Genomic DNA, 115,084 nt, shown 5'->3' with positions numbered 1-115,084 from the left:
ATTACATTTTCCAAAGAGCAGCAATAGGTTGGGAAATCACATCTTATGAATGATCTGGGAGCTCCAGCCTCTGATTGCAGTCAAGGAAGATCCCCTGGGTCCAGACCCAGGCTTCCAGCAAGGTCTTGAGGGGCCCAGATTGGCACCGGCTCCACCCGCCCCCCCACCCCGAGCTGCCCTGTAATCAGGGGTGCCAGCCTGGCCTGTCACCCTCACATCCCTCCCAGGGAAACTTACTCTGGGGCCAAGTGTGAGCCGTCCCTCGGGGGCTCCTGACAGCCCCTGACCCAACGGCGGCCTATCGGAAGTCTGAGCTGGTGCGGCACTGAGTCATCCACACCCTAGGGACTGGACGTGGGGGCCCGAGGTTCCCCGGAAGCTGGGAGAGGCGGTGCTGAGATGACGGGAGAGGAGGGGCCGCAGGAGAGGTGCAATGTCAGAGACTCGGGGCCAGGGCAAGCCTTCGTGGAGAGGAGGCAGGAGCGCTGGGGGTAGAAGGGCCGGGGGCGGGGGGGAGGATGATAAAGGCAGAGAGAGAGAGACCAATCATTCGTGGAAGGAAGACAAGCAGGCAGGAAGGGGACGATGGGACACCTTCCCTCACTGAGGTGGCCTCATGCTCGTGGCCCAGAACTCGTAGACATGGTTCAAGCCACTGAGGTCCCAGGCCCTGGCAGGCCCATGGTTCCCGTTCTTAGGCATCACAGGTGTGTCTCCCCTCCCCTTGGTGTATCCTCACACTGTGGAGAACACAGGCCTCCAGGGGCACCTTCTGGCTCAGTGGGTCAGGCTCCCACTCTTGGTTTCCACTCAGGTCATGACCTCAGGGTGGTGAGATTGAGCCCCAGCCCCACTTTAGGCTATGACTGAATGTGCAGCCTGCTTAGGATTCTCTCTCCTTCATCTACTTCCCACTCCCTTCCCACGACCACCCCCGCCTCCGGTGTACAGGTTCTCTCTCTCTCTCTCTCTCTCTCTCTCTCTCTCTCTCTCAATAAAAATAAGAATACTAGCCTCCAAGAAGAAACCAGAGGAAAGTGGGAATGGCCAGGGTACATCTCAGTGGAGCTGGAGCCTGTATGCACCTGCTCGGGCTACTGTAAGGACAGACCACGGACCAGGAGCTTAAAGCACAGACGTTGGTTTCTCACGACTCTGGCTACTGAAAAATTCAAGATCAAGGTGATGACAGATTCAGTTCCTGGTTGAAACTTCTCGGGTTGCAAATGGTCCGCTTCTCACTGTGTCCTCACATGGAGGTGAAAAAGAACTCTGGTCTCTCTTCTTCTTCGAAGGCGGCTAATCCCTCAAGGGTGGGGGGCATTCCCATCACCTCATCTGTTCCTACTCACCTCCCAAAGCCCTCTCACCTCCAGGAACCATCACATTAGGCCTTCAGCATGAATTTTAGGGGCACACAACCCTTCAATCTATAATGGAGCCAACTATGCCTTTAAAAGAATTTAAAGGAGATTTGATTTTTTTTTAAGATTTTATTTACTTATTCATGAGAGGCACAGAGAGGGAGAGAGAGAGGCAGAGACACAGGCAGAGGGAGAAGCAGGCTCCACGCAGGGAGCCCAACGTGGGACTCGATCCTGGGTCTCCAGGATCACGCTCTGGGCAGAAGGCGGCGCTAAACCGCTGAGCCACCCGGGCTGCCCAAGATTTAATGAATTCGCGTGAGGTTTTTATTTCTCCAACTAAATGAATTTACATTTATTCCCAAATAAAATTTTCCTGTGCTTGTATTTAGCTTGGTTGAAATTAGCCTCAATGATCACAAAACAGAATGAAAACAATCAACCAAATTCCACGCCTGCTGGCCAAGCAACATTTCTCCGCACTAACTTGTTGCCATCAGGACAGTTCGTTGAACTTAATGCTTCTTCCACTGGCTTCTGGCCAGCTGAGGCCGGACGAACAACACAGCAGCCAGGAGAGCTACTGTCATCACTTGTCTGCGAGGGCCGCCTCAGCAATCTGCAGCAGAAGAGAAAGGGGTCTGACCACAGAAACACACACCAGGAACCCTCAGCTCAGGGGGTGCCTGGGTGGCTCAGTTGGTATCTGCCTTCAGCTTGGGTTATGGTCTTTGGGACCTGGGATGGAGCCCTATGTCTGGCTCCCTGCTCAGCAGGAAGTCTGCTTCTCCCTCACCCTCTGCCTGCCACTCCCCCTGCTTCTGCTCTCTCTTTCTCTCTCTCTCTGTCAAATAAATAAATAAAATCTGAAAAAAAAAAAAAAAAAAAAGAACCCTCAGCTCCGGAAAGACGCATCTGGCATTGGTCCTCTCAATGGAACCGCAGGCAGAACAAATAGGAGCAGGGAAGGGGGATCCAAGAGGGCGGGAGGTGCCTGGTGAGGAAATGATGAGAGGAGGAAGGAGCTATAGGTGTGGACACTCCAGGGAGTAGAGCTCATGGTCCTGTGGTATGGACAGCATGGGAAAGCCCCAGCGGTGGCTGCGGAAAGGCCAGAGGGCCAGGGGTGAGTGTTCTAGGTCAGGACTGGCCAGCCCCAAGCCTTGAAGCAACTGTGAAGCTGGGGATGGTGGCCCTGTGACGCTGCCACTCTCCAGGGCTTGAGGGCCGGAGCTCTCCTGGCTTGCCTTCGCTGCCCCAGGTGCGCAGCCTACCTGCAAGCACATAGCAGGTGTTCACGGTTCACCTGCTGAACAACTGTCTTGACACTGAGTAGCACTGAGGCTCTGCTTTTATGAAATAAGCTTATCTCACTTGTGCACTGAGGGGAAAAGGGCTCTGGGAAAGGAGGCAGATCCTCTGGAAACACCGGATGATGAGGTGGAGCCGAGAGGATGATGCCTGAGGATGGGTGGACAGGGAACAACTGCTGTGAGCCTGGGGGCCCGGCCCTGCCCCCGCCTCTGTGACCTGGAAAGCAGGGCAGAGGAGACTAGAGGCGGAAGGGGACAGCGAAGTGGGGGACTGGCTGCTTTCCAGGGGTCGAGGGACTTTGCAGGCACTCTAGCTTTCTTAATCTGCCCGCAACCCTGTTTCTATTCCTGGTCCCTTCCCATTTTGTGGAGATGACAGGGTGGGCAGCAGAAGTAGTTCACAGGGCTGGCAAGTGACGGGGCCCGGGACCGCCCGACCCGTAGTGCTAGTGAACACACTCAGCCCTTCACAGCCAGGGGAGCAAATGGTCAAAACAGCCACCAAAGAGCAGATTTCTGTGACTTATCTATGAATTTGAACCTTGTGATGATTGGGGAAGGAGAACTGCTTCATTCAGACACACGCAGAAACTTTCCCAAGGGTCCAAGCCACATGGTAGTAAAAGCAGTGAGGACAGATGGTATTCAGCCAGTCCGATGGGCACAGAGGCGACTGGGCGTTTCCCAGCAAGCAGGAGGGAGAGGTGAGCAGGTGCTCAAGAGGGGAGGCGCCAGCATGGCCAAGGGTGGGGCAGGGTCCGGGCCTGAGGCCAGCGCAGTCCCCTACCTGGCAGGTACGGAAGGTGGGATCCTACCCTCCTCCAGAGACTGGGAGACAGAGGCTCTGTTCTTCCTGATGATTATATTCAAAGAAATAGCTTCCAGGTCCTCGAGACAGACACATCTCAGTTGTAAGAGATACATACGTGTCTCCCAGGCGGAGGACGGATTCCTAATCGTAAGCCCTTTTTAGGAAATGCTGGAAGAAAGGGAGGTCAGGGGCCTATGGTCAGATGTTGGCTGGAATAGACGGTAGATTCTCCTGGCAGCGCTGAGCTTTTTCAGGCAGGTATTCTGGGGAGCTGGAGTCAGCTTGAGCACCTGGCCTCATGTGGCAAGAAGCCCCACGAGACTCTGCTTGTCTCCTGGGGTGACATTTGGATGCACTCACCCTAGGCTGCAAGTGCTGCCGGGTCTCACAAGCCCCCACTCTCAGAGATAGAGAGCAGAGTCTCCAGAGGCAGAATCAGGAGTGAGAAGGAGAAAGAAAGGCAAGTTAATGAGCCATCTTCAGGGGAAGGAGTTCGGAAAGAGAGGCACCAGAGTAAGGGACAAACCAAATAAAAGAAGTGGCTCACCACGCCTGGGTCCCTCCTGCCCTCTTGATTTCTCACCTCCCAGAAGAACAGCTGAGGGACAAGCTCTCTCAAAAAGTCGGGGTCTTCCAGATTGACTGTTGAGGCTTATCACAGTCTTGGGACAGGCTTCTAGACAATGACTGGGAGCCACCCCTCCGCACCTCCACATTCCCCACCTCACCACCCCCTGCCATTCCTCCTGGACAGAGGCAAGCCTACCCTCCTCAGCCCAAAGGAGAGAGAGCCCATCACAGGGTCAGTGCTGGGCACCACACAGCTTTCCCACTCTGCCCCCAGCCAGGAGCAGCGCCCTCAGTTAACAGCCTGCTCTGGGTGAGGATCCTCATTTCTGGAAGGTAAGGCTTCTCCTTGTGCATGTCCCTCTGTCACCAGAGGCCTCCTCCCACTCTACAAAAAAAAAAAAAAAAAAAAAAAGCCTAACCCTCAGCCACCCTAAATCCACAGCACACAGCCTAAACTCTGAACATTCCTGGATGCCAACAGGGACGATGAACGAAGGAGCTGCCCCTGCCCACAGAGGATTCTGGAAGCAATCTGGAAGCACAAGCCCATCTCCAGGGAGGTAGCTCACAACTATTCCCTCTGCCTACCTTCCTTATTGCCCTACTCCCTGGCAATCTCCAGCTCACTTTCCAGTTTCAGATTAATGAAGAGAATTAAATCAGACTCAGCTCAGGTATTAGCTCTTCCGTGAAGCCTCGCTTGACCCGAGCCTTTGGAGAAGAACACACCTGGGTTCAAATCCCACCCCTGCCCAGTGGCTGTCATGTAGCAGGGACTCAATCCCTAATTGTTGAGTGAGCTCAGACAGGCTGCATACACCGTCTAAGCTGGTTTCCCCGTCTGTAAAGTGGGATGGTAACACCTGCCTCTGGGGCCGCGACTAGGGTCCATCTCGGGACCTGGTGGCCAGCGAGGGCTGGAGAAGCGAGCTGACCCCCGTCCTTGGCCGCCACCCCCAGCAGTCTGCAGTGCCTCGGGGGGGTCGCCTCCACACTGCTGTCCCCACCCCAACCGTGACATCCTCAAGGACAGGGATCCTGTCTCTGCTCTTTGATCTTATCCGTGCCTCCCGTCTCCAGCCCAGTCCAGTCCACACTGATGTGCTGCCACAGTCGGTTGAGGGACAGGCTGGTTCTTGGGGCTGAGGACACAGGCTGAGGACGCACCCGGTCACTGCGGGCCACCCCGTAGCGCAGCTCGTTCACAAAGTGCTCGCGGTTCTCACAGGGCAGCGAATAGGGCAACTCCTGCCCCACCGGCTCCTCCGCCCGCTGGACGATTTTGCTGGGAGGCAGCGGCGAGTACTTGTCATCGTGTTTGTTATTAATCTGGTACTTGTCTCTCCCGACCACATCGTACAACAGCTCCTTCTTCACCACGGCCTTCTCGGTCAGGGTGGACATGACGCTGCCCCTTCCGTGTCACCTGGGAATTCACAGAGCAGACATGGCGGGTTCAACCCTGGGCAGGCCCATGGGCTCCCCTGCAGCCCCAAGCAGGCAGCCCATCGCCCTTGGCATCATCAGTGAGTATGGGCCATGGCCAACCTGCCTGGCCCCCAGCTCAGAAACAGGACGGACCCACACCTGGGTGACCTTGGAGAAATCACCAGGAGCCCATGGGCTATGGTTTCCTCACTGCTAAAGCAAAGGACAGGAGTCTTTCTGAATGACCCCATGAGCTCAGATGCTCCTGCAAGAGTCCAGTGCAGAGCAGAGGAGGCCAGAAGACACCCAGGTCCTCATCCCAGTTTCCTATACTGAGCCTGCGACCTAGAGACCGTCACTGAGCCTCCCTGGCCCACAGCTGTGTGGCCCCAGCAGGCTAGAGTGGCATTTTGAAACAGTAAGAAAGGAAGCAGTAGAGGAGGATGAAGCCTGACCCCAGGGCTCCAGCCCCTAGCTCCGGCTCACTCACCAGGTCTCGGGCAAGTCCCTTCTCGTCTCACTAGCTTCATCATTTACAAATTGAAGGGACCAGGCCTGGCAGTGTCCACACTCTCCCAGCTCAGCCTTCTCCAGGAGGAAAGACACAGGAGGGAATTTGGCATCTGGCCAAGCCCTGCCCTGGGGCTTTCCCGAGCCCCCTTTCATGACATTCCTCTAGCCCAGGAGGTAGGGGGTCTTCTCTGCCCGGCAGGGTGCACCTGAACCCAACCAGGCAAAGTCATGTGTTTGAGTCCTACTGCCAGGAAGCAGAGGCCCTGGGACTGCAAGTTGGTTCAGTGGAGCTGGGAGACCTGGGGTCGGTAACCATTCAGAGGAAGTCTTTGCTTCTTAGTCCTGTTTGTTCCTCCAGAGCAGCGAATACATAGGGGTGGGATCCATGAAGGGTGCTCCTCAAATGCAGTGGGTTGCCTGGGAGTGAACCCCATTTTCTAGTGGAATAGCAACAGTTTCGGGACGCCTGGGTGGCTCAGTGGTTGAGCATCTGCCTTTGGCTCCGGTCGTGATCCCAGGGTCCTGGGGATTGAGTCCTGCACTGGGACTCCCCTGGGGGAGCCTGCTGCTCCCTCTGTCTATGTCTCTGCCTCTCTCTCTCTGTCTCTCATGAATAAATAAATAAAATCTTTTAAAAAAAATAAAAAGGTCAACAGTATCTCCACACAGTTCCTGCTAGAGAGGAAGAGCAGCTGACACTCGGAGCAGGCAAGACAAGGCAGCAAATGGTCAATGAGCGCCTCCGACACCAGACACTGAAATGAGGATGAGTCCATCATCGTGCAATCATTCACACTCTCCACCTCAACCCTTGTGCTTAAACACAAAATCTGTCCTTACCCAAAGGAGCCACATGAACCACATAGCCATATCTCACATAGACGACCAGGGATTGAAAGCCAGTGGGAAAAGTCTCAATCAGGTCTCCACGACTTGGTCTGGGATTGGCCTGCACCAGAAAAACCAGAGACAGACAGAGATGAGCCAGGGAATATTCTTAGTTGGAATATACTAGAGCCTGACCTATAAGGAGCCCAAGCCCAGCCTGCAGATTCCCTCCATCACCTGTAGGAAACGGGGAGGGGCTCTCCTCACTCAGGTGGGAAACCCTCCCACCACCCTTCTGGTATCCACCAGTTTGTTCTCTAGAGTCAGCTTCTCGGTTGTCTCTTTTTTCCACCTGTGTTCATTTGTTTTGTTTCTTCAATTCCACACACGAGTGAATTCACATGAGTCACCTTCTTTGACTTATTTCACTTAGGATTATACTCTCTAGATCCATCCATGTTGTTGCAAAGGGCAAGATTTCATTCTCTTATGGCTGAATTCATTCATTCTTTTATGGCTCAATCATATATATGTATATATAAAATCTCGCTACTTCATTATCCATTCATCTTTCAATGGATATTTCTGCTGATTTCATAATTTGGCTATTGTAAATAATGCTGCAACAAACATAGGGGTTTATGTGTCCTTTTGAATCATGTTTTTATATTTATTGGGTAAATACCCAGCAGTATGCTTACTTGATCGTAGGATAGCTCTATCTTTAATTTTTTTAAATATTTTATTTATTTATTTGACAGAGAGAGAGAGAGAGAGAGCACAGTAGGGGGAGCTGCAGAGGAAGAGGAAGAAACAAGCTCCTTTTTGATCAAGGAGCCTTACTGGGGGCTTGATCCCAGGACTCTGGCATCATTACTTGAGCCAAAGGCAGACACTTAAATGACTGACCCACCCAGGTGTCTCTATTTTTAATTTTTTAAAGAGATTTTATCCATCTATTCATGAGAGACATGGGGGGAGAGAAAGAGAGAGAGAGAGAGGCAGAGAGAGAAGCAGGCTCCATGCAGGGAGCCCGACGCGGGACTCGATCCTGGGACTCCAGGATACGCTCTGGGCCGAAGGCAGGCACTCAACCGCTGAGCCACCCCGGGATCCCCTATTTTTAATTTTTTTTTAAGAACCTCCATACTGTTTTCCACGATGGCCACACCAGTTTGCATTCCCACCAACAGTGCAGGGCAGTTCTTTTTTTCTCCACGTCTTTGCCAACACTTGTTATTTCACCGTGTTTTTTATTTGAGCCATTCTGACAGATGTGAGGTGATATGTCATTGTAGTTTTGATTTGTGCAAAATTAAAATAAAATACAATGAAAGGCAACCAAAAATAAAAGATGTATATGGCATATATATACATATAATAAACATATAAAAAAGAGAAAAAAGGAAATAGGAAAATATCTAGAAAAAAGGAATACTGAAAGACCAAAAAATATACAACGCATGAATGCTTATCCTGTTTTCCCCAAGAGCTGAAGCTTTGCAGTTCTCTAGGATCCGAATCCTTGGTGCTCCCAGGTTGTTCCTACTGGTCCTCTGGGGGAGGAGCTGTTGCTCTGATTCTCAGGCGTCCTCACCCAGGCGGATCCCCCCCAGCCAGGGGTCAGGCTCAGTGGAAGCCCCTCCAGCCTCCACTAGCTGGCAGTGTTTTGCTCCCTTTAGGCTTTGGCACCCACCAATGCGGGGTGGGGGGTGGGGGTGGGGGGTGATGAAAATGGCAGTGCCCCAATCTCTAGCCCCAGAGCTGAAAGCCCTAGCCCTAGCTGAAAGCCTAGCCCTAGGTGGGCCCTCACAGAGAAGCAGTCAATCACTCTTGGCTTCCTGGTTTCCATCTACAGTCTGGGTTCACCCAGCCTGTGGCCCAGCACTTTTGTCTCAGTCCCACCACCCTATTTGAGACTCTAAACTTTATGGACTCTTGCAGCAGCACCTGTCCGGCTCCTGATGGGGAGTGGAGGGGTGGGAGGTGGGGCAGCAGGGAGGAGTCGGGGAGTAGGGGAATATCTGGAGGGGGTTACACCACTGCTTGGAGAGCAGCCCCCCAGACCATGGGTTGGTTCGAGGTTTACGGCAACCCCCCATCTGAGAGCTGGTGCCAGTGTCGCTGTTTGCATCTGGCCTCCCTGCTCTGATGCTTGGGACCTTTGCTTCCTTCAGGCACCCCTGTCCCGTGACCCCAGGGATCCTGAGACCATGCTGTCCCACCCGGGATTCTGCTTTGCCACCCGAGCACCTTCCAGCCAGGGAGTCGTGTCCCCCCACCCCCTACCCCTGTAGCAGACTCTCAAGTTCTGATTTTGTGCTGGCTGCTTCTATGACTTGGCGGTAGCACCTTATGCAGGCTCCTCCCTTGGCCATATCCTTCATAGATTATCACCCTGAATTCAAGTCTCCTCACCACCTACCCTGCAAAAAAGTGGTCACTTTTCTATTGGTAGAATTGCAGCATTTCTTTTCTCAGATCTCCCATTGATTTTGCCGGTGTTCAGAATGATTTGATGACTCTCTAGCTAAATTCCAGGGACCAGATGGACTTGGGGTCCTCTACTCCTCCACCACCTTAACTCTTCCCCAGTCTTGGCATGCCTTTCTGATTCCACTTGTCCCACTGACATTCAAGAAAGCATAGAAGTGTGCAAAGGAATGACGGTGTCACTTATTATGGGGATTACTGAGAGAGTTCCAATTTCTATTCTTTTAAAAAGCAAAGACAATAATTCCTCACCTGTGGATCTTGATGTTATTGCTAGCAATAACTTGTACTTCATAACTGGTGGCTCTACTCTGGTGCCACGACTCAGGGGTTGAGGGCTGTTGTTCCTGAGACATTTCCATCAAAACTTGAGTTTCACACCTTTTCACCTGAAATTTCTTTCTAGACTCCCTCTTTTTTTTTTTAAGATTTTATTTATTTATTCATTAGAGACGGGGGCGTGGGGGCAGGCAGAGACACAGGCAGAGGGAGAAGCAGGCTCCATGCAGGAAACCTGATGTGGGACTCGATCCCGGGACTCCAGGATCACGCCCTGGGCCAAAGGCAGGTGCTAAACCACTGAGCCACCCAGGGATTCCCAAGAGTCAGATTCTTAACCACTGAGACACCCAGGTGCCTTGTGACAGGATGAGGCTTAATGATAAAGTCAGAGAGGCATTTAGGTCGTGCTCATATCGGCCTATGCCAAGGGCTCAGGCTTTTCCTCTGGGGGATGGATATAGGAGCCATGTTTTGAGCAGAGGCGTGATGTACTTTGAGCAGAGGATCGCTGTGGCTATTTAGAATAGATTTTTAGGGACAGGTGTGCATTTGGTGAGACTGGTTATGAAGCTATTGCAAAAATCCAGGTGAAGCTAAATAAATAAGTATTTATAAAATGCAGAGAATTACATGCCTAGAAAAGAGTATGTGCTTAATAACTGTGGGCCGTTTTTATTACGAGTACTGTTACTAGTTATTATCTTCTTTTCACCATGCAGCAGTTTTTATGTGTTATTCCTGTAAAATACTCTTTCATGAATATGCCAGAGTTGAATGTAATTCTTGGCATGTCTGTTTTTTCTTTTCTTTCTTTTTCTTTCTTTCTTGTCTTGTCTTTTCTTGTCTTTCTTGTCTTTCTTTATTTATTCATGATTGATGAGGAGAGAGGAAGGCTCCCCTCAGGGAGCCTGATATGGGACTTGATCCCAGGATCCCGGGATCACAACCTAAGGCAAAGGCAGATGCCCAACCATTGAGCCACCCAGGTGCCCCTTGGCATACCTTTCTTTTTTCTCTTTTTTTAAAAGATTTATTTATTTATTTATGATAGAGAGAGAGAGAAAGAAAGAGAGAGAGAGAGAGGCAGAGACACAGGAGGGTTGGCATACCTTTCTGATTCCACTTGTCCCACTGACGTTCAAGAAAACATAGAAGCATGCAAAGGAATGACGGTGTCACTTATTACGGGGATAACCCTGAGTTAGTTTTAATTCCTATTCCTTTAAAAAGAAAAGACACTAATCCCTTAACTTTGGCTGTTAATGTTACTAGTAGCAATAGCTTGTACTTAATAACTGGTGATTCTTTTCTGGTGCCACGACTCAGTGGTTGAGGGTTCCTGAAACATTTCCATCAATACTTGAGTTTCACATCGATTCACCTGAAATTTCTTTCTAGACTCCATCCTTTCACACATTTTTTTGAACACCTGGTTTGTGTGAGACAGTGGACCCAGTGCTGTAGACATGTTAATGTTTGGGGCAGACATAATTCTTTATGGATCGTGTCATCCAGGACCCGAGAGGTCATGAATGAGTAGGCACAGGTGATGTGTGAGGGCTGCTGTCACTAAGTACCACAAATGAGGGGGCTCAAGATATCAAAACTGTATCGTCTCACAGTTCTGGAGTCTGGCAGTCAGAAATCAGCTGTCGGCGGGGCCATACCCTCTGTGAGCCTGTGGGGAAGACTCCGTGCTTGTTCCTACCTCGTTCCTGGGGGTTTGCTGCAGTCCTTGGCGTTCCTTGGCTTTAGCCATAGGGCTTCAGTATCTGCTTCTGTCTTTCCTCTGTGTGTCTCCTTGTCTTCACATTGCATTCTTCTCCCTGTGTCTATGCTACTTTTTCTTACAAGGAAACCAGTCCTGTTGGCTTAGGGCTCACCCTGATGACCTCATCTTAACATGATGACCTTGGTGCAGACCCTGATTCCAGTATGTTTCCTGGTGGAGATCCTCTCTTCAGTCTATGCCTTCTTCATAGAGGCTGAATTTGGCTCTATAAATTAGGAATATGATATCGGTGACTCTAGTAGTCTCTGTATTTTTAGAAGTTAACAGCGTATCCCTTATGAAATTAGAAATGATGCTGTTCTTGCCAAAAATTGGGCACCTTGGATAAGGCTGAAGTCTCCCTTCCCCGTCCCCAGAGGTCACCACATATCATATCAGGTTTGAATATATCCTTCAAGTTCTTTTTCTTGTAAACACATATATATCCCCGTAGGAAGTATAAAACAAGTGACAACAAGTCTTAGGCAAATCCTTTAAGACATACGTGTGTTTTGGAATTTGAAAGTTTCTGGATTTCAGATAGAAAATACGGTGCATATAATCAAGAGGTCAGGGACAGGAATGGGCAGTCAGGTAATACTTCCTAATGAAACATGTTACTGTTTCTGCAGTGGAAGCTATGACTGATGCATGGGATGTGATAAATAAAGCTTATTAAAAGCCTCACATCCGCTCAAGCCATGTTTTCCTTCATGTGATTTGCCACCTACCTTGGGTTTTTAGAGCTTCTTTGGATTTTAGGATTACAGAGAGGAGAGATCCTGGGTTTTGTAGTTTTGTATGTGTGTTTCGGTTTTGTTTCTATATGGTATTTTGTACGTATTAGGCACTTTCTTTTTCTTAAACATCATTTTATTGTTTTAACACAGTAATGTATATAGTTACACACATAGATTAAAAGTCAGTAGCATTGCAGTGTGCATAGTAGAAAAGAACATCCTTTGGACCTCCTACTTCCTTTCTCCAGAGGCAATCACTTGTCCTTTGTGTTCTGCTCTTTGTTTCTAAATTTTTCAAGAACATACTTTTGCTCCTTCTGGGTTTTTACAATGGAAATAGCAATGACTTCTTTGTAAAATTAAGGCTTAGCATCTTTACTGTTCTCCCACCCTCACCCACAGTTTCCTTACCCTCATCCTTCCAATAGTTACATCACTATTTTGGCCAGAAACGGTATTTGTAGTTGCCTTACTACATGGGTATATTTATATGGTCTTCCTCACTGAGGTTTCTTGTGAATTATGGTAGAATTTCTTGTAAGGAATTTCTGTATCATCTTCTTTGTTAGTTAAGTGTTCCGTGTGCTCATCACTAATGTATCTACAAGGAATAGGCTCCTAACACCTCTCAGGATGGTCTTCATTCTTCAGGCTTTGTGTTCTTTCTCCTTGGGGAAGCCTCACTCCTGGGCACTGGCTTCTCTTCCTCTCCTCTGGACTGCCTCTTCTAAGCCATCCTAGCAATTTCTCCCTCCTCCTTTTTTCCCTTGATGTAAACTTCCGAGACCTGCTCTTTTAGCAATTTTCAAATAAACAATACCTCATTTTAACTATAATATCGTGCTATACATTACATCCCCATGACTTACTTATTTTATAGCAGAAAGTTTCTACCTTGTAACCCCCTTCAGCCATTTAGCCTCTCTACACTACCTCTGGCAATCAACTACTTGTTCTTTATCCATCACTTAGTTTTTTTGTTTTGTTTTGGTTTGGTTTGGTTTGTTGTTGTTGTTTGCTTATTTGGGGTTTGGTTTTGTTTGGTTTTAGATGCCACATATAAGTGAGATCATACAGTATTTGTCTTTCTCTATCTTATTCCACTTAGCATGATACCCTCAAGGTCTATCCATGATGTTGAAAATAGCAAGATTTCCTTCTTTTTACGGCTGAATAATATTCCATTGAATATTCCATAGATCACATCTTCTTTATTCATTCGTCCATTGATGAATGCTTAGGTTGCTTCCATATTTGGCTATTGTAAATAAGGGTGCAGTGAACCCAGGGGTGCAGGTATCTTTTTGAGTTAGTGTTTTTGTTTTCTTTGGATAAATACCCAAAAATGGAAGTGCAGGATATGGTAGTTCTATTTTTAATTTTTTGATGAATCTTCATATTGTTTTCCATAGTGGCAGCACCAATGTGCATTCCCACCAACAGTACATGAAGATTTCCTTTATGTGCTCTAAAATTTCTTGAAGTAGAACGGTTTTCTAGCTATCAATTCATTACTGATTTCTAATTGAATCGCATTATAATTAAAATAATCTTTATGTTATCAGTCTCTTGAAATTTGCTGAGACTTGCTTTAGGGCCCAGGATATGGCCAGTTTTTACAAATGTTCCTTCATGCCTGGTCAAGAAGAATCTGTAGGCCACAACTGTACTATCTATATACTATATGGTGCACTGTTAGGATATACTGTGCCATATGTATGAAATCAGCTTGTTGGTAAGTTTTTCAAATTTTCTATATCTTCACTGATTTTTGTGTCTCTTGATTTATCAGTTTCTAAGAGCGGTGTATTGAGATTTTCCCCCCATGATGGAGAATTTGTCAATTTCTCCATGCCATAGGCCAACATTCTCAGTATGTATTTTGAGATTTTTATTAGATGCAAACAAATCGAGAATGATTATATCTCCCTAGTGGGTTGAGACTTTGCCGGAACCTCTTGGAGTGTTTTCTTACACCATCAACCAATCCTGCGATTCTCCAGACACCAAACGGATGTTCAACAATTCATTTCAATTTTGACAGTGATACCTGGAACTAGCACAGACCCCATGGTAAGGGCTTAGTCTCACAGGATTATAGCCCCTGCTCCTGCTTTCAGATGTCATCCACAAGTCCAAGGCCCCTGTCCTTCTATCCATAGGTTATACATTGGGGGTTCCCATGATCCCTATTAGGTTCAATGACTTGCTAGAACAGCTCACAGAATGTGGAAAGGCACTTATGTTTTGTTTTGTTTTAAAGGTTTTATTTATTTATTTGACAGAGTGAGATTGAGAGCGCACAAGCGGGGAGCGGCCAGCAGAGGGAGGAGAAGCAGGCTCGATCCCAGGATGCATGTGTTTACTCTGGACCAGATTGGGTCAAGCAGGAGGCAGCTGGCATGGAGCCACTGTGAGTCCTGCCCAGGCTCCCATCCAGTCTCTAGACAACCAAGATCAACAAAAGAAACTTTTGCAACCAGATGGGAAGCCTTGCCCTGTGGATGGAAGGCCAGTTTGTCCCAGGAGAATATTTCTGAGGAAGCCATGAAAGCCTCCTTCAGAGAAATGGCGACTTTGAACATCTGCCAAGTCCAGCAAGCAGTAGCAACAGTACTCAAGTGACCAGCCATGACAGGTCTTGCCTCATCCCCAAGCCCTCCCAGGAGGGCTCCACCACCAGGAGGCCAGTCATGTGGGCAGCCACAGCCAGGAAGGTCTGAGGCAACTCCCCACCATGTGACCCATCCTCCTGGGCAGAGCTGATTGGCCCATGAATAGGATGAGCTGGAAAGCCAAGAGCCTCAGTCCATGGGTAGAGTGAAACTGAGGGGATCCAGGAAGAAGGGCCCAGGAGGGGTGTGGGATCGGATTTGGGGCTTGCGGCAAGCCCAAGCGGAAAGGAAGCAGGAGCGTTGGGGAGTAGGAGCCACAAGGCAGAGGAAGGATGTGGAGAACAGAAGGAGATACAGGAGGTTTCCACAAGATTGGGAAGAGCATCTACTGACTTTCCTTATGGCAGAAGTTTGCTTTGGTTCGGGTTTTACTTCATGGAACATCCATAGACTCCAGCTGCGGAGTCCTAGAAACCATGCTGGCTCTAGTTCCAGGCCAAGGATTCTAGGTGTCCAATGGTCCTTGTTCTTGCATTATCAGCCAGGTCTGTGCATCTCCCTTGCTGTTCCCCTGTTTCCCCACAACCAGAAATTCCCATTACTTGAAAGAACTAGAGCTGGACTGTCTCCTGCAAGATCAAGAATGCAGCCACAAAGAGAAAGTAAGAGAAAACCACCAAAGGGCCACAGCACAATCTGGTGTGGCCAGACACAGAGCCCAGCTGTGCCCTTAATAGACTTCACACCAGGCAATTCCTGCTGCATTTCTTCCAGTAAAATCCTCCCCTGTTGGGCTTTATTTTATTCTGTAAAAATAAGCCTTATTATAAAACAGAATGAAATCCACAAACCAAACCTCAAAACCTCTGGTGCAACGAGACCTCCTAAATGTATAAAGTCACTGCTGATAGGATAATCCCTTCAACTTATTGCTTCTGCCGCTTGTTTCTTGAGAACATGACTCCAATGAGGCCCATGGCTGCCAAGCCCACTCCTGCGATGCCAGCCGCCATGACGGCATCTCTGACCTGCAAGAGAGAGCAGGGGAGGTCAGAGCCCATTGGGAATCCGAGTACGGGCTGTACATTCAACAAGAACATTCAACTCAAGGAGACTTATGCACCCCTTGGCCCACTTGACAAACCCAGGAGTCAACAAATATTGGCAGAGAAATGAGGGCTGGCTGGGGAAAGGACAGCTGCATGGAGTCAGCTGGCCAGGGCAGTACAACCCAATCCACAGTAGGTATTTAAAGCACACAAGTCCCCAGGGGTAGTAGTGGAATGGATGAGATGAAGCCCAGATGGCTGACATCCTGTCTGGCCATCGGGGAGCCCTTGAAGCAAGTGTGAGATGGCCCAGGAACTGCTCTCGAACACTTACTAGGTCACTACTGTGACTCCAGGAAGAGCAAGGACCTCACCTGTGTCATTTATCTTGTTCCTCACTGCATCCTCCGCACCCGGCTCTGCCAGGCACAGAGGTGCTCTTTATGGGTTCTTATATAAATGACCCACTTAGGAGTAGTAGTGACGCGATACTTTAAATTATTAGTATTTCTGACTTGTATTGCTCATATAGAAAAAAAGAAATGTTGCAAAAGTAAGAGTAGATCTCAGGGTAAAAAGTGAACACATGTCAAATTTCACTCCCTCCTGAAACCTACCCAAGAGTAAAGTAAGGCATTTGTTTTTTTGTTTTTTGGGTTTTTAAAAAGATTTTATTTATTTATTCATGAGAGACACAGAGAGAGAGGCAGAGACATCAGCAGAGGGAGAAGCAGGCTCCCCACAGGGAACCCAATGTGGGACTCAATCCCAGGACCCTAGGATCACCCCCTGTGCCAAAAGGAGACACTCAACCACTGAGCCACCCAGGGTTCCCAGTAAGGCATTTGTTTTAGGTGTAATTCCATAAGGACCTACAGAACTCTAAATTCTAAAGCAGCAGTGGGAAAAGTTGAGGATCAATCCGAATTATACAACAGGAGACTTGGGAAGGGTCAGCTATTTGCAACAGCAAATACTTCTGGAAACAGCAGAGAGAAAGAGCTTCAGCTAGATCCCCAGATGCCCCCACCCCACCTCCTGCCCAATGACAGCAGAAGTCTGAAGGTTTATTCTCTGCGGAGGATGAAGAAGACTTGGGGGCCTGGGAATCGAGAAGCACACATGAGGATGCAGATATCATACCAAAAACAAGGGACTGGGAGACCATAAACATGCTGTGAGACTCTTGGCCTTCCTCCCTCTCTCTGCTCCCCCAGAACTTTACCTACCACACCAGAGTCAGGAAAACTTTCCTGGAGAATCTGACCAGCCCAAGTGGAAACAAAAGATATCTAAGGTGCCTGGCTGGATCGGGCGGGGGAGTATTCGACTCTTAATCTTGGGGTGGTGAGTTCGAGCCCCACACTGGGTATACAGATTGCTTACATAAATAAACTTTAAAAAAAGAAGAAAGAAAAAAAGAAAGAAAGAAAAGATACTCATGCCAAGGACTCCCAAACTGTCCACCTTTATCATCCAGGAGGGAAACTCAAAGTCAACAAGCCACTGTCCCCTTCCAGTTCATTCAAAGCTTCCATTAGGCAGCAAATCCCCCACCTTTAATCATTGGCAAATGACCAAGAAACTAGACATCTGAGAAGGACCTATGAAACAGAAGACAGGGATGCCTGGGTGGCTCAGTTGGTTAAGCGTCTGCCTTCAGCTCAGGTTATGATCCCAGGGTCCGGGGATCGAGCCCTACATCAGGCTCCCTGCTCTACAGGGAGCCTGATTCTCCCTCTTCCTCTGCCTGCCACTCACCCTGCTTGTGTTCTCTCTCTCTCTCTCTCTCTCTCTCTCTCTCTCTCTCTGTCAAATAAATAGAATCTTAAAAAATAAAACAAAATAGAGAGCAAAACAAATAAAAAACAATCTGAAGAAACAGAAATCATATCTAGAAAACATCTTTTTAAAAACTATCATCAGAGAATAAAAGAACATATTGCATCCAATAAATAAGAGCAGGGTGCTATAGGGCACCTGGGTGGCTTAGTCAGTTAAGCGTCTGTCTTCAACTCAAGTCGTGATCTTGGGGTCCTGGGATCGAGCCCCGTGTCAGGCTCCCTACGCAGCAGGAAGTCTGCTTCTCCCTCTTCCTCTTCCCCTCCCTCCATTTGTGTTTTCTCTCTCTCAAATAAATAAATAAAATATTTTTTAAAAAGAACATGGTACAATTCTTAGAAAGTACAATGGAAATGGCAGAGTCAATAAAAAGTTTGAAAGATAAAGTTGAGGAAATCTCTAGGGAAAAAAAATATACCAAAAAGATAAAAACACAGAAAATAGAAGTCAAAGATAAAAAATAAGGGATAATCCAGGCAGTCCAACATCTGATTAATATATGTTCCAGACAGAAATAATATAGGAAACTCAGAGGCGAATCAAGAGTGAAATAGTTCATGAAAATTAACAGGACTAGGGATCCCTGGGTGGCACAGCGGTTTGGCGCCTGCCTTTGGCCCGGGGCGCGATCCTGGAGACACGGGATCGAGTCCCATGTCGGGCTCCTGGTGCATGGAGCCTGCTTCTCCCTCTGCCTGTGTCTCTGCCTCTCTCTCGCTCTCTCTGTGTGACTATCATAAATAAATAAATAAAATTAAAAAAAAATTAACAGGACTAAAGGACATACATTTTCAGATTGAAATGGTGCTCTGAGGCCCCTCTTAGTGGATAAACGTAGGCCCCCACCAAAACAAATTACTGTGAAATTCTAGAAAATTGGATAAAGAAAAGACACTGCGATTGCTAGAGCAGGGGGAGAAAAATAGGAAACAGGAACGATCAAGAGTTCGGATGACTTTAGATTTCTCCAAAGAGATGCTGGAAGCAAGAAGACAGTAGAACATTGCCTCCAAAAGTCCAAAGTAAAACAGTTTCTAACCTAGAGTTCTGTACCCAAACCATAAAACCAAGTGGAAGAGTAAAATAAAAAATAATTCAGAAATGAGGGTTTCAAAAAACATACCTTCCATACATCCTTTTTCAAGAAGCTGCTGAAGGAAGTTCCACCAAAACAAGAAGGTGAACCAGGGAAGATGTGAGCCACAGAAGAGGGCACAGCAGCGCAGGAGAGGATAGAAGGGAACTTGAGAGCGATGGGGAGGGCAGACTCCAGGGCAACAACTTTGTACCAGCTGTAGAGAATAGGGGTAAGGAGACATATGGTCCCTCTCAAGGTGTCTATGTCCTAATTCCAGGAACCTCTAAGTATATTGTGTTACATGGTTAAGGGGGAACTAAGATTCCAGATGGAATTAAATTGCTAATCAATTTACCTTAATAAAGGGGGGAGAGAGATAATCCTGGATGATCCAGGTGGGCCCAGTGTCATCACAAGGTTTCTCAAAAGATGTAAGAGAGAGTCAGAAGCATCAGTATCATGCAGTGTGAGAAAGGCTCAACTGGCAATTGCTGGCTTTGAAAATGGAGGACAGGCCACAAGTACAGGAAGCCTCCAGAAGCTGGGAAAGACAAGAACACAGATACTCCCCTAGAATCTCCAGAAAAGAGCAGAGCCCTGCTGGCATCTTGATTTTACCCTGTATAGTTATTTTCAGACTTCTGACCTCGGGAACTGTGAGACAATAATTTTGGGGTGTTTTTCGCCATGAAATCTGTGGTGATTTGTTATAGCAGCCATAGGAAGCTCATACTGTAACCAAACCAGAGGGCAGAGGTGTGCCCCCAGAGCCTGGTGGCCCCGTTATTCCAGTGCTGTTTTTCTAATCAAAGGCCACTTCTGAGGGATGTGGTCTACCTAAATTGAGAGAAAAACAGAGAAATAAAGAAATGAAGAGCTCATAGAACCAGGGAATCCAATCCAAGAGGAAGGCAAAGAAAACCTCAAGAATGACAGACAAGGGAGGTCCTGGGGTAAAGCCATGCAGTCAGCCGAGAGCCAACCAGCATAGACAGCAGAATGGCCATCTCTGGGGATGGAGGTGTCCAAGGGGAACATCTTGAAAATGATAGACTAGTGGACATGATTTCCCTTGTGGAAAAGTATACGGAGAACTGACAATAGGTACAAGGGAAAATGAGTGATGTAAGGAGATAATTATCTTCAAGAAAAAAGAAACCCTTCCCCCCCAAAAAGAAAATTCATAATACACTACAACTCTCAGCTGTGAGTAAAATTTACATAAACATAACACAAACACTGAATGTTAATTTAATAAAAATATATAATATAAAATGATAGGGAGAGAATGGGGAAGGGGCAGGAACAATGATTTAAACAGTTTAGTCTTAAAAAATAAAAAAATAAAAAAATAAAAAATAAATAAATAAACAGTTTAGTCTTCACTTAGCATAAGAAGTTGTCAAAAGAGCATATCTAAATTTTTCTTTTTTTTTAATTTTTATTTATTTATGATAGTTACACACAGAGAGAGAGAGAGGCAGAGACACAGGCAGAGGGAGAAGCAGGCTCCATGCACCGGAAGCCTGACGTGGGATTCGATCCCGGGTCTCCAGGATCACACCCTGGGCCAAAGGCAGGCGCTAAACCGCTGCGCCACCCAGGGATCCCTAAATTTTTCAAATAAAAAGATGGTAGCAGGGCCACCTGGGTGGCTCAGTGGTTGAGCTTCTGCCTTCAGCTCAGATCATGATCTCAGGGTCCTGGGATCAAGCCCCACTTTGGACTCTCTGCTCAGCGGGGTGTCTGCTTCTTCTTCTCCTTCTGCCCTTTCCCACTTGTGCTCTTGCACTCACTCTTTCTCTCTCAAATAAATAAATAAAATATTTTTTTAAAAAAGATGATAGTATACATATATTGCTTAGAAATTCAGAAATAGGTAAATGCCAAACTGAAAGAGAGACGAGTGGTTGCCTGGGCAGATGGGGAGGAGTAGAGAGAGGTTTTTGTTACAGGTCTTTTTTGAGTACTGTTTGTTTGTTTTTTTTCAAATTGTGTGCATGCATTACTTTCAAAATTTAGAACTTAAATTATAAAATATTTTCCAGAAAAAAAAACAGCAAAAGACAAAGAGATAGAAGCATGCATAGTAAGCCCAGAAACCTGATACCAAACCTTTGTGCACCTGCTAACCTCAAATGCCAACAGCATGTTTCCAAAACTTGAAAAGGCAAGAAGATGAGGAGGAAACCATCCCATCAGTGAGGCAGAGAGTATGGGAGTTTTAGGAGGATAAACAGGTGACGTCCTAATAAACAAGCACAGGAAAACATCACTGACATAGCACATAGGCAACTAACTACATGTTACACAGATCTAACAGAAGCAGATGACTGCTGATGTGATAGTTTGGCTTTGTTAGGGGGCTGCTGAGTGCACACACACACACACACACACACAGCACAGAGCTCAGATTCATCCTTCACTTTGTTTGAAACATTCCCCCTCCCCTTTGACCTCTGGTCCTTGACCTGGTTTATTTCACATGCCTAAAAGCGCACTCACGCATAGCTACTGGTGGTTCAGACCAGGGCTTGGTCTGCCTCTAATAAGCTTTCAGTAATTAGGTCCGGTGTGGCTAGTTCTTCTTTTACTTCAACAATTATGTTTGATGTACACAGCTCTCTTTGTGGACAATTCGAAAACCTGACAGTATGCCACAGACCTAAAACATGAGGGCCAGAGACTCAAGCTCCCAAGGCATCAAGAGCCTCAGACTCAATGTCAAGAAAATGCCTTCTGTTACTGGGTGCTGAGGATGCACTCCGCACCTTAGAAAACATCCCAACGCAGAAGTCTATTGTCTTAATTTGCAATCTGGGGGCATCTGGGCGGCTCAGTGGTTGAGTGGCTGCCTTTGGCTCAGGTCATGATCTCGGGGTCCTGGGATCGAGTCTCATGTCTGCCTCTCTCTCTGTGTCTCTCATGAATAAATAAATAAAATCTTAAAAAAAAATTTTTTTAATTTGCAGTCTGTCTACCAGGCCAGTGTATGCAGTGGCCCTTTCCCCAGCTCCTTCCCCAGTCTGTGAGCCACAATGTCTTTATAGCCTGCATGTATAGCAGCAACACTGACATGAACAAAACACAGTGGAAACAATTGAAATCAGCAGGAATCAGTGAGAAAGCTCGACTTCTTCCTATTTCCAGCACTATCCAGGCGCAACAGCTCCTGTGACAATGCAAAGGGAGAGTTTGCTGTCATAGCCACTGCCCCCAAATAAAGGCACAAGTCCCCAAATCAGCAGAACTGTACTTTTTCCCACATGCGGCATTAAAAGAGTGTCACGATCAAGGATGGAGAAATTGCACCCATGAACAGAGCCAGGCACTTAGGCAGAATCAAGAACGGCAAAGAAAAAGATGTCTCATTATCATTTGATGCCAAGAAATCCAACGAAGCCCATGGACCCCCAAATCCCAGGAATTAAAAGGATGAAAATACAAACTCTGTACCCAAAACTAACACACCCTTACCTGAGACGGTCAACTATGCCCTCACTCCCCAAGCACAGCTTGCCTCGATTGTATGCTGTGGCTGCCAAAACCCCCAAGGACCATTACAGAGAAGAATCTGGAGGTCTTCAATGGTTAAAAAATATAGATCTTGGCGCTGCCCGTAAATGTGCCCACCATAGCCATGTGCACTGTCAGGAAACACACCAGTGTCATTTACATCAGTTGGGATCCAGACCTGGCGTTCCAAGCAGCCAGAAGCCACAACAAGGTTTGGAGGAAGCTCCTGACCTCCTGGGGTTTAACTGCCACTCAGTCTTGAGCTTTCCTTCAGAGGTCATCAAGCATGGCTTTGTGGCAGCAGGGGTCCTGGAGGGAACCTGCATGAGAGCATCTGTCCCCAGAGCCTTTCTAGCTAAGCCATTTGTCAGGGTGGGAGAAACAGTTTGCAGATAATGCAGGAGGAACCATGTGGCCTTTGGTCTTTACAGAACCTCATGGAGTAAGAACAAATGAGGCAGCAGCTTCATACAAAAAGTACTTTGTCAAGGAAATCAACAATAGCCTCACTGAGCACGTGCTGCACAAAGAGCGTAAGCAAATACAAGACCATGGGCCCTGGTTAGTCCTGAGAGTGCATATTCTACAGGGGCCGTGACCGTCCCCGGAGAGTCAGCACCACGCCCAGACTTCCCTGCTGTCCATCTCCTAGGGGCCAGCCTGCCAGGTGAGCCAGGCCTGGGAGCTGATTACAAGATCTCTGATCATGGGAACGGCCGCTGGCATGCAGCACAGGTCTTAGAGCAGGATATTATGGACCAGCAAAACTCCCATCATTAGACATGCTAAGAAATCTGCTTTTTTTTTTTTTTTAATGTGGACAAACTGAAATTCTGTTAAGCCTCAGAAAATGAGCTGTTTATGCTCCACAGCTCCTCTGTGCGAGGTCCCAGGAAACTTCTGGTGTGGTTTCTTCACTTGCAGCAATGTTTAAGTGAGAAAAGACAACCAGCACTATCCTAGGAAACACAAGATTCCACCCTGGCTGTGACTCACAGACTGCACTGGTCTACGGGGCCCGGCCACCATCAGCCCGCAGACTGCTCTGGCTCATGCGGCCAGGGACACAGGCTGAGGACGCACCTGGTCACTGCGGGCCACCCCGTAGCGCAGCTCGTTCACAAAGTGCTCGCAGTTCTCACAGGGCAGCGAATAGGGCAACTCCTGCCCCACCAGCTCCTCCGCCCGCTGGACGATTTTGCTGGGCGGCAGCGGCGAGTACTTGTCATCGTGTTTGTTATTAATCTGGTACTTGTCTCTCCCGACCACATCGTACAGCAGCTCCTTCTTCACCACGGCCTTCTCGGTCAGGGTGGACATGACGCTGGCCGCACCAGCTCCCGCAACCTCACCTGAGGATTGGCAAAGGGAAAACAGAGGGATTGGTTCTGGGCAGGCCCAGAGGGGTCCATCCACAGGCCCTTGGCACCCTCCACAACAGCATGAGCAGAAGGAAAGGGAAAAGGGAGCAGGGTCAGACATACACTGTGTGGCTCTGGAGAAGGTGCTTGTGGTCTGGGCCCTGGTTTCCTTATCTGAAATGAGGAATGGTGAAGTTTCATGATTCATTCTGATTTTTTTTAACCTAGAGAAGGGGCCTTCTTCACCCTGTGGCTCCTCAGGGGCCCTCTTTTATACAAATATGGGCCCTGAGCACCCCCATCTCCCTGGGGGAACAGATTATGAACCTTCTGTGATTCCATCAAGGCTACACTCCCTGACAAATACAAAGCTGAAGACTGCAGAAAAGGCGAATGGATTTGTAGTTCTCCTTGGAGCAAAGTACCCAAAGGGATCCACAGCTGGAGAGGCATTGCCAGGGAGGCCCGTAGGTACACCAGCATGGCCCCGGCCAAGGCTGAGGGGCAAAGGGGCAACAAAGCTCCAGAAATTAAACTGTCTGTGGAATATTACTCTGCCATTAAAAAGGATGAGATCTTGCTCTTTGCAACAATATGGCAGACCTAGAAGGTTACTTGTGCTCAGTGAAAGAAGTCAGACAGAGGAAGACAAATACCATACGATTTCACTCATAAGTGGAATCCCAAAAACAAAAGAAGTGACTAAAGAAATGAAAAACAGAAACAGACCCATAAGACTAAACTGGTGGTTACAGAAGGGAAGGAGTGGGGAGATGGGAAAAAATGGGTGAAGGGGGTTGGGAAGGTACTGGCTTCCAGCTATGGCATGAGTAAGTCATGATGATAAAAGACACAGCACAGGGAATATAGTCAGTGGTGGTGTACTAGCGTTGTATGGGACAGATAATGGCTACACTTGTGAGCACAGCACACCATGTAGACTTGTCCAGTCACTACCCTGTACACCTGAAACTAATATAACATCGTATGTCAACTACACTTCAATTAAAAAAAAAAAAGAAAAGAAAAGAAAACTCAAAGAAAGGGAGTCTAGGGTCAATACAAGGACCAGGATGGTGTGGAGGAAAGGCTGATGTCAGCACAGAGACTGGGCAAGTGTCCCAAGGCAGTCAACCTACACAATGTGAGCGTGCTTTGTTTGTGATGGCTGAAAGACTGTGTGCGTACCAAAGAGGTAGGCCCCAGAGAGACCCACTATCCCTCGAAGAGCCTCTGCGGCCCTGCTGGGATGGGATCTCCAAGGCCTTTCCTGGCAGCAGGAGGCACCCTGTTAGCTGCGCAGGAACAGTCTTCCAGGTGACACCATGTGACAGGAACAAGCAATGGCAGGAGGGGCTGATCAGATTCCAGGCCTTTCCAAAGAGGACTAAGCCCCTTTGCCCTGAGTATATTCCTGAGATTTTAGAAAACCAGGGTAGTTCAGGCTTCCTACCAATAGGGCAGGAGGTGCTTGAAGGAGCCATTGGAGTAAAGAAAAGAAATGGTGCCATGCAGAGTTCTGAGTCTGTGGAGGGCGTCAATGTGGGAATGGGACCACGTGAGTTTCAGCCCCCAAGTAGGGAGGGTGGCAAGGCTGAGAAGGAGGTGAGGTAAGCAGGGTACCTACACCACGAAACTTAAGGAGGCTCCACACTTCAGGGCTAGGCACGTACACAGTCAAACCCTAAGAGTAAGGCTTCCTTAAACTTTGCGCTGAGAGTGCCGCTCTAGGGGGTGGTACACGAGGGCACGGGCTGATGATCAGAAACTCTGGGCTTGGATTCTGGCTGCATCACTGAGTGGTCTTGACATGCCACTTAACTTTGCTGAGCCAATGATGTGCAAGCCCCCAAATACCTACCAAAACTGATACACAAACACATATCAATATAGTTATTTAAAGCTCCTTTAAAAAAATTCCTTTCTATTTTTAAAGTTAGTCCATTAAGGAAAATATTAAACAATCACAGAAAGGGCACGTGGCTGTGGCACACATCTGATGAGTGAGTTTTGGAAAATGTCAGACTGGGTAGTGTAGCATCGTGGGTAAAGGCAGAGTTGAAAGTCAGACAGCCAGAGTTCGAGTCCCACTTGCCACCACCTCCCACCTGCTGTGTGACCTTAGGCAAGGTGCTTAACTTCTGAGTCCCCAATTCCTTGTAGCACAGGGACAATAACAGCCCTTCCTGTCTCTACAGCACCATGTGGGCGGGGTGGGGGGCTGCAAGGGTTATGGGAGCTGGCCACGTACACAGCTTTCTCCAGGGCCTGGCACAGAATGAGTGCCCAGCAGGTGTCAGCTGTCATTATCATCAGAGTTGTTCCTCAAGCTTCCTTCTAACTCAAATCTCTACCATGTTCTGAGTGGCATGAGTCAGTCTTGACCTATCTGGCAAGATTCCTGTGAAGTTCGAGTGAGAAATAAAAGATGCATGTGGAAGCATCTTTTCCCTTTAAGGAGCATCATCTGTCTAATGACTGTGGCACACCTGTCCCCAGGATCCCTGCCATGCCCTCCCTGTCTCCTGTCCACCAGGGACATCCACTCAGTGTAGTCAATGCTGCAGCCCTACTAGCGGGGTGGCGGGGTAGGGGGGCAGTGCTCGTCCAAGGTGTTGGAGATAGCAGCAATAAACTAGACAGTGCATCTGCACTTAAGTAGTTCACATTCTAGTGAGAGGACCCACCTCGACAATGAACAAATAGACAAAAGCAGGGACACCTGGGTGGCTCAGCAGTTGAGCGTCTGCCACCTTTGGCCCAGGATGTGATCCCACGGTCCTGGGATCGAGTTCTGCTTTGGGCTTCCTGCGGGGAACCTGCTTCTCCCTCTGCCTATGGCTCTGCCTCTCTCTCTGTGTCTCTCATGAATGAATAAATAAAATAAACCTTAAAAAAATAAACAAAATCAGGTACTTTTAGGTTGAGAAAGTGTTATGGATCAGATTAAGTGAAATATTACAGGAGGGGATGACTCCAGAAGGCCCGGGAGGGAGGGCTGCTCCAGGGAATAGATATTGAGTGGAGTCTGGAGTGATGGAAAGGAGGCAGCTATGCTGAGATCCAGGGAAGAGCATCACATACAGAAGGAAGAGCAAGAGCTTGGGAAGGGAAGAGCATGGAATACTCCAGAGGCTGTGGGAAGGCCAATGTGGCTGATGTCTAGAGACCCCAAGAGCACTGGAGAGAAAGATCTGGGTCAGAGAGGCAGGCAGAGGCCAGACCACACCAGGTCCAGGTACAGACTCTGGGCCACAGTACAGACTTGAAGCTTATTCTAAGTGTGATGAGAAAGCCGATCAAGAGCTCTAAGGGATGTCTTCTTCCTGACTGACTTTTGGTGAGTTCTGTCTCAGAGATGGTGAGAAGCACCCCTACACCCTGGTCATGGCCTTTTGCTCATCCTCCCAGGGACCTGTCTTACTCAACTTGGGGTGGTGTGATAGAGGGAGGTGGCTGGGCAAGGTCTGGCACTCAAGAGTGGTTAGGTGCCAACAGCAAGATGTCTTCAGGAAATGCCAAAACTTGGGTACCCTGGCCCAACCTTCAAAGCCATGGCCACTACACCAGATAGCCAGTTCAAAGGCATCAGCCTCTCCGACTACAAAGGAAAATACGTTGTGTTCTTCCTCCACTCTTTTGACTTCTCCTTTGTGTGCCCCATGGAGATCACTCAACTGCCGAGTGGCTGGTACTTCTGTGGATTATCATTTTTGTTATCTGGCATGAATCAACACACCCAAGAAACAAGGAGGGCTGGGACCCATGAACATTCCCCTGGTATCAGACCGCCATATGTACCATCACTCAGGAATATGGAGTCTTTAAGGCTGATGAATGTATCTCGTTCAAGGGCTTCTTTATTATTGATGATATAGGTTTGCTTTGGCAGATGACTGAGAATGACCCCCTTGTTGGCTCCTCTGTGGATGAGACTCTGAGACTAGTTCAGGCCTTCCAGTTAGCTGACAAGCATGAGGAAGTGGCTGGAAGCCTGGAAATGATACTATCAAGCCTGATGTGCAGAAGAGCAAATAATAATTCTCTAAGTAGAAGTAAGCACTTGGGCCCTTTAGTGCCAGGCTACAGTGGGCAGCCATGAAAACAAAATCTCTCTAGTACTACTATGATGCTTAAACACAAGACTTTAGATTTGGTGCAGACATGGTCTGGGACAGAACAGGCCTTTCCTGAAGGGGCCAGGGAAGCTAGCCTTTCTTCCTCTGGAGGAAACAGTCTGACCTGTGCTATGGGCAGGCTAACTGATGTGTCCAGTAGTGGGACATCACTTTTGGTCTTTGTGGTTTCTATTAAACTTGAACTGATAGAAAGAAGAAGAAAGAGAAGAAGAAGAAGAAGAAGAAGAAGAAGAAGAAGAAGAAGAAGAAGAAGAAGAAGAAGAAGAAGAAGAAGAAAAAGAAAGAAAGAAAGAAGGAAGAGAAGGGAGGAGAAGGAGAAGATCCCTCACTCCTCCTCCTCCTCCTCATCCTCCTCCGCCTCCCTCCTCCCGCCCTTCTATCTTCCGTCTCTTCTCCTTCTTCTTCTCTCCCCTCCCCTCCTCCTTCCTTCCTCTCCTTTCTTCTCCCGTCTCCTCCCCCTCCTCCTCCTGCCTCCTCCTCCCTCCTCCTCCCCCTCCTCCTCCTCCTCTCCTCCCCTCCTCTCCCCTCCTCCTCCTCCTCCTCCTCCCCGTCTCCTCCTTCTCCTCCTTCTCCTCCTTCTCCTCCTTCCTCCTCTCTCCTTCTCTCCTTCTCCTTCTCCTCCCTTTCCTCGCCCTCCACCTATCTGTTTACTTTAGAATGGTTGTGCTGGCTGCCCAGGGAAGGAGGGACTGGCCACAAGTGGGCAAGAGGCAGTGAGATCAGCAACAAGCTGCAGGAGCTTCAGATGGGTGCAACAGTGCAGACGGTGACAAGTGATTAGACCCAGAGTCCCTCTTGGAGAGAGAGACAACCAGATTTCCTGTTGCATTAGATACAGGGTGAAAAGCATTGAGGATGATACCTAGATTTTGGGCTCGAGCAGCTGTCATCCACCGGAGGCTTTCTTTCAGAGAATGTCAAGTTCAATGCACCAACTGTACACCCAAGTGGAGATGCCAAGTAATCAAGAGGTTATACAAGTCTGAAGCTAAGCAGGGAGGCCTGCGCTGAGGGGACGCTTAGGAAACACCCACCAATAGAAAGTATTGGAAGCCATGGGCCCAATGAGGCCACCTGAGAGAGTCAGGAAGAGGGATATGGGAGAGAAGGAGGAGCCCACATAGGAGACCAAGAAGGAAAGGCCCAGTGAAAGAGGAAGAAAGACAAGTGCCAGAGGAAGATCAGAGATGAAGATCTCATGTCAAATGCTACAAAGAAGCCAAGTAAGCCTTGACCAGAAAATTCACCTGTGGCTTCGTTAAGATGTGGAAAGTCTTTCGGCAGCCTTGATACGCGCTACATTGGGAGGGGGGTAAGTAAGAGAGACTGGTGGAGGGAACCAAAGACAGAATGGCAAGAGGAAGTGATGAGGGCCACAGTGGACAAAGATTCACTCTACAGGGAATTAGCTAGGGAAGACATGAGGTCGAGGGAGTGTTTGTTCATTTCATCAACAGGAGCTAGTACAGTGGTTTCTATGCCAGTAGGAATAATCTAGTAGAGAGTGGGACCATAATACAGGAGGTGAGGAATTTGAGGAGCACAGTGCTCACAAAAGAGAGCACCCAGGACCCACACGTAGAGGTTGGCTTTTTAAACAAGGACAAGGCATTTTTCACATCTTAACAAAAGAAAAGGCAGACTGGGTGGGTGCAGTTGGTGGTGGTTTGGTTCACCGGAGCTGGGGAAGGTTCCATATACTCTGCTTACTTCTGATTTCTCTGTAAGTACAGGGTGAAGCCATTAGTTAGAGGTAAAAGGGGTGGGCAAAGATATGGCCAAGAATGTCCACAGCCACTATGTTCACAGCAGCCAAAACCTGGAATCCAATCCAACGTCCATTGGTAGAAGATGGGGTAACAATCTGAGGTATGTTCATATAACAGAAAATACACAGAATGAAAAAGAACTTCTCCTGCTATTCACGACCCAGTGACTCTCGCCGGCCTTACTTCTTTAGGGTAAGAAGCCAGACGTAAAAGAGCACAGAATCTGTGGCAAATCCTACGTGAAGGTCTAGAACAGGCAAAAATAATCTACGGCAAGAGAACTAGAGTAGTGGTTGTCTTTAGGGAAGATGAGAGGATGCTGAAGCAGCGTGTGGGAGCCTCTTAGGGTAGTGGATATGTTCTAGATCTTGATCTTGGTCATTGTTACATCGATGGAGACTTTTTTTTTAATTCACCAACTATACACTTTACTATATTTGTGCACTGTACTGTATTTATGTTATACTTCAGTTTAAGTAAAAAGTTTAAGAAAAGGGGTAGGGAATTCTCAGAATTCTCCTAGTTAAGTCCTCTTACCTTCAGTTTACAGTAAGTCAACCAAGACTGGAGAGTAGAAACTAGATTCATCACCAAGCCTGCTGCCCAAAAGCCCATGCTCTCTTAGGGAGGTTTACACTTAATAGGTGAATATTTGATAAAAACCCTTAATATTTAAAACTGTAAAAGCAGGGCCATCCCCTTGGAAACCCACCTCAGCCCCTAGGGGGAGCCCCTAGGGTTCCAAGGAGCAGAGTTTGAAAACCATGGCCCCACACCAACCTGCCTTGTTGCAGCACTCAGGAACCAACCATTGGTCGGGGGTCAAGGAGAAACCTGGGGTCACCTGTTACCCACAGCTGCCCCATCTCCCTCTCCTCCCAGCCCTGGCACAGCAGAGGCCCTTAGCACCCTTACTTGGGGGCGCCAGGTGGACCACGTATCCATCGCCAACGTAGATGGCCCAGTGTCTGTAGAAAGGGCGGAAAATCTCAATCAGGTCTCCAACTTTGGGCTCTGGCTGCAAAACCAACAAGAAGGCTGTTAGAGGGATGCCTGAGTGGCTCAGTGGTTGAGTGTCTGCCTTCAGCTCACGTTGTTGATCCCAGGGTCCTGGGATTGAGTCTTGCATCGGGCTCCCTATGGGGAGCCTGCTCTCCCTCTGCCTGTGTCTCTGCCTCTCTCTCTGTGTCTCTCATGAATAAATAAATAAAAATCTTTATAAATCAATCAATCAATCTGCAAGTGAGTATTACAAATAGCAGGAAAAAAATATCTTTTCACAGATATGCTATGGATAAACCATGTTCTCTTATGCAGTAATTGTAGTTAGTCTGGCAAAAATAATGCAGCCAGGCCTCACTGAGAACCTATTTCAAAACAATGGACAATAGTTGCAATTTATGAATCCCACTTGTTTTCCAGAATAAAAGAAAAAAGAATATTGTTTGGTAAGAATTAAGTGGCCTTCAGAAATCCTCAAAAGGGAATTTAACTGGGGGAGGGAGGTCTCCATGAATAGCAAGGACATAAAGACAAAGCAGGGATCCAGCCCTCGGGAACACTACTGATTGAACAGGAGACAATGTGAATATCCATAGTATGATGTCAAGTAAGGAGCAGTCAGGGGGTACACGGACCCAAAGAGCTCACTGTGTTCCAGACAAATACCAAGGAAAGGAGGCCTAATGTAGAAAGATGTCTGAAAACAAATTTTCTTATTATAATAACAAAAATATCTATAAAGAAATTCAAACCCTATAGACATTAAACACCACAAGATAATGGAGCAGCAACTGTGTGGTGCTGAGTAAAAGAAACCATACCCAAAAAGCACAGCAAGTATTCTCCCATTTATGCCCCATTCCAGAAAAAGCATCACCTTAGGACAGAAAAATGACCAGTGATTGCCAAGGACAAGGAGTGAGGAGGGGAGCTGCCAACAACAGGGCAGGGGGGAACTGGAGGCAACTAAACTCTCCGTACTGTTCTGTGTGTGTGACAGCAGTGACAGTTGTGCAATTGTATGTGTTGATTAAAACTCATAGAGGGCATCTGTGTGGCTCAGGGTTTGAGTGTCTGCCTTTGGCTCAGAGTGTGATCCCGGGGTCCTGGGATCGAGTCCCACATCGGGCTCCCTGCATGGAGCCTGCTTCTCCGTCTGCCTATGTCTCTGCCTCTCTCTCTCTGTGTCTCTCATGAATGAATAGATAAAATCTTTTTAAAAAATAATAAACCCATAGAAATGAACACTAATGGGGTGTCCAGCTGGCTTGGTCAGTGGAGCAAGTGACTCTTGATTTCAGCATCATGAGTTCCAGCCCCAGGCTGGGTGTAGAGATTGATAAAACAAATATGTAAACTTTTAAAAATACAATAAAATTATTATTAAAGAAATAAATGAACACTAAAAGGGATAAATTAGCCTTTGGTTTTGTTTGAACAAAATTTTTAAAATTTCTTAACAATTTTAATGGGTATCTATAGTTTAAAAGGCAAAAAAAATTTTTGATTTTTAAAATACACAAATTCCTTGCCCTTTATAAGGGCAAAGGTACTTATTTCTGAAGAGGCACAAGGCCACGCATAATTCCACTCAAGGACACTTCTATTTATTTGTTTATTTATTTATTTATTTATTTAATTTTTTTTTTTTGGACACTTCTTTTTAAAAATGAAATGAAAGGTGGTGTACTGACCAGGAGAGCCCAAGTTTCTAACTAGTGCAAGGACTCAATGTTCACATGGCAACAGGGATAAGCTTTTAGATATAGAGCCAAGTGGAAAAATGAGAATGCCCTCTGCAATGCAACACCACTTCTATAAATTAAAGATACACACATGCAAATCAATGATACTTGTCTTATAAGAACCAAACCTGAAAAGCTCATTTTAAAAAACCAACGAGAACAGAATCCTATGGACTAGAGAACATACATTAAATACTCCAGAATGCTGGCTATTGAGAAGATGGGGTACAGGATGATGGTATCAGGGAACCAAAAACCCACAAGAGAGGGGGGCCTTGTAGGGACCAGTGAGGACACGGTGCCATGAACTATGAATATTAATGACTTCACTCTCCATCATAAGATCTAACTAGAATAACAATAACTGAATGATACACACGAGCCATCTCAGCAGAATCAAAGTGAAGAACACAAGGAATCAGGTTATAAAATTAGAAGTATGAGAACCACAAGTGCCAAATTGGTGCCTCTGCTTATTTTTGTATGCAAGCTAAGAATGGGTTTTGGTTGTTTGTTTGTTTTTTTTAAGATTTTATTCATTTGAAAAAAAAAAAAAAGATTTTATTCATTTGGGCAGCCCCTGTGGCACAGCGGTTTGGCGCCGCCTGCAGCCTGGGGCGTGGTCCTGGAGACCCTGGATCGGATCGGGTCCCGCGTCGGGCTCCCTGCATGGAGCCTGCTTCTCTCTCTGCCTGTGTCTCTGCCTCTCTCTCTCTCTTGCTCTCTCTCTCTGTCTCTATGAATAAATAAATAAAATCTTTTTAAAAAAAGATTTTATTCATTTATTTGAGAGAGAGAGAGCGAGAGAGAGAGAGAAAGAGAACAAGCTGGTGGGGAGAGACAGAGGGAGAAGCAGACTTCCAGGACTTCTGACACGAGCAGAAGGCACACTTAACCAACTGAGCCACCCAGGTGCCCCAGGCTAATAGTTTTTACATATTTTAAATGATTGGGGAAAAGTCAAAAGAAAAATGATGTTCTGTGCACATGAAATTATATGGAATTCACACTTCAGTGTCCACAAAGCTATATTGGCACACAGCCACCTCCATTCATTTATGGATGCAATGGAGACCCTGTGACCTACAAATCGTAAAATCTTCACTATCTGGCCCTTTACAGAAAAAGTTTGCCAGCTCCTGTTATAAAAGGATTGACAGGGGATCCCTGGGTGGCTCAGCGGTTTACCGTCTGCCTTAGGCCCAGGCTGTGATCCTGGAGACCCGGGATCGAGTCCCACGTCGTGCTCCCTGCATGGAGCCTGCTTCTCTCACTGCCTGGGTCTCTGCCTCTCTCCCTCTTTCTGTGTCTCTCATGAATAAATACAATCTTAAAAAAAAAAAAAAAAAAAGGATTGACAGCGATGCCTCCTTCACTCAGCTTGATCCACAGTCCCAGGGATTTGTTTGGCAAGTGGTTCTTTGTCTAGGAAGGGGGCCAAAAGGAGGCTACCTGTTGGGGGAAGGGAAGCTACCTCTCCAGGCCAGGGCTCAGGGGACCAGCCCGCACAGTAACCAGGGCTCTACGATGCAATGCCGGCTCTAACAATGGCAAAGCTGAGACTCTGTGCCCATGGGATTTTGGAACAAAAAGTCTTTAACCTTCCCACACAAGCAGAGTTACAAAGAACTGAATAACCACCATTTTCCTTAGCAAGCAAAACAAGGAACAATTTCTGGCCTCTGAAATTACTGGGAAAACAACATAAATAATCATTAATAAGAACCAATTAAATAAATGATCCTGCATCCATATGCACATACAGCCATTAGAGAAAACAAGGTGGAGTTATGTGAGCAGTCATGGAACTGGTTGAAAAAAAAAACACATTGAAAATCATTATTATCCTACTTTTGCTTAAAATATGTTTTTATGTATTGGAAGTAAAATGTACTATACACTCTGCATGATCTGAGGAAAATGCACCAAATTGTTGTATATGATATATAGTGGGGGTTTGGGATTCAGAGACTTTAACATGTTATTTTATTTGTTTGTTTTTTCCCACTACGAGTTACTTTCACATTAAAAACTTTTTAAGATTTTTTAGATGGGAGGGACACTTGGGTGGCTCAGAAGTTGAGCATCTGCCTTGGGCTCAGGTTGTGATCCTGGGTCAGGGATCGAGTCCCACATCAGGCTCCCTGCAGGGAGCCTGCTTCTCCCTCTTACCTGTGTCTCTGCCTCTCTCTCTGTGTCTGTCACGAGTAAATAAATAAAATCTTTTTTTAAAAAAAGTTTTTATCATTACCTGTTATGTTCAGACTCTCTTTAAGGGAATATGATTGCCTACAATCCCAGCTGCCCAGACAGCTATATTTCATACCCTGTACTACTGCCTCCCACCTCAGCCAGCTGGACCTAAAGAAGGCATGGGGTCCCAAGCAGATCTCATCCTATGATCCTCCATGATCAGTGAAGCCAGGCCAGTCAAGTCCACACACAATCCCATTTTACCCCCTTGTCACTCTTGCTCTCCCTCTTGCTCTCATTCAAAAATCTGAACCAAGAAATGGGGGAGGGGGGATAGCTTTTTGGCAGTGGTAGCTAAAGCTAGAAAGTCATGATGTAGAGGAGGCAAGAGAGATTTCACTGGATCATGGGCCAAACCAAGGGTGGGAGGAGAGAATGCCAACTCTGGCCATATAGTAGACCCTTCGATAGTGGGAGGAAAAGAAGCAGGCAAATCAAAAATAGCTAGCTGCGTCACATCAGTGATGGGGCACTAATTTGGAGACACACTAACTCTACCAGCTGAGGTACCTGGAACCACCTTGATCCTGCACTGCCTCCCAGCTCCTTGTTATTATAGCTCCAGTTCTTAGATTTTCATAAGAGTCCCTTTACCTCTCCACATGGGTCCTTAAACTAAAACTTCTTTACTTGAGCTAGCTTAAGTGGGCTGCTTGTTAGTTATAGCCAGACCAATACATTCTATGCATTGAAAAAAACACACAAACTGCTATGATCAACTGGAAGAAAATGATAGAAAAACAGTATCTTTAATATATAAAGAGTTATTAGGAATCAACTAAAAATTTAAATAACAAAATAGAAAAAAATGGACAATGAACATGATAAATAATTTTAAAAGGAGAAATATATATTACCACTAATATAAATAAACATATTCTACCTCACTAGCAATCAAATAAATGCAAATTAAAACTGGTTTGTGGGATCCCTGGGTGGCGCAGCGGTTTGGCGCCTGCCTTTGGCCCAGGGCGCGATCCTGGAGACCCGGGATCGAATCCCACGTCGGGCTCCCGGTGCATGGAGCCTGCTTCTCCCTCTGCCTGTGTCTCTGCCTCTCTCTCTCTCTCTGTGACTATCATAAATAAATAAAAATTTAAAAAAAAATAAATAAATAAAACTGGTTTGTGATGAAATTAAAATACTAATATTAAATACAAGAAAAGATACAAATAAACACCTCATTCATTGATGGTAATAAAAATCAGTAGAACTTTTCTGAAGGGCCATTTGGCAATTTGTATTACTAACCTTAAAAATCTCATACTCTTTGACCCAACTTCTATTTATAAACCAGATCTTAAGTAAATAATCTGAAAGGGTCACAAAAATCGTGAAGTTACATCTAATGGAGAAACATCAGATACCTAAAAAGTCCTACATGAAGGGAAGCCCGGGTGGCTCAGCAGTTTAGTGCCGCCTTTAGCCCGGGGTGTGATCCTGGAGACCTGGGATCGAGTCCCATGTCAAGCTCCCTGCATGGAGCCTGCTTCTCCCTCTGCCTGTGTCTCTGCCTCTCTCTCTCTCTCTCTGTGTGTCTCTCATGAATAAATAACTAAAATTTTTTTAAAAATCCTACATGAAAATATTATTTAACTCTTGCCATATTTATATACTAGGATATTATAGGCTATGTTTTAAGTTTTTAAAAAAATACTTAATGACAATAAATGTCCATACCTAATGATTAATTAAAAAGCTTTATACAAAACAGGGCAGCCCGGGTGGCTCAGCAGCTTAGCGACGTCTTTAGTCCAGGGTGTGATCCTGGAGATCTGGGATTGAGTCCCACGTCAGGCTCCCTGCATGGAGCCTGCTTCTCCCTCGGCCTGTGTCTCTGCCTCTGTGTGTGTGTGTGTGTTTCATGAATAAATAAATAAAATCTTAAAAAAAAAAGCTTTATACAAAACAGTATATATTTTTAAACTTCGTTTAAAAAAGAAAACACATAAAGAAAGCTGTGGAAAAAAAAAAAAAAAAAAAAGAAAGCTGTGGAAATACACCAAAATGTAAACAGTGTTTATTATCAGACAGTGACATTTAGGGTATTGATTTCTTCTTTAATTCTTTTCTAGTTTTCCAAAATGTTTAAATACATCTATATTCATTTTATTTTTTTAAAGATTTTATTTATTTATCCACAAGAGACACAGAGAGAGAGAGAGAGAGGCAGGGACACAGGCAGAGGGAGAAGCAGGCTCCATGCACCGGGAGCCCGACGTGGGATTCCATCCCGGGTCTCCAGGATCACGCCCTGGGCCAAAGGCGGCGCTAAACCACTGAGCCACCCGGGCTGCCCCTATATTTATTTTAGAATCACACATGTGCAAAAACAAAACTCTGACAAACATTAGTGTGTTCAATTTAGGGTAATCCATACAACTACCACTATGTAACAAAATAAATACAGCAAAACAGACTGGAAGGATGTATACCAACATCTTCACAGAGATTCCTTCTGGGTGCTGGGCTCGGGGTGGTTATTGGCATTATTTTACTTCTTTCTTTTTTCTGTATTTTCCAGTTCTCCTGCAATTAGTGCCTTTAAGTTCATAGCATGCTTCCCAACATTTTATTAAGAAAAATTTTCAAACATAGAATTTAAATTGCCAAATGTTTCTAATGGCTGAGGAATATTCCATTGTATACATAGACCACAGCTTCTTGATCCATTCATCTTTCAATGGACACCGAGGTTTCTTCCCAGTTTGGCTATTGTGGACATTGCTGCTAGAAACATCGGGGTGCAGGTGTCCCGGCGTTTCCCTGCATCTGTATCTTTGGGGTAAATCCCCAGCAGTGTAACTGCTGGTCGGAGGGCAGGTCTATTTTTAACTCTTTGAGGAACCTCCACACAGTTTTCCAGAGTGGCTGCACCAGGTCACATTCCCACCAACAGTGCAAGAGGGTTCCCCTTTCTCCACATCCTCTCCAGCATCTGTTGTTTCCTGTCTTGTTAGTTTTCCCCATTCTCACTGGGGTGAGGTGGGATCTCATTGTGGTTTTGATTTGTATTTCCCTGATGGCCAGTGATATACAATGGAATATTCCTCAGCCATCAGAAATGACGAATACCCACCATTTGCTTCAAGGTGGATGGAATTGAAGGGTATTATGCTGAGTGAAGTCAATGGGAGGAGGACAAACATTATATGTTTCATTCATAAGGGGAATATAAAAAATAGTGAATGGGAATAAAGGGGAAAGGAGCGATGAGTGAAAATATCAGCGAGGGAGACAGAACATGAGAGCCTCCTAACTCTGGGAAACGAACAAGGGGTAGTGGAAGAGGAGGAGGGCGGGGGGTTGGGGTGACTGGGTGATGGGCACTGAGGGGGGCACTTGGAGGGATGAGCACTGGGTGATATGCTATATGTTGGCAAATTGAACTCCAAATAAATCAATAAATAGCCAAACATTCAACACTGAAAGCATTTTTTAATGAATATCTGTATACTGGCAGCCCCGGTGGCACAGCGGCGCCGCCTGCAGCCCGGGGTGTGATCCTGGAGACCCAGGATCGAGTCCCACATCGGGCTCCCTGCATGGAGCCTGCTTCTCCATCTGCCTGTGTCTCTGCCTCACTCTCTCTGTGTCTCTATGAATAAGTAAATAAATAAAATCTTTAAAAAAAATCTGTATACCCAACCACCTAGATTCTACTCTTGTGTTACTGTATTTGCTTTATCACAAATATGTCCACCTACTCATTTCACCTGTAGAGTATCTTTAAACTCTTCTTTTAAACTCAAATGGTCAGCATTCTGCGAAAAGCAGAGGTTAAACCCTGGGGGAGTCCAGGACAATAACAAAAGCAATAATGTTGTGTGATGTGCTTTGACTGTGCTCTAGAGCTCACTGGGTTCCTAACTCCGAGCCTGCAGCCTTCATCCCCAGCTGTGGTTCTCAGACTCCAGCCTGCACACAAATTACAGGAGAGAGGGTTGCATGCAGAATCACTGGGCACTTTTAACAAATACTCTTTCCTGCCCTAAGGCCATGGTATAAGCAGTTGACAACACCCCATGAGAATCCCTTCACCTTGGGGATGCCCATCTCTGCCTAGTAGGATCAAGGAACTCATTCATTTATTCATTCTCTCAACAGATGCTCACAGAGCTAGAAGCCAGGCACCAACTTATGTACCTGGGCTGTGTTTATGAACAAAGATCCCTGCCTTCATGAGCTTTTTGTTCAGTACCAGGGAGAGAGAGAACATTTTTATTTTATTTTAAACCTTAGTAAATAAGTAAATCATCTAGAATATTAGAAGAGATACCAAATAAAAACAAAAAGAAAGAAAAGGTAGAGCAGTGTTAAAGCAGCTGGCGGGGGGGATGGGGTAGGTGCGAGGGCTGCAACATTAAATTGCAGGTCATTTGGCTGGAGTGGAGGGGCCACAGGAGAGGTGTTGAGCACAGGATGGAGAGAGGTGTTTGCTGATGGCTCAGACAAGAGGGGCAGTGGGGATGAAAAATACCAGGTTCTGGATCTCTGTGCTGGTCAAACCAACAAGATTTGCTGATGGAATGAGGGTGGGGCATGAAGGAAAGTGGAGTCCAGATCAGCCCAGAGTTTCTGGCAAGGACAAATGGGAGGCAGAATGAGCAGGCTGGGGACAGACAGAGCCGGCTAGGGAATAGTGGGCACGCCTGCTTGGGCCGTTGGGCGAGCCGTCTGCCAGGTAGCCAAATGGAGAGGCGAGGGGGCAGCTGACTACATGAAGGTCAGGAGTGAGCTCCAGGGTGAGGGTCATTGGTGACCTTTATGATGTGGAGGCCATAACCAGGCAGGAATGGGCGTTAAGGAAAGGGAGTGGGGAGGAGCTGCAGGTAATGCTAGGAAAGGCAGCGCCTGAGATTTTTGTTGAAGTCCTGAAGTTGAGAGGGGCCATGTACGGAGTAAAGCTAGAATTCAAACCCGAATCCTACACTCTGAACCCTCACGTCCTCCTGCAATCAGAGAAGGTGCTGGGGAGGGGGTGGCCTCAGGGGGCTGATGGAGACAGGTAAGCAGGGGTGCAAAAGCACAGCTGAGAGGGGAGTGCTGGGTGTCCATGGGGGCATTTTTTTCTGCTGTGTAGCCCAGAGTGAGAACCAGAGAAGAGGGCATCTGAGGGCAGAGAGCAGTGACCCTGAAGGCCAGGCTGAGATGAGCAGACATACCTCATTCTGTGGTGGGAAACCTGAGGCTAAGGGGGATGAGCTCACTTACCCAGGGTCGCCTGAAAATGGCAAAGGGGCTGCTGGAGCCCCAGCCTCCTCCCCCACCACAGGGAGAAAAGAGACAGTGGAGCCCCCCACCCCCTCATCCCCACATAACCCTCCACACTCACCCCTGTGGTTCTGACCCAGCGTGAGCCCCTCAGCTGTGGGCACTGAACAGGGACCAGAGGGCATAGCCATGACACTGGCATAGCCATGACACGGGCCGAAACAAAACAAAAAGGTTTTTCTTGGGGCACCTGGCTGGTGTAGTCAGTGGAACGTGCAACTCTAGATCATGGGCTCAAGCCCTACATTGGGTATGGAGCCTACTTACCAAAAAAAAAAAAAAAAAAAAAAACAAAAACAAAAAAACAAACAAACAAACAAAAAAAATATATATATATATATATGTGTGTGTGTGAAGATATATATGTGAAGATATATATATATTTTAAGCCTTTTTCTTTCATTTAAGGTCACTATGGAAGTGCTCTGATCCACACACATCTGGCCCCATTTAGCCCCACCAGTCAGAACTTAGCAGTTTTGCTTTTTTAATGAAATATTTCGGATGTACAAACAAATACAGAAAGTAGGCTCCTGAGCATGACTCATGAGCTTGTCTATATCAAGATGAGTTTTGTCTTCAGAAAAAGCATCCTGACTACAGCCTTGGGGCTCCAGGGCCAGACAGCCTGGGCTCAGATTTGGGCTCTACGACTTACTAACTGCACAGCCTTGGACAAGTTACCCAGCCTCAATTTCCCCAGCTGTAATATGAGAATAATTTGTGGGGTTGTCCTGAGGATCAAATGTGTTAATATCTATAAAACATTCAGCAAATACCACCTAGTACATAGGAAGACCTCTGTAAACACTGGTTTCTGCTGCCACTGTCCTTGGGGTGTTTTTGTTAGGTTTGATTTGGAAAGTTCTCAGCTCCAGGACCAGCTGGAGGTGCCATGGAGGTTGTGAAATCCAGAGAGCAGATTCTCCTTGTTTCGAAAACCACGAGCTGTGATAAGTGTGGAAATCCCCTGCGTGTGGAATCTCGGCCCCTGCGTGTCTGATACTCTGGGGAATGCCTGGAAAATTACCAGAAAGGCTGAAGTCCAGCATGAGTGCTGAGAAGGGACTTCCTAGCAAAGACTTGGTAGCTTGGTGCTAAGGTTTGAGGAAGAGAAGAAACCTGTGAGGGGCTGGGCATGAATCCCATCCATCAGAGGCTGCTTTTTCAAAAGCAGAACCCAAGCCCACCCAAGACTCAGCCCCCGTCTGCTCTACTGCTGTGTGACCTTCAGGAGTCACCTAACCTCTCTGAGCTTCTCTAGTATGATATGGCCATCCAGACCCATCCAGCAGAGTTCACGTGTGGAGTAAATGAGATCGTGGGGCAAAAGCTGTGAAACCAATTACACCTGTGAGAGGTTGAGGCCTTGTGCCCTGTCCCTACCAGGCACCCCTGCCCTGGGTTAGGTGGGTGCAGGGAGCATCACCTGACTGCCCATACTCCCCAGCCTCAGGTCCAGAGAGAAGGTAGAGGAGAAGCTGGACTGACATATCCCCTCTCCCCTTGCCAGTTGCTGGGAGAGAACAGTGGCAACTCCAGTGAGTACCAGGTCCTGCCTGTTGGCCCCAAAGGTCATGAGTAGTATAGAAAAAGGAGGCAAAATTTGTAAGGCCTCCCAGGCTCTTGACATCCAGGCCCAAGGCCTGTGCTATGTATGAGTCCAGCCTCACTCCACATGAATCAGGACTGCCTCCTAACTCATCTGGAAACCACCACTGCCACCAGGCACCACTTGGCACACAGGTTATCTGAAACTCTTCTTTCGTTTTTAATTTATTTTTTTTAATTTTTATTTATTTATGATAGTCACACACACAGAGAGAGAGAGAGAGAGAGAGAGGCAGAGACACAGGCAGAGGGAGAAGCAGGCTCCATGCACCGGGAGCCCGACGTGGGACTCGATCCCGGGTCTCAGGATCGCGCCCTGGGCCAAAGGCAGGCGCCAAACTGCTGCGCCACCCAGGGATCCCCGTTTTTAATTTATTTATTCATGAGAGACACAGAGAGAGGCAGAGACACAGGCAGAAGGAGAAACAGGTTTCCTGCGGGGAACCCGATGTGGGACTTGATCCCAGGACCCCAGGATCATGACTTGAGCTGAAGGCAGATGCTCAACCAACTGAGCCACCCAGGCGCCCCAGCAGGTGCAAATAAATCCCTACTACATGCTTTGATGTCACCCTTTTCCATGTAAGTTTCTTTTAAAAACTCTCCCTGACCTCTCCTTGCCTGAGGATTCTTTCCTTTGTGCTGCCTCCCTTGTGCTTGACCACAAGCCCCAGTAAAGCCTGGCCTGGAACTCCCGTTTGGCCTCTTACCAATTTCTGTTGTTTAGACAGCCCAAGGGCCCAGTTCAGTACCAATATTATGGAGCTCCAGTTTCACTCTGGATATTCACTTCCCCAGCACCAAGCCAAAGACAGCAGGGCTGGAGAAGCAGAGGCAAAGGCTCCTGGCCTGCTCATTCTAAGCCAATTTGGAACACACAGAGGAGAGAAATGATCAGTGCTGGCATTGACCAGGATGCATCACAGGCTAGACGAAAGGCTCAGAAAAACCCAGGCCTGGATAGTAGACATGCAGCCTCTGCATCCCAGGGAGATCTGGGCAGCTGCTCTCACAGCAAATGACATTTGTCAAGCCCTAAATGTCAGGCAGCAGCATACTCAAAACAGTGGGGAGGTGGGAGCTGTATTCCCTGGGTGCAAATAGGGATAAGTTGTCCATAGAAAATTTTAGAACAATAAGAACACACCATGGGGCACCTGGGTGGCTCAGTTGGTTGGGCATCTGACTTTGGCTCAGGTCATGATCTTAGGATCCTAGGATCGCCAGGTGGTCAGGTCGGGCTCCCTGCTCACCGTGGAGTCTGCTTCTCCCTCTCCAACTGCCCCTCCCCCTGCTCATTCTCTCTCTCTCTCTCTCTTTCTCTTTCTCAAATAAAAAAAATTAAAAATCTTAAAACAGGGGATCCCTGGGTGGTGCAGCGGTTTAGCGCCTGCCTTTGTCCCAGGGCGCGATCCTGGAGACCCGGGATCGAATCCCACGTCGGGCTCCCGGTGCATGGAGCCTGTTTCTCCCTCTGCCTGTGTCTCTGCCTCTCTCTCTCACTGTGTGCCTATCATAAATAAATAAAATTAAAAAAAAAAAAAAAAAATCTTAAAACAAAACAAAACCCCATATGAGCACACCAAGAATCAATCTGCTGTGTATCATTATGAGGTACCAACAATTTTAAAGAATATTAGTGATAAAATACTACTTCCCCAACAAAGCTATTTCCTTGAAGTTCTAGTTGCTGCAGTTACAATTGAGATTAATTATATTCATGAGCCTCAGGGCACTTGCATGGCTCCATGGCTGAGTGGCTGCCTTTGGCTCAGGGCGTGATCCCAGGACCCTAGGATGGAGTCCCACATGGGGCTCTCTGCAGGGAGCCTGCTTCTCCTTCTGCCTGTGTCTCTGCCTCTCTATGTCTCTCATGAATAAATAAATAAGATCTTTAAAAAACAATTATATACATGAGCCTCAAATAAGCACATTTTTATTTCTGCTTCATTAAAAAACTTTGTCTTGGGATCTCTGGGTGGCGCAGTGGTTTGGCGCCTGCCTTTGGCCCAGGGCGCGATCCTGGAGACCCGGGATCGAATCCCACATCGGGCTCCCGGTGCATGGAGCTGGCTTCTTCCTCTGCCTATGTCTCTGCCTCTCTCTCTCTCTCTGTGACTATCATAAATAAATAAAAATTAAAAAAAAAAAAGATTTAAAAAATAAATAAATAAATAAATAAATAAATAAATAAATAAATAAAAATAAAAAAATAAAAATTTTGTCTTCTATGTGGAAATTCAATCGGGGAACACCTAGTCCTATAGTCTGCAGACACACAAGACTCAGCTACTGTCCCAATAGTAGGTTCCAAGGGGCTCAGAGTGGCCCAAGCTCATGCTGGGCATGGCTTTTGTGCCGATTTTCAAGGTCCTACATTTTCCTATGTTTTAACACAGAAGACAGAAGAGTCGGCTCACCCAGTGCCAGAATAAGCTAAAAGAGAAATGAATACCTTTTACCGAGAACTAGACTTATTCTAAAGCTGTAGATTAAATAAACGTCAGTGCCCACTATCATTCAACCATTTTCTCTGATTTTTTTCTCATGAAGGAAAACTTGGGAGAGTTTTGCCAAATAAGATAAAAGGTTATGATTAATTTTCTGTTGATGATGGTTTAGCAAAAATGTTTCAAAAAAATGTTTCACATGTAGAGATATTTAAAAGCCACTAGATTGATTTTTTTTTTTTTAAAGACAGGTAGTATTGCAGTTTCTGGAATTTATTCTGAAATATGACTTTTAAAAAAAAAGATTTTATTTATTCATTCATGAGAGACACAGAGAGAGAGAGAGAGAGAGGCAGAGACACAGGCAGAGGGAGAAGCAGGCTCCATGCAGGGAGCCCGATGTGGGACTCGATCCCGGGACTCCAGGCTCACGCCCTGAGCCGAAGGCAGTGCTAAACCGCTGAGCCACCTGGGCTGCCCTGAAATATGACTTTTATGAATCTCTGACAAACCTCCCCTAATATTTAAGACTTTCCCTAGTTGTATATCTGTGGTTTCATGTGAGCGGAGCCTTTGAAATTAAAATTAATAAAAAGTCCTCCTTCAGTCAGCTGTGAGCAAAGATGGATGGACAAATTGAGCTCAACTGAATACCAAGCATGAGTATGCAAAGACCAACCTTGACAAAGTCACAGACAACTTTCCAGGAGAAAAAGTTCCCAAACAGAAACTGTAATGTTGCTATTATTTATGACTATGACCAACTTACATTCAAGAGTAAGCTTTCTTTCAAAACTACATTAATGCAATTAAAAACTCATTTTTTAAAAAAAGATTTTGTTTATTTATTCATGAGAGACAAAGAGAGAGAGAGAGAGGCAGAGACACACAGGCAGAGGGAGAAGCAGGCTCCACTCAAGGAGCCTGATGCGAGACTCCATCCTGGGACTGCGGGATACATGCCCTGAGCCAAAGGCATATGCTCAATCGCTGAGCCACCCAGGCATCCCTAAAAACTCGATTTTTTAAAGCAATCTCTATACCCAACATGGGGCTCAAACCCACAACCCCAAGATCAAGAGTCACAGACTCCGTTGACTGAGCCAGCCAGGTGCCCCAAATTAAAAACTCGTAATCCATTACTTTTTTCTATTTTTTGCCATAACATTTACTTTATTTTTCACTTTTTTACTTTTGCACTGGCATGATTTCATATACAAAGTTCAATAAAAGAAAGTTTTCACTGTTTCTTTTGTGGATATTATTACTATTCATTTCATGATTATTACTGAAAATAGTGTTGTCAGATAAGGGAGAGGGATATTTAAAATGGGCACTCCAGGCATCAAACGTGGCCAGGTAATCCTGATATCAGTCACTGTGGCATCTTTCTGTAGATTGAAATAACAGTGAAATTTCAGTTGAGCACTTAACACGTGTAGGAAGCCCTGTTTGGAGCAGGTCCTATGTCGTCAATCCTATATATCTTCACTCTGGAGAACAGAGTGGATTTGAAACCTGAAGTGCTCAGAACAGCACCTGGCACACATGTGCCACAGCAAGTGCTGGGAGGGGGGGTGACACCACCCCTGGTGAGTGGAAGGCAACAGCCAGGTGCCCTGAATCTCCTGGTAGCAGGTTTTGCCAGGTTGAAAGGAAGCATTTGCCACGCCCCTTTATGATTTCTGAACCACATCGCAGGTTAGAAAAAGAAAAAGTGGGATCCCTGGGTGGCGCAGCGGTTTAGTGCCTGCCTTTGGCCCAGGGCACGATCCCGGAGTCCCACGTCGGGCTCCCGGTGCATGGAGCCTGCTTCTCCCTCTGCCTGTGTCTCTGCCTCTCTCTCTCTGTGTGTGACTATCATAAATAAATAAAAATTAAAAAAAAAAAAAGAAAAGAAAAAGAAAAAGTGAAAGCCTGGAAATTGCTGGGAGGGCAGGTCATGGGATAAGTCAGCTGAGACCAGAAAAGGTCTGGGAAAAGGTCAGACCCGAGTAGGGCTTAGGGCAGCAGTCTAGTCTCAGACATCTGGCGCCAGGAGCCAGTCCAGGTGTTGCGGTCTAACTCGGGAAGGCGGCCCAGGGCCTTCCGGGGGGCAGGCCCCCCACTTGCTGCCTCCCTGGTCCTGGAGGTCCTGCCTTCCTGGCATTGGTTTCAGGCAGGTGCACACGCAAGAGCAAGTAGTAAGTAAGACGCCCGGACCAGGTGCGGGCGAACCCACACCAGACACCTGCTGCCCAGAGGCGGCGGGAGGTGCGGCCCCACATCCTCCAGGGCCCTCTCCCGCCGTAATCACCCCGCTCCAGGGCGGTGCGTGGCCCCTAAAGCAGTCCGCCCCCGGCCCACGTCGCCCCACACTTACCGTGGATGCGCGCATCTTTCTTGGTGCTCTGGGCTCCGTCTCAGGCTGGAGTTCGGCTTACTCGCCGCGTAAAGGCCTGCGGCGGGGGGAGCAGGGGTTCACCGGGTCACGAGGAGGGCACGGGGTCCCCAGGCCCCCGGGCACAGTGCGTCCTGGCGAGGGGAGCCCCCGAGCCCCCGCCCAGCACCTCACCCTGGCGTAGGTCCGCGGAAGGGCGGCTCCACCCACCTCTCGAGCTCGGAGGCGGCGCGGCCGCCCGGGCACAGGTTTAAAGGCCGCAGAGGCCGGGGGCGGGCCCGGCTCCTCCCCGAGCGCCTGACTCATGGGAACCGCGCTCGGCTCCCGGCGGAGACCGCGACAGCCCCTCCGACCGCTGGGGCGGGGGCTGGGGCCGGGCCCGGGCTGCCTCCACTCACCGCCGCCGCCTGCGGGCGCCCGGAGCCCGGGCCTAGCGCTGCCCGCTGCCTGCTGCCTCCGGGGGCCGCCCGATGGCTAAGGCCGTCTCGAGTTAGACGCGCTCTGTACCCCCCCCCCCCCCACACTGGACTGGGCTCCATTTACTTACTTTCTCCCTTCAGGTGAGCTTACAGTTTAAAACTGTATTAAATTTGAAAACTAGTTGAAGGTTTTGAGAGGTCAAGAAAGCAAACTATGGGGCCTTAAGCCATCAGATATCCCCCAAACCTGGCTCGCAGCACGAATTCCACGAATGAATGACCAGAGACAGGCCATTCCCGGCACTGGGCTCTCTGGCTGGACTGTGACGCTCCCGAAGAGAAGAATCAGCTCCTGTTCCTCTCTCCTCCCACTCCCAGCCAGCCCGGAGGCCTGCAGTCAAGATGCTTAGGCCACATCCAGGCCCTGTGTGTCACTTGCTGATTATAGGGTCCAGGAGACCCTTCCCTCTCTGAGCCTCAGTCTATTCACCTCTTAAACGGAGTGATAGGGGCAGCTGGGTGGCTCAGCAATTGAGCGTCTGCCTCCGGCTCAGGTCACCAACCCGGAGTCCTGGGATGGAGTTCCGCATCAGGTTCTCCACAGGGAGCCTGCTTCTCCCTTTGCCCATGTCTCTGCCTCTCTCTGTGTCTCTCACAAATAAAATCTTTAAATTAAAAAAAAAAAAAAAGGGAATGGTGATGATATTGGACAACATATAACATGTAAAAATACACTCCCCAAAGGGAGAGCAAAAAATGAAATGCTTAGAAAGTCCTGGGCCTGATGTGTGGCACGTGGTAAATCTTCATCAGGACATGTTGGCTGACTCTGGGAAATGAACAAGGGGTACTGGAAGGGGAGGTGGGCTGGGGGACGGGGTGACTGGGTGATGGGCACTTGACGGGGTGAGCACTGGGTGTTATATGTTGGCAAATCGAACTCCAATAAAAAAATTTACAAAAAACAAACAAACAAAAGGACATGTGGCTGTCAACATGAGGGAAAACACATGCTCATCACATCCCGTCATTCACTGGCTTCCCAACCAGAGACTCAGAGGCAACACAAATAAATACCATAACTTTATGGGCATCACTACTCACCCAACAGATGTTTTGCATATTAAGCAAGTGACTATCTGTAAAGCAGTCCAAACTCAAGGCAGAGGGATTCGGGTTTGAGAACACCAGACTGACTTCTGCTCATCCCTACTCTCTGCTTTCAGAACTGCCCAGATGTCACTTCCCTTATTTCCCCCTGTGCTGTGCCAGGGAAAACAAAACAAGAGGATAAGGGATGAGGATGTCAGCAAAGTGATTTTCACCTTCCACCAGGTGCTCAGAACAGGAGCGCAGTAAGACAGACCTCAGGCTGAGAAGCTACCCCACATGATGTAGGTACCTCCACCAGCCAGACTGTGGATAACCCCCCCTCCCAAGTCCATCACCAAGGCTCAGGTGGGAAGCCATGCCAGGATCAAACCCAGGGCTGACCCCAAAGCCTCCAGTCTTTTCTGCAACCACAGCCATGGAGCCCTGATCTTCTTGCAGTGAGAAAGGGTAATATTATTTACAAGGTCTCCATTCTCTGCCTTCTGAGGAGGAGGATGGCTCCTCCAGGAGAATCTGATGTTTTGCTGTCTCTGAGAAAGTAGGAGAAAATGGCTCAGGCTTATGCTGAAGACAGGATGCCTTGTGGGGATTCTGAATAGGTGGGATAGGAGGGGCTGCAAGGCCAGGGCAGGAGGAGGGGGAAAAGCAGTGAGAGGGCAGGCAAGCCACATTTAAAGGAGCAGAATCTATTAGGAGCGTTTTGTGAGAACATGAGGGTTTCTGTTGCTTGACTTTTTTTTTTTTTAAGATTTTATTTATTTATTCATAGACACAGAGAGAAAGAGACAGAGACACAGGCAGAGGGAGAAGCAGGCTCCATGTAGGGAGCCTGATGTGGGACTCGATCCTGGGACCCCAGGATCACACCCCAGGCTGCAGGCGGCACCAAACCACTGCACCACTGGCGCTGCCCGTTGCTTGACATTAACTTTCAAAACCTGAACACTCTGCTGGGGAAAACTCTATCAGTCCACTGAATACAGGATTTTTTTTTTTTTTTTAAGTTAGGTTCTGTGCCCAATGTGGGGCTTGAACTCAAGACCCTGAGATGAAGAGTCACTGCTGACTGAGTCAGTCAGGTGCCCCTGTATACAGGGTTTTTTTTTTTTTTTAATATTTACCCAGGCTACTCTGGTGCAGCTTTGTGAATAGGCCTAGTCTGATAGTTTGACCAGAAAAATTAGGTTTTTATGAAAGAAAAGGAAGGTGAAGTGTAACATCCTCCTGAATCCCATCTCTGAAACCCCTCAAGTCCTACTAATGACAAATCCCAGTGAGACACTCTGGAGAGCTTCCCCTGCATAAATGTGCAGCATAACCACCATACTTCCCCTTGAAAGAACATTCCTGAAATGTTCCAGTCTTTCTCAATCCCACTCTGTTAAATGGCCCAACAGTCTGGGGAACTGGGAACTGTAGTGGACATTTGTTTTTGTTTGCCTAGCGGTCTTTCACTTGGTGACTGTGGTTTTGGTGGACCCGCCAAATCAGTCCACATCACCCTGACTAAAGACACATGTGACCTTGGTCCAGCTATCAAGGCCCAACTCCCAGGCGATCACAATGGACCCTGAACATATGACCCATGCCAGGCCAATCAGGAGCCTTCTCTAAGTTGCAGCTATGTGTACACACATTTTTAAATAGGCAATGGGTCAAAAAGTAAATAGCCCTTTCCTCTGGAGACATGAAAGTAGTATGATGTAACCCTGTAATCTGTGCCTTACCTCCCCCACAGCATGAAAGAAATCCATCTGGAAAAGCAGAGAATACAGCCAATATATTTGAGATAATAGCCTTGTTGATGTTTGAGTTTCTTCAGTGCCTGTTGACAGTTTTGCTCCTAGACATTCACTTACAATTGCTTTTCCTTCAATTAAGCTAACTAGGGTTGAACTCATCTTTGCGAATATATGGTAATCAAAGACAAGAATGTCAATGCACTGACAAACCATAGTTTGCTTGACTTCTCCCCATCCACACACACCCACTTTCCCCACTTGTCTTTCCTTCTCCCCAGCTTATGCTAATGAAGGCATTAACACTCTGATGGTAGCCCCCAAGTTCTCACCGTACTCTTCATATTCTATCGTTTGCACCTTCCCAAATGATACGGTGATGAACACATGTGCAACAGCTAGCCTGGCACCTAACACAGGATCACCATCAGGGAGAGAGGGAGGGATGGAGTGATGGAGGGATGGCCACTGAACGCTCCAAGTATATGTTTCAAACTAGAAACATACTAGAACTCTTAGCACAGGGCCAAATGGGCTCTATCTAGCAACTGGTCAATATCTGGGAACTTTAATGCGACCTCTCCACTGGCTCTAAGGCCACCAGTGAAAGGGAATGCTTTCGATAGAGCTTCACTCACTCCCAAAGAGGAACCATTTAACCAGATGGGGCAACCAAATCGAAGTGTCACAAGTTCAAGGGTCCTCACATGTCCATGTTACTGTAAATAAAACGTGTTCGATTTTAAGCAACATCTTCAAGTCCATGGCCTCCTCCAGCACTATGCTAGTAAGACTGTTCAGTATTGTTTCGCAGGACAGAGAAAGGTGATGCACCCGAACCACATTACCACTACCACCTTTGACACAGAGTTATCCCTCCCTTAGATTTCCTATTCACTTTGCCAAGCCCAAACCTATTTCATAGACCTTCCCGTATTAAAGAGCAGAGAAAGAAAAAAAACAATACAGACATGGTGCTATGATCTTTATTCAATTAAATGACCTCACAGCTAAGAAACAGAAAACATGCTTTTAATAAAGTAGCATAATCTCATCCCATTGCACTTTTTAAAAAGTGTATTAAGTTTTAAAGCCGTTCAAAGGCAGGAGTCTAGGAGAAAGAATTTTCAACAAATAATTTTTTAAAGAAAAGAAAAAGAAAACTTGTTAATGCTCAGGATTAATACTGGCCCCTTTAAGGCTTAAGTCCATGGCAGCATTTAGCCATCTAAATTAGAAAGCTTCAGGAATCAATTGCAATGTTTCCTTGGTTATAAGAGTACTACATTTAAATTTTAGTTCTGGCTCATTAAATTCCTTTCAAGGAAGAAAACTGCTTTTGAAATCTTTCTGCTTTTAGACCTGTTTTGAAAAGTTCCTGTTGTTGGGTATCTCTGTCCCTAATTTTCAAAGTTATCTTCTCCATCCTTTTTGTTATTATTTTTATTTATGGCTTAAGGTTTTCTGTGCACGAAAAGATGGAGGGGTTCAAGTCACAGTGCTGAACTTTGCTTTTTAAAAGAAAAACTTTCAAAAGGTGGGTTTTTAAAATCCTAATTACACTTGTTAGTAAACAGGACACTTGTACATTCTTTTTCCAGAGAAGGCACTATGTTATTGTAATTTAGAAAAACAGCTTTAATGAGCTTAGCTAATCCTCTAGATGAAAGACATCGCCCTTATTACTCTGAACACATGAACTCCCAGTCACAGTCTCCAGTAGCAGAGCACCTATTCTGAGCCTCAGGTAGAAGCTGTCCATCTGTCCACTTGCCTCCAAACAATAGTGAATTGCAGTTTGCCATCCCACAGAGCAGTCTATCTCACTGGTCTCTGAGCTACCTGCACTACTGCCTATCAAAGTGGTGATTCCAGGGCCACAACCCAGACCCGCTGAGGCAATCCCTGACAGAAGTTACAGGAGTCTGAATGGCTTTAAACAAACCTCCCAAATAAGTCTGAGGCACTCCAAAGTAGATGAGAGCCACTACCCAAAACTATAAAAGGACAGAAGGAAAACTATTCTATCACAGTAAATGGTCCCTTACAATGGGCTTAATGTCATTTAAAAAAGCAGTTACACTAATCATTTGTACTTTCATGACTGAAGTTTGTCTTCATTATGCCCTATTCCTTGATTAAAATTTTGTCAGATCTAAATGTAAGCCAGAAAGATGTAGCCCACATTGGCTACCTTGGATGGGAGCCATCCTAAATCATCCTAAATTACATTTAAATAGTTCTATGTGGGGTGGGGGAGGAAGTCCTATGAAGACTTCCATATAAATCATTAAAAAAAAGAGAAAAAGAAAGGAAAAAATAAACCCTTTTTTTTTATTTTTTGTCACTTTTGCCTGGGCTTAAGTCAACCTACTTATCTGTAATCTGCCCATAATACATAAACACCCATCCAAACTCACACTATCCAAAACACCACTTTTGTAAGTTAGGTAGAATACTGGATATGACCTGCTAAGAACACACTGCCAGTAACAAGGCAGTTTGTTTGCCTAAAGCCTTTCACTTCATGTTACAGAGAAAAGAGAAAGCAGATAAAGCAAAACAATATTCCATAAGCATTCTACCAAGTACAAAGTAGATATTAATACATAAACCTCCATGGAACGGACTTCTTGGTATATTGCTAAAATAGGATATGACTTTGAAGATGCTGATCATCAGTCATGATCATCTGCCCTCATTTTATCCACAAACCAATCTAGAAAGATTACTCATGAAAGAACTGAAATTTTTATTCTATTATTTTTACTATAAAAAGCTAACTGGATTTAAGAAAACATTTTTTTTTTCCTGAAATGAATACTTTTCATAGAAATTCCGAGAACCTCCTCTTATTCGTTAATAGGAATATGCCCCCATATAACCATTAGAAATGTGCAAACCATAAATGCTTGCATGAGAAGGCTGGTCAGGAGTGGCAGAGCAACATAGAACAAGCACACACTTTCAGCGTGAACCCGTTTCTGACCCATGAATTAAAGGCTGAGGGAAGTTAAGAGGTAAAAGATATTCTCTTCACCCTGGTTATAAATCTCCCCAGGACTCTTTAAGGCCAGCAATGAGAATGCATCTTTTATTGAAAAACTTGATATAAAACTACCAATTTACTGTAAAAATAAAGAAAATAGGCCAACAAAAACTCACTAAGGATCTTCACTGAGAGAGCTTTATAAACACTTTCCAGAGGCAGAATAAGTTAACTAATAAAGACAAAAATAATAAGGCTTCCCCAGGACAATTAAACCAAATTATTTCTTTAAGATTGAAACAGAAATGGTGAATTTAAACAGTAATTAAATACTAAGATTTCACTAAGTTATACACTTTCACATGTTTTATTTTAAAAATTCTAATACTTTAGTATTAAAATAAGTTTTAGATCATCCTTTTCTCACCTTTTAAAAGCATCACTCTAGACAATTATTCTGAAATCTATAAATGTGCTTCTACAATATATTAAAAGCCAAGTATCTCACATCTGCAAAGCCTTTAGCTAATAAGTATAAACATAAGAGAGGATGAGAGGCCACCTGAAAATGCACCAAAATTTCAAAGAGAAGCTTTCAATTTAACAGTCAAACTGAGCATCACTGTTATCCAAGTAAACAGTTTTTAGGAATTTTCCTAAAATGTAATGGCAAATGAATAAAATAGCAAGAATTTCAGGGCAAGATGGTATGTAGATATAAAAAAATATAAAATGCTTGGAATTAATTCAGACTTACAGAAATACTTCTGTTGTGAAATGTTAAAGTAATAAAAAGAAAATTCTTTGATACAGAGACTACATGCTTCTTTTTTCTGCTTTCCACTTAGACTTCATATACATAGAATCAACACTTGGGTTTTGCCTAAGCCTTCCTATCTCCCTTCCACAACAAAAATTACCTTAAGAATTAATATTCTCATACCTGAATGCTTACATAAATACTTACAAGGCAATCTTTAAAAGTTTAAAAATCTTTAAATTCACCATTATATTATAAATCAAAGGAAAAGGCAACTAACAGATAAAATGTTTTTTCACCCAATCAAGGTAACAAAAAAGATTACTTAGATACTTCTAGATACTATCCATATTTGGGTGGGACTTTGGTCCTCACTAAGCCAAAGCTATTTTAAAGTTTCCAGATTAGTCAAGTGAAGTTAATAAAGGAAGACTCACTAAACAAAACTGACAATTTTAGCTTTATTATTAAAAATATTTGTGCATAGGAGAATGCAAATAAATGTTTTGGATAAAGACCTGATTTACTTACTGCCTAGGCCACATGAAACAGGACAACTAAAGACAATAATGTTTGGTAATAATGTCTTTCCTTTAATCCTTAATAAAGTTATCTTCTTAACGCAGAACTCTTGAAAACTAGACCTCACAAGTAACAACCATGAGTTATATATAATACATATGTGAATATAAACCTGCAAAGAGTGAATCTGACCAAGGCACAAGTTCAAATGACTTATCAGATGTCACATGGTTCATCAAACTCAGGGTTTTTTTGTTTTGTTTTGTTTTAAAGTATCAAGCTCACTCCTTTCATTATGAGCCACTCTGGCTTTTCAAGGCATGTTGGCCTCTTTTCTAAAAAGAAGCTACAAGAATGAAGGTAAAAATAAGAGTTTGCTCCAACAAAACTGCTAGCCTGTCAGTAAAAGACCATAAATTTCAGTGTATGATGGATTTAAATAGAATGTGGTTTTCCACACTATATGGCAAGCAAGATTCTTTAAGACTTTAAATAACAGTGTAATGGTGTCATTTTCAGTCTTTTGTTCTGAAGCTTTTGCAACTTTCGTAAACATTTTTAAATGGTAACAGTATAAAAGAAACTGACAGGTTTCACCACTAAACAGCAATCTTTCATGAGGCTATCCTTGTCTTCAAAAGCCTGGATTCAATCTTAAAAGGCACTAAGTGACACATGCAGGATTTAAAACCATATTTGCATTTTTTTTTCCTTTAGCTTTCTCCCCCATAAAGTGCACAAAGCAGAGAGTAATAAAACAGACACAGGCTTGGATCTATATCAGCAAGGAAAAGAAATGCTTCCAACAGAAATGTTTAAGAATTTGAAGCCATGGGAAAGGTCTATTAATTTATTACTGCTGAGTTTCAGCTCTTCCTGGGTGATCCCAGACCTGCGTTCCTCTGGACCTGTGGCCGTGGCAGAAACCCAGAAATCAGGAGGGGCTGACTGCGTTCTCATTGAATCCTCTTGTCAAGATGCTACTGAGCTTTTTTATCCACAGGTGGCCTCCCAGCAACTGCATCCCTCACAGCGGTCTGAGTGGAATTACCCATATGAGAAGTAGCCTGCAAGAGTCAATTTATTCAACAGGTAAGTTAATAAAATATAACACAGCATCAAGAAAGAAAGACTTTAGAGATAAACGTTCAAAAAAAATAGAACTGCCCTATAACCCAGCCACTGCACTGCTGGGGATTTACCCCAAAGATACAGATGCAGTGAAACACCGGGACACCTGCACCCCAATGTTTATAGCAGCAATGTCCACAATAGCCAAACTGTGGAAGGAGCCTCGGTGTCCATCGAAAGATGAATGGATCAAGAAGATGTGGTCTATGTATCAATGGAATATTAGCCATTAGAAACGACAAATACGCACCATTTGCTTCAATGTGGATGGAACTGTAGGGCATTATGCTGAGTGAAATAAGTCAATCGGAGAAGGACAAACATTTTATGGTCTCATTCATTTGGGGAATATAAAAAATAGTGAAAGGAAGGACAAACATTTTATGGTCTCATTCATTTGGGGAATATAAAAAATAGTGAAAGGGAATAAAGGGGAAAGGAGAGAAAATGAGTGGGAATTATCAGTGAGGGTGACAGAACATGAGAGATACCTAACTCTGGGAAACTAACAAGGGGTGATGGAAAGGGAGGTAGGCGGGGGGTTAGGGTAACTGGGTGATGGACACTGAGGGGGGCACTTGATGGGATGAGCACTAGGTTATGCTATATGCTGGCAAATTGAACTCATATATATATATGTGTGTGTGTGTGTGTGTATAAATATATACACACACACACACACTCAAAAAAAATCTGTATATATGTGTGTGTGTGTGTGTGTATAAATACACACACACACACACACACTCAAAAAAAATCTGTCTACATCATGTTACCAGAAAATCAGGAAATGAAAATACAGGTGTCAGGGGAGCCTGTGACAGCAGCTGACTTCCAAGAGAGTCAGCTACGCCTCTGCTGTGTTACGGTGGTGGGGTTGGAAGCCCTCTTGGTTTCTCACGCAATTCTGACCTAACCCATCTGTTCATGGTACTCAGAAAAGGAAATCAGTGTCTCAAGGATCTGTACACCTGGAGATCACGTCAATGTCAAAAGCCATTGGTTTTCTGAATGATTTTAAGTGAAAGAGATGCCATCCATTAGCAGAACTCAAAACAGAAAAATCTCAAAGCTCCTGAATCATACAGGAATTGTATCTGAAGAGCATGTGGTTAGAAGTTTCCCATGAGTAACACAGTATATCTAAGTTGGAACTTTTCACATTAGAGGGAAGTTTTTAGGCATGGAAACATAATATTAGGAATAAATATCAATATCCTAAAGGAGGAGGATACAACGTAATGCCTATCAAAAAACAAAAAATGACCAGGGGAAACTTCTTATGCCTTCTTTCACCATGAAACTCTTGCAAATGGAAATATTCTACAATAAAAACACAGATATCTGTCCTATCAACCTGTAGCCTTGTCATCTGACACCACTTACCTGCTCTAGTACATACGCTGCACCAGAATCAATTGCTCCACCCAGCTCACGATATTGACCAGAATACCTGATGTATCCCCAAGTAAGAAGTGCTATTAACAGCAGTCCAACCATACAATTGAACAGCTGGGCCACAATCTCAAGACCAACAAAGCCAGTGAGGCCTGAGGCTATGTACAAGATCACAATGCCTGTAAAAAGCACTGCAGGGGTTCGGAAGGTGCTGAAGACATTCTTGCTGCCATTGTGCTTGCAGAAGTTCTCATAGAGCTCCTTGATCTCCTCCTCTAGTTCCTGCTGGTAACGAAGGCTAAAATCCTTCCCACCCATCTTCTTGGTCTTCTTAAAATGGTCCAGAGCAAGCTGTTTGAATTCACCGTGCTTCTCCTCTAGAATGTCTGGGGACAAATAAGGTTTCTCTCCCCCACAAACCTAAAAAGAATAAAGACATAACATACTGAAGATCTCTTTGAAAACAAGTGCCCAATAAAACAAGTGAAAACACTGAAAAAGTCCAAATATTTAAGATATTAGAAATTAACTTTAAAATGATGACCAAGACCAATAAAGTCTGAGTTTACTTCCTCTGAAAAGTGCACCGAAATAAGGAGGGTGGCATTAACTGCATTGGAAGAAAGCCTTACTTAGCAACGGAAAGAACCAGAAGACCCCAATTACCAGGGGGGGCTGAACACAGTTTTGTTGTCTCGTCATCTTCAGATTCATTAAACAAGGTCAGTCTGGGCTTCTGCCGTAAGCCACAGGCCCACATTATAGCTACATCAGAATAAAACACACGCCTGGCATACCTCTTCCATGTTGTTGTAATAAATGTCTTTGGCGGAGGCTGCAGCTGCTAAATTGTTAGCTTCAGCGGTGGCCTTATAATAAGAAAAGAAAGCATAAACTCTGAATCCCTTCTCTTTAACATTCTTCCACAAATAACCAAGTGCCAATTCCCTCTCACCCTACTCCCATTCTTCCTTTTTTAGGATCCTTCTGCCATTTTTTAGGTTTCCATATAGCCCAATGTATGAGATAAAATATTCCTTTTTCGCCAAATTTTCTGCCCAAAAAAAAAAAAAAAAGTTCTGATACATAAGTCTTTATTATAAATTAAATCTCTGGAAGTATCATTCCCTTTGCTTTAATTTTAAGTGTTGAAAAAAAAATAATTTTAAGTGTTAAGAAATAGACATGGGTCAAAAAAAAGAGAAAACATTTTATATGCATTTTAAACTCTAGCTTCCTTTGTGAAAATGCTTTGCTACTAAAGAAATAAATATCTGGCAGTAAACGGCTTTATGTTTTGCACATAAAAGTCAGAAATTGGGCAGCCTGGATGACTCAGCGGTTTAGCGCCGCCTTCAGCCCAGAGCATGATCCTGGAGACCCATGATCAAATCCCATGTCAAGTTCCCTGTGTGGAACCTGCTTCTCCCTCTGCCTATGTCTCTGCCCCGCACCCCCCTCTGTGTATCTCATGAATAAATAAATACAATCTTTAAAAAAAAAAAGAAAGTCAGAAATTATGTTTTATCAAAATGACATCTTGAAAATAGCAAAATGTTGAAAATAAAAGTCATTGAAAATAAAAAACCTGACCAGTAAGTAGTAAATAAGTATGTCAGGACATGTTCTACTAAAGTAGACAGCAGATAACAGGGAAATAATTTGCTTAAGATAACTGGGCCTGGGGAAGCCCGGGTGGCTCAGCAGTTTAGCGCCATCTTCAGCCCAGGGTGTGATCCTGGAGACCCTGGATCAAGTCCCATGTCAGGCTCCCTACATGGAGCCTACTTCTCCCTCTGCTTGTGCCTGTCTCTCATGAATAAATAAACAAAAATTAAAAAAAAAAAATATATATATATATATAACTGGGCCTGTTCTATCCACAGTATGTTTGGTGGGATATAGTCCCAGTGAGGAGCCCTTCTGCTTTAACTCTGTATTTAACACCCAGAAGGCAGTAACAATGGTGAAAAATGTACTAAAAATTAACACACTTCAGCATTAACAGGCAGGGAGAGCAACAGCATTCTCCTTTTTTTTTTCTTTTTTAAAGATTAATCTATTTTTTTTTTGAGAGAGAGAGAGAGAGCGTGTGCATGAGTGGGGGGAGGGGCAGAGGAAGAGGGAGAGGGAGAATTCTCAAGTAGACCACCCCGCTGAGTGCAGAGCCCTACTAGGGGATCAATCTCAGGACCATGAGATCATGACCTAAGCCAAAATCAAGGGTCAGATGCCTGACTGAGCCACTCAGGTACCCTGCATTCCCTTCTTAAAGGATGCTGCTGCTTGTGCATGGGTCAGCAAGTAATCAAACAGTATCATTTAGGATGTCAAAGAATTGCTTACCTGAAGCATGGATTTGGGATGAGGCAGATCTTCTCCTTGATAAATTTTAATATATGCCTTATAATAGAAACAAAAACACTCATGAAAAATGTGATTCTGTCACATTTAATCATACTTTAAGTTACAGAAAGTAATATACAACTGCATTTTCCTAAAGACCTAGATCAACACCCAGGAATTAGCAAAAACACAACACACCTTTGAGTGCATGTTAGCATTTTTAGTTAACTAAATATGTTCTCAAGCAGCACGAGACTACCAAGGCTAGGAGTCCCACCAGATTCCCCATGCACACTGGCCTCACCACTACCTGTGGGCACAGTGACCATCCGCCTTGAGGTAGTCGTGTCACATCTAGGTGCCGTCTCCTCCTACTCACAGCAACTTCCTAACCACCTCCTGTCCACACCATCTTCCTTGAGGAACAATCTTCCTTTAGCCACAGTAATTACTCCTCTAAGAAAGTGCAAAGAACATCCATTTGGTTCTTAGACCGATACTGCCACCCAGTGGCCCACTCCTGGAAGGACACTGAAGGCTCTGAAAATGCCTCTCAATATCTCCCCCATGAAAATCATCCCTAAGCTTTAAAATAGTAAAATTCAAGTTAGTTTACAACCTAGATCAGTTTTACCAAAAGTCAAATATTCTGACAATTAAAATCCATATTTACCTTAAAATACTCTAGTAGCCCCCGACAGGTGACTTTGGAGCCATTGATCTCCTTCTCCATTAAGTTAGCTGGGTTTAATACAAATGGTATCAGGGTTTGAAGCTGCTCTTTGAATTCACTGGCAATATCTGTTCACAAGACCATGAAGAAGAAAACAGTCAGCTAGACAGACTTGTTCAACCAAGCGGAGTATAAAATGTTTCAACATCTGCCAGTTCAAAGTGAGGGGAGGGAAGGTCCCAACTGTGTCTGGCACCTTCTGCCGCCCATGACCTCTGTCTGCACGTATCTTTACTGTCTCCTCCCTTCTGTCCTCGTGATTAAGAGCTGCTTAGTCCAGAACAGAAAGTGGAGAATATCCTTCCCCTGGTTTTCATCCTGGGGGATTTAGTCTACTTGATAGCCTTTCAAGAAATCTCATTTTTAAGGAATTTTACTAATACAGTCATCAAAAAAAACAAATTATCAAAGCCTCAAGTCCTCTCTCCCTTGCCATACCTTCACACTCCCACTTGAATTCATTAGCAATTACTACTCATCATCCATTTGCTTTTCTATTGTTCATTTTTTTAAATGTTAAAATAAGTAGAAGCACCTGTATGTAGGTATATTTCTGGAGAAAGGAAAGGATTTTCTAAAACAAGACTCAAGCAATACATAAAATCAAACGTGAATGAATTTAACCACATTAAAACCAAGGCACCATAAAAAAAAAAGACAGAAGATGGGAGAAGATATCTGTAACATACAACTAACAAAGGTTTCTATCTTAAAATACACATAGAGGATCTATACACTGCAGATAAAGACAAACCCAATCTAAAACTTAACAGGCATGAATAGGAACTGCAGAGCAAAGAAAGCATGAATGTAAATAAATATAGGAAAAGATATTTAATCCTATTAGTAACCAAAGAAATGCTATTTAATGCCACAATGACATACTATTTTATATCACTAATTTGGCAAAAACTAGATGTCTGATCACACTGAGCATTGCCTAGGATATGAATCAATGGGAATTTCTCTATACACTGATGAAGAAAACATAAATTGGAAGCATCATTTCAGAAAACAATTTAGCGTTATACAGTAAACGTGAAAATATACAAATTCTGGGATGCCTGGGTGGCTCAGTGATTGAGGTCTGCCTTCAGCCCAGGGCATGATCGTGGAGTCCTGGGATCAAATCCCTCTATCTATGTCTCTGCCTCTCTGTGTCTCTCATGAATAAATAAATATAATCTTTTTTAAAAATATACAAATTCTAATATCCAGCAATTCTGCTTTTAAAGCACATACCCTTGGGAGACTCCCATATACCTATATAAACTAGAATATCCACAGCAGCAATGTTCATAATAGCAATGTGAACTGGAAAAGTTCACATTCCATCAAGAATAAACTCTGTTATATTCACGGAAGCCATAATTATACTACAATGAAAATGAGTGAACTAAACTACACACTGTAATACAGATAATCTCAGAAATAAAACACTAAAGGGTGTCTGGGTAGCTCAGTCAGTTGAGCATCCGACTCTTGATTTTTGGCTCAGGTCATGAGATCAAGCCCCACGTTGGGCTCCCCACTTACCACAGAGTCCACTTGAGATCCTTTCTTGCCTTCTCCCTCTACCCCTCACCCTGACTGCAGGCTCTCTCTCTAAAATAAATAAATCCTGGGGACTTTGGGTGGCTCAGTGGTTTAGCATTTGCCTTCAGCTCTGGGCATGATCCTGGAGTCCTGGGATAGAGTCCCAAATCGGGCTTCCTGAATGGAGCCTGCTTCTCCCTCTGTCTGCCTCTGCCTCTCATGAGTAAATAAATAAAATCTTTAAAAAAATAATAATAATAAATCCTTAAAAATGTTTTAAATAAAAAAAGAAATGAAACACTCAATGAAAATACAAGTTGGCCACATACTATTTTTTATAAGTTCAAAATTTTAAAAACTTATCAACAGACTAAGTGATTCAAACACAAGTAATGATTTTTTTAAAAAATTCAAGGGCAAAGGGCACCTGGGCGGCTCAGTCATTTAAGCGTCCTTCAGCCCGGGGTCCTGGGATAGAGCCCTGTATCAGGCTCCTTGCTCAATAGGGAGTCTGCTTCTCCCTCTCCCTTTGCCCCTCTCCTTACTCGTGCTCCCCTTACTCGTGCTCTCTCACACACTCACTCTCTCTTAAATAAATAAGCAAATAAAATCTTTTAAAAAAAAAATCCAAAGGCAAAATAAGCACAATTTAGAATAGTGGTTATTATTGTGGGAGGCAGGAGGGAGATGGGATAGGGAAGAACCACATAGATATAAGAAATAGTACTGGTAATGTTCTAGACAACAGAATGGGCAAACTACAACCCTTAGGCAAATTATGGCCTGCTAACTAAAATTGTCAATACAGTTTTGCTGAAACACAACCATGTCTTCATTTACGCATTGTCTTCAGCTGCTTTCTAGCTACAATAGCAAAGCTGAGTAATTAATATGGTCCACAAAGCCTAAAATATTTACTATCTGGTCCATTACAGAAAAAATTTGCCAATTCTGGTTCTAGATATTAAGTAGGGTAATATGTTTATGATGTTTATATGACATTTTATACTTTTTTTTTTAATAATAAATTTATTTTTTATTGGTGTTCAATTTGCCAACATACAGAATAACACCCAGTGCTCATCCCGTCAAGTGCCCCCTTCAGTGCCCGTCACCCATTCCCCCCATCCCCGCCCTCCTCCCTTTCCACCACCCCTAGTTCGTTTCCCAGAGTTAAGAGTCTTTATGTTCTGTCTCCCTTTCTGATATTTCCCACACACTTCTTCTCCCTTCCCTTATATTCCCTTTCACTATTATTTATATTCCCCAAATGAATGAGAACATATAATGTTTGTCCTTCTCCGATTGACTTACTTCACTCAGCATAATACCCTCCAGTTCTATCCACGTTGAAGCAAATGGTGGGTATTTGTAATTTCTAATGGCTGAGTAATATTCCATTGGACATTTTATACTTTTTTCTAAAGATTTTATTTATTCATGAAAGACAGAGAGAGAGGTAGACACACACAGGCAGAGAGAGAAGCAGGCTCCCTGTGGGGAGCCTGATGTGGGACTCAATCCCAGGACCCCAGGATCACGCCCTGAACCAAAGGCAGATGCTTACCACTGAACCACCTGGGTGCCCTGACATTCTGTACTTTTTAAAAAGACTTTAATTATTTTAAAACAAGAATGAGAGACAGAATGAGCATGAGCCAGGAGGGGGAGCAGAGGGAAAGAAGCAGACTTCCTATTGAGCAGGGAGCCCAATGTAGGGCTCGATCCCAGGACCCCAGGATCATGACCCAAGCAAAGGCAGACACTTAATCAACTGAGCCACCCGGGCACCCTGAGGTTTTACACCTTATCTATATAAGTTCTAGGTATTCTTTTATATACACAATACTTTTGCATTCTTTTGGATACCTAATAGTACATTTTAAAATTTAACAGTAGCTCATTATTTTAATTTTCTTTCATATCTGTTATTGCTAGCTGGACCAAACTTTCTCCCATACTGGTTCATCAGCTAATTTCCTTTTCCTTTACCAGGGACCTGTATCTTATAATATAGTCACTCTTCACACACACACACACAAAAATGCTATCCTAATGTGTACTATAATCACTGAAACATTTTCTCCAGTTTGTTTTTAAATAGGCATAAAATTAAGTATTCAAATCTATATCACTTTTCCCTGACAATCTTATTCTTCATAATTTTAAAGAGTTCTTCCTCAATTCCAGAGATCTAATAAAATTAAATTTTCCCCCATGCTTTAATTTTTATAATTTAAGTCTATAATCTACTTAGAATTTATTTACGCCTCATAAATTAAAATCCACATGGTATTTCTCTCTAAATAGTAACACGTACTTTTCATGTCCACCAATTCCCATCCCATCTTAAATAACTGATTATAAGATCTCATGACATTGAAAAAATTGGGTTTTTTTTTTAATCTGTCCTACCTAAGTAAATGGGTACCAATCTCCTATCCAGACTTAATTCTGTATCTCCTCAGGATGGCGCCAAAGTACGGCCTTTACCAATTTTAAAAAGGGATTAATCCCCATATTACACATTGATTAGTGGCTTAATATAGGCAAAAGGTGACATTTCAACCAGTGGGGGAAGTTGGACTATTCAATAAATACTTTAGGGACAAATGGGTAGCCACTCAGAAAATAAGATGGATCTAAACTCGATCATAAATTATAATGTGAAAAATGAAACTACAAAATTTCAAGAAAAAAGTGGGATAAATTATTTATAACTTAGAGTGAAAGACAATAAAATAGTGTACATACTATGCTATTCTGTATATATTCATATTTGCTTGCACATCCTCAAGAAACTCTGGAAGCCTAAAAAAAATAGAAGACAGACTAATTTCTCACTAAATACTTTCTAATCCTTTTTGGGATTTTAAACATGTGAATGTATTACCTATTCAAAAAAAAAAAAAAAAAAAGCCTGTTTTTATGGTTTCAACTTTTATCATACTGAAAGACTAAGAGCTTCAAAAATATTTCACTCAGGAACTGGCATAATCTAGAAACCACAGATTGTTCCAATACTCAGTTTTTTGTTTGTTTGGTTTTGGTTTTTTTTAAGATTTATTTATTCATGAGAGACACAGAGAGAGAGAGAGGCAGAGACACAGGCAGAGGGAGAAGCAGGCTCCATGCAGGGAGCCCAATGTGGAACTTGATCCAGGGACCCCAGTACCATGCCCTGAGCCAAAGGCAGGTACCAAACAAACCGCTGAGTCACCCAGGGATCCCTGCCAATACTCGGTTTTATCCAGATTTAACACATCCTCCGCTATTAATGCTTTTATTGAAGGCTATACCAAAACACTAGTTTTAGACTCAGAATAGGTAGGAATTATCTTCTGACAATCTTAAAATCTCATGGTTTCAAAGAAGATTGTGCCCTACAACTCTTCTGTTAAATTTCTAGCCAAACAATTCAGGGGTTACTGCATTTGGTATCTCTGCTCTAGAAAATATGTAGATGACAGTTGTCTTTATGGTGTGACACAGTCATCTGTGTCTGATCAAAGGGGTCTCGAAAGTGAGCTAACCTGGGATCCCTGGGTGGCGCAGCGGTTTGGCGCCTGCCTTTGGCCCAGGGCGCGATCCTGGAGACCCAGGATTGAATCCCACATCGGGCTCCCGGTGCATGGAGCCTGCTTCTCCCTCTGCCTGTGTCTCTGCCTCTCTCTCTCTCTCTCTGTGACTATCATAAATAAATAAATTAAAAAAAAAAAAAAAAGAAAGAAAGAAAGTGAGCTAACCTAGCTAACAGGAAGCAGCAGTTGAGCAGCGATTATATCAAAACTAAGACAGTGTTTGGCAAGTGTTCACCTCTGAATAAATGGTCATTCTTTGAAAAAAAAAATATATATACACACACATACATATATCGTAAAATAAAATCACTAAAATAATTCCTGAGTATTCAGGAGAACATTTGTAGAAAATGTAGCTTTTATTAAATTCAGATGTTCTAAAGTAATTACATTAAGGTCTTTCTACAAATTAGCCCTAACTGCTCTCAAGCTACTCTTGTCTTTTCTGGGTTATATGGAATGGGCTTGCAGGATCTCAACCTAAGTCATCATACAAGTATATACTTAAGAAGAGACAACATGTAGGCATTTTCTTTAATTTTGAAAAATACATCAGCTCTATTTACGTCCCCCACAATAAAGTTTATGTGGTTCTCAATCAAGTACTTGCCAAATACTCCAAGTCACCAACTATTTGCTATTTAGCTCCAATATATGCTTCACTCAAAATCCTTTAATACCCTGTTTAAAAGGTTCCCTAAAATTACAAAATAGTCCTCTGCAAAGCCTCTAAAAAGTACACAAACCTTTGCAGAGCTAATAAAAATTCTTTATGAACAATCCTCCTAAGGACTAGAGTTCCTAAAATTGACACACAAGGCAGAATATAAATATATTTTTAAATAAAGCAAAAGAGGAAATTTTTATTTTTCAAATTTAAAAATTTTTATTATTTTTTAAAGATTTATTTATTTGAGAGAGACCAAAAGTGAGAAAGATCACAGAGGGAGAGGGAGAAACAGACCCACTACTGAGCAGAGAGCCAGATGCAGAGCTCGATCCCAAGACCGCGAGATCATGACCTGAGCTAAAGATAGACGGCTAACTGACTGAACCACCCAGGCAGCCCAATATAATTGTTTTTAAAATAAAAGATTTAGGGGCACCTGGGTGGCTCAGTCAGTTAAGTGTCTGCCTTCAGCTCAGGTCATGATCTCAGGGTCCTGGGATTAAGCCCCAAGTCTGACTCCCTGCTCAGCAGACAGCCTGCTTCTCCTCCCTCTCCCTCTAACCCTACCACCCCCCCATTCATGATCTCACATGCTCTGCTCTCTCAAATAAATAATTTTTAAAAATAAAAACATAATTATAAATATATTTTTAAATAAATAGGATCATACAACATATGCTACTATGCAACTTTTTTACATTTAGTATGTCATACACATCTATGCAAACACAGATCCATCTATCTATCTAGGGAGGGGTGCCTGGGTGGCTCAGTCAGTTAAGCATCTGACTCTTGATTTCAGCTCAGGTCATAATCTCAGGGTCATGAGTCTGAGCCCTGTGTTTGGCTCCACACAAAGCATGGAGTCTGCCTGGGATTCTCTCTCTCTCCTTCCTCCCTGCTCTCTTAAAAAAAAGACTTTAAATAACTTTTAAAATAAATTTTTAAAAGTACAAATGTACCATAATTTAACCAATCTTTCAAAAACACTCATTTAAGTTGTTTCTAATTATTCCCTAGTATAATAATGCTACAGTAAAAATATATCATTAGCCATATATTTTTACCTACTTATTTGGACAGTTCCTTAAGATACTTTCTTAAAAGTGAAATACTGGATCAAAGGATATAAACATTTTAAATTCTGAAAATTATCTATAAAAACAATGAATTTGTACCAATAAACTTGCACTTTCTCAGTTAGTGTGATGCTACATGTATTTTCATGAGTATATACTGACCATTTGTACTTCTTCCTATGGGACTTCATTTTCATGTAAAAGAGTAAGATTTTAACCCCATAAATGTGTTTTAAAGTTCAATGATGAATAAGGGAAGCAAATAGTACATAATTATGAGACTAATAGCTCCTTATACATAATTTGTTCCCTATTTTATAAATACAATAGGAAAATCAGCACCCTGAATATTTACTGATAAGCTGTTTACGGGGATCCCTGGGTGGCTCAGCAGTTTGGCACCCGCCTTTGGCCCAGGGCATAATCCTGGAAACCCAGGATTGAGTCCCACGTCAGGCTCCCTGCATGGCCGGCTTCTCCCTCTCCCTGTGTCTCTGCCTCTCTTTCCCTCTCTCTGTGTATCTCATGAATAAATAAATTTTAAAAATTAAAAAAAAAAAAAAGCTGAAAGCTGTTCATACTTTTTTTTTTAATGATTTTATTTATTTATTCATGAAAGACAGAGAGGCAGAGACATAGGCAGAGGAAGAAGCAGGCTCCATCCAGGAAGCCTGATGTGGGACTTGATCCTGGGACTCCGGGATCACACCCTGAGCCAAAGGCAGATGGCTCAACCGCTGAGCCACCCAGGCATCCCAATTTTATTTAATTTTATTTATGAGGGCAGCCTCGGTGGCACAGCGGTTTAGCGCCGCCTGCAGCCCGGGGTGTGATCCTGGAGACCCAGGATCGAGCTCCACATCGGGCTTCCTGCATGGAGCCTGCTTCTCCCTCTGCCTGTGTCTCTGCCTCTCTCTTCACTCTCTCTGAGTGAATAAATAAATAAATAAATATTAAAAAAAAAAAAAAGCAAGCCCTAGGATTCTATTAAACAGCTTCTGATAATGAGCAAAAATTTAAAAAATAATAATAATAATAATAATTTTATTTATGAGACACTTTATTCATGAGACATGGAGAGAGGGGCAGAGGCATAGGAAGAGGGAGGAGAAGCAGGCTCTATGCAAGGAACCCGATGTGAGACTCAATCCCAGGACCCCAGGATCACATCCTGAGCCGAACACAGACGCTCAATCACTGATCCACTCAGGTGTTCCCATAATTTTTAAATACATACAGGACTGAACAGTATCGTCTCAAAATGCATGTCCTCCTGGAATCTCAGGACATGACCTTACTTGGAAATTACAGATATAACTAGTTGAGATCATACTGGATTACGGGGTGATCTAAATCTAAACAATGGTGTACTTAGGAGAGAACACACAGAGACACACAGAAAGAAGGCAGCCATGTAATGAAAGAGACCAGAGTGACACACGCAGCTCCAAGCCAAAGGACGCCAAGGCCTGCCAGCAAACCTCAGAAGCTACAAGAGAAGCAGGAGACAGATTCTCCTCAGAGAAGAGAATCTCCTTCCTCTAGAAGCAATCAATGCTGACACCACGATTTCACAATTCTGGTCTCTTGAATTTTTAAGCAGTAAATTTCTGGTGTCCTAAACCGTCCAGTTTATGGTGGTTTGTAACAGCAGTCCTAGGAAACAGATACAATATGCACACCCAACAGTGATACACAATTTCAGAAGTTGGGGTTAGAAAACAAGTTTTTCCTATTTCCTGGAATGACATAATAAAAGTGAAATTTTTTTAAGATTTATTTATTTATTTATTTATTTATTTATTCATTCATTCATTCATTCATTCATTCGAGACACAGAGAGCGAGAGAGGCAGAGACACAGGCAGAGGGAGAAACAGGCTCCATGCAGGGAGCCCAATGCAGGACCCGATCCCGGGTCTCCAGGATCACGCCCCGGACCAAAGCCCAACCGCTGAGCCACCCAGGCATCTCTAAAAGTGAATTTTAAAACAATGTTTTGGGGCCTTTGGGTGCCTCCGTAGGTTAAGCATTTGCCTTGGGCTCAGGTCATGATCCCAGGGTGATTGGATCGAGCCCCACACCTGGCCCCCTGCTCAGTGGAGAGTCTGCTTCTCTCTCTGCCCCTCACCCGACTCCTGCTCAGTCTCAAATACAATAAAATCTTTTAAAAGAATAAAATAAAAATAAAAACAATGTTTTTAAACATTAAAATGCTTGAAAATACAGAGGAATGCCATTTTGTATGTTTGTAGCTGATAACCTGAGAACACCCTGAAGCAAGTACACAAGGACGTCATGATAACCCACCCCCTTCTCAGCATCCTCATTTAGGAATCCAGCCCTGGACACCTCCACTCTCAGTGATGAACAAACTTGAATTTAGGTTTGGTAAAGTATTTCTAAAAAGAGTGGTAAAATCCTAAAGGACCACATTACCTACACACTCCACTTTCTCTAATATACTACATTCAGAAAAGTCACTTGCAACTGCTTTTAAGTAAAAAGTTCTAGCTCCAGTTTTCCTCTGCAGATTTTTCTCAAAATCCAGACCCCACACTTGGATTTCTGAATTGCCATCTAATAGACTCTGGAAGTTTCCTGTTCAGGAAAGCTGCCAACCACATAAAAATATCATGTAGTGACCAAAGAGAAAGTAAAGGTAAGTCTCTCAAACTCAGTTTTTTCTGCAACGTGAAGGCCAGCTGGAATGTAATCTTAAATTGAAGTATATTAACATTCTTGGATCAAATAAGTCAAATAAATAGAAAATTATGTATTTTATATTTAATACAAGGTTATGAAAACCTCCCACTTCAAAAGGCAAGTTCTCCGGGAAACTAAGCATTTTAAACCCTCTAAATTATTTCCCTAAAATAACAGACCATCTATTTTAGCTCACTATGACCTTGGGACAAAAAAAAAAAAAAAAAAAACAGATGTGAATCTCTGCCCCCCACACTCATTAGCAGAGTGCTTTGAGCAGTTCCTAAACTTTCCTAAGCCAGTTTCTTCATTTGTCAGAGAAAGGAAAGGATGGTACCAGCTTATGGAAGCACTAGGAACATGACGTAGGAAGGTAAACCAGTACAGCCTTGGTGCTCCTGTGGTCTGAATGTTTGCATCCCCACTAAATGTGTATGTGGAAACCCTAACCCCTAAAGGCTATGGTATTAGCAGGTGGGGCCTCTAAGAGGTGATTAGGCCATGAGGCTGGCGCCCTTGTAAATGGCACTAGCAGGCTTATAAAAGAGACCCAGTTCCCTAGCCCTTCCACCACACGAGGATACCACCAGAAGTCTAATAGCAGAAAGACACCTGACCATGCTGGCACCCTGACCTTGGACTTCTAGCCTCCAGAAGCATAAGAACTAGATTTCTGTTGTTTATAAGCCACCCAGAATATGGCACTGTTACAGAAGCCCCAACAGATGGACGGCGGGGAGTATAGCAGAGCCTCCAGAAATGGGAGCTATTTTTATTGCTACTTTGCGGGAACCTGAACAGCTAAGTTTATAAAGCAAAGTGCTAGTTTAGGGCACCTGGGTGGCTCAGTGGTTGAGCATCTGAATCCCAGGGTCCTGGGATCAAGTCCCACATCAGGCTCTCTGCAGAAACCTGCTTCTCCCTCTACCTAGGTCTCTGTGTCTCTCACGAATGAATGAATGAATGAATGAATGAATGAAATAAATAAATAAATGAATGAATAAATAAATAAATAAATAATAAAAACAAAACAAAGTGCTAGTTTCACAAGTGTAAACTGAGGGCTAAGTATTAAATGACTTAAGGTCTTAATGAATAAGGAACGAAAATAAGATAATGGAATCCAAGAGTCCTGATGTTCACACATGACTCAGTAATAGGCTCTGTGCTAATCACAAAGAAGATAAAAACACATAGCCATGCTGTGCATCACCTTACCTTTCTTTGGGAAGTTAACTGTACTTGATAAGTATCAGCTGACCAATGTTTAGTGCTCCTTCATTTAGCGCTTTTATCTCTTGAACACCAACAATCACAACATGCCTCTTACAAAGCTCATTAATGAATATTACCACCACCATTTCATTTTTTTTTTTAATTTTTTTTTTTTTTTATTTATTTATGATAGGCACAGAGAGAGAGAGAGAGGCAGAGACAGAGGCAGAGGGAGAAGCAGGCTCCATGCACCAGGAGCCCGATGTGGGATTCGATCCCGGGTCTCCAGGATCCCGCCCTGGGCCGAAGGCAGGTGCTAAACCGCTGCACCACCCAGGGATCCCACCACCACCATTTCAAATGGAAAAATTAAGGTAAACTCTAATGGTCTCACAGTAAGGCAGAAGCAGAAACTGAAGTGGACTCTAAATACCATTCTCTCTAAGAGAACATGCTATTCTTCTCAAGCATTAGCATTAGCTGAAGTTATAACTGACAATTTTTGGTCACTATTTAATTCCAAAGATGGAATCACAGGTCTAAAATAACATCATTTGTAACATACCTTTCAATTTCCCATCAAAGTCAGGGCTTGTGGCCACCTGGAGTCCTGGATGTGGTAGAAGAAAGCAGGTGACATTGGAGAAGCATGAGTGAATGTGATTTCGGACATTCTGAATTTCTTCATGTTGATGTTCTTTCACCTGCCAAAGATGACCAACAATTTACAAAGGGCCATTTGTTTTTCTTCACTAGGAACCACTAGTATAGGACAAAGGAAAGATTTCCCAACTCTGATGGATTATAGCCACCTGTTTTGTCCAATGAGAAAACTCAGAACCCTAGAAGCAATAAATGCATCCATTTGATTAACCGTGGTTTGGCTTCTATAGCTATCAAAGAACAGGACTATAGAGTTTTTTAAAAAAGAGTATAGGGGATCCCTGGGTGGCTCAGCTGTTTACCACCTGCCTTCGGCCCAGGACATGAGCCTGGAGTCCCGGAATCAAGTCCCACGTCAGGCTCCCTGCATGGAGCCTGCTTCTCCCTCTGCCTGTGTCTCTGCCTCTCTCTCTTTCTCTCTCTCATGAATAAATTAAAAAAAAAAAAGAGTATTGCACAATATTTCAGAAGAACAAGGGAAGGTTTGTGGGCATGAAGAAGATCTAATAAGTTAGTAGTGATCGACAAAGGACTCCTGTCCTTAATTTTGGAGAACAGGTTAAGCTTGTTTATATCTACCCCAAAACTAGTGAGAATTTTGAAGAACAACAACAGAACTAAAAGTTCTGAATACACCAGTCTAAAGACACACATAGAACCTGGTGCAAAATGTGAAACGGAAACCACAAGCAAAGTTTGGGCCAGTCAGGAGTCCTTCAAAAGTCCTTTGAAGCCAGAGTCCTTCCTTGCAATTCCTGTGCACTACATACCCAGGCTCTGCGCTCCTACATGAATACTAGCAGTGTGGTAATATGCCTAAATATTTAACACACTTAATATAATTTTCCATACTCTGCTTTAAATACTATGGCTAGGGATCCCTGGGTGGCGCAGCGGTTTGGTGCCTGCCTTTGGCCCAGGGCGCGATCCTGGAGACCCGGGATTGAATCCCATGTCGGGCTCCTGGTGCATGGAGCCTGCTTCTCTCTCTGCCTGTGTCTCTGCCTCTCTCTCTCTCTGTGACTGTCATAAATAAATAAAAGTTTAAAAAATAAATAAATAAATAAATAAATAAATAAATAAATAAATACTATGGCTAAAGGCAAATTAGAAAGTTATCACTACTTTCCTTGTAGGTAATTCCTCAGAAGGTTATATTTCTACTAACCTGTAGACGCTTATCCAAAAAGGACATTCCTCCCTGTAGTCCATAGTTGTATTCATAAGGGAAACTCCAGTCTCGAACCAGAAACATTAGAGTCTATTTAGGAAAAGAGAAGAACATATTATAAAGCTGCATAAATGCATTTTCAAAATAACAGCTGAGGGATCCCTGGGTGGCTCAGCGATTTGGCGCCTGCCTTTGGCCCAGGGCGTGATCCTGGAGTCCCAGGATTGAGTTCCACATCAGGCTCCCTGCATGGAGCCTGCTTCTCCCTCTGCCTGTGTCTCTGCCTCTCTCTCTCTCTCTCCCCTCCCCCCCGTGTCTCCCATGAATAAATAAATAAAATCTTAAAAAAAAAAAAAAAAAAACAGCTGAAATATTTCTTTAGTGCCAGCTTCTTCAAAGGAGGCAAAAAATTGTGAAGGATTTATTTCTTCTGTAAAGGTTTCTTCTTAGAAACCTTATAAACTGGGGATCCCTGGGTGGCGCAGCGGTTTAGCGCCTGCCTTTGGCCCAGGGCGCGATCCTGGAGTCCCAGGATTCAGTTCCACATCAGGCTCCCTGCAGAGCCTGCTTCTCCCTCTGCCTGTGTCTCTGCTTCTCTCTGTGTGTGACTATCATAAATAAATAAAAATTAAAAAAAAAAAAGAAACCTTATAAACACTAGAAGGACATGTATAAGTCAAATGTAAGATGAATATATCCTATTGGCTATTTTTGTTCCCATGGGTTGATAAGAGCAGAAGGAAGAGATTGAGGAGATGTTAAATTCAAGGCTCTGCTCTGAAGGCAAGTATGAAAAATGTGGTAAAGGACAAGAAAATAACAGGGTACCAGCTAATCATAAAATCAGATCTACTTTTAATGTTAGAAAGGAAAACTAAATTAAATAGTAATACTTAAAACTCCTTTAATGTTATTGAGATTACTACGCATTCTCATCCTTGTGAAACAATTAGCTAAAGCAGGGGCCAGAAAACTCTTTTGTAAAGGACCTAAGAATAAGTATTTTAGACTGTGGTAACAAGCAGCAGCTATGGACAAATGAATGTAGCTGTGTTCCAATAACATTTTATCTAAATTTAAATGTTAGTGTCCACAGCTAATTCACACATGGCATGAAATAGTATCACTCTTCTGATTTCAAACACTTAAAAACATAAAAACCATTCTTAACTCACAGGTCATATAAAAACAGGTTGCTAGCCTGATCTGGCCTGTGGGCTGCAGTCTGCTGACCTCTGAACTAAAAAAAGACATAAGAGGTGCCTGGGTGGCTCAGCTGGTTAAGGATCCAACTCTTGGGAGCGATTTTGGGCCCGTTTCGGAGACTGCGGGGGTGTTGTCACCATGTTCCTGTCCACGGTCACCTTTGCCAAGAGCAAGTCAAAAACCATTCTGGTCAAAATGCTGAGCCAAGCTGGAACAGGTTACTCCTTCAACACTAAGAGAAGCCGACTACGGGAGAAACTCACTCTCTTACATTATGACCCAATTGTGAAAACAAAAGTCCTCTTTGTGGAACAGAAGAAAATACGCTCCCTCTAAACAATGGATTGAAAATGAATTTGATTTATAAATGAGAAGACTAAGGGCGGGATACTGATTCAGAAATTCTGCAGTGTGTAATAAAAGAAGAGGAAATAGCACGGAATCACTGCCTCCTGTGATTTGAAGGCCATTGTGAAGAAAAATAATGTACTGAAAGTTCTTCATAGTAGGACATATATCATTGCATCACATTTATTTATCTTTCTGGATATTTTTATAGCCCTTAATAAAAAATATTAAAATAAAAAAAAAGGGTCCAACTCTTGGTTTGACTCAGGTCATGATCTCAGGGTTGTGAGATCAAGGCTTATGTGGAGCTCCCCATTCAGCAAGGAGTCTGCTTGAGATTCTCTCTCTCCCTTTCTGCCCTTCCCCAACTTGCATGCATCCTCTCTCTAAAATAAATACTCTCAGGATCCCTGGGTGGCTCAGCGGTTTAGCGCCTGCCTTTGGCCCAGGGCGTGATCCTGGAGTCCCGGGATCAAGACCCTCATCAGGTTCCCTGCATGGAGCCTGCTTCTCCCTCTGCCTGTGTCTCTGCCTCTCTCTGTGTCTCTCATGAATGAATAAATAAATAAATAAATCTTTAAAAAATAAAAAACAACAACAAAAATAAAACAAAAGACATGAATTACATTTATAGTTAGCATTCTACCTGGAAGGGTTTTTGGAAAATTTCATCCATTGCCAGACGACCATATTCTGTGAAGAGCTTTAAAAAAGAAGAGTTAATGGTTTGTTAGTTAAAATAATTTAAAGTATGTCTACAGCTACTGTTTAGCTAAGAATTCATTCAATAGACTCAATGCTATTTATGAGACCAAAGTTCTATAGTTTCAAAAGCTTGGAGAGCCATGAGCCTTAAAATAATCTGTTATTCCTCTGCCTCATAACCCAGATCCCAATTCATTAGCAAACCCAGAATCCAACCACTCACAGCTTCCATGTGGCTTGGAAAATTACAACAGCTTCCTAACTGGTCCTCCTGCCTTGGCCTTTGCTGTCCCCCAGACTACTCTCGGTACAGCAGCCACGATGGCTCTGCTATGAGGTCAGTTAGATCACATGATGCCTCTGCTTAAAACCCTCCAACCTCATAGTAGAAAAGCCAATCCCTTGCGGTAAGATCCAGCCACACTGGCACTCCTGGCTCTTCCTCAAATATGCTGCACACACTGCTGCCTTAGAGCCCTTGTTCCAACTCCTCCTTCCGCCTATAAGTTTCTCCCCCCAAATAACTGCACATTCCCCTCCCTCATTTTTTATGGCCTTTACTCAAATGGCTTCCCAAAGAAGCCTTCCCGACTGCCTACCTCAAAAGATTACAAGTTTCCCCACAATTCTTCTTACCCCGTAACTTTAAAATATTTCTCCTTAACCTATCTCACTATCTAACATGCTATACCTTTACTTATCTTGATAATTCACTACTGGAATTTACTCTCCAGAAGGGCATGAAGGTTTGTACTACTCTATCTCTGGCAGCAAGAGGAGTACTAGACCAAGAGTGCCACGCAAATGACAAAATGAACAAATTCTCTAAGGTCAGTATTTCTATGTACATTCACCTCTATGTCCTCATGAAGCCTCTCACTAAAAATATAGCAAAATGAAGTTTATTTTTTTTTAATTTTTTTCTTTTATTTATTTATGATAGGCACACAGTGAGAGAAAGAGAGAGGCAGAGACATAGGCAGAGGGAGAAGCAGGCTCCATGCACCGGGAGCCCAACGTGGGATTCGATCCCGGGTCTCCAGGATCACGTCCTGGGCCAAAGGCAGGTGCTAAACCGCTGCGCCACCCAGGGATCCCCGCAAAATGAAGTTTAAAGTTAAAAGTTATGAACTCAGGACAAAGAAGATGAGAAATGATATGGCAACAAAGAAGAGTTGTCAACACTCTGGAAGGAAAACCGACAAGTGAAAAACTATCTCAGGTTTTGGCTTTCTCTGCCTTATCTGTGACAAGCAGGGACCAAAAAGAAACAAGTGGATTCTCTCAGCAGTCCCCAAAAGGCTCAGAAATTAGAAGCCCTGGTCACCATGAAGGAGAGGGTAAGGGAGTGGGGCTAACAACTAAAGAAATGGTTCCAAGTCTTTGGAGAGAATACTACACTCCCAGATCCTGCTCCCTCCCTGCACTCCAAATCCTCTATCTGTCCCCACAGAAGATGAGAAGTGTACTATCTGGAGGAAATGAATCAGAAAGAATTAAGACCTTTATATAAAACTCAGCCGACAGGAAGAAGGTAAGTCCCCTACCTTACTGGAAATGGGTACTTAGGTCAAAGTCTACATAGTGAGACTCCTTAGCCTCTCATCCTATGGGAGCCATAGCAAGCTTCTACCCATCCAGGCAGGAGTTTAAAGAATTCTTCTTTGGGGAAACTGACAGCCCAAGAATAGGCTGCAAATACAGACATTCAGGGGTTGCAACAAAATACCCAAATAGTCTTGTCCAGTCACCTCACTGTGACCCAAACCAGTACACAAGGCCCACCCCTCTCTTCAAAGGTCCCAGTCAGATTTTTTTTTTTTTTTTTAAGATCTTATTTATTTATTCATGAGAGACACACACAGACAGAGGCAGAGACACAGGCAGGAGGAGAAGCAGGCTCCATACGGGGAGATGCAGAACTCGATCCCAGGACTCGGGGATCATGCCCTGAGCCAAAGGCAGATGCTCAACTGCTGAGCCACCCAGGCGTTCCCCCCAGATTTTTAACAGCTCATTCTTAAATACATATGGCCAAGGACACCAGACTTTTGAGAAAAGCTATTAGCAGAAGAGACAAAAACTTATGTCCTTCAATTCTAAAACATCATCTTATATTATTCCTTTTCTAATTTCTTTCCCTCCATTTTCTATTACCTTTTACTAAAACACCCCCCCTCATTATTAACAGGTGCAACCTCTCCTGAACTGATGCTTAACTTCTCCTTGTTTGCTATGCCCTCCCATTCTCCTGCTCCTCTCTTCCCTTTTTGCTCTTCACTCTCCTGCCCCACCCTGCTCTTTTGTCTCTGCTTCACTCTCTCTTTCTGGTCTGTCTTCTGCTCTGTCCTTTCATTCAGCCCGCCAGGGAGATTTTCTCCAATTTAGTGTCCAGCTCTTTCTCTACTGAAGTTCCCAATTTTACTGACATAGTGTTCATTTCCGAGCTTTTGTTTTCTGAATGTTGCTTTTTTAACAGTATCCTGTTTTTTCTTGGTTGCAACAGCTGCAACATCTTCTCTTTCTGAGGAGATGCCTTTATAAAGAATGAAGAAAAAGCCCACATTAAGGTACATTACCATGAAAATTCATGCCAAGAATAAGAAGATCTTAAAAGCTTCAGAGAGAAAAAAGTCACATACAAAGGATCAGGAATCAGATGGTGTGGGACTTCAGCAGCAACACTGGATGCTGGAAAGCAATGAAACAATGCCCTCAATTCTGAAAGAAAGTTATTTCTATCCTGTAATTCTAGGGTAAAATTCAAATATCCTCGGACTTATAAGAACTCAAAAAAAGGTATTTCCCACACATCCATTCTATCCTTTCTCAGAAAGCCAGTGGAGAATGTTTAGAATTAAGGAGACTAAATAAAAAAGAGAAAGAGGATAAACAAAAGAGCTTTCTATTCTCCCAGAAATAAACCTATACCTATATGATCATTGACTTTTATGACAAATAAGCCAGCAATATACAATGAGGAAAGGACAGTCTCATCAATAAATGGTACTGGGAAAACAGGACAGCTACATGCAAAGAAAGAAACTGGACCACTTTCTTACACCACACACAAAAATTAATTCAAAATGGATCAAAGACTTGAACCCAAAACCTGAAACCCCAACAATTTTAGAAGAAAACATAGGTGGTAAGCTCCTTGACATCAGGTCTCAATGATTTCTTGGACTTGGCAACAAAAGCAAAGGCAGCAAAAGCCAAACTAAACAAGTGGAACAACATCACACTAAAAAGCTGCACAGCAAAAAAAAAAAAAAAACAAAAAAAAAAACCAAAAAAACAACACTAACAGAATGAAAAAGCAACCTATCAGTGAGAGAAAATATTTGAAAATCATTTATCAGATAAGGGGTTAATAGCCACACTATATAAAGAATTCATACAACAGCCAAAAGTAAAAAACAACTAACAACCCATAATCCAATTAAAGAATGGCCAGAGGGGATCCCTGGGTGGCGCAGCGGTTTGGCGCCTGCCTTTGGCCCAGGGCGCGATCCTGGAGACCCGGGATCGAATCCCACATCGGGCTCCCGGTGCATGGAGCCTGCTTCTCCCTCTGCCTGTGTCTCTGCCTCTCTCTCTCTCTCTCTCTGTGACTATCATAAAAAAAAAAAAAAAAAAAAAGAATGGCCAGAGGATCTAAACAGACATTTTTCCAAGAAAGATATACTGATGGCCAATGGGTACATGAAAAGATGCTCACCATCAATAATCACCAGGAAAATGAAAATAAAAACCATAATGAGATGTTACCTCATACCTATCAAAATGAATATTTATCAAAAGGAATAGAAATAATAAGTGTCAGCAAGAATGTGGCAAAAAGGCAACACTTATCTACTGTTGGCAGGAATTTAACTGGTACAACTATTATGAAAAACAGTATGGAGGGTCCTCAAAAAATTAAAATGAAACCACCATGATCCAGCAATTCCACTCCTGGGTAATTACTTGAAGGAAATGAAAACAGTAACTCAAAAAGACATATGCACCCCCATGGTCAATGCACCCTATTCACAAATACCATGATATGGAAGTAACCTAAATGTTCATCAATGGATGACTGGAAACAAAAAATGTGGTGCCTATATTCAGTGGAATATTATATGCCATAAAAAAGAAAGCAATCTTGCCATCTCCAATAATATGGATGGGCCTTGAGGACATCATACTAAGTTTTAACTAAAGTAGAGAAAGGTAAACACCATATGATCTCACTCATATATAGAATCTGAAAAACAAAAACTTTAAACACTTAAAAACAAGCCTATGGATAGAGAGGTGGAGTGGGGATAGGGGAAAAAAATGAAAGAGGTTAAAAGTACAAACTTCCAGGGGCATCTGACTAGCTCAGTAAGAAGAGCATGCAACTCCTGATCTCAGAGTTGTGAGTTCCAGCCCTATGGTGGGTATAGACATCACTTAAAAATAAAATCTTTAAAAAGAAAAAAGGACAAACCTCCAGCTATAAAATATATGTCATGGGGATATAACATACAACATGGTGACTAGTTAATAATACTTCAAAGTATTACTTCTAATACTTAAAAATACTGCAAAGAGAGTAGATAGTAAATGTTTTCAACACAAAGGAAAAATAGTAAAATTTTGAATAAAAAAAGAAAGAAATTGCCAGTGGGACAGCCGTGCACCAGGACTAGAGGAGGCAGACCAGAGGAGAGAAGGAAAACCAAGTGCCCAGGAGTGATGCCTTCCCCAAGGAGAAAGAAAGAACCTGAAGTATGAAGACCACACTGAGAGGTTTTAGGAGTCTATCCCATGAGATACATTAGTGACAAGCACACAGAACAGTAAACTAAAAAAAAAACATGATACAGGTAATTCATTACAAGAAGTGCAACCATAATTCACAAGCAACCTCAGTGAAGGAGAAGTATAAATATACTCATATAATAAGGCAATTGTGAAAGTTTTTATAGCCAAAAATTGTGCTGTAACTTTTGGAAGGACAGGGTAGGGAAGCTGTGGGTGAGAATGGGAAAGCAGTAAAGATGCTAAGCCCTAATTTTACAAAGAAGTCATTGCTATTTCAATTGTAAAAACCCAGAAGGAGCAAAAGTATGTTCTTGAAAACTTTAGAAGCAAAGAGCAGAAGACACAACCCAAAGTGACTGCCTCTGAAGAAAAGAAGTAGGAGATCCAAAGAATGTTCTTTTTTTAATTTTTAATTTTTTATTTTTTTATAAACACCGTAACACTACTGACTTTTAATCTGTGTCTATATACATTACTTTGTTAAAACAATAAAATGACGCTTAAGAAAAAAGAAAGTACTTAATACACATAAAATACCATATAGAAACAAAACCAAAACACACATACAAAACTACAAAACCCAGGATCTCTCTTATCTGTAATCCTGAAATCCAAAAAGCTCTAAAAACCCAAGGTTGGTGGCAAATCACATGAAGGAAAACATGCCTTGAGCGGATGTGAGGCTTTTAATAAGCTTTATTTATCCCATCTCATGCATCAGTCATAGCTTCCACTGCAGAAACAGTAACATGTTTCATTAGGAAGTATTACCTGACTGCCCATTCCTGTCCCTGACCTCTTGATTATATGCACCGTATTTTCTATCTGAAATCCAGAAACTTTCAAATTCCAAAACACACGTATGTCTTAAAGGATTTGCCTAAGACTTGTTGTCACTTGTTTTATACTTCCTACGGGGATATATATGTGTTTACAAGAAAAAGAACTTGAAGGATATATTCAAACCTGATATGATATGTGGTGACCTCTGGGGACGGGGAAGGGAGACTTCAGCCTTATCCAAGGTGCCCAATTTTTGGCAAGAACAGCATCATTTCTAATTTCATAAGGGATACGCTGTTAACTTCTAAAAATACAGAAACTACTAGAGTCACCGATATCATATTCCTAATTTATAGAGCCAAATTCAGCCTCCAGGAAGAAGGCATAGACTGAAGAGAGGATCTCCACCAGGAAACATACTGGAATCAGGGTCTGCACCAAGGTCATCATGTTAAGATGAGGTCATCAGGGTGAGCCCTAAGCCAACAGGACTGGTTTCCTTGTAAGAAAAAGTAGCATAGACACAGGGAGAAGAATGCAATGTGAAGACAAGGAGACACACAGAGGAAAGACAGAAGCAGACACTGAAGCCCTATGGCTAAAGCCAAGGAACGCCAAGGACTGCAGCAAACCCCCAGGAACGAGGTAGGAACAAGCACGGAGTCTTCCCCACAGGCTCACAGAGGGTATGGCCCCGCCGACAGCTGATTTCTGACTGCCAGACTCCAGAACTGTGAGACGATACAGTTTTGATATCTTGAGCCCCCTCATTTGTGGTACTTAGTGACAGCAGCCCTCACACATCACCTGTGCCTACTCATTCATGACCTCTCGGGTCCTGGATGACACGATCCATAAAGAATTATGTCTGCCCCAAACATTAACATGTCTACAGCACTGGGTCCACTGTCTCACACAAACCAGGTGTTCAAAAAAATGTGTGAAAGGATGGAGTCTAGAAAGAAATTTCAGGTGAAACGATGTGAAACTCAAGTATTGACGGAAATGTTTCAGGAACCCTCAACCACTGAGTCGTGGCACCAGAAAAGAATCACCAGTTATTAAGTACAAGCTATTGCTACCAGTAACATTAACAGCCAAAGTTAAGGGATTAGAGTCTTTTTTTTTTTAAAGGAATAGGAATTAAAACTAACTCAGGGTTATCCCTGTAATAAGTGACACCGTCATTCCTTTGCATGCTTCTATGTTTTCTTGAACGTCAGTGGGACAAGTGGAATCAGAAAGGTATGCCAACCCTCCTGTGTCTCTTGCCTCTCTCTCTCTCTTTCTTTCTCTATCATAAATAAATAAATAAATCTTTTAAAAAAAGAGAAAAAAGAAAGGTATGCCAAGGGGCACCTGGGTGGCTCAATGGTTGGGCATCTGCCTTTGCCTTAGGTTGTGATCCCGGGATCCTGGGATCAAGTCCCATATCAGGCTCCCTGAGGGGAGCCTTCCTCTCTCCTCATCAATCATGAATAAATAAAATCTTTAAAAAAAAAGAAAGAAAGACAGACAGAAAGAAAGAAAGAAAGAAAGAAAGAAAGAAAGAAAGAAAGAAAGAGAAAGAAAAAGAAAAGAAAAAAGAGAAGAGAAGAGAAGAGAAAAGAAAAGAGAAGAGAAGAGAAAAGAAAACAGACATGCCAAGAATTACATTCAACTCTGGCATATTCATGAAAGAGTATTTTACAGGAATAACACATGAAAACTGCTGCATGGTGAAAAGAAGATAATAACTAGTAACAGTACTCGTAATAAAAACGGCCCACAGTTATTAAGCACATACTCTTTTCTAGGCATGTAATTCTCTGCATTTTATAAATACTTATTTATTTAGCTTCACCTGGATTTTTGCAATAGCTTCATAACCAGTCTCACCAAATGCACACCTGTCCCTAAAAATCTATTCTAAATAGCCACAGCGATCCTCTGCTCAAAGTACATCACGCCTCTGCTCAAAACATGGCTCCTATATCCATCCCCCAGAGGAAAAGCCTGAGCCCTTAGCATAGGCCGAGTATGAGCAAGACCTAAATGCCTGACTTTATCATTAAGCCTCATCCTGTCACAAGGCACCTGGGTGTCTCAGTGGTTAAGAATCTGACTCTTGGGGATCCCTGGTGGCGCAGCGGTTTAGCGCCTGCCTTTGGCCCAGGGCGCGATCCTGGAGACCCGGAATTAAATCCCACGTCAGGCTCCCGGTGCATGGAGCCTGCTTCTCCCTCTGCCTATGTCTCTGCCTCTCTCTCTCTCTCTCTGTGTGACTATCATAAACAAACAAAAAAATAAATAAAAAATAAAAAAAATAAAAAGAATCTGACTCTTGGGAATCCCTGGGTGGCTCAGTGGTTTAGCACCTGCCTTTGGCCAAGGGTATAATCCTGGAGTCCTGGGATTGAGTCCCACATCAGGTTCCCTGCATGGAGCCTGCTTCTCCCTCTGCCTGTGTCTCTGCCCCCCCGCCCCGCCCCGCCCCCACGTCTAATGAATAAATAAATAAAATCTTAAAAAAAAAAAAAAAAAAACCAGAGTCTGACTCTTATTTTGCCTCAGGTCATGATCTCAGGTTTGTAAGATCAACCCCCAGGTCAGGCTCCACACTCAGCAAGGAGTCTGCTTGAGATCCTCTCTCTCCCTCTCCCTCTGCCCTTCCCCATCATGTACAAGCACTCTCTCTCAAAAAAGAAAGAGGGAGGAAGGGAGGAAGGGAGGAAGGGAGGAAAAGAAAAGAAAGAAAAAGGAAAGAAAAAGGAAAGGAAAGGAAACGAACGAAATTGAAAGGGGAAAATTACCGTACGGAAAGATAAAAATAAAAGAACTCGCCTAAAACAGAAGAAAATACAAAAAAAGCCAACACAAAAAAGAAACAGAAAAGAAAAAGAAAAAGAAAAAGAAAAAGAAAAAGAAAAAGAAACAGAAAAAGAGAAAGAAAAAGAAAAAGAAAAAGAAAAAGAAGCTCCTCCTGTCTTACCTCCTAGTCCCAACCACTGGCCTCCTTGCTATTCCTTGATCCTGCCAAGTACCCCCCAGCTCTGGTCTTTCTTCTCACTGTCTCCACTCCAATGCCACTCTCCACTCCCCGATACAGCTGCAAGACTTATTCACCCACTCTCTTGGGTTCTGTGCTCAACTCAGTAAGGCCTTCCCTGATTACCCTGTAAGAACAGGGTACAGGACCACTGTGAGCCAAAAACCTTCCCCCAGTTCAACCTATTCTTAAACCTACTCAGCTGTAAAATTTTCCCTAGTCTTAAAACTTTTAAATGTAATATGATGATATTAAAATTGTTATGATGAATACATACCTGTAGCTGTTGAAGATCATCTTCCTGAATGTTCTGGGACAAATTATAAATCTAGAAAACAAACACCAAATTGATACCACTCTACCTGCACTTCAAAGGAATCCCAAATAAGCCTAAAGCATTGACCAGAAGCTTTGTACAACTAAAGGTTTACATATAAGAACATGAGGTCTGTTCTATACACATAAGATTGAAATAATCTAATTAATTCTTCCTTTGCACCTTAAAATAGTTTTCTTAAGTTCTCACTAAATCTCCATTTCCTATGTGATGTAATTAATGTCATTTCAATTTCTATTTTTCAGACTTTTCTTGGAGTATTTTATACATACTTATTTATACATACTTAAGTATGTATAAAATTACATACTTATGTATTTTTCCACTTTATGACCAAAGTGGAAAAATAGTTAAAGCTCCTTCTTGAGCTTGTACGAGCCTAACTTATATCTATAGCCTAAAAAGAACATTTACTCATCACCTAGGGAGTTCTGATAACAGAACAACTAAAAATAGATGTACTCCCTTTATCTTATTTCCTCTGCAAATTTTGATCTTAATCAAGTGGTGATACCTGAACAGAACTAGTCATGGTGCTCAGAGCAAAGATGGTGGCACAATCTTTCACAGTGGACTGGCTGTCAAATGCCCCCTGGGTATCCATCAGAACAACTGCAACCTAAAAGAAAGGGAGATACCAAGAAAATGTGTTAGAGTGAGAAGGGGAAAAATGTAGAAAAGAAATCGAGAAGTACAGGTAACAATTAAATGAGGCTTTGGCACCTGTTTGTAGTTCTACAGAAAAGTTAGTTATTTAAGTGCCTTGTCTTGATCAGAGAATTTTCCTAAAGAAGATTATCTGCTCTGATCTGATGAGATGGTATGAAACATAGGTCTACAGAGCAATACATATACAAGAGGAAAGTGCCCCGCCAATTAAAAGAGCCAAACTTTGAAACCAATTAGCTCACTTGGCAAGCCAGTCATTTGGATATTTTTAATCACAGAAATAATATGATTATCACTTTTATGTAACTTATACATCAGGTCCCATTAATCACGTATTACATTCTTGAGTTTATTTTTATATCTCCAACCCACTACTGTGGTAAACCAGATACAATATAAATCCATGCAAAAGAAAGCATGCAGACTAGAAAGATAAAATCAAACAAATAAAGCCTCAATACGCTGAAACCTAATGACAGACATGAAGGCTTTATCCTTTCCACACTGCATCCATTTTGTGAAGAGGATACTATCAAACTGAACAAGTAATCGGCACTAATCATGGCTGAGACAAATGAAGATCAGAACACAAGAGAATAGTACTAGATCTCCACCTCAGATCATATAAAATGGATCAATTAACTCAAAGTGGATCAAAAATCTAAATAGGTCAAAATCTAAATGTAAGAGCTAAAACCATAAAACCCTTAGAAGGAAACAGAAGAATGAATCTTCAAGATCCTGGATTAGGCAACAGTATCTTATTTTTTTTTAATATTTTATTTATTTATTTGAGAGACAGCATGCACACACCCGTACACAGGAGGTGGGGGTAGCAGCAGTGGGAGATGCAGACTCTCTGCAGCCCAACACAGGGCTCAATCCCTAGACTCCCAGGATCACAACTTGAGCTGAAGGCAGACATGCTTAACCGACTGAGCCACCCAGGCACCCTAGGCAATAGTTTCTTAGATATGACACGTAAAGCACAAACAACCAAAGAAAAAATGGACAAACTGGATTTCATCAAAAATTTAAAACTTTTGCACATCAAGAGATACTAACAAGAAAATAAAGAAAACCTACACAATGAAAGAAACTAATTGCAAGTATTCTTTCTGGACAACGGTCTAGTATCCAGAATAAACAACTGATGAATGGATAGAGAAAATGTAGTATCTACCTACAATGGAATACTACTGAGCCTTAAAAAGGAAGGAAATCCTGCCATATGTGACAACATGGATGAACCTGGAGGACATTAAGTAAGACAAGCCAGTCACAGAAGGACAAATACAGCTTGATTCCACTTATATGAAGTATCTAAAATAGTCAAACTCAGAGAAACAGAGAGTAGAATGGTGGTTGGCAGGGGAGAAAGGGAAATGGGAGTTGTCTAATGTACATAAAGTTTCAGTTATGCAAGATAGTAAGTTATTGAAATCTGCTACACAAAATAGTGCCTATAGTTAACAACACTATACTGTGCACTTGAAATTTTACTGAGAGGGTAGATTTCATGTTAAGTGCTCTTACCACAGTAAAAACAAAGAAAAAGAAAGGATGTGTTCACAAACACTTGTACGTGAATCTTCATGGTAGCATTATTCGTAATGACCACAAAATAAAAGTAACTCATATATCCTTCAAGTGATGAAAGGATAAAATGTGACAGACACATCCACACCACACAGTATTATGCAGCCATGGAAAGAAATGAAGTACTGATGCATGCTACATCGTGGATGGATCTTGAGGGCACTGGGCTGGCAGGGGGAGTGGGAGGGAGGCCAGACGCAAAGACTGTAAATTACATGACTCCATTTGTATGAAATGTCCAGAACAGGCAAATAGATCTGTGGAGAAGGAAAAGAGATCAGCAGTGGTCAAGGGCTGGGATAGGAGGGAAATGGGGAGTGACTGCTAATGAGTAGCAGGTTTCTCTATATAGTATGAAAATGTTCTGGAATTAGATGGCAATGGCATTTGCAGTCTTGTGACTATCCTAAAAACTGCTGAATTATACACTTTTAAAGGATGAATTTTATGATATGTGAATTATAACTCAATGAAAAAGAGCTCATCCTGGCACACATTTACTAACTAGAAAAATGAGGCTGAATCAGGGAAACCAGGATAAACACTAAAGACAGCCTCCTGCGGAACAGGAGTCATACGTACACTAGGATAAAGTGCTGGATATTTGGGGGAAAAGCTATTCTATCATGTAGTGAAATGGTAAACTGCCATAACCACTGTCAAGAACAATTTGGCAGTAGCTAGGAAAAGGGGAAATGGGCATTCTCAAATCTAGCCATTCCAGGTCCAGATAGCTTTCTAATGCTTTGAACCAGAAGCCAATCCAGGCATCCCTGAAACTAATTTTTTTTTTTTTTTAGATTTTTATTTATTTATGATAGTCACAGAGAGAGAAAGAGAGAGAGGCAGAGACATAGGCAGAGGGAGAAGCAGGCTCCATGCACCGGGAGCCCGATGTGGGATTCGATCCCGGGTCTCCAGGATCGCGCCCTGGGCCAAAGGCAGGCGCCAAACCGCTGCGCCACCCAGGGATCCCTGAAACTAAATTTCTATGTGTACTGCACTCTGATACTTTCTACTCTGTCCTAGTTCTTTCTTTTTAAATACTGGTTATGAGTCAATAAATTGATTTCTCTACCCTTAATGGGTCATGGACAGAGTTCAAAAAACTGTGGCTTGGAGTCATGCTTGCCACATTTACTCAAGAAGACATTTACCAGATTGCTCACTGTAGCAAGGATTAGCAAATTTAAAAAAGGGGCACCTGGGTGGCTCAGTGGTTGAGCATCTGCCTTTGGCTCAGAGCATGATCCCAGGGTCCTGGGATCGAGCCCTGCATCAGGTTCCCTGCAGGGAGCCTGCTTCTCCCTCTGCCTATGTCTCTGCCTCTGTGTGTCTCTCATGAATAAATAAAATAAGGGATCCCTGGGTGGCGCTGCGGTTTGGCGCCTGCCTTTGGCCCAGGGCGCGATTCTGGAGACCCAGGATCGAATCCCACATCGGGCTCCCGGTGCATGGAGCCTGCTTCTCCCTCTGCCTATGTCTCTGCCTCTCTCTCTCTCTCTTTGTGACTATCATAAATAAATAAAAATTAAAAAAAATAAATAAATAAATAAATAAATAAATAAATAAATAAAATAAAATCTTTAAAAAAAAAAAAGGAAATTTTTTTTTAAAAGGAAATAATCTAAATGCCCACCAGTGGGTAAAAGGGCAAAATAAGGTATTTTCATATGATGATTATCAGATAACTGTTAAAAAGAATAAACTAGAGCTACATATTTAAGAATGTAGATTTTAAATTAAAAAGCAAAAACAGGGCAGCCCAGGTGGCGCAGCAGTTTAGCGCCGCCTGCAGCCCCGGGTGTGATCCTGGAGACCCAGGATCAAGTCCCATATCGGGCTCCCTGCATGGAGCCTGCTTCTCCCTCTGCCTGTGTCTCTACCTCTCTCTCTCTCTCTCTCTCTGTGTCTCTCATGAACAAATAAAATCTTTAAAAAAAAAAAAAAAAGTAAAAACAAAATTACTTTTTTTAAGATTTTATTTATTTACTTAAGAGAGTGTGTGCAGTGAGGGGAGGAAGAGGGACAAGCAGAGGCTTAACCTAAAGATCCTGATATCATGACCTGATCCTGGAAACCTGGGATCAAGTCTGTCAGGCTCCCTGCATGGAGCCTGCTTCTCCCTCTACCTGTATCTCGGCCTCTCTCTCTATCTCTCTCTCTCTGTGTATCTCTCATGAATAAATAAAATCTTAAGAAAAAAAAAGGTCAGCAAACCAAAATGATATCAAAAAATACTGAACTTTAAAAAGTCAATTCAAAAGATAAAATGAGGCCACTACAAATGTTAGATAACAATAAGCAAAGCTTACTTACTACTAAGATTGTAGAGATTTCTAAACTATTATGAAAAATTAATATACCAGTTGCCCCCAAAATAAAAATCAGGTCCAAATATATGTATCAGGTCCACCAATTCTTTTTTTTTTTTTTAATTGTATTTATTTCTGATAGTCACACATACAGAGAGAGAGAGAGAGAGGCAGAGACATAGGCAGAGGGAGAAGCAGGCTCCATGCACTGGGAGCCCGACGTGGGATTCGACCCCAGGTCTCCAGGATCGCGCCCTGGGCCAAAGGCAGGCGCTAAACCTCTGCGCCACCCAGGGATCCCTCAGGTCCACCAATTCTACGCAAAGAGATCATATAGGAGTACCTGGGTGGTTCAGTGGGTAAAGCATCTGCCTTCAGCTCAGGTCATGATCCCAGAGTCCTGGGATTGATCAGGACTCCCTGATCAGTAGGGAGTCTGCTTCTCCTTCTCCCCTGCCCCTACTCATGCTCTCTCTCAAATAAATAAATAAAATCTTTAAAATAAAAAAACGGTCGTACAGTCAAAAATATTTATTCCTAAAAAGAAGATTATGAAAGCATCTACCACACATTACCGGAAATGTAGAAAGAGTAATGATACAGAACAATTGAAATGAAATTGAAATGACTGAAATGAAAACTGAAGGGCTGATTGTAATGCCACATCTAAGAGCAGCTTTATTACTAACAGCAGATCTTAACTCATTGGGTCTCTTTTTGGCATCTCTGAAATGAAAAGACTGGACTTCCACTTCCAATCAAAATGGAGTTAACAAAGACTGAAACTCTCCCACCTAAAACCAAAAAATAACAAAACACATGAGACAAAAGTTCATGACTCTGGTCATCAGGCAACAAAGGATAATGATTCTTGAGGGAAAGAGAACAGATGAGATGAGCCCTTCTGTTGTCCCAGCTTACTGGCCAAGGCATGGGGGGGTGGGGGGGGGGGGGAGAACAGGCAGAACTCAATGGATTCCCTGAGTTAAGGAGACACAGCTGAGAGTCAAGGAAACCAAGGAAGCAGGAATTCTCAGGCAGAGTGTCTGAGAGGAGAGACGCACAAAGATAAAGAACCCCAGGGATCTGCAGAGTTCAGCTGAGTACTGACAAGCATGTGCGCAGAACACTACCTGAGGCTAAAGAAACAAGCAATCAAAAGGTTTGAAGGAGGGGCAGCTGGGTGGCTCAGTCAGTTAAGCATCTGCCTTCAGATTAGGTCATTATCCCAGGGTCCTGGGATATAGTCCCACATCGGATTCCTTGCTTGGTGGGAAACCTGCTTCTCCCTCTCCCAAGCTTGTACTCTCTCTCTCTCTCTCTCTCTCTCTCTCTCAAATAAACAAAATCTTTTTTAAAAAGGCTTAAAGGGAACAGCAGTGTTCAGAGGGACAAAAATGGACCTGTTCCCTCAAGCCAGACTGAAAAAAAAAATCCCATAATTCTAGAGTACTCAGAAGAGTCTTGCCTTAGTACTGAGGAATAAATAATTCTAGATTAAGTACTACTCTGGTGCCATTCAATAAACCTTAAAAGCCAGAACAGAAAGGATCCAATAGTTTCCAAAATTTCTTAAATGTATCCTAGAATATGGTCAGGGATAATATGGGAAATGTGGGTAAATATTAAGAAAATATGACCCAGGGGCAGCCCAGGTGGCCCAGTGGTGTAGCACTGCCTTTGGCCCAGAGAGTGATCCTGGAGACTCAGGATCGAGTCCCACGTCAGGCTCCCTACATGGAGCCTGCTTCTCCCCCTGCCTGTGTCTCTGCCTATCTCTCTCTCTGTGTTGCTCATGAATAAATAAATAAAATCTTAAAAAAAAAAAAAAGAAAGAAAGAAAGAAAGAAAAGAAAATACGACCCAGTGAGTAGAAAAATCAATTAAAATTAATCCAGAACTGGGGATCCCTGGGTGGCGCAGCAGTTTAGCGCCTGCCTTTGGCCCAGGGTACGATCCTGGAGACCCGGGGTCGAATCCCACGTCGGGCTCCCAGTGCATGGAGCCTGCTTCTCCCTCTGCCTATGTCTCTGCCTCTCTCTCTCTCTATCATAAATAAATTTAAAAAAATAAAAATAAAAAATTAAATTAAATTAATCCAGAACAGAGGTGTCTGGGTGGCTCAATTGGTTAAGCGTCTTGACTCCTGATCTCAGCTCAGGTCTTGATCCCAGAGTTGTGAGTTCAAGTCCCACACTGGGCTCGACACTGGGTATGGGATCTACTTAGAAAAAAAAAATTTTTTTTAATTTAACCCAGAACAGATATAGATGTTAAAATTACCAGAAAATGACTCTAAAACATCATTCTGTATAACTGTACTCCATATATTCAAAAAGTTAAGTAGTGACATGAAAGACATAAAGACCCAAACTGAACTTCCAGGGATAACAATCACGTCTACAATGAAAAATACAATGAATTATAAAAACTGGGGAACTTGAAGGCCTAGCAAGAGAAACTGCCCAAAAGGAGAGAGAAAAAGCAAGAGTCAAAAAAATGAACAGTTCATCAATGGGCTATGGGACAGCCTGATATACGTGTAATAGGAGTTCCAGAGGAGATAAGGGACAAAAAATTTGAAGAAATTATGGCCAAAAAATGTCCAAATTTGATAAAAATTATGAACTTGCAAATTCAAGAAGCTCAATAAAATCCAAACACAAGAAACATGAAGAGGACTACACTAAGGCACATGATAATCAAATTGCTCAAAAATCAAAACAAACAAAAAAAAAAAGGCTAACCTGTTAAAAGCAATTGGGGGAAAAAAAACACATGAAGCACACAAGAACAAAGATAACAGCAGATTTGTCATAAGAAATAATGTCAGGGGGGATCCCTGGGTGGCTCAGCGGTTTTGCGCCTGCCTTCGGCCCAGGGCATGGTCCTGGAGTCCTAGGATCGAGTCCCACATCGGGCTCCTTGCATGGAGCCTGCTTCTTCTCTGCTTCTCTCTCTCTCCCTGTGTCTCTCGTGAATAAATAAATAAATAAAATGAAAGAAAGAAAGAAAGAAAGAAAGAGAAAAAAGAAAGAAACAAAGTCAGGAAAAAGGCAAAGGAATGTCATCTTTAAAGCACAGGAAGGAAAAAAAAAAAAGGCACAGAAAGAATGGGGATCCCTGGGTGGCTCAGCAGTTTAGCGCCTGCCTTCGGCCCAGGGCATGGTCCTGGAGTCCTAGGATCGAGTTCCACATCGGGCTCCTTGCATGGAGCCTGCTTCTTCTCTGCTTCTCTCTCTCTCCCTGTGTCTCTCGTGAAGAAAGAAAAGAAAAAGAAAAAGAAAAAGAAAAAGAAAAAGAAAAAGAAAAAGAAAAAGAAAAAGAAAAAGAAAAAAGGAAAAGAAAAAGAAAAAGAAAAAGAAAAAGAAAAAGAAAAAGAAAAAGAAAAGAAAAGAAAGAAAAAAGGAAAAGAAAAAAGGAAAAAGAAAAAAGAAAAAAGAAAAGAAAGAAAAGAAAGAAAAGAAAAGAAAAGAAAAGAAAAGAAAAGAAAAGAAAAGAAAAGAAAAGAAAAACAAAGTCAGGAAAAAGGCAAAGGAATGTCATCTTTAAAGCACAGGAAGGAAAAAAAAAAAGGCACAGAAAGAATGGGGATCCCTGGGTGGCTCAGCAGTTTAGCGCCTGCCTTCGGCCCAGGCGTGATCCTGGAGTCCCAGGATTGAGTCCCACAATCTCCCTCTGCCTATGTCTCTGCCTCTCTCTCTCTCTCTTTCTCTGTGTCTCTCATGAATAAATGAATAAAATCTTAAAAATAAAAATAAAGCACAGAATGAAAAAGCTGCCAGGCTAAAATTCCATACCCAGAACATTTTCCCAAAAAAGGCAAAATGAACACTTTGCAGACATACGAAAACTAAAAGTCGTCAGCACTAGCAGAGCAGCACTATAAGAAATATCAAAAGAAGTCCTTCAGGCAAAGGAAAAAATGGACAGAAAGAAATATGGACACCCAAAAATGAAGAGCACAGATAATGATAACCACACAGGTATATATGTGGCTTTTTTTTTAAGACTTTATTCATTTATTTGAGAAGGAGAGAGAGAGATAGTATGCGTCCATGAGCAGAGAGGGGGAGAGGGAAAAGCAGGCTTCCTGTTCAGGAGAGGCTTCCTCCTCAGCAGGGAGCCCGCATGACCTGAGCCAAATGACCTTAAGCAGACACTTAACCAACTGAGCTACCCAGGTGCCCCTGGCTTCTTTCCTATTATTTAAATATCTTTAAAAGATAACTGAATATTTCAACTGACTGTTCAAACAAAAAATAAATAAATACAATGTAATTAAAGTAAAATTGGGCAGCCCAGGTGGCTTAGCAGTTTAGCACTGCCTTAGGCCCAGGGCCTAATCCTGGAGACCTGGGATTGGGTCCCACATCAGGCTCCTTGCATGGAGCTTGCTTCTCCTTCTGCCTGTGTCTCTGCCTCTCTCTCTCTTTCTCTCTCTCTCTCTGTCTCTCATGAATAAATAAAATATTTAAAAATAATAATAATAATTAAAGTAAAATATGTAACACAGCCCACAAGCTAGCAGGGGAGAAATGCAATGTCAATTATATCTGTATAAAGCAGTTAAGAAATTAAAAGATTGGATAAAATAGTATCCAAAGACCCTCTCATGAGAAAGTTTCTAATGTTATATTTCAATGTTACAATTTCTTCTCCTAGATTCTTTATTTTAAAAATATTTGATAATATCCATTTTACTATATATTTTTTGTATGTGCATCTATGCATTAAAAAAAAAAAATTAGGGATCCCTAGGTGGCGCAGCGGTTTGGCGCTTGCCTTTGGCCTAGGGCGCGATCCTGGAGACCCAGGATCGAATCCCACGTCGGGCTCCCGGTGCATGGAGCCTGCTTCTCCTTCTGCCTATGTCTCTGCCTCTCTCTCTCTCTCTCTGTGACTATCATAAATAAATAAAATTTAAAAAAATAAAAATAAAAAAAAAAATAAAAATAAATAAAAAAAAATTAGACGGCTTTCCAATATACCTTTCTCCTGGAATCTCACTAAAAGGGAAAGAGAAATAAAATAAAATATTTAAAGAATTAATGAGGGGCCCCTGGGTGACTCAAGTTGGTAAAGCATCTGCCTTCAGCTCAGGTCATGATCTCCAGGTCCTGGGATCGAGTCCTGTGCTGCTTCTCCCTTTCCCCCTGCTTGTGCTCTTTCTCTCAAATAAATAAATAAAATCTTAAAAAAAAAAAAAAAGAATTAATGAGGAAATTTATAAGGAAAAAGATGTGGAAACAGCAATCAAGAATTGCACATCAGGGGACTCCTGGGTGGCTCAGTGGTTTAGCCCCTGCCTTCAGCCCAGGGCGTGGTCCTGGAGTCCCGGGATCGAGTCCCACATCGGGCTCCCTGCATGGAGCTTACTTTTCCCTCTGCCTGTGTCTTTGCCTCTCTCTCTCTCTCTCTCTCTCTCTCTCTCTCTCTCTCTGTGTGTGTGTGTGTGTGTGTGTATCTCATGAATGAATAAATAAAATCCTTAAAAAAAAAAAAATTGCACATCAACTCTCCAGTTCCCAAACTATCAAATAAAATAGCATTTAGAAAAAGGTTGAAACTGAATAATCTGAAGGGGGGATGTGAAACCTTCAGCCCTGGAGAGAGGTATCAACAGCTGTGAAAGCATGCTTTAGGATGGGACTAAAATAGAAGGAATGGGTTAAAAAGCTGTTTAAGAAACAGCGATATCCCCAAATCCTCTCTGCCGCTTTGAGAAGACACGACTTGCCCCTGACAAAAAAAATGTAGGTGAGGCCATAGAACTGTCACTTACTAGGCACAGATGAGATGTGGTAAGAGGTCTACTGATGGCTGTCTGGGGGGCGGGGTGCTCATCTTCTATACTCTGAGCCCTAGTGTCCTTGATCTGCTTGGCTCTCAGAAGAGTGCCAGCCAGGTCTATGTCACTCTCACAGCAGTAAAAAAGTAAAGAACAGAAGTAACACATAAAACAGTTGAAATCATCAATTGCTGGGAAGTGAAAACAAGCAGAGGGAGGAACAGGGTACTTGATAGCTAGTTTTTGTTTGTTTTTAAAGATTTTATTTATTTATTTGACACAGAGCAAGTGCATGTGCACATAAGCAGGGGGAGTGGTAGGCAGAGGGAGAACTGAGCACGGAGCCCAATGCAGGGCTCGATTCCAGGACCCTGGGATCATGACCAGAGCTGAAGGCCAACCAATTGAGCCACCCAGGCATCCCTACTTTTTGCTTTTAATAGCTATTTTGTTAGAAACTTTGTATTACCATTTGACCTGTATTTTATTACTTTTTTAAGATTTTATTTATTTATTCATGAGACACAGAGAGAAAGGCAGAAACATAGGCAGAGGGAGAAGCAGGCTCCATGGGGAGGGCCCAATGCAGGACTTGATCCCAGGACCTCGGGGTCATGCTCTGAGCCAAAGGCAGGCGCTTAATCACAGAGACCCTAGGTGCACCTACTATTTGACCTTTTTTTTTTTTTTTTAACTATTTGACCTTTTTTTTTTTTTAAGATTTATTTATTCATAGAGAGAGAGAAAGAGGGAGGCAGAGACACAGGCAGAGGGAGAAGCAGGCTCCATGCAGACAGCCTGACATGGGACTCAATCCAGGGTCTCCAGGATCATGCCCTGGGCTGCAGGCGGCGCTAAACCGCTGTGCCACCGGGGCTACCCACTATTTGACCTTTAAACAGTACTCCTCTATTATTTTTAAACCATGCACGTACATCATTTTGATAAAAAATTATTTTCAATTGAATTATCAGAGTACACATTAAAGTTCTCATTCTACTGTTGTTTTTGTTCATTTACAAGTCTTTTCTTCCTTACCTTCTTCCCACCTGGCTTCTCCACAGTAAAAACTTCACTCCAGATCTGAATCCCTGTTGTTTCTGGGTCAGAGCCCCCTCTCCATGAAAATCCTGTTAATGGTTCTTCTGAGTCACCCAACCAATTTGAATGGCCACCTTCCTTCTATAGGACAAATACAAAATTTCCATTAAATCTTAAATTCCGAGTAATTTTACATATCAAGAATAACCCATGAGCTTATTTTGTTCTTTTGAACACAAAAGCCTCATTTTCTAATCTGAAATGAAACAATTCTAGCTTACCTGGAAATATAAGTATCGTAGCATAAAGTCCAAGAAGAAGGACTTGCCCTTTCGGAAGGCACCAGCCACTGATACCACCACCACATCAAGGTCTCGGATGTGGTCCTGCAAGAGAATGCTGGCCAAGGCTTTCTCTTCTAGCTCATAGGAATGCTGGTCTTTCTGAACCAAAACAACCTGCACTGGACCAGGTTTTCGGCTCTCCATGGCATCACCTAGATTGTTGTAGAGAAAAAAAAAAAGATTCAGTCCTTTTTAAATCTGTATTTTTGAACATGGGAAAAGTAAAAATCACATATGGTGGCAAAAAAGCGCCAACCACAAGAGAGAAAATGACAAATTAGACACCATTAAAATTAAGAGTTTTGGGATCCCTGGGTGGCGCAGCGGTTTAGCGTCTGCCTTTGGCCCAGGGCGTGATCCTGGAATCGAATCCCACATCAGGCTCCTGGTGCATGGAGCCTGCTTCTCTCTCTCTCTCTGTGTGTGTGTGACTATCATAAATAAATAAAAAATTTAAAAAAAATTAAGAGTTTTAAAAAATATATATAAAATAAAATTAAGAGTTTTTGTTTACTGAAAGACATCAAGAGAAAGTAAAAATCAAAGTCAGACTAGTAATGTTCAAAATACCACTATCCAAAAGATTAATTTCCATAATCAATAGAAATCCATAACAAAAGGATAAATATTCCAATCTTTAAAATAGTAATAAGCAAAAGGCACTTCATTAAAAAAAAGGATATCCAAATGGCCAATAATCCTATGAAAAGGTGCTTCCATACCATTACTTACTGAAGAAATAGAAATTAAAACCATGAGATACTACTACCTGTCCATCAGAACAAGGCTAAAATGGAAAAGACTGACAATATCAACTGTGGGAGAAGCTGTGGTACCACTGAAATTGTCACTCATTCTGACAGGAATACAACCACTTTGGAAAACTGCTTAGCAGTATCCATTAAAACTAAACAGGCCTATGATCTAACAATTCTACTCTTAGGTATATAACCAAGAAAAACAAATGCTTATGTCCACCAAAAGACATACATACAAGAATGTTCACATCAGGAATGTCTGAATGGCTCCAGTCGGTTGAGCATCTGCCTTTGGCTCAGGTTATGATCCCAGAGTCCTGGGATCAAGCCCCGCAAAGGGCTCCCTGCTCAGTAAGGAGTCTGCTTCTCCCTCTCCCTCTGCCCCTCCTCCTTGCTCATGCTCATTCTGTCTCTCAAATAAATTAATAAAATCTTAAATTAAAAAAAAGGTTCACATCAACTTTATTCAAAATAGTCCAAAACTAGAAACAATCCAGATGTCCATCAGCAGTAGAAAAGGTGCCTGCCACTGCTAAGCTTTTTATATATGTTTTATTTAATCCTCCGAACAACCCTATGCAGTAAAAACTACTGCCTTATTTTTAAAAATAAGGAAACCAGGATTTACAAACGTTAAACATCTTATCCAACAAGTTCTGGAGAAAAGCTTGAAAAGATCTTTCAGTGGCTAGGACTTGTAGATCACTCTTAATAACCTACTCAACATTTTAGGGGCAATTAATTCTTTAGCTCAAAAGTAAGCACTAATTAGTAGTCTCTGTACCAGAGTTGAAAGCAACAAAGATATTGATTCTTTGAAATTCAGAGCCACTTAGGAGCCATGGATTCATGGAAAGTTTACGAAAGACTACCAGAATGGCGTAGGGGATGAAGCAAAGCACCATTTCCCTATTTTCCCAGTATGCACCACTAGTATTAAAGATGTTTTCATGTAGTTAGAAGGACATTAGTTTTAATAATTATGTATTTTCATGTATATAAGGAAAAAAACATGTCTTACTGGATTATTGCTTAGAAGGATGCTTAATTGAAAAGGCGAATCAATTCAGTTAATTGAAAGATAAATATGAAGTAAAGCATAGTACAAGTAAGCAGATATGGCCAAAATCACAAATACAGTCCCCAAATTACATTTGTCTGGGAAAACACTCAAGGCTGCATGATCACAGCAGGCAAAGTCAACAAAACAGCTTGACTGCCAGACTCTATGCCCATTTAGCTATGGGAATTGCCACTCGCTTTTTTATACTTACAATATCAGATAACAACAAAAGGTTCTTGCCAATTTTTAATTTTTTGTCAGGCTAGTGGAAAGCAAGCTATAAATATACACCATCACGACATCACTGTAATAAATGTGTATTATTATTTTTCTCTCCCATTACTGCCTGGGTAAAAATTTAACATTGCTGTGAATAATCTCTTACCATCCTTTCTTTGCCACAATAGCAGGTGAATCCAGGACCTAAAGACCTTCAATCTTTCATATAAAAGAACTAACGAAAAAAACAAAACAAACAAAAAAAAAAGAACTAACGAGAATAACTGATTCAGATCTTAGGGATAAGCCACAGTGTCAAGTACCGTGCAATACTCAAGGCAGGTCCAAAGTCTGTGAGATGGCTGGTTGCTCTCCCCAATATTCATTTTCTTTTTTCTTTTTAAAGATGTTATTCATTTACTCATGAGAGATACAGAGAGAGAGGCAGAGACATAGGCAGAAGGAGAAGCAGGCTCCATGCAAGGAGCCCGATGTGGGACTCTCTCCCAGGACCCCAGGATCACACCCTGAGCCAAAAACAGACACTCAACCACTGAGCCACCCAGGCGTCCCCTCAATATTCATTTTCCCCTGCTGCTATGGAAACAGATTTTTAGCTGGATATAAAACTGCCTAGAAGAAACCTATTTTCAACCCAACCTTGTAGCAGGGGTATTACCATGTGACTAAGTTCTGACTGGAAATCATATAGCCAACTTCTAGGTCATGCATTTTCCCGTTTCCTGCTAGCTGGATGTATTCCTAGGAGGGAGTCATCCTGCACCAGGCACCCAAGGGCAACGCCCCAGAAATACTGGAGCAACAGGAGAGGTAGGGCCTAGGACTTCATGTAGCAGCATTGCCCTGCTGGCTCATTTTTATGTGGGAAAAAAAAAATCTACCTTGTGTAAATAACTAAATTGAAGGCTCTGTCAGGTACGGCCAAACCCCATAACCAGTACAACAGTCCCCCCAGGACTCCACAGTTAAGTTCGTGATACTGGCTCTTTCAATTCCATCTGTTAAACCATCCAAGTTAACAGACCAATGTGAATGTATGACACATGGCAGGCACACAGTAAACAGCTGGAGAAAGAATGAATCATATGTACTGTAATATAGTTGAAGGCTACTCCCCTGAAGATGCAGGTGGTTTTGTCAGAGCAACAGGCACAGAAGATAAGGTGACCTGGACTACTGACAAGATGAAATGATTTGATGACAAGAAAGTATGCAGTTGGGCACAATGAATCGTACTACAAGAGAAGATGAAGACCATGAGGTCAGTGAGGGGAAAAAGGTGATAAGGCCTTCACTCATCTCTTCCTTTCTTTCTGCCTACAGCACAGTGAAAAGAGGAGAGGACCAGGCTCTGTTTACTTGGGGGAGCCGGGGTGATTTTGCATTTCTTTTCACAACAATTTATTGGGCACACTGGATTTATTTTTTTTTTTATTTTTATTCATGATAGGCACACAGTGAGAGAGAGAGAGGCAGAGACACAGGCAGAGGGAGAAGCAGGCTCCATGCACCGGGAGCCCGATGTGGGATTCGATCCCGGATCTCAAGGATCGCGCCCTGGGCCAAAGGCAGGCGCCAAACCGCTGCGCCACCCAGGGATCCCGGGCACACTGGATTTAAAAAGCTCTTGTTCCTTTGGTTTCAGTCTACTTAAAGAAAAAAATCACTCTGAACTGTACACATCACCAATATAATTCAATTTAAACAAATGAAGTTGAGGCGCCTGGGTGGCTCAGTCGATTGGGCATCTGCCTTCGGCTGGGATCTAGCCCCATGTCAGGCTCCCTGCTCAGAGCCTGCTTCTCCCTCTCCCTCTGCTTGCCACTCTGCCTACTGTGTGCTCTCTCTCTGTCTCGCTCACTCTCTGTCAAATAAATAAAAATTTAAAAATAAACAAATAGAGTTGATCACTTTTTACCATATCATCTTTCTCTCTCGTTACCCAAGACAAGACAGTATATTTTTCTAAAAGATTTATTTATTTTGAGGGATGCCTGGGTGGCTCAGCAGTTGGGCACGTCTGCCTTGGGCTTAGGGTGTTATCCTGGAGAACCAGGATCGAGTCACACATCATGCGCCCTGCATGGAGACTGCTTACATCTCTGCCTCTCTCGTTCTCTCTCATGAATAAATAAATAAAATATTTTTAAAAAATTATTTATTTTGAGAGAGAAAGACTGTGTGTGAGAGAGAGCAGGGGAGAGAATCTCCAGCAGATTCCCCCCTGAGCAGAGCCCCAGTGACACAGGGCTCAACCTCACAACCCTGAGATCATGACCAGAGCTGAATCCAAGAGTCAGACATTCAACCAACTGAGCTAGCCAGGCACCTCCAAGACGGTATCCTTGATCTTCCAAGTAAAAACTTTATTTCTACTCACCCCTTTCCAGAGGTCATATTTCTATACCCTTTCTCTTCAAAAAAAAAAAAAAAAAAAATTTTTTTTAAAGGTCACCTGGCTGGCTCAGGCTGAAAAGCATGCAACTTTTGACTCTGAGGTCGTGGATTCGAGCCACACATGGGGTGTAGAGATAAATAAAACTTTAAAATTTTTTAATAAAAAAATAAATGTCCTTTGCTGAATCTCCAGCTCCCTAATCCCTTAAGATTCCTTAATCAAAACCTCAGGACCTTCTCCCTTAGGCCTTAACACTTCCCAATCTTTCTCGACTGTTAGGCAACATCTCCCTTAGGCCTTACCACTTCCCAATCTTTCTCGACTGTTAGGCAACATCCCCAATTGTTGCTTTAACAATGAGACCTCATCCATTAGGGCTGAGGTCCTTCAGGATACACCACGTCAGCAACTGCATAAAGGGCTAGCAAAAACACTTTATGGATTGAGGGTTCAAAGCTAAATCTCTATCCTCTAAGTCAAAGCCTTTCACCATTCTCCCCACAGCCTTGATTCCTCTTACTCCTTCCTTATTCCCCTCATCCTCCCAGGAAAATTAACTTTCATTGGCCTTCCTACTGAAGAAACTTAGGATTCAGGTCCTGTCCTGCCTTGATTCCAAAATTTCAAATGTACAATCTATTCAGCCACTTCTTCCCACAGCCTGAAATTGCATGTTCCCCCTGACTTGGAGGCAAACACTGATCCTTTGACATTCACCTTCCCCTCCCTCTGGACCTATTTTCCCAGTTATACACGGTATACTGAAAAGAAAAAAGGCTCCAGAGGTGCCTGGGTGGCTCAATGGGTTAAGCATCTGCCTTCAGCTTGTCAGGTCATGATCCCAGAGTCCTGAGATGGAGCCCCATATCAGGCTCCCTGAACAGCAGAGGGCCTGCTTCTCCCTCTCCCTCTGCTTGCCGCTCTGCCTACTTACGTGCTCTCTTTCTCTGTCAAATAAATAAATAAAATCCGAAAGAAAGAAAGAAAGAAAGAAAGAAAGAAAGAAAGAAGAAAGAAAGAAAGAAAGAAGAAAGAAAAGAGAGAGAAGAAAAGAGAAAAGAGAAAAGAGAAGAAAAGAGAAGAGAAGAGAAGAGAAGAGAAGAGAGAAAAGAAAGGAAAAGAAAAGAAAAGAAAAGAAAAGAAAAGAAAAGAAAAGAAAAGAAAAGAAGAATACAAAAGAGGCTCTGGAATCATTTCTCCCCTCTAGAATGTAAGCTCCATGAGGGCAGGATATTTGTGTCTTCTGTTCAATGCTATATCCCCCAATATCCCAGAACAGTGCCCATAAGTAGCAGATATCCAATAAATACTTGTGGAACAGCTGAATAACTCCACTACTTAGTCTCGATTTGACTATGGACAAATTTCTAACCGCTTGCAACTTCATTTCTTTAGAAATGGAATACTCATCTCAAAGATTAACACATATTAGGAACTCAATAAAGTGGTCCTACTTTCCTGTTTCTACTAAAACCTCATACATATTATTCCACCCATTGTAATATTATCATTTGTAATCAAGATTTATCACCCAACTGGGAGCTTCTGAGGAGTAGAGAAACTGTCACATTCAGCTCCAGTATCTAAAAGGAAGGATAACAGTTTCCTAGTACTGTGAACACTAAACTCAGGAATTCTTGTCAAGCACCTCCAGAAAAACCAGTTTCTTCCCTTCCCCCAGTGGTCTCCTTTCTCAAAGAAGACACACTCCTGGAAGGTGTGTCTTCATCCACTTACCTACCCATTCCCTTCTCATCACCTTGTAACCTGATTTTCCTCTCAGTCTCCCTGCTGAAATTATTCAGTAGTTTATCATGACCTCTCTTGCCAAATCCAATGGCTCTTTCTTCTCATTCAGCCCTCTCTGTATGACAAAACACAACTGCCACCTGCTGCTGGAACTCCTGCAGACATTTGGTCTCTGGGACCATGCCCATTCCTAGCTCACTCCCAATCTTTTCATGATTTCCTTTCCCTGCTTCTTTTCCTCTTCAGCTTCCTGTGAGTTCCACCGCCCTCTGCTCCAGTCTTGGCAGTTTTCCTTCACTCCTTCAATGACCTCTTTATTCTTATAATTTCTTTTTTTTTTTTAAAGATTTTATTTATTTATGATAGTCACAGAGAGAGAGAGAGAGAGAGGCAGAGACACAGGCAGAGGGAGAAGCAGGCTCCATGCAGGGAGCCTGACGTGGGATTCGATCCCGGGTCTCCAAGATCGCGCCCTGGGCCAAAGGCAGGCACCAAACCGCTGCGCCACCAGGGATCCCTATTCTTATAATTTCACTATACCCTCTCTTTTGGTGATGCAACTTCATTAATTCCTAACCTGCATTCAGGTCCAAAGATACAACTGCCTCAGGGAGAGAATCACCTGGATATTCCCCCATCACTTTACTCTCATGAGTAATATGTAGAAATATATGAGCAGAAGAGTCAAGAGACAAGTTCCTATTCCAGTTCTACCACTAGCAGCCTGTGTGATTCTGGGCATGTCTTGTCTTTGGTCTCAAGAGTGAAATGAGTCAAGATTTAACTTCTAGAAAACCTACTGGTACAAACACTTTATATGTCTACTTGTGGTATCATGAAAATGAATCCTCTCAATTACTCAGCTTCTCTCAAATCTCCACCTCTCAGCCTCCACATCTTCCCTAGGTTCTTATATGCTATATAGCTCCAAATCCAATCAATCTTCCCCCCTTTTTCTATTGATTGATTTGAGAGTGAGCACAGGGCTGAGGGTGCAGAAAGGAGAGGGAGAAAGAATCTTTTCTTTTTTTTTTTTTTTAAGATTTTTATTTATTCATTCATAGAGACAGAGAGAGAGAGGGAGAGGGAGGCAGAGACACAGGCAGGGGGAGAAGCAGGCTCCACACAGGGAGCCCGACGTGGGATTCGATTCCGTGTCTCCAGGATCAGGCCCCGGGCTGCAGGCGGCGCTAAACCGCTGCGCCACCAGGGCTGCCGAGAGAGAGAGAGAGAGAGAGAGAGAGAGAGAGAGAGAGAGAGAGAGAGAGAGAGAGAGAATCTTAAACAGATTTTGTACTGAGCTTGGAGCCCGACTCAGGCCTCAATCCCATGACCCTGAGACCATGACCTGAGTTGAAACCAACAGTTGCGGGCACCGCCTTCAGCCCAGGGCGTGATCCTAGAGACCTGGGATCAAGTCCCATGTCGAGCTCCCTGCATGAAGCCTGCTTCTCCCTCTGCCTGTGTCTCTGCCTCTCTCTCTCTCTCTCTCTCTCTCTCTCTCTCTCTCTCTCTCTCTCTCCCTTTCCCTCATGAATAAATAAATAAAATCTTTAAAGAAACCAAGACTTGCTTAACTGACTGCACCATCCACAAGCCCCTTACTTCCTTTTAGGAGTTAAATTCCTTTTGGCAAAGATTGTTACTCTCAAGTGAAGCAGAATGTACAAGAGAAAGGCCTTTCCTAACCCTCAGGGCCCAGCTTTACAATGATTGTGACCACATAAGTAAATCATTTTACTTCTCTGTGGCTCAGTTTCCTCTACAGGAAATGCTGAAAATATTTGGATAATTAAAAAGCCTTTCAACAGTTTATGTGGAAGCGACGACCTTTTCTCTAATTACCTTTTAAAGTACTGATTTACCCTTTACTTTTGGTAAAAACACAATCCAGACTAGCCAATAGGTTTAAGTATACCTATTCAAATAATTTCTGTAATAATTGCATTCAACAGACTGGCTCTGCACTAAAATGACACAGACAATCCAAGTAGAAATAAGGTGAAAGACTAACAGGTGAAACTAATTATCACAGGGAAGACTTTGTAGTGATCTGACCAAATTACAATATTAGCTCTTCTAGAATGACCTAACACTGAATTTTTAAGAGATTTTTTTTTTTAAAGTAGCTGCAAGGGTGTCTTGGGTGACACAATCGGTTGACCATCTATCTGACTCTTGGTTTCAGCTCAGGTTGTGACCTGGAGGTTGGAAGATGGGAGCCCCACAATGGGCTCCACACTCAGTACATGGTCTGCTTTGGATTCTCTCTCCCTTTCTGCCCCTCCCACTTGTGGGCTCACCCCCCTCTCCCCTCTCTCTAATAAATAAATAAATCTTAAAAAAGAAAAAAAAAAGTAGCTGCATAGACTAAATAAAAGTAGGTGAGACTACTGATCCAATTGGCCTTTTCAGTTCTATGGAAAATATAAATTCGGGCAGCCCAGGTGGCTCAGCGGTTTAGCGCCACCTTCAGCCCAGGGCCTGATCCTGGAGACTAGGGATCAAGTCCCACATCAGGCTCCCTGCATGGAGCCTGCTTCTCCCTCTGCCTGTGTCTCTGCCTCTCTCTCTCTCTCTGTTTCTCATAAATAAAGAAAAAGGAAAAAAAAATACAAATTCTAAGAAATAAATTCTATCAGAAAATAGGGGATCCCTGGGTGGCGCAGTGGTTTGGCGCCTGCCTTTGGCCCAGGGCGCGATTCTGGAGACCCGGGATCGAATCCCACATCGGGCTCCCGGTGCATGGAGCCTGCTTCTCCCTCTGCCTATGTCTCTGCCTCTCTCTCGCTCTCTGTGTGACTATCATAAATAAATTTTAAAAAATTAAAAAAAAAAAAAGAAAACATTATAGAGGGAAAAAGTTTAAATTCCCCTCAAATATTTGAAAAGCCCACCTGAACAGTGATAAATTCAATGAAACTAGTTAACTGGAAGCAGGTACAACTGCTACTTCAGAAAATTCATACAGAATTTAGTTGATCAATTCAACAGTATAGACCAGGGTTTCCCAACCTTGGCACTACCAGTATTTTATACTGGATAGCTCAGTTGTGGGGAACTATCCTATTCATTGTAGGATATTTAGCAGCCAACTCTGGCCTCTACCCGCTAGATACCAGTAGTGCTACCTCCTGCTTATAAGACCCCAAAATGTCTGCAGATGTTGCTAAATGTCCCAACACAGCAAAATCACCCTGGGTAAAGAATCACTGTGGTGGGATGCCTGAGTGGTTTAGTGGTTGAGAATCTGCCTTCAGCTCAGGGCGCCGTCCTAGAGTCCCGGGATCAAAAAAAAAAAAAAACAAAAAAAACAAAAAACAAAAAAAGAACCACTATGGTAGAGCCAGCCTTGGTGTTCATCTGTACTATTCAGAGAGCTCCACAAAGCAAAGCAAATTAACTACAGTTTCAGAAACATTTCACCAAGTAGAGTGTATGACTCAGGGTAAAGTTATGACCTGAGTTTTCCACTCTCCTTTTGAAACCCATTTACTAAAGGACAAGAGCAACACACCCAAAAACAGAAGCATACCATTTCAGGCCTTGTTCTCACTGGCAGTCTTTAAAGTTCCTAATTCAGGCAAGGCCAGAAAAAACACATCATATATGAGGGTAAGCTCTCAGCCAACTCAAACTGCTGGAAGTGGTTCCATTTGTCTCAAGGTGGGAGAATGCTTTTATATGCTCTCTTTTGTCTTAAGGCAGTAAGTATGCTAGTAGATACACGTACATTTCTTTGGCTGTTTCAATAAAAATACTTATAACCAACAAAAGAGAATATTGGGGGAAATTTACATTCTAATCAATTAAAGAGTTTAAGAGAAAACCTTTTCTCAATTCATCTGGCATAACATGTTCCTACTTTAGCACAGAATGCTGAACAAAACCACATTTCGTCAATTTTGTAGTGCTTTATGTATTTATAAGGTCAATTATGACTAAACAGTACCTAAGATTCAGAAATGCAAAGACCAGGCTGAATCTAAAAATGATGCCAGGCTATGCTATAGAAAAAAAAAAAAACTTTTTTTTAATAGAGTGAGTTCAATATTCATCTTATTTGACTCTTCCATAAAAATAAAAAAATCGCCAAAATCAATTTGGTTACCGGAAGGTTTTGTGTTCCAGATGAATAAGGCTTTAATTTGCAATATTTGACTTGGATTCCTTATCATTGCAAGACATTAAAAGTTAATCTACCTTGTTTTTTCACTGACTATACCAGTATAGTCTATTTCCTAACTGGTAATATATTTTAGCTGTGAAATATATCAATAAGTTCTATCTAAATATATGCTAATAAAAAACATTTTTTACCAATTTGCAAAAAGCATCAACTTCTAGTAACAAACACTGATATTATAAATTATACTTCCTATAAAGTAACAAATCGGGATCCCTGGGTGGCGCAGCGGTTTGGCGCCTGCCTTTGGCCCAGGGCGCGATCCTGGAGACCCGGGATCGAATCCCACATCGGGCTTCCGGTGCATGGAGCCTGCTTCTCCCTCTGCCTATGTCTCGGCCTCTCTCTCTTTCTCTCTCTGTGACTATCATAAATAAATAAAAATTAAAAAAAAAAAGAAAAAAAAAAAAAAAAAGTAACAAATCAATTCAAATGTAAGCAACCACCTATAGGAGAATTTTACATTACCATACAAATTAGAATTACTCAGGGTTCTTTTTTTAACTGTTGCTCCGCCACTGAAGGAAGTAAATCAGAATCTGTGGGTTCCATGCATTGTCAGGTTTTAAATATCACAGGTTATTTTAATCATGCAGCAGACCTGAGATTCACAGACCTACAGCAACTAAAGGCTTTTTTTTCTTTTAGATAAAAGCTTTATCCTCACTTTCCCCCTCGATGTTTTTTAGAGAATATACTCCTAAAACCTCAAAGAGAACTTGGGAAAATGTTTTAAAATTCAAATTAGCTTTAAAATGCAGCTATGTTATTTGAAGAATTTCTCAGCTCACAAGCCAATAGAAGCTTTAACAGGCATGCCTAGTCATTATAGGTAAATTCTTACACCATTCTCAAACAAGTTCACACAACCTGGGGTTCCCTATTTCATAGGAATCTTAATATGTAACCAAACTGTTAAATGACCTACCACTGGGGCTTAGGGGAGGAAGACAACTTTCTGTTAATTTCTTGCTTCTTACAATCCTCTATTATCTCATTTTAAAGAGAGCACGTACCCTTTATCCTAAGGTTCAGAAGGCATAGAAATGAAAAACACATGTGCTCCACCGCAGATAATATACATGTTTATCCTCTGTTGTCATTTTTCTTAATTTCACGATCACTCCAATAGACAGTAAGGGGTAGTTAATAAAACAATGTGCTGTTAATAGTAGTGTTCATTCTTCACTACACAGCATAGAAATCCTTTTCATCTAAGCCTTTCCTTTACAGGTGGCAAAGCAGAAACAGGGACTTGTAAACTACAAGCTAGTTTCTTTTCTTTTTTTTTTTAAGATTTATTTTTATTTATTTATGAGAGAGAGAGAGAGGCAGAGACACAGGAGGAGGGAGAAGCAGGCTCCCTGCAGGGAGCCCGACGTGGGACTCGATCCCGGGTCTCCAGGATCACGCCCTGGGCCAAAGGCAGGCGCCAAACCGCTGAGCCACCCAGGGATCCCCTACAAGCTAGTTTCTATGCAAAGTGGGGGGGTGGGGGGGAAGCCCTAATTGGAATTTCGGTTCACTGCAATGATGAACACTTGACACGGATTAAAACCACGTCGCTTTTCAGAAACTTCTGCAAAAGAAGACAAAACATGAGATCGCGGTTTTTTTTTTCTCCCTTTCACAAAACGGTCCACCCAACTTCGTACACAAATTCTTTGAGGGCTGGGATTTCATGTTTTCTTTTTCTGCCTTTGAATTTGGCAAGTGGAACTTTTGGCGATGTCAACAGCATACACGCTAAGCCAGAATAAAGCCAGGTTAAAATACTTATGACATGAAGTATCCTTCCATTTTTGAGGACTCTCTTACTTTTGAATTATCTTGCTGTCTTTGCATGTCCTCGGGAAAGCAACGGAACAACGGACGGTGCCAAACGTACTAAAAGAACTTCTTAAAAAGCAATTTAGGCCACATTCTAACTCGCCTATGGAAATTAGCGTGGGCTTAAAAATCAACTTTCCTAATTGTCGTCAGCGCCTCGAGGTCGTCAGGATGAAAATAAAGCTTCCAACACCGAGACGCTCCAGCACTTCGCCAAAGGCTGGACGTAAAAGCATCCACCTTCCCGCCGCCCGGCCCGGCCCGCGAGCCCGCGAGGTGCCAGGCGGGGAGGGGGCCGCAGCCCCGGAGCGCGCCCTCGACCCGGGCGGGGCCTGCAGGGCCGCAGCTGCCGACGCCGCCCGCCCGCCCCGGCCCTCCAGCCCCGGCCCCGGCCCCGGCCCCGGCCCCGACCCCGACCCGAGGGCGGCCGCTCCCACCGGGAGCCCAGGGAGGCACCGCCCGCGCCCCGCCGGCCGGGCCTCGCTAGCAGCACCGGCCCTGAATTCGCGGGCCCAGGGTACCCGCCGAGGGGCGCAGGGTCCCGACCCCGGGACGACGAACGAGCGGCGGGCGGTCTCCTCGGGGCTCTGGTCGGGAGGGCGGCGGGGAAAACCGGGCGCCTCACCTGCTCCTCCCGAGGCAGCCGCTACCACTCGCGGAGGGGACAACATGGAGCCTCCGCCTGCAGCAGAGGCCGCGGGGGCGCAGGGAGGGGCGGGCTGAATCGGGAACGAACCGGGCCCAGGAGGCGGGAAACGGGCGGGGCCTGGCCTCTAAAAGAGACTGGGGTGAAGGAGGGGCGCGGAGAGCTTCGAGGGAACGACCACGGGGCGGGCGTGCGAGGCGCGACGGACAGCGCTGGGCGCGGCGAGGGCGGGGCGGACCGGAGCGGAAAGGAGCACGCGGCCGAGTCCTGCCGCCGCCCGACGCGCGTGCTCGTGCGAGCAAGCGCGTCGCCGGCTACCTGGGACTGCACGCCCGCGGCGGCAGGCCACTGGGAATTGTAGTCCCACGCTCTGTGGCTGCCCCCGCGGGCTGTCCCTGTTCTGCGCACTCATCCGGGGCAGGGAGGAAGCGGAAGAAGGGAAGGGGCTTGGCGCGGCTCTTCGACGACTGAACTACAACTCCCAGCAGGCCATGCGGGGAGGGGAGGGGAGGGGGCGGGGCGGGCCGGCGAGCCCAGGCGGGATCCTATTGCGGAGACCCGCCCCGGGGCGGAGGACTTGGGATAACTAACCAGTTGGTAACCCCTACCCGCTGCGTTGTTCAGGGACCGAAGGACCAAAGGGAGGCCTCAAGCCTGGATGACGTGAGCGCTCTGGTTTTTAACGATTTTGACTTCACAAGGAGAGGAGGACGTGACTTCATTACCACCACCGCCAGTTTCGCCCCATAATCGCGAGCCTGGCCAAGCCTGGTGGTGGACCATCACCACCACTCTGATAGCTAAGACCTTCCAGTGAAACTCCTTCCCTAGGCTTTGTCCAGCCTAAGCGATGGCCGTGTTTCTTAAAAAGGGCTTGTTCTGGGCAGCCCAGGTGGTGCAGCGGTTTAGCACCGCCTTCGGCCCAGGGCCTGATCCTGGAGACCCAGGATCGAGTCCCACATCGGGCTCCCTGCATGGAACCTGCTTCTCCCTCTGCCTGGGTCTCTGCCTCTCTCTCTCTCTCTCTGTCTCTCATGAATAAATAAATAAATAAAATCTTAAAAAAAAAAAAAAAGGGCTTGTTCTGAAGCTACTTTTGCAGGTACACCCTATCTAAACTGTGTTAGGGCAATACAAAACGAGGTTCTCTGAAAATGCTTTTATTCACATTTCACATGCGACTAAGAAAATGTCAGTTGTGAAGAACTTTGTTATCTTGGATTTGTTGAGGTAGGAGCGGTTATCCGAGGTAGGTAGTTGGGGGCATCCATCCCACCATCACCACCATTTCTTGGCGTCACCATTCCCTCATTCATTACATAAATTATTATACTTTCTTCTGCCTGTTTTTTTTTAAGTTTGGTTTGTTTCTTTTTATTTTTTTTTTATTTTTTTTACTTTATTTGTTTGTTTGTTTATTTATTTTTGGTTTGTTTCTTTTTAAATAAACTTTGCCCCCAACGTGGGGATCGAATTCACCACCGGGAGATCAAGAGCTTGCATGCTCCTCTGAGCCAGCGAGGCGCCCCACTTCTGCCTCTGCCTTAACTATGACAATCTACTCAGAACCTCCTTCCAGCTACCTCCAGGCCCTGCCAAGCCTTTGAGCGGTTTTTGTTAGTTTGTTTTTCTTACTTCTGGAGCGATTGGGACAGAGGTGAAGAGAGATAATTCTGCCTTATCTTATCTAAAGAGATCCTATTTTGATTTCTTTCCCCCTGCCTTCCTTTCTCCCCAAACTCTCAAGATTACTTGAATACCCTCCTCTAGCCTTTAGATTTAAGAGTCGAGATTAGATCTAGTCCACTCTGGCCAGCAGGAAACTAGACATGAACATCAGGGCAAGTGCTGCCTGGAGTTTCACACTAGGTGTGCAGAAGGCAGGACCTACAAGATGTGACACAAGTCCAGGCCATTTTGTGGCATGCTCGGAAAGAGAGAGGGGCCAAAGGCCAATGACTTGTCACAATTGCAACACACTGTACAGGAATTTAAAACTGCACACACATCCCAGAATTCTCTAGTCCCTTCCCCATCCAATTTGATTAGACTTCTTACCATCCAACTTATGTTTTAAGTAAAACATAATCTTTTGGTTTCTCTTCCCACTAGAATAGGAATTTTTGTCTGTTTTTGTTCATTGCTATATAAATACACGGTGCTTCATATAATGCCAGGCAGATAGTAGAAATTCTTTTTTTTTATTTTTTTAAAGATTTTATTTATTTATTTATTTATTCACGAGAGAGACAGAGAAAGAGAGAGGCAGAGACACAGGCAGAGGGAGAAGCAGGCTCCATGCAGGGAACCTGATGTGGGACTTGATTCTGGGTCCCCAGGATCACGCCCTGGGCTGAAGGTGGCGCTAAACCGCTGAGCCACCCGGGCTGCCCAATAGTAGAAATTCTTAATATGTACTGAATGGACGAGTAAAGAAGGGGTATGTGACACCTAGCACTGCTCGTTCACTTTCTTGCTCCCTTAATATTAAGTCCCTAACTTTTGCTTTTTTTTTAAGATTTTATTTTTTTTATTTATTAATGAGAGACACACAGAGAGAGAGAGAGAGGCAGAGACACAGGCAGAGGGAGAGCAGGCTCCATGCAGGGAGCCCACATGGGACTCGATCCTGGGTCTCCAGGATCAGGCCCTGGGCTGAAGGCGGCACTAAACCGCTGAGCCACCCAGGCTGCCCTAACTTTTGCTTTTGGACAAAATACCCTGTTCTATTTTAAGGGCTCCCAATAGGGCTTCCTGTCAGGAAGTGACGGGAAACATTGACATTACATCTGTCTCGATATAATTTTCAGCACATCAGCCTTCCATACCTTGTAGAAGTGTTTGGCATTTAGAACAACACAGTACAAAAAAAAAAAAAAAAAAAAACACAGTACAAATTAAAGGCAGACTTTAGGATTAGTCACAGCTTAGATAGCAACTCCTATAAACGAGAAATATGTTTTGTTGTTAGTGTTGTTTCCTTCTCAAATAGCCAGGGTCATCAAAACAGTGGACATTCAAAATGCTTAATATGGACGGCCCGGGTGGCTCAGCGGTTTAGCATCACCTTCAGCCCAGGGCCTGATCCTGGGGTCCCAGGATCGAGTCCTGTGTCGGGCTCCCTGCATGGAGTCTGCTTCTCCCTCTGCCTGTGTCTCTGCCTCTCTCTCTCCTGTGTCTCTCTCTCGTGAATAAATAAATAAAAATCTTTTTTAAAAATGCTAAATATTGATAATACTGATCACAGCCTGCCTTCAGCCATCTCATTCTGAATTGAGTCATGTGATAAGACCAGATACTGAGCTTTCCTCGTGGTTTTCCCGAAGCGAGTGATATGTAGACATGTTCAATGGTTAAGACCACAGGGCTTGGAGTCAGACTGACTTGGCTTTGAATTCTGGCTCTGATGCTTACTAGCTGTGCAAACTTGGGTGAGTTAGTTAATCTCTTTGAACTTCTTTCATTATCTACTGCTAAATGCTTTTGAGTTGTTGTGAGTTAAATGAGATATAAGCATTTGGTAATTATGACTGATGCATGGGTAGTGCTCAAAAATTGGTAATTATATTCATTCTGGAAAGCCAAAACAAAATCATAAATATTCAAGGTAATCAAGTATTTTATGAAGCACAGAAATAACAAAATTGTTTTCTGCAGTGACATCCACTGTGACTCAGGTTCCAAAGCTTTCCAAAAATAGCTTTCCAAAATTGTTATGTGTCAGGCATAGTGCTCGGCAGTATTGCTTACATATGCGTAAGACACATTCCTGTCCTCCAGAGACTCACAGTCTTGTGGGGTAAACAGCCAAGTAAATAATTATCACTCACAGAGACTGTGCTGGGCCTCAGTTCAGCCTTTTCTCCTACTGCCTGCTCGTAGGATCCATGTTTAAGCAACAGGACCCTCAGAAGGGACAGACTGGACTACTGGCATCCTTGGGCATTATTTTTTTTAAAGATTTATTTATTTATTTTGGAGGGTTGGGGCAGAGGACGAGGGGGAAAGAATCTTCAAGCAGACTTCCCACTGAGTGGGGAGCCCCACATGGCACTGGCTCCCAAGACCCTGAGATTATGACCTGAGCCGAAATCAAGAGTCAGACGCTTAACCAATTGTGCCACCCAGGTGCCCAGCTGGGTGTCATTTAAATATCTATACCCGGGGTCCCTGGGTGGCGCAGTGGTTTGGCGCCTGTCTTTGGCCCAGGGCGCGATCCTGGAGACCCGGGATCGAATCCCACATCGGGCTCCCGGTGCATGGAGCCTGCTTCTCCCTCTGCCTATGTCTCTGCCTCTCTCTCTCTCTCTCTCTCATTAAAAATAAATAAATAAATAAATAAATAAATAAATAAATAAATATACCCTACTTCACTCCGTGTATAAAATGAGTTATTGACTTGGTGTCATAGTTTATAAAAAGAAAATAGAGTAGCTGGATGGCTCAGTCAGTTAAGCATCCAACTCTTGATTTCAGCTCAGATTATGATCTTGGGGTCATGAGATTGAGCCCTGCATCAGGCTCCACACCCAGCTAAAGATTATCTCTCCCTCTCCCTCTGTCCCTCCCCTGCCCTTCTCTCTCTAAAAACAAAAGAAAAGAAAAATAGTCAATAACTCATAGAGTGTTGTAAAGTTGGATATCAGGCCCTCAACATGATGGTAACACTAAAAACTCAAGACCTGCCAGCTGCTTCATTATTGTTATTAACAGCATGCCTCTCTGTCTCTTCGAAAAAGATACTTGAGGGATTCCTGGGTGGCTCAGTGGTTAAGCGTCTGCTCAGTTCAGGGCATAATCCTGGAGTCCTGGGATTGAGTCCCACATCGGGCTTCCTGCACGGAGCCTGCTTTCCCCTCTGCCTGTGTCTCTGCCTCTCTCTCTCTCTCTCTGTCTCTCATGAATAAAGAAATAAAATCTTAAAAAAAAAAAGATACTTGAAAATCACTAGAATTTACTATTAAGGAAAGGAAGCAATATACCTGTGTATAGCATGCATTCATTTGTGTTAAAGAGAGTGAATAAGAATAAAGATATTAAAAAAAAAAAAAAAAAAGAATAAAGATATTGCTATATTCACCTTTGCATTTGCAAAACTCCTAACAGTACTTACCTATGTGTGTGTAGAAGGGGAGACTAGTAGCTGGAGAGGGGTTAATAATAGAAGAAAACTTTAAGGTATATATACACTCATATATATGGGAATATATTACATATGAATATATTCAAAGAGTTTTTTAAAATATTGCATTTATTGGGACACCTGGATGGCTCAGCACTTGGGCTCTGCTTTCGGCTTAGGGTGTGATCCTGGAATTCAGGGATCCAGTTCCACTACAGGTCCCTGAGGGGAGCCTGCATCTCCTTCTGCCTGTGTCTCTGCCTCTCTCTATGTGTCTCTCATGAATAAAATAAAATCTTAAAAAAAAAAAAAAAAGAGGGAGAGAAGAGATCACAAGCCGCGGGAGTGGCAGGCAGAGGGAGAGGGAGAAACAGACTCCCTGCAGAGCAGGGAGCCTGCTATGGGGTTCAATCCCAGGACCCCAAAACCATGACCTGAGCCAAAGGCAGATGCCTAACTGACTGAGCTACCAAGGCACCTCTCAAATAAATTTTTAAATTAAATATATATATTTTTTTAAATTAAATATATTTAAAAAAAGAAAAAATATATTTTTTTCTAATACGCAAGAAAAAGATGGGATAATGAGATGGCCTAGAATCTGTGTGGAGAAATTAGCTGGGTAAATACGAGTCCTATACAGACAGGGCCAAGGAAGAAGAGACTCAGCTCAGTGCCTCAGCAGGAAAAATTGCTCCAAAGAACTGAGAAGTGGCTATGCTCCAGGGAGCACTTTAAAAATCCCATCTAGGGGCGCCTGGGTGGCTCAGTTGGTTAAGCATCTGCCCTCAGCTCAGGTCCTGATCCCAGAGTCCTGGGATGGAGCCCATATCAGGCTCCCTGCTCAGTGGGGCGTCTGTGTCTCCTCTCCCTGCCCCTCCCCCATGCTCGCTCTCTCTCTGCTCTCTCAAATAAATAAAATCTTTTAAAAATAATAATAATAAAATCCCATCTGAGCCTTTCCCTGCCTGAAAACATTCACTGAATCCCCATTAGCCTTTAAAGGAAGCCTCAGTTCCTTATGCTGTATTATTGCTTCTCCACACTCTAGTCCCAACACATCTCCCCCATTTTATCTCCCTCTTGTTAAGCCCTTGGCTCTTGCCAACCTGGGCTAACCACACCCAAAACACCTTACACAGCATCACACTTCTGACCCTCTAGCTACCACAGATGGTTGTGCATTCTATGTGTAGGTCTAAGGCAGCCTGTGGAGGGGAATGTCAAGAAGGGATCAAATGTAGGCCAAGTTCTGCTAAACAAGTCAGCATTAAAGTGCATCATGGGTTGGGGTGGGAGGAGGGGTGCTTTTCTGGACTGGTCTACTCAGAAGGAGGTCTTATTGTACACTTGCACAAAAGCAGCCCCTGGCATTTGCTTCATACCATTCTCCTCTGCCTTTAATGACCTCCTTCCTATTAGAAACTCCTGACTTTGTGCTTCATAAGACCTCCCCAAGCCACTACAACTCTATATTGATTCCCTCTCCCTTTAAAATTGTACAATTCACTTGCCTTCTAAGCAGAACACTAGAGTTTTGTGTTGCTGGGAGCTGTTCTGGTCGCTATTTAGTTCTACTTTTATGTGAGTGTGTTTTAAGCCCCAGCTACCTTGTAGGCTCATTGATGATAGGACAAACATTTTTTGGATTCCTCTAAATTTCCCAGGATAGTGTCATTCACTCAACAGGTGATCAGTAAACATATATACAAATAACATCTCAAGCAAGAGTCTCAGGGAAGTTTACTGATACAGCAAGAGGGCACAGGTCAGGAATTGGACCTAGCACAAATGCCTCTGCTGTAAGAAATCTTAAAAGTATGAAAGGACCACCAAGACACCATCAGTGTCTTGATTTTTAGCTTCTTTTCTCTGCTTCTAGTTACCATGAAAGCAGGCTTCCTTTTTTTTTAAGATTTTTAAAATTTATTTATTCATGAGAGACAGAGAGAGAGAGAGAGAGAGAGAGAGAGGCAGAGACACAGGCAGAGGGAGAAGCAGGCTCCATGCAGGGAGCCTGAAGCGGGACTTGATCCCAGGACTCCAGGACCACGCTCTGGGCCGAAGGCAGGTGCTAAACTGCTGAGCCACCCAGGGATCCCCCCAGGCTTCCTTTTCAACCAGGTCTTCGGGTCCTAGCAATCGCTGTCAGGGCTAGGGGCCAG

General features: G+C 43.6%; 4 protein-coding genes and 1 pseudogene across 22 annotated transcripts; 2 read left to right on the top strand and 3 right to left on the bottom strand.

Moving 5' to 3' along the window:
• Nucleotides 1-1,547: 1,547 nt before the first annotated feature.
• Nucleotides 1,548-7,254, bottom strand: LOC119864141 (phospholipase A and acyltransferase 3-like). 7 transcript variants are annotated; one of them, XR_005372975.1, is made up of 4 exons: nt 6,840-7,254; nt 5,226-5,484; nt 3,465-4,443; nt 1,548-1,983 (listed from the first exon to the last, which is right to left on the bottom strand). XR_005372975.1 is itself a non-coding variant. In XM_038562513.1 (3 exons), exons 2-3 carry the CDS (start codon nt 5,460-5,462, stop codon nt 4,348-4,350), a joined length of 333 nt encoding a protein of 110 aa, XP_038418441.1. In that variant the 5' UTR covers nt 5,463-5,484; nt 6,840-7,254; the 3' UTR covers nt 1,548-4,347. The 7 variants fall into 7 exon arrangements, 3 of the variants coding, with proteins under 3 accessions (XP_038418441.1, XP_038418442.1, XP_038418440.1); XR_005372976.1 differs by having other exon boundaries at nt 3,465-3,656; nt 6,840-7,252; XR_005372978.1 differs by lacking the exon at nt 6,840-7,254 and having other exon boundaries at nt 3,465-3,656; nt 5,285-5,418.
• Nucleotides 7,255-14,358: 7,104 nt separating this feature from the next.
• Nucleotides 14,359-46,930, bottom strand: PLAAT3 (phospholipase A and acyltransferase 3). Of its 9 annotated transcripts, none has more exons than XM_038564190.1 (6): nt 46,864-46,930; nt 46,180-46,255; nt 30,398-30,500; nt 23,297-23,565; nt 18,743-18,911; nt 14,359-15,756 (listed from the first exon to the last, which is right to left on the bottom strand). In XM_038564190.1, exons 2-6 carry the CDS (start codon nt 46,192-46,194, stop codon nt 15,650-15,652), a joined length of 663 nt encoding a protein of 220 aa, XP_038420118.1. In that variant the 5' UTR covers nt 46,195-46,255; nt 46,864-46,930; the 3' UTR covers nt 14,359-15,649. The 9 variants fall into 9 exon arrangements, with proteins under 9 accessions (XP_038420118.1, XP_038420117.1, XP_038420116.1 ...); XM_038564189.1 differs by having other exon boundaries at nt 46,745-46,874; XM_038564188.1 differs by lacking the exon at nt 46,864-46,930 and adding an exon at nt 46,408-46,537.
• On the top strand, nt 27,077-27,627 carry LOC100687226 (annotated as a pseudogene).
• A 3,508-nt stretch (nt 46,931-50,438) lies between the features above and the next one.
• Nucleotides 50,439-108,427, bottom strand: ATL3 (atlastin GTPase 3). Of its 5 annotated transcripts, none has more exons than XM_038564184.1 (13): nt 108,406-108,427; nt 94,865-95,079; nt 94,581-94,724; nt 83,683-83,787; nt 83,109-83,159; nt 74,168-74,224; nt 71,965-72,057; nt 70,699-70,837; nt 59,288-59,415; nt 58,615-58,671; nt 57,066-57,137; nt 56,257-56,688; nt 50,439-54,806 (listed from the first exon to the last, which is right to left on the bottom strand). In XM_038564184.1, exons 2-13 carry the CDS (start codon nt 95,069-95,071, stop codon nt 54,720-54,722), a joined length of 1,572 nt encoding a protein of 523 aa, XP_038420112.1. In that variant the 5' UTR covers nt 95,072-95,079; nt 108,406-108,427; the 3' UTR covers nt 50,439-54,719. The 5 variants fall into 5 exon arrangements, with proteins under 5 accessions (XP_038420112.1, XP_038420110.1, XP_038420108.1 ...); XM_038564182.1 differs by having other exon boundaries at nt 108,389-108,411; XM_038564180.1 differs by lacking the exon at nt 108,406-108,427 and adding an exon at nt 107,777-107,992.
• On the top strand, nt 73,273-73,663 carry LOC102155220 (39S ribosomal protein L33, mitochondrial-like). Its single transcript, XM_038564185.1, has one exon. It carries the CDS (start codon nt 73,312-73,314, stop codon nt 73,507-73,509), a length of 198 nt encoding a protein of 65 aa, XP_038420113.1. The 5' UTR covers nt 73,273-73,311; the 3' UTR covers nt 73,510-73,663.
• Nucleotides 108,428-115,084: the final 6,657 nt, after the last annotated feature.

This window comes from Canis lupus, chromosome 18 (assembly GCF_011100685.1).
Source record: "Canis lupus familiaris isolate Mischka breed German Shepherd chromosome 18, alternate assembly UU_Cfam_GSD_1.0, whole genome shotgun sequence".
NCBI lineage: Eukaryota > Metazoa > Chordata > Mammalia > Carnivora > Canidae > Canis > Canis lupus.
The sequence above is the reverse complement of the archived record's forward strand: the minus strand, read 5'-3'. Positions and strand labels throughout refer to the sequence as shown.

Coding starts and splice junctions, on each gene's coding strand:
- LOC119864141 (XM_038562512.1), bottom strand. CDS start 5,462: ATGTCCACCCTGACCGAGAAGGCCGTGGTGAAGAAGGAGCTGTTGTAC.
- PLAAT3 (XM_038564190.1), bottom strand. Junction 18,912..23,296: donor GGGTGGCCCGCAGTGACCAG/GTGCGTCCTCAG, acceptor TATTCTCTACAG/CTGGTACAAAGTTGTTGCCC. Junction 15,757..18,742: donor TGAAAAAGGATGTATGGAAG/GTATGTTTTTTG, acceptor TCTCTCTTGCAG/GTCAGAGATGCCGTCATGGC.
- LOC102155220 (XM_038564185.1), top strand. CDS start 73,312: ATGTTCCTGTCCACGGTCACCTTTGCCAAGAGCAAGTCAAAAACCATT.
- ATL3 (XM_038564180.1), bottom strand. CDS start 107,822: ATGTTGTCCCCTCCGCGAGTGGTAGCGGCTGCCTCGGGAGGAGCAG. Junction 83,160..83,682: donor CCATGACTAGTTCTGTTCAG/GTATCACCACTT, acceptor TTTGTTTTCTAG/ATTTATAATTTGTCCCAGAA. Junction 59,416..70,698: donor CTTTGATGGGAAATTGAAAG/GTATGTTACAAA, acceptor TCTTGTGAACAG/ATATTGCCAGTGAATTCAAA.